Here is a 144179-nt window from a genome sequence, read left to right as displayed (position 1 = left end):
CCTCGCTCTGTTGTCAGGCGACAGATTTTGTCACCATGCGACATCCCTGTCGTCTGACGCTGGAGTCAGGTTTTCATTCGCGGTTTTTCGAAAAAATCCGGGAATGTTCTTGCTCACTGAAATGTACCTGCATTTATATTTTGGACTATAGGACTTTGCTTATCTTTCTTTAGGTTTGACCTATGACTCAGTGTTGCTTGACTCATTGACTTGACATGACTCAAGGTATAAACTTGACTTAATGATGATTCACTTCGTGTGACTCGTGTGTGCATAGTGTTGACTCATGAAGCTCGATATGTACATGACTCGAAATGCAGAAAAACAAAAATTTCCGTCATTTTTGTAGAGGGTACCGACTTTCTCCTGAAAAAGAAAGACGCAAAAAGGAAGAAGTTTTTGATGGTGCATGTTGAATGAGCTTAGTCAAACGTTGTTTGATACTATCTCTCAAGGTTCAAGGATTAACTCATCCTAGGCTATCTCAATTGTTGACTCAATGATGAAAGTATTTGGGTAACTTAGGCACGGAGGCTAAGCACTTCATACTTTGTGATGCAATGATGAGTGATTTTGTTATGACAAAGTATGCTTCAATGTTGTGTTAAGATTTCATGACAAAGGGTTCCTAAGGGAAGGACTATTTGGTCATGTATCTATAATGTGTGTGAAATTTATACTACAGTTAGGCTGCAAAGGCTAAGTGTTTGGAAAAAGTATTTTAAGAAGAGTCAAATGATGGTGACTCTTAGGCTAGGTAAGCTAATAATGTAGGGATCAAGCCCCCAAGTCTAGCTCTAAATGAATAGGGATGAGCATTGGAGATCCTTTGATATGATCATGGTGTGAGTGTGTGAATGTGAATATGAATGCATGTTTATTACGGTCGCACCCCAATGTGAGGTTGCCTACGTATCCGTTAGGAATCAGGCCGAACGTAGCTCTAGCCGAACCTTGCACAAGTGTGTGTATACCTCAAAGAGGTCTTTTAAGTGTTGTAACGTGGTTAGGCTAAAGGTTATAGGAGAAAGGAATAAAGGCTCAAGACCCTAGATAAGCCCCCAAGGTGTGCAACCTTGCTTTTGAATCTTTGTATTATTACGCTTGAGGTTTCTCATTTTTGAATTCTCTTTTATATTCTTGCTCTCTCTTTTTTTGCTTTTGCATTTTTATTTTGAACCTTTTTGATAAGTGTGGGCAATCCCGATCATGCGGTCTATCACTCACTTGGAATTCATGTTTCTCAGGCATGGTATTGAGCACTCGATAAGAAACGCAATCCGAGACGTGTTCTTATCAAAGATATTTTCATATCGAAGACATTGGAACACTTGCCCTTTCGCACACTTTTATTATTTTTTGCTATTTTAATTTTTTGAAATCACTCAAGCTTTTGTTCTATGAAAATTGCATAAATTGCACACCATCCCATCCCAAGGTTAGGTAGATGTGGGTTGAAAAAATAAAGGTCTATCGTTAGACAAGGCTCAAAGTGGTTTATCAAAAAAGGATTGCATATTTGAAGGGTGAGAGGTGATATGATGTGGCTACAAGGGGGTGCCTCAAATAATTGATATACCTTGTACTCAGTTCGATGAATTTTTTTTTTGTGATGCAATGATCATATGCAAGAAATAAAATGCTCATTTTATTAAAAGGGAGATAGAAAAAAAACTACAAAGTAAATCTACGGGGAAAAAAAGTGTCTATGCTAGACTTATTGGGGAAAGGAAAAAATGAAAAAGAAAAAGAGGTCATGAAATCTTGTCGTTGAAGCTCGCCTCTTGTCTTGTGTCGTTTGCTTTATCATCACTCGCTCTTCTTGCTAGCTGGAGGTATGGGAAGCTTGTTATTATCGATCAAATGTTGGATAGCCTCTTTTAGCTTCCAACATCTCTCAGTATTATGACCCCTACCTTGATGGTACTTGCAATGTGAATCTGGGTTCCAACTAGGCAATCTTTTTTCGGGCGCGAGATCTTGAATAGGTCCAATGGGAGTAATGAGTCCCTTGGCATGGAGTCGATTGAAAGCAGCATCATAGCTCATCCTAATAGGAGTGAAATCTTTCCTTAGTTGTTTTTTAGACCCTTGATTATACATGGCTAAGACTTCATTGAGATCAAAGGTACTAACATTGTTACTAGAGTGAGCGTTTTCGAAAGAAGAAGGATTGTCGTTCTTCTTTCCTTTCTAGCCACTGTTGTTGCTATTGTTAGTAGCTTTTTGCTTTGCAAGGTCGTATTCAATATTAATTCCAATGTCATAGAAGACCTTAAAGGTATTCAAGTTTTGATACTTGAGATGTTTAGAATATTTTTCCTGGAGGTTCTTTACGAACAATCTCACATATTCTTTTTCAGTCGGTACCTCAATCATCTTAGCAGAGGTTTCCCTCCATTTATTAAAGAAAAAAGTAAAACCTTCATTTTCTTTTTGTTTAAGTATCTCAAGTTCCCTATGATCAGTTTCAACTTGAATATTACACTTGTACCTATCAATAAAAGCATTTACAATGGCATCCCAAGTAGAGGTTTTCTCCTTGTTAAGGGAAAAGAACCATTGTTGACACACAGTTCGAGTGATAAAGAAAACCATGTATGAAAAATTTTCTTATCTATCCCCTTAATATTCATTATTGTTTCAAATGCTCTTAAGTAGAAATAAGGGTTATCTGTTGCCTTGAACTTAGGGATGTCACTGGCATTGAACTTTTGCGGAAGAAGCTCCTTGTCCACCGAGACCCCTTGCGAGCTAATGCCCTGGAATCTATAGTCATTGGATATTTTGCTCAAGCTCTCTTGCATGAGCTCCATTTGTTGTTGCTTCACAGGGTCATTGATTTGAAGGGTTAAGGCCTTCAACACCTCAGTCACGCTGGCCATTTGTTTCTTAAGCTCATTGACTTCTTCTTGACTCGCCATTATCTTCTTAGCTTTTCTTTTCCGACTGACTGGTTTATCAAAAAGTTAAACTTGAACGAAGAGGTTGTCCTTGATTAAACGCCCTTCCTTTCTTGAGCACGCGCTATGGGAAGGAGAGTTAAGGGTAAGTTTTCCATTTTTGACTCAAGCTCTATTCAACATGCAATAGATGGGAAGAGATCATGGAAGAAAGGGGAGAATGATAGGTATGAAAAAGTATGTAGAGAGTGAAAAAATGATGTATATGGGAATATATGGAAGAATTTAGGAATAAAGTGGACCCCCAACTCAAATGACGGAAAGGACGCGCATACGAGACTCTCTAGACATGGTCAAAATGTGACATATTAGGTGTGTGCTTTTAGTGGTGAATGTGAATGACATACTTTGACTCTTGTTTAAGACCATGGGACTAAGTGCCTAGACTCAATTAAGGACTAAACAAGGGTACTGTTATTAACAAAATAATCGAACTGATTAGCAAACTGTTTAATTAGACTCGTCGTGATGACTCGAGCAAAATCCTGAACTGTCGCCAAAGAAACAGGACTGTCGCCACCCACTGCAGTGCAGCGCCAGACAACAGGGGTGTCGCTTGGCATTGCATAGCAGCGTGTGGCGCTGCAGCCCACATTTTTGCGCCATTATTGGAGCATTAATCTGGGACTCCTTTTAGTATTTTTACTCTACGGGACAGGCCTAAAGTCGTGCTAAGTCAATTCTAATTACTTTATTCAACCTTGATTACCCAAATTAATTAATTAATTAATTAGGCAAAGTCCTTTTAGTCATTAATTAATTTATTTAAGGCTTAAACACAAGTCAAACAAACAGTTAGGAAAAACATATAGAGTATGCTCAACAAATAATGCACAAGTAGTCAAGTAGGCACGATATGATGCAATGAGTTTGCAACCTAACCATGACTCTAGTTCTCTAAAGTTTGGGATATGGGTTAGTCAAAGAGGGTCCATGGTTATGAGTCTGGATGCACCGTGCGGAAGCCTTACCTTTGGAAGGGTTGGCGCGAGTGGATGGGACCCCGCGAGTTATACTCGCTTCCATGGTTTGGTGAATTCAACATTCTCGGATGTACCCTTTGTTGATCAGAGCGTTCAATCAGGTAGATGGAGCATGAATTCCAAGAGGGTTATGTCCATATGTAGAACACATATGGGTTTCACAAAAGTGAGAAAAACTCAATCAGGAAGTAGAATCGAGCCAACAGTGCTAGAACTAGTCGAAATTAGAACTCATATTTCTGGCTCGGTATTGGAAAAACGCAGCCCTAGCCAACAGAGACTGTCGCCGCGATATAGCCCTGTCGCCTGGCGACAGAATTGTCGCTCGACGACAAAGCCATATCTTCGGCGATAGGCTCTGTTTTCTAGATGCCAGTTCCTACATGCCTCAGCAGCTTTCTGTGTTCGTAAAAATTTTTCAGTTTTTCACAGCATTATTTCGATTCTAGTTGTGAAAGATATTCCTCGAATTTCCTACGTGTAAAAAATCCTATGTTTTTGACTCATTACGGATGGTATTTCCAATGAGAACCTTTTTTATGCATACGAAAATAATGTTAATCAAAATTTTGCACATGAAATACTTAGAACTTTTCGAGTCTCATCCACTCATTCTAAATCATTGCCAAAATAAATTTTAGGAATTAAAATAGAAATCCTCCCCAGTGGAGTCGCCAAAAACTGTGGGGAATATTTCAAGCCATCCCACACTTAAGCCCCACTGTGATCATACACTTAAGCATGGTGGCGTCCAAAGGGAAGGAAGCTAGAGCAAAAGAGTTACCAACAAGTTTTAGGAACTTGTAAACCGTTCACGAGGTGAAGGTTACACCCCTTAACGATCCATGAGATCGTCAACTCCAATAGGTCTGGATCCAAGACTGGAAGTTCGGGGATGAAGTTATAAATCCAACCTAAAAGAGATTGAACCTGCCCTAAATAGGCCTCTACTTTATTCTTCTCGTATTCATGTGCGCTTTCTGACTAACATACAATCAATAGGTTAATAATCTATGTTGGTTGAATATTAATGCACAAATAAACTATTATTGGCGATCACTTGAATTATAATCAAATTAGCCTAAACAAGACTATTAATTATCTTATTAAGCGTGATTACAAGTACAAATTCCCTTTAAACATACATAAAAGGCGTGATAAAGCAATAACAACAATAAAATATATCAAGCAACATAATAATAATAAAAATAAATATCATCATAATAATAATCATTATAACAATCATAATAATCATAATTATCATAATCATGTTAAAGCATAATATTAATAGCAAGATCCTAGGCATGATACTAACAAGATTAATAACAAACCCTAGCATGTCACTAAACAATAAAAATCAAAGCTTTAGCCCTAACATGATACTAACATGCTATTAGGAAAGAAAATAGGAAGCATCATAATAAAATATACATGATATTAGAAATATTAGTTAATCCTAAACATGGTACTAGGAAGAAATAAAACATCATAACATGATACTAGGAATCAACAAAACAATCTAAACATGATTTCTATGTCTTAATATCAACGAAACAATTAAAGCACTTACTTGGATGCCTCGTATCTCTTTCTAATAACAAAATACACACGTTAGTAACTTCAAGGAAAATAATAAAACAATTAAATTAAATAATTGAAATAGGGATTTGGGACCAAACCCTCAGAAATATCAAACCTTTGACGTCTAGGGCGAAGGCCACTTCGAATTGGGCTAGGTGTGTCTAGATCTTGTGAATGCGGAATTTTGTTTGTGAAAAGTTGGTTTAGAAAGAGAGAAAGAGAGAGTATTAAGAAATTCTCGAGGTTTAAGGAGGCTATTTATAACGAAAATCAGGCGGAATATGATAAAAAAGAATCAGAGTTTCAAGAAGAATAAAACACGACGCTGTCGCTACACAAGCCTTTGTCGCCGAGCGACAGGACTGTCGCAAGGCGACAGCCTGTGGTGCTGCGCTGCAGGCCGTTTTTTCACATGTTTTCATATTTTTGATAAAATTAAGCGTACGAGTGGTAAAACTGTAATTTCATTTAAAACACTTCCTTTATTCTAAATAAAACTTATAAAACTCAATCATCAATGCTAATCACATTAGGATTCAAAAGAACCTTTTAGAAGATTCTAAAAGACTATAATCAATCCTAATTGCATTAGGAATGATAAATCATAATAGGCCCTCCTCTAGATCTTTGGGCCGCATATAAAGGTCAAATCGGGCCCAGTTTAGTAATTTGGCCATAACTTCCTCATTATTCATCGGAATTGGGCTTATAACATATCATTGGAAAGCTCTTTTCGAGCCTAATCCAACTACACTATTATTGGACCCTTGCCATGGACCAAACTAAACTGGATTGACTATTTTCATAAAATAGGTTTTCGAAAACAGAGAGAAAGAAGAAAAATAAAAGCTAACCGCAACACTAGAGTTTCTTCACTTTCACTTCATTCGATTATGATTCGACGTGAAAAGTATTCATCACCGGGTTTGGTTTTGAGGAGACACATTTGGGTGTCTACAGTGTGGTAACGAGGTAGATCTAGAAAAGCTTGCAAATTTATATTTCAGTCGTCCTGTCTCTGAGTCATACCATGTATACCGTGGGAGAGCTTATATTTTTTGCATGTTTAGCAAGCTTTTATTTGCAAACGTTAGAGTAGGACATGTTAGCTTAGCATCTGTGCTTGAACATGTTGAATCTGGAAGATCCCCCATGCCTACATGCCTTGGAGAAACTCTACGTGGTCTCGACGAAGCAAAATCTGATCGGAAAGCCGTCAGGAAGGGCTCTCTAGTACTGTTGTAGGTAAAAAATAGTTTCTGTTTGATAATCGTGACATGTGGCTGGCACCGTGCCACGGTACTGTTTGCCGCGACACGGTGCTGTGTGCTGTGTCACGACGCTCCATCAATTTTTTTTTTTTTTTTTTATTTATTGTTTTACTGATTATCTGCATTTTTTTTCTTTTATTTTTTTATTTTTATTTTTATTTTTTTTGTAGATTTGATTGATGGAGCGTTTAGAACTTTTTGAAGCCCCCGACGATATTGAAAAATATGGTCCCAATAATCTAGTTCGTAGGAAGTAAAACTACTCTGTAAACATGTCTTATGATGATTGGAAGTTGTTCTTTGCGAAGAGAGAATTTTCCATTCGATGGGTGGTGCCTTGGTGGAGGCTTACTAGGATGGTCGGGACGAATGATACCTCGTATTGTCGTATTCCTAGTCTCTAGAAAATGACTTTTTATTGCCCTTCCCGATTGATGCGACAATATGGACTTGAACAAGTAGTTCCACCCTATAATGATAGCCCTCGTGAAGTATCATTGCATGAAAGCAATGTTCATAAGTATGAGACGTATTGGATTGGAAGACCCTTGTGGACTGTTTCTGCGAGTAATCAACCTCCTCCACCCTTGTCTAGTGCATACAAATCATGGTTGAATCCTCGAAGTAGGAGAGAGCGAGTTAGATCACGTAGGTTTGACGGTGATGTGAAGGAACGACTTGGAAGTAAGAAGGCACCTCCTTAAGATCGTCTTGGTCCGAGGACGCAAGGAATTGAGTTTAAGACTCCTATCATGCCTAAGAAGAAGAGTTGGATAAAAGGAAAGGGCAAGGACAAGATGGTGTATAGAGAGAAACAACCTAAGAAACCTGAGAGAGGTGAAAGGGGTGAAAGCTCTACTAGGGGTGTGACGGTTCGAGCTACGAAGGACACACTAATGGTGAAGGCCGACCTAGTTGAAAAGAAGAAAGAAATTCCTAAGGCTAAGAAGGACTAGACCAATATTGCTTTGCTTTTATGATTTAAGTTTTAATTTTAATAAAGCATATAATGCCAATAGTTGTAGTGACATTTACTTCATTAATAATAGCATATTTATTTTTACCTTAATTAAAACCTATAATGACTTTTTATAATTTTATTTAATTTATCCGAGTCAAGATGTCGGACGCAATGGAAGAACGAAATAATCATAAAACAATTAACAAAAGTGCAAAATCCCGGGAAAGCTGTCTGCCGCGTCACGACGATTTTTGCCGCGACATGGTACATTTTGCTGTGACAGCACTAGGTGAAAAAAGAAGATAAACACCGCCCTAAGGCCACCGGTTATTAAAAACCGGTGGGGAAAATAGGAGGAAAAATACGCGGGATTTTGAGGGGAGGTTTTTGCCACCGGTTCGGTTTGAACCGGTGGCAAAAATCATTATTGCCACCGGTTTATCAAACCCGTGCCATTTCATTTAAAAAAAAAAGATCCCCTATATAAACCCTAACCCTACTTCATGAATACATATGGCCGCCTCCTTCGTTCTCTCTCCTCTCATCACTCTCATTCTCATCACTCTCATTCTCTCTCCTCTCTCTCCTCTCTCTCCTCTCATTCTCATCAGTCATCACTCTCATTGAGAGTTCTCATCACTCTCGTTCTCTCTCCTCTCTCCTCTCCCTCTCTCATCTTCTCCTTCGTCTCACCACCACCACCACCACCGTCTTCTTCTCTAACCTCTCCTCTCTCTCGTCTTTGCTTCTCTCTCCTCTCTCTCGTCTCTCCTTCTCTCTCCTCTCCCTCTACCGCTCCTAATCACCCACACGAAAATCACCACCGCTACTAACCACCCCCGCCACCAAGATCGACAACCCCCTTCGACAACACCACCGTCGCCCTCCAAGTCCAAGGTAAGTGCTTGTTATTGGGTTCAATAATTTGAGGTTAGGGGTTCTGATTTAATTAATTTTCGAATTTTTTGGGGTTTTTTCGAATTGATTTTGGGGTTTTTCGAAATGGGCTAATTGATTTTGGGTTTTTGTTGAATTGATTTTGAGTTTTTTCGAATCGATTTTGGGGTTAATTGACCTTCGAATTGATTTTTCTGGGTACATGGCTACATGCATGTGTTTTTTGGGTTTATTTAATTTTTTTTTTTTTGAGTTTTTTGAGTTTAATTAATTGAGTTTTGGGTTTAATTGGATTTTATGGGTTTAATTTTTTGGGTTTATTTAATTTTTTTTTTTATTTTCGATTTTTCGTGGTTAATTTTCAATTTAAATTATCGTTTTTTTTTTGTTATTTAATCGAGTTCTATGTTAATTAATCGAGTTATGTATTAATTTTCGATTTTTCTTGGTTAATTATGGCTAGCATTTTGATTTTTCTTGGTTACTTTTCGATTAAATTAATTGTTTTTTGGGGTTCATGAATGCGTTTTTTTTTTCCAGTTTTTTGGGGGGATTTCTGGGCTCATACGTTTTATTAATTTTTTTTTTGTTTTAATTGATGCAGGTATATTTCAAGAAGCAAGATAAATTGAAGAATAAGATGTTGTATAGGGGTTTTTCATTTTGATGTTGTAATTCTTTTTTTTTTTTTATTTATATTGTTATTTTTTTTATTATACCGTTATAATTGATTGTTTGATTATCAATTTGTATTCTAATTTTTTTTTTATTAAATGTTATTTATCTATTATAATGAATGAAATAGTTTGATTTATATTTCGATGTTGAATTTTTTTAGTTCATTGCTTTTAATTATTTTTATAGTCAAGAACAACAAAAAAAAAAAAAAAAAAAAAAAAAAAAAAAAAAAAAAATTATATACATGTTATTGCCACCGGTTAACCGGTGGCATTTATGCTAAATTTAAAAAAAAAAAAATTGGGTAGCATTTGGGCCACCGGTTAACCGGTGGCAATTATCAGTTTTGCCATCGGTTTTGAACCGGTGGCCTTTTGTTCTAAGATTTGCCACCCCCCAACTGACCACCGGTTCAAAACCGGTGGCATAGGGGGGTTTTGAACCGGTGGCCAACTAGTTTTTTCGCCTAGTGCAGGGTGCTTCTGTATTACATTTTTGTGCCAAAATCCTGCCGTGTCGCGGTGTATTTTTCCGTGGCGCTGTGGTGTTTGCCGCGACGCGGTGCATCGTGCCATATGCGAAATCTAGAACTTCTGCCATAACTCTGCCGTGTTGCGGTAATTTGCGTCGTGGTACGGCGTCTGATTTTCTTGGCTTTTTCGCATGTTGTTGCTTTGTGTAAGGTATTTGGCTGACGAAGGAGGGATTTTTATTTTTAAAGTGGCCGGGCCCCCTTGAGGGGTTGCCTACGTATCCTTAAAAAGGAATCAGGCCAAACGTAGCTCTATCGGGTCTTGAACCCATTCAAATAGGCATAAAATTTCTTGAGTTGATCCAAGTTGGTTAAATTATGGAAGCCGTTGCCATCCATGTCTACTAATTATGCCCTCCGCCCAACAAAATGGATTTGACAATGTATGGACTTGACCAATTTGGTTTAAATTTTCCTCTTGGATCTAACACATTTTTGCGCAGTGCCTTAAGCACTAAATCCCCTTCTTTGATATTCCTTGGCTTGAATTTTTTTATTGAAGTGTCGTGCCATACGCTGTTGGTAGATTTGGACATGATGCAAAGCTGCCAAGCGTTTTTGGTCAAGTAAGACTAGTTCATCATATCTCGCTTTAATCCAGTCGACTTCATCTAGTTGCTTTCTAACGCAATCCGTAGAGAAGGGATTTCTAACTCGATTGGTTGTACGACTTCGACTCCATAGACTAAAGAAAAAAAGGGTAGCCCCCGTTGATGTACGAACGGAAGTTCGATAACCCCAAAGAGCGAAATGTAGCTTGTTTGGCCAATCTTTGTAATTTTCAGTCATTTTTTCAATGATAGTTTTCAAATTCTTATTGGCCGATTCAACCGCACCATTCGTTTGTGTTTGTAGGGTGATGATCTGTGAAGCTTGATATGATATTTCTGTAATAGTTCGGCGCACTCGGCTTGGAAATGCGTCCCATTATCACTTATCATTTCGTGCGGTACACCGTAACGACATATGATGTTCTTCTCGATCAATTGAGCTACATGTTTTGCCGTAAGTTTAGTATATGAAGCTACTTCGACCCATTTGGTGAAGTAGTCGATCGCTACAAGAATAAACTCGTGTCCCCCTTGTCCTGGTGGCGTTGTTTTCCCAATGATGTCGATTCCCCAAGTAGAGAAAGGCCATGGAGAAGTGTATGTGTAGAGAAGTGAAGGTCGAACGTGTTGTAAATTTGCGTAGACCTGATACTTTATACATTTCTTGACATATTCATGACAGTCTCTCTCCATGGTAGTCCAATAATAACCTTGTCGTTGAATCTTTTGGAATACATTTTAGCGTTCATATGCGTTCCACATATTCCGGCATGAAGATTTTCCATGGTTTTGCGCGCTTCTTTCTTAGCTATGCATAAGAGATTTCTCCCTTGTGCGGTCCTCTTGTGGAGTTCTCCCCTGAGGAGCACATACTGTAAGGCTAGGAGCCTCAAAGCACGGCGTGCCCTTTTATCAGTGTTAGGAGGGTATTCTCCCTTTGTCACGTAGTTAAGGATATCTGTATATCATGGCTCTTCATCTTCTTCTTGTGATTCTTGTTCATCATCAAGTGCATGAACATACGCTGGCTCATATCTTCTTTCTATAGTCAATGGCATTCTGACTGTGTCTCTTGGGATTTGCACCATTGATTCCAATTTAGGTAGTGCATCGGCAAACTAATACTCCTTTCTAGGCAAATATGTGTATTCCACTTCATCTAGTTGCTCCGTGAGAGTTTCTGGATGAGCTTGATACATAGCGAGACTTTCACTTCTCACTTTCCATCTCTTAGAGATCTGGTTGATGATTAATGACGAGTCGCCATAGATTTTGAGCTTCTTAATTTCCAAGGCCACAGCTGTTTCTAATCCCAAGATGCACGCTTCATATTCTGCAGCGTTGTTGGTGACATCAAAGTCGAGCTTCATGGATATTGAGATGTGTTCTTCGTTGGGTGATACAAGCAAGACTCCTACACCACAACCCTTTTGGTTCGAAGCTCCATCGAAATAGAGTGTCCAACTATCATCTTCGATCATAAGTAGATCTTTGTTAGGGAAATCATACTCTTCTTCTTCTTTCTTAATTTCTTCCAGTGGGAAATCTGCTAAGAAGTCAGAGACTACAAAACCTTTGATGGCCTTTTGTGGTACGAATTTTAAGTCAAACTGGGCAAGATTAACTATCCACCATGATAATCTACCATTGATTATTGCTTTCTCGAATAGGTACTTAAGAGGATCCATCTTTGATACGACATGCACTGTATGAGTGAGCATGTAATGTCTTAATTTCTGTGCGGTCCACACGAGTGCGAGACACATCTTTTCGAGTGGCGTGTACCTGGTCTCATAACCTTGAAGCTTCTTACTCAAATAGTAGATTGCATTCTCTTTGCATTCGATCTCTTATGCTGGCATTATTCCCATCGTTTCTCTTGTGACCGTAAGGTAGAGTCGAAGAGGAAAGTCAGGTATTGCTGGCGCTAGCACGGGTGGATTTGCCAGGTATTCTTTGATCTTGTCGAAAGCTTTTTGGCAATCATCATCCCATGTAACCGGAACATTTTTCTTTAGTTTCTTGAATATAGGTTCACATATCGCAGTGAGTTTGGATATGAACCTGCTTATATGTTGCAACCTTCCGATAAAACCTCGAATCTGTTTCTCAGTCTTGGGTGGTGGCATGGCCATGACTGCCTTGAATTTTGTGGGATCTATTTCAATCCCTCTAGAACTGATCACATAACCAAGGAGTTTGCCTGATGTAACTTCAAATGTGCAGTTTGCTGGATTCAATCTCATGTTTTATTTGCGGAGTCATTCAAAGAATTTGCGTAGTGCAGTGATGTGGCCTGGTCGATCTTTTGACTTGACGATCATATCATCAACATAGACCTCCACCTCTTTATGCATCATATCATGTAACAATGTTGTGGCTGCTCTTTGATAGGTGGCACCCGTGTTTTTCAACCCGAATGACATTAACATATAACAATATGTACCCCATTGTGTAATGAATGTGGTTTTCTCCTTGTCTTCCTCGGCCATCAGTACTTGATTATATCCAGCGTAGCCGTCCATGAAGGAGAGGAGTGCATGGTTTGCTGTATTGTCGACCAGAATGTTAATGTGAGGTAGAGGGAACCCATCCTTTGGGCTTGCCTTGTTGAGATCCCTGTAATCAACGCACATTCTGACCCTTCCATTTTTTTTGGGACTGGAACCACATTAGCTATCCACTTTGGATACTTGGATACTTTGATGAATCCTGCAACCAATTGTTTTCTGATTTCTTCCTTGATTTTGAGAGCTACATCCGATTTCATATGGCGTAGCTTTTGTTTGACAGGCTTCATACCTGGAATGAGTGGTATCGTATGCTGAGCTATATCCTTGTCAATACCTTGCATATCTTGGTATGACCAAGCAAATACATCAACAAATTCACTAAGTAAGTTAATTAGCTCCTTGTGTTCGTCTTGACTTAGTGTTAATCCAATTTTAACTTCTTTGATAGTCGTATCATTGGAAATATTACCTATTTCTATATCTTCAATGATTGCAGTTTTATTTTCATGTTCTTCCATTGCTTTTATCATTTCTTTGTCATTTTTATCATTAGCAAAGCAATATTGATCAGGGTTGGGGGAATGACTCGCATTGTAAGCAAAGGTACTCATCTTATTGAATTCATTAAACATTACATCAGAGAGGGCGAGGTCAGCTGCGACCTTACCGGAATTATTTGGGATATAGGGAGGAGACTCGACAAGAGGCCTAACACTAGGAGGAACTATAGAAAATGACTCAATAGTAGAAAGGGGGTCGGCCTTAGATCCTACAGGCTCATCAACAGACTCAAACTCGGACTCGGACCCAGACGATTCAGATTCATCAAACAAAGGGCCTTCGCCAGTGGTCACTTCCAGCTTTTCTCCACTCGGCGTAGTGATCTTCACCGTCTTGCGCCACTCCTTTAGAACACCATCAGCTAGGACAATTAACTCAGAGGGGTCGAAATCTTTGCTTGACATGACAGCTTGAATGAGCTCAGAATTATCATTGTTGATGTACTTAGGCTCATTCTTTTCCAGCCCGAAAAGAAGATTAATATTCATATCATTAGAGCCTGGACTAGTTGGTTTCTCCTATTAAGAACACATCGCCTTTGTCGATAAAATCACAATCCATGAACACCACGAACCCTGGCTTATGTTTCCCATTGTGGATGAAAGGCTCGGGAAATTCATAGCATGGGAAGTCTTCCCCTTCTTTAATGTACTAGCCATTGAGAGTGAAGGGATAAGGATCCATGGTCATTTCTGTTTTCATGGTTCGAGCATTGTTGCGAGCTTTCATCTTCAAGAGAGCTTGTTTCATATCTTCTTTTGTTGGCTTGAATCCCAAGCCAAAGGTGTCTTTCTTGGGTGCACCTAGGTGGCCCCAATGTTCATCCATCTTTTTCTTGATGCCAAGGGTCATTCCAGGGAAATGCCCTTGCTTCTTCATGATTGCATTAATGTTGACATTTGAATAAGGATCAAAATCGAGGTGATACTTCTCCTCTTCTTCAATCATGAGAACATCTTCTAGAGAGAACCCCTAGAGATCCTCATCTTCCTCATCATGCTCGACATGAACAATGGGAGTGTTAATAACTTGAATACGCATAGGAGAGGCATCAATGGTGATTGGAACCCCTCCAACTATGGCTTTGACTTTCTGGTGCAGCGATGATGGGATTTCCTTTAGCTTATGAAGCTAAGGGCGACCTAACTACAGATTGAAAGAAGCCTTAATGTCCACCACCTGAAACTTGGTGCGATGTTCAATGGCTCCAATAGTGGTATTTAGCGTGATAGTACCCACAGCTTGACGGCGGGTATTATCATAAGCACGAATCCCTTGAGTAGAGGGAATCAATTCTTCATCTTTTGTGCCAGCTTTTCCCAGTGCTTAGCGGCATACATTGATTGTTGAGCCATTATCAACTAGGCTCATGGGAACATTCATCTGCCTACACACCACATAAAGGTGTAAGGCCTTGTTATGTTGATCCCCTTCTGGAGGTAAATCCTTATCAGAAAAGGAAATCAGATTGTTGGTACTTGGCAATTCAGTAGTGAAAAAGCTGACTAGCCCTTGAGGAGTCATGTCACTATCAACCCCTATCTTCTCAAGAGCATTCATTACAGCCTTTCGATGCTCGTGGGAGGTAGCTAAAAGCTTCCAAACATTCATTTCCACCTTAGTCTTTTGCAGCTGCTTAATCACATTATTGCTTACAAGGTCGATGGGATCAACTATTGGTTGTGCTTGTGGTGGAGGTGGAGGTGGATTAGGTTGTTGTAACCTTCTATTCATGGTGAGAACCTTAAACTCAAGGTCCCCCCAAACATCTTTGTTATCTTCATGACTGACAGTGCCAAGAGATGTACATGCTATATCTTTGAGATAGACGTCTTCGTCGTCACTATCCTAGATTCCATTAACTTCTTCATAGCTTGAAACAAAAACAAGCTCTGGTACGGGTTCATCCACGGATTGGATGAGTAGTGACGGGTCAAAGGAGATTTCATCTCCTGTGATAGCCAAAGCATCAGAAAGAGGACCTGTTTGAATATTAGGCTTCTTGGCCCCTAGAGGGACAGGAAGCTGATTAGCATCAATCGGGTCTTGAATTGCATCCTTTAACTTCCAACATTGCTTAGTAGTATGACCTTTTCCTTGGTGAAATTTGCAATGAGCATTGGGGTCATAGATAGCGGTTCTGTTCTCAGACCTGGGCTCTGGAAACGGTCCAATAGGCATGATCAATCCTTGATTGTGCAGGCGATCAAAAGCAGTATCATAGCTCTTTCCCAAAGGTGTGTAAACCCTCCTTTTCCTTTGGAATCTCTCAGTGGGAGCATTAAGAGCCAACACATTAACCTCATCAACCTCAATGATGAGGTTAAAGTAGGAGAGTTCACGTTCAGAAGTGTTTGCTTGGATGTTACATTTGTAACAACTCATGAAGCTTTCAGTAACATCCTCCCAAGTTGCAGTATGCTTGGAATCCAAAGAATAAAACCACTGTTGACAAGCGTGCTCCTAGGAAAGAGGGAACACAGTAGGGAAGAGTGCTACATCTAATCCTTTGAGAGCCATAGTTGCAGAAAAAGCTTTCAAGCGAAACATAAGGTTATCAGTAGGCTTGAATTTTGGGATGTCAGCAGTAGAAAACTTCTCAGGAAGCTTGTCCTTGCATTCAGAGAAGTAGTAGATTGCTCCACATAGGTGAAGTCTTGAGAAATCTTACTCACTTGTTCTTTGATCTTATCTATTGCAGCCACAGTGACATTAGTCTGTTCCATGGTGGAGACTTTAGTAGTGTTGTTTGCACCATAGCAGCGAGTGCTTCAATGGTCTTGTTAAGGTTCTCGATGTCTTCCTTAGTGGCCATTGGAATGAGCTCAAAATGAACTGGAGACAAAGGTGGATTCTGTGGAGATGATTGTGCAGGTTTCCTTGTATGCCTCTTAGGTTTAAGAGGTTGTTGAGGTAATGATTCGAACCGTAACAATCTACCTCTGCTTCTCGACCAAGCACTGTGATATTAAAAACAAATGCACCTTTAATGACTAGACTCAACCTTGATCCAACCGGAAAAGAAAAAAGGCAAGAAATTTTTCGAAATTTTTTTCTTTTTTTTTTATAGAAAATAATAGTAAAAGTATGTACGGGAGGATACCATCCGACTTACTCCCTAAAAAAAACAAAAGAAAACACAAGACCTTCCTAATGTACAGTCATGAACGAAATGGTGCATGACTCAAGAAAAAGTGTGTGAACTCGACATGACTTGTGATTGTTTAAGTGAGGTTATGAACAAACACATATGGGGTTAGCACCAAATAAACCACATAGCACTTAGTCACGATGATACGAAAAAAAATTTCGCAACCTAAGGTCAAGATCTATGTTCAACTATGGTCAAGCTTTTTGGTGTCAAAAGGTTCCATGGTTAAGAGTTTGGACGCGTTGGCAAGGCAGCCTCCCTTGAGGGTGTATGCCAACGGGCGGCTCCGCGAGTTCGTGGTAAAATCGAACTTGAATCCATGGTTTGGGTGGATTTAATAACTCGGATGAACCCTTATTTCCAAGAGCGTTTTTAGGTTGACAAAGCTTAAATCCCCCGGGGCTAAGACGTATGTAGAACATACACGTTTTTCCAAAAAATTCGAAGGAAGCTGACTGTGAGAAGTGAAATAAAGCCACTGGAAATATTTCAGGACTGCCGTGACATGGCAGAATATATCGTGTCACGGTGCTGAACTCCGCGTGACGGTGCCCTGCGCCGTGACATGGCAAGCTCTGCCGTGGCGCGGCAATCAGGAAATCTGACTGGTGCCCCGTTTTCTTCGTTCACGACCAGGTTATCCAATTTTTCCTACGGGACAGACCTGAATACGACGTTGGAAACATCTATGCTATGAAAAAATGCCAAATTAATCACAAGAATACTTTTCAAGAATATTTCAAGTCTCATCCACTCATCTTAATTAAACACCGATCACCCAAATCGATAAATAACCAAGAATCCTCCCCGGTGGAGTCGCCAAATTGTAGGCGTCGTTTGAAGTGCGCCTACGTTAAGCATGTGTAAATATGCTTGGCACTCATAGGAAGTGAGGATTGACATATACGATTAGAGACAAGGAAAGTAGGTAGCCGCCAACAAGTTTTTAAGGAACTTGTAAACCGTTCACGAATCATTTAAGGCAACCACGATAAAGGGACAACGATAAGCAACAACGGTTGTCCAAATTATCTTATTAGGCGTGATTTTCAATTACATATTCCCTTTAAACATGGTGATCATAATAAAAATAGAATTAACATTAATATTGGAAGCAATTTAACAATAACCAAACAATTAATATATGACAAACATAATAATAATTGTTAGAATAATAATAGAAATAAAATGAACATGATTCCTTACTTTGATTTTGTTTGCTTGCAACTACAAAATAATAAACTCGTTAGTAACTTCAAGGAAATCAATAATACAATAATTAAAATTAAATTAAATTAAGTTGATTTGGGGCCAAACCCTCAAAAAGTTCTACCTTTCACGCCTTGGTTTAAGGATGGAACCTCGGGTAAAGTACGGACTCCTTGGAGTGCTTAAGGGAAGTATTGTGGAAGAATAAGGTAAGCTAGTGTTTAGGCTAGAGCATAGAAGAGAGAATAGAGATTATTTGATTCCCCGAACTGCAGAAATGAGGGTCGTATTTATAGGGGAAATGAGTAGAGGGAACACACGGAACCCTAAAAAGATAAAACCCTAATTTTGGGGCACCGTGACACGGCAGTGTCTGCTGCGACACGACAGTGGTTGCCGTGACACGGTATATATTACCGTGACGAGGGACACTATTTGCCCTAAAACGTGTTCAGATGGATAAAGCGCATGTAGGTATACGCGGAGAAAACACGGAAAACTCCTGTGACACGTCACATGTACCGTGACACGGTAGAAAATGCTGCGACGCGACAATTTCCACTGTGGCTCGACACGTGGCACCGTGACACGGTGTGCATTTTTTCCATATTTGCGTCCAAATTCATTCTTAACCTAATTACACAGTAATTTTAAGTTCCATTTCACAATTTCAGGCTATTCAGGTTTATTATTCATTAATTGGGCTAAATTAATAAATCATATGAAATGAATTAAAAAGGTTCGGGCAAAAATACAAATTGGACTATGCTTTGACTAAACAGTAGGAATGATCCGTTGACTATTTTGTGAACTGAGTTTGATTGAACATGAACTTTAAGCACTCCCGGGATTAAATAATTAACCCGGCCAATAATGGCGGTTAAAGGTTGTTCATCATCAGGTTTGGTTTCGAGGAGACATTTTTAGGTGTCTATAGAAGACAAAAGTCTTAGTGCTCGTTTCGCTCTTTTATTAGCGTGAAGTGGATATTCTCCTTTGGTGCGTGACAAAGTTGAGGATGTCAATGTACCAAGGCTCCTCCTCCTCTTCTTCTTCTTGAATTAACTCGTCATCTTCTATAGCTTGGATGTAGGCCGGTTTATGCCTTTTTTCTATTGTTAAGGACATTTGCTCAATTTCCTTAGGAATTCTAACCATCGAGGCTAGTCTTGCCAAGGCATCAGCAAATTGATTTTCTTCTCTTGGTAGATATGTGTATTCTACCTTTTCGAGTTAATCGGTAAGAGTTTCCAGATATGTTTGATAAGCAGCTAAGCTTTCACTCCTTACTTTCCATCTTTTAGAAATTTGGTTGATGATTAGGGAAGAATCCCTGAATATTCGAAGTTTCTTTACTCCCAATGCCAAAGCTGTTTCGAGGCCTACCACACATGCTTCGTATTCAGCAGTGTTGTTGGTAACGTCGAAATCTAACTTTATTGAGATTGGAACGTGTTCTTCTTTAGGTGATACTAATAATACTCTTACACCACATCCTTTTTGGTTGGAAGCTCCGTCGAAGTATAATGTCCAATTGTCATCTTCTGTAACCATCAAATCTTCGTCTGGAAAATCATTCTCATGTATTGGTATTGAATATTCCATGGGAAAATCTGCCAAAAAATCCGAGACCACTGATCCCTTAATGGCCTTTTGAGGCATAAACCTTACATCGAATTGGGCTAAATTGACTATTTATCTAGATTTTCGCCTGTTGAGTGTAGACTTCTCGAATAGATATTTAAGTGAGTCCATTCGAGATACTACGTAGACTGTATGGACGAGCATATAGTGTCTTAGCTTGGTTGTGGCCTACACTAATGCGAGGCACAATTTCTCAAGTGGTGTGTAGCGTACTTCATACTTGAGCATCTTCTTACTTAAGTAGTAGATGGCGTTTTCTTTTCCTTCTACTTCTTGTGTAAGCATGACTCCCATTGTTTCTTTAGTGACTGTTAAGTACAATCGAAGAGGAATTCCTGGAAGCGCTGGTGCTAATACAGGAGGATTAGCGAGATAGGATCTGATCTTATCAAAGGCTTTTTGGCACTCATCGTCCCATATTACTGGCACATTCTTCTTAAGCTTTTTAAATTTTGGTTCACATATTGTGGTTAGCTTAGATATAAACCTACTTATGTATTGCAACCGGCTAATAAATTATCGAATCTGTTTCTCGGTCTTGGGCGGTGGAATTGACATGATTGCTTTGATCTTGGTTGGATCTATCTCTATTCCTCTAGAGCTAATGACTTAGCCTAAGCGTTTTCTTGAGGTGACTCCAAAGGTACACTTAGCTGGATTTAACCTCATGTTGTATTTCCTTAACCTTTTGAAGAATTTTCTTAAGGCGATTTGATGTCCTAGACGGTCTTTTGATTTTACTATCATATCGTCCACATACACTTCCACTTCTTTGTGCATCATGTCGTGGAGCAAGGCAGTCGCTGCTCTTTGGTAAGTGGCACTCATGTTTTTCAACCCGAATGGCATCACCGTGTAACAGTAAGTGCCCCAAGGTGTTATGAATGTAGTCTTCTCCATGTCTTCTTCAGCCATGAGAATCTAGTTGTACCCTGTGTACCCATCAATGAACGAGAGGAGTGCGTGATTTGCTGTGTTATCTAATAGAATGTCGATGTGTGGTAAAGGGAAGTCGTCCTTTGGACTTGCCTTATTTAAATCTTTATAATCGACACACATTCTTACTCTTCCATCCTTTTTAGGAACTATTACCACATTTGCGACCCATTCGGGGTATTTGGATACCCTGATAAAACCTGCAGTTATTTGTTTTTGAACTTCTTCTTTTATCTTAAGAGCTATGTCGGGTTTCATTCGCCGTAACTTTTGTTTTACAGGTTTCATTCCTGGAATTAGTGGTATTGTGTGTTGAGCTATTTCCCTATTTATTCCTGGCATATCTTCATATGACTAAGCAAACGCATAAATGAATTCCTTTAGTAGATTAATTAAATCGATTCTTTCTTTTTTATTAAGAGTTAAACCAATTTTAACCTCTCTTTTAACAGTGGGATCCTTTGAGATGTCAACCGTCTCGGTGTCTTCAATTATTATTGTTTTATTTTCAAGCGTTTCCACTGATTTAATTATTTCTCTGTCATTTTCATTGTTAGTTAAGCAATGCTTGTCATCTTGAGTAAGAGAATGACACAAGGAGTAAGCAAAGACATGTTATTAAACTCGGAAACCATTACATCAAATAAAGAAATGTCCGTTGGGACTTGACTACTAACTATCCTAGGAGTAGATTTTGAACTAGAAGGGAGAGAAGGGGATGATACTATAGGAGGTTTAGAAGACTTGATTACAGAAGACTTGAATTCAGACTCAGATTCATACTCAGACGATTCAGACTCATCGAACATTGGTCCTTGTCCTGTTATTATAGAGAACTTTCTTCCACTTGGCATAGTCACCTTCACAGTCTTTTGCCATCCTCGAACTAATCCTTCTGCCGGAGTAATCAGCTTTGTAGGATCAAAGTTTTCACTCTACAAGATTGTTTGGATAAGCATAGAGTTATCGTCGATACGCTTAGGCTCATTCTTCTCGTAGCCAAATAGGAGTCCCATGACATTAAAGTCAAAGAATGGGGGTGCTTTCTCCTTGTGATTAGGAGTTGGGATCTCATCTAAGAAGTTGCAATCCAAGAATATTTCGAACCCTGGTTATCTTACCCCATTTTTGACAAAGGGTTTAGGAAATTCGTAGCATGGGTAATCCTCACCCTCCTTTATGAATTGTCCATTCAGAGTGAGAGGGTAACGATCCATTGGGATTGTACTCCTCCGTGCATTAATCTTTTCTCGGGCTTGCTTATAGTCTTTCGGAGTCGGTTCGAAACCAAGTCCGAAAGTATCTAATTTAGATAGACTTGGCAATCCCATTTGTGTTGCTACTCCCTTCTTCTTTCCTAGAGTCATTCCCGGAAAGTGCCCTTATTTTATGAGAATGCCATTGACTATCATGTTCAAATGGAGGTCGTAGCGAAGAGGGGTTTTCTCATCTTCCTCGATGAAAGAGACCTCTTCAGCATTGAAGACCCATAAATCTTCGTCATTCTCATCAAGCTCCATATTTATGAGAGGCTTATCAATTGCCTTGATCCTCATAGGAGAAGCGTTAATTGTGACAGAAAGTCCTCCAACTATTGCCTTAACTTGTTGATGAAGGGATGAAGTGACGCCCTAAGTAGTAGCATGCTTTATAAACCCTGTAACACTCGTAGTAATAGTTCCAAGAGCTTGGGGATGAGTGTTGTCATAAGCTCTTATGCCTTGTGTTGATGGGGACAAGTCTTCATCCCTTATTTCTAGCATCCTCACATTTCTAAGTGGACAAACATTTATTGTCGACCCATTATCCACAAGGGTCATTGGGACATTCATTCGTTTGCACACCACTGTGAGGTTCAAGGCTTTATTGTGTTTATTACCTTCAGGAGGTAAATCCTTGTCAAAAAAGGTGATTAGATTGATGGGGCTAGGAAGATCACTTGTGAGAAAGTTGGCCAACCCCTCAGGATTGGTTTATGAGTCTATTTCTACTTTAGTTAAAGCATCCATAACTGTGAGCCTATGTTCATGGGATGTAGCTAAAAGGTTCCATATGTTCATCTCGACCTTAGTCTTTTTTAGTTGTTTGACAACATCGTTGTCTTCTATGATTTGTATGGGAACTTGTTGAGTGGTAGGAATAGGTTGCATTGTGATGGGAGGTTGCATTCTCCCTAATCTTGTGAGGACATCGATAGGGGAATCCTCTTCATCCCAAATATCATCAACTGGATAAATTGAGGAGAGTGGAGTTTCTTCTATATCTTTGAGGTAAACATCCTCATCATCACTGTCCCACACTCCATTGATGCTAACATCTTTTCCTGGTTGCATTTGAACCAATTTCTTACTGTCAATTAATCCTTGGACTAGATCCTTGAATTTAAAATAGTTCTCTATAGTATGTCCTCCTAATTGATGGTAGGGATAATAAAACCTATATGTCCTTTTGAGCGATTCAAATGGTCTTGGCTTGAGAGGTTTGATATTCCCATTCTTGAAGAGCATTTGAAACATGTTCGCATAAGAAGTCCTAATAGGTGTGTATACCTTGTTACCCCTTTTGGGTGTTTCAACTACTTTGAAAGTAAATGGTTTTCTCTCAGTAGTTTTGAGAGACATCATTTTTTCAGTGGCACGCTTACTTTGTACCAACTTTGTATGGTCGAGGGCCTCGCGACATATGTCTATTGCTTCCCTCATGATGTTTATGAGAAGCCATACCTCCATTTTAGTGGCCAGTTGCTCTCCTGCGAGAAAACTGCTAACGACATCGAAAAAGGTTTCCTCCTCTTCTTCGATAGCATGAGTTTCTTCAATTGGTTTAATGGGAGTGATGGATCAGCATGGCCTTCCTCATCAGAAATTGCCAAGGAGTCTGAAAGTGGAGAACTATTGATACTTGGCTTCTTACTTGCAAAAGGCAATGGGAGTTTATTGCTATCAATTAAGTCTTGAATAGCTTCTTTCAACTTCCAACAATTCTTAGTGAGATGGCCCTTGCCTTGATGATACTTGCAATTATGGTTGGGATTCCAACTAGCCGTCCTCTTTTCTACTGGTGGCTCTCCAAACAGTCTAATAGGAGTTATGAGACCTTTAGCGTGAAGACGATCGAATGCGGTGTCATAACTCGTGCCAATAGGTGTGAAATTTCTCCTAAATGGCTTCTTTTGTCCTAGATTTTTCATGGCTAGGACCTCGTTTAAATTAACGGTGCTAACATTATTTGAGTGGGTGGTTTTGGAAGAAGAAGGATTGTCGTTCTTCTTTCCTTTCCAGCCACTATTGGAGTTGCTAGCAGCTTTCTGTTTCGCAAGGTCGTCTTCAATATCAATTCCTATGTCGTAGACGGCCTTGAAAGTATTCAAGTTACTTTGGTATTTTAGATGATTTGAATACTTTTCTTGGAGGTTCTTGATGAACAACCTCACATATTCTTTTTCAATGGGAACCTCAACCATTTTACCGGAAGTTTCCCTCCACTTATTGAAAAAGGAAGTGAACCCTTTGTTCTCTTTTTGTTTCAACATCTCAAGTTCCCTATGGTCAGTTTCAACTTGAATGTTGCATTTGTATCTATCAATGAAAGGGTTTGTTAAAGAATCCCAAGAGGATATTTTCTCCTTGTCAAGGGAGAAAAACCATTATTGACAAACAGTTTCTAAGATAAAGAGAACAGCAAATGGAAAGCTTTCTTATCAATTCCCTTAATGTTCATTATTGTTTCAAAAGCTCTTAAATGAAAATAAGGGTTGTCAGTTGGCTTGAACTTAGGGATGTCGTTGGCATTGAACTTTTGCGGAAGAAGTTCCTTGTCCAAAGAGACCCCTTGAAACATATAGTCATTGGAGATTTTGCTCAAGCTTTCTTCCATTCGCTCAAGCTGTTGTTGTTTCGTAGGGTCATTGACTTGAAGAGCAAGAGTTTTGAACATCTCGGTCAAACTAGCCATGTTCTGTCTTAGCTCATTAAGTTTTTCCTGGGTTGCCATTTTCATCTTAGCTTTTCTTCTTTGTCAAAACGGTTTATCAAAAAGTGAGACTTGGACGAAGGTGTTGTCTTTGATTAGTCGCCCTTCCTTACTTGACCAAGCGCTGTAAATATTAAACCATTTTGATTTAATGACTTGACTCAAATTGACTTTGACTTTTGGGTTTTAAAAAGCAAAAGTAGGGTGCATATTTTTGGGAACAAGTATGGGGTTTCGAACAACAAGGTTATGTTGGGAGGATTAATATCCAACTTACCCCCCTAAAAAAGTGACGGAAAACACCCGTACACAGGACTCTCTAGACATGGTCATGGTGAACATGTATACAAAGTGTGTGCTTAGAAAGTGAGTGAAAGTGACATGCTTTGACATTTGTGTAAGACCATGGGACTATGTGTCTAGACTCAATTAATGGACTAAATAAAGCTTTAATTATTAATAAACTGATTAATTAGACTCGGCGTGAGGACTCAGGCAAAAAACTGGTCCGTCGCGAAACACCGGAGGCAATTGCGGCGCGATATGGTTATCGCGTCGCGATGGACTCTTTCGTATCGCGCCACAGGTCAAACCTTCGCGTCATTACTAAAACTTCAGTCTGGGCCTGCTTCCAGTGTTCTACCTTAAAAGGGCGAGCCTATAGTCGTACTACGTCAGATTTAGTCAATTTATTAGGATTTAATTAATCATATTAATTAATTAATTAAGCAAAATCCTATGTATTCATTAATTAGTTTATTTAGATTTGTACACAAGTCAAACAAGAGGTTAATGTAAACACATATATATTATTCACAAGCATGAATGCACAAGTAGTCAAGTAAGCACAATATAATGCAATGAGTTTGCAACCTAACTATGGCTCTAGTTCTCTAAAGTTCAAGGATAAGGGTTAGTCAAAGAGGGTCCATGGTTATGAGTCCAGATGCATCGCGCGGAAGCCTTACCTTTAGAAGGGTATGCGCGTATGGATGGGACCCCACAAGTTAAACTTGTTTCCATGGTTTGGTGAATTCACAAACTCGGATGTACCCTTCGTTGCAATGAGCGTTCGATTGGGTAGATGGAGCATGAATTCCCAGAGGGTTATGGTCATATGTATAACACATATGGGTTCAGAAAAGTGAGAAAAACTCAATCAGGAAGTAAAACCGAGCAAACAGTACTAGAACCGGTCAAAGCAAGAACGCAGATTTCTAGCTCGGTATTGGAAGAACGTAGCGCGAGACAACAGTGACCATTGCGAGACAATAGCCCTGTCGCGCCGCGATATTGCTATTGCGCCGCGACAGAGCCATCTTACTGCGATGGGCACTATTTTCTCAGCGCCAGTTCCTACATGCCTCAGCAACTCTCTTTGTTCTTAGAATTTTCTAGTTTTCGCAGCGTTTTTTCGATTCTAGTTGTGAAAGATATTTCCCGAATTTCCTACGTGTAAAAAGCCTATGTTTTTGAAGCATTATGGATGGTCTATCCAATGCGGAACTTTTTATGCTTATGCCAATAATGTCAATCAAAATTACGCACAAGAATACTTAGAACTTTTCGAGTCTCATCCTCTCATTATAAATTATTGCCAAAATAAATTTTAGGAATTAAAATAAAAATCCTCCCCAGTGGAGTAGCCAAAAAACTGTAGGGAATATTTCAAGCATCGCACACTTGAGCCCTACTGTGATCATACACTTAAGCATGATGGCGTCCAAAGGGAAGGAAGCTAGAGCGAAAGAGTTGCCAACAAGTTTTAGGAACTCGTAAATTGTTCGCAGGGTGAAGGTTACACCCCTTCACGATCCATGAGATCGCTAACTCCATAGTGGTCCGGAACCATGATTGGATATTCGGGGATGAAGGTACAAATCTAACCTAAAAGAGATTGAACCTGCCCTAAATAGGCCTCTACTTTATTCTTCTCATATTCATGTGCGCTTTCTGACTAACATATAATCAATAGGTTTACCCTAAACCTGTTTAATCTATGTTGGTAGAATATTAATGCACAAACAAAACTATTATTGGCCATCACTTGAATTAAAATCACATTAGCCTAAATAAAATTATTAATTATCTTATTAAGCATGATTACAAGTACAAATTCCCTTTAAACCTGCAAGAGAGTGCGTGATCAAGCAATAACAATAATATATATCAAGCAACAGATAAATTATAAATACGACAAATCACCATAAAAAAACTCAATAAAGCATAATAATATTAATAGCAAGATCCTAGGCATGATACTAACAAGATTAATAATAAATCCTAGCATGTTACTAACCAATAAAGATCATAGCTTTAATCCTAACATGATACTAACATGAAAGAAGAAAATAGGAAGCACCTTAACATGATACTAGAAATTAAAATAATCTAAGCATGCTTTCTAAAGAAATAGAACAATAAAATTACTTACTTTGTTGCCTCGTATCTCTTTTTATCAAAACAATACTCACGTTAGTAACTTCAAGGAAAATATTAAATCAAACAATTAATTTAAATAATTGAAATTGGGATTTGGGACCAAACCCTCATAAATTATCAACTTTTCACGTCTAGGGCGAAGGCAACTTCGAGCTTGGTTAGGAACGTCTAAGACTCGTGAATGCAGTATTGTATTTGAAAAGGGGAAGGCTTAGAAAAAGGGAGAAAGAACAAGCTTCTAGCTTAAAGAGAGAAAAAAGAATAGAATTAGATGATTGTTGATGATTGAAAACGGGGAAATAATGCCCCTATTTATAGAGAAAACATCCGGAACTCTTCGAAAAGAGTTAGAATTTGACTCGAAGTAAAACAGACCTTATCGCGACGCGATAGGCTCTCCGCATCGCGATGGCTGGACCAGGATAAAAATCCTGTACGGAGTCCTTTTCCCTATATAATTAGGTAATTAGACTCCGTAAATATCTTAATTAAAATCAGTTTTATCTTTTCTAAACACTTATTTTATTCCAAATCAAATTCCATATCATATTTAAAAAATATAATTATTAATCCTAACTCTATTAGAATTTAAATAACATTCTAAACTAATCTAGAAAATTAAAGTAATTCCTAATAACCTTAGGAATGATAATTAATAGGCCCTCTACTTGATCATTGGGCCATATAAAAACATTTTGGGCCCAATTTAGTATTTTGGCCATAATTTCCTCATTATTCATCGGGATTGAGCTTATAATATATTGTTGGAAAGGTCTTTTCAAACCCCATCCAACTACACTATTATTGGATCCACATCATGGACCAAACTAAATTGGACTGGACGTTCTCCATAAATAAGGCAGGAAAAGAAATATTTTCAAAACAGAAAGAAGTATTTTTATTAAAAACAGACGCATCACGAGACTCTTTCACATTTCACATCGTTCGATAATCAAATGACATGAAAGGTACTCATCACTAGGTTTAGTTTTGGGGAGACACAATCAGGTGTCTACAGGTATTTTAAAGGAAAAGAACTTCTAGGGTGTTACAGTTAAAGGAGACGAAATTTCAATGGAGGAGCTAGGAACTATTACCAAGGGAATAACAAGAATGAAAGGCGTTATTTTTGCAAGAGGTGCAAGAATAACAACCCTGGGAAGGATTGTGATGGCAATCTGGTTACTTATCGTGCTTGTAATAAGCTGGGCCATAGGGAGTACGAGTTTTTCTCCAAAAATCCTAATGGGAACAAGCAGAATATTAATTCCGGAGGATCCCAACGGAGCTTTCAAGGGAACAACAACTATTCTAGGAATAAAGAAGTGCAGTAGAATGGAGCGAAGGGAAACTACAATAGCAATGGGAATAATCAACAAAAAGGTGGAGCTGCAGGGAAATTGAATGTGATGAGTAGGCATGAGACCGATTCCACGAAAGATGTCATCACCGGTACTTTTTCTATTAACTCTATTCCTGTTAAAGTTTTGTTCGATTCTGGTGCAACTTTTTATTTCATTTCAAAGACTATTGTTTCGAAACTTAAAGACTGTTTGAAAGCAGTAAAAGTAGTAGACTTGTCTATAACCATTCCCACGGGTGAGGTAGTTAAATTTACTAAAACCTTTAGGGATGTACCTTTAGAAATTGAAGGGAAAGTATTTCTATCTAATCTCGTCAAGTTTTGGATTGAGTGATTTTGATCTCATTCTAAGAATGGATTGGTTGAGCAAGTACAGTGCAGAAATCAGTTGTCGATCGCAGAAAGTAAAAATGAGTACAAGTGAAAATGAGTCGGTAACATTTTGGATGCATGGTAAGACCAAGTGCCCAAGGTTAATATCCGTGCTAAAGTTGGAAAAGTACATTAAGAAGGGATATCCAGTGTATTTTTCTAGTGTGAGAAACATGGATCATGAGGAGACAACTAAGCCAGAGGATATAGAAGTGGTGAATGAATTCCTGGATGTGTTTTCCATAGGAGATCCCTAGAATGCCACCTAAGAGGGCAATTGATTTCACAATAGATTTAGTCCCAGGGACAACACTAATTTCCAAAGCATCATATTGTATGGCACCTACAGAATTGAGTGAGTTAAAGGAGCAATTGCAGGACTTATTGGAAAAGAGGTACATTAGACCAAGTGCATCACCTTGGGGACCACCAGTCTTGTTTGTTAAGAAGAAATATGGAAGTATGAGACTGTGCATCGATTACATGGAACTGAATAAAGTAACAATAAAGAACAAGTATTCGTTACCAAGGATTGATGACCTATTTGATCAGTTAAGAGATGCAACAGTGTTTTCTAAGATTGATTTGAGGTATGGGTATCATCAATTGAGGATTGCAGATGAAGACATTCCTAAGACTGCATTTAGGATAAGATATGGACATTACGAGTTTACAGTGATGCCATTTGGATTGATAAATGCACCGGCAATCTTTATGAATTTGATGAACAGGGTGTTCCATCAATTTATGGACAAATTCGTAGTAGTATTCATAGATGATATATTAGTGTATTCGAAGAGCAAAGAAGAGCATGTAGAACACCTAAGGGCAATTCTACAAACACTAAGAGAAAACCATCTTTATGCAAAGTTCTCTAAGTGTGATTTTTGGTTGGAGAAGGTAGCATTTCTAGGTCATTTTGTGTCCAAGGATGGAGTGAAAGTAGATCCACCAAAGATCAAGGCAGTGAAGGGTGGGCCTACGCCAAAGACAATATCTGATGTTCGGAGTTTCTTAGGTTTAGCAGGGTATTATAGGCGTTTTGTGAAGGATTTCTCGAAGATACATAAACCTATGACCACTCTAATGAAGAAGGACAAAAAGTTCGAGTGGGATGACAAGTGTGAAGGAGCATTCCAACTCTTGAAACAGAAGTTGATTACAGCACCAGTGTTTACACTGCTAGACAATAGTGGAATCTATGATGTATAGAGTGACGCATCCAAGAATGGCTTGGGATGTGTGCTTATGCAAAATGGAAAGGTGATTGCATATGCATCAAGGCAATTAAAGACTTATGAAGTGAATTACCCAACTCATGGCTTGGAATTAGCTGCAATCATTTTTGCACTAAAGATTTAGCGGCATTACTTGTATGGAGTGAAATGTAGGATTTATACAGACCATAAGAGTTTAAAATATATTTTCACTCAAAGGGATTTAAATTCACGCCAAAGAAGATGGTTTGAATATACGACGGATTATGACTTAGACATACAATATCATTAAGGGAAAACAAATGTAGTTGCGGATGCTCTAAGTCGTAAAACCAGTCATGGATTGAATTCCTTGATAGTGGCCAGTGAGTTATATAGAGAAATGAGGAAAATGAATCTAGAAGTTGTAGAATGGGGAGTGCCAGCAGGCATACTTGCGAACCTAACCATCTAACCAACAATATTCGATGAGATAAGGGAAAATCTGGCAGGAGATGTGAAGTTGTATAGGATTCGCGAGAAAATAAAACAAGGCAAAGCTACAAATTTCAAAATTCATGAAGATGGGAGTTTAAGGTACAATGGTCGATGGTGTGTACCACAGAAATGTGAGGAAGTTAAAAGAAAGTTAATGGAAGAGGGTTACAATACACCATACTCAGTGCACCCAGGAGGGGACAAGCTATACAAGGATTTGAAAAAGGTGTATTCGTGGCCTAGAATAGAGAATGAAGTTGCGGAATTTGTAGCGAAGTGTTTGACTTGTCAAAAGGTGAAGATAGAATACAAGAGACCCTAGGGAACTGTGCAATCATTGTAAATTCCTGGATGGAAGTAGGATTGTATCTCAATGGAATTTGTGACTTGCCTCCCAAAGTCAAAGAGGGGAAATGACACCATTTAGGTAGTGGTGGACAGACTTACAAAATCTGCAATGTTCATACCAATGAAGGAGACTTGGAAGATGGAACAACTTGCAAAAGCTTACATCAAATATGTTGTGAGGTTACATGGAGTTACAAAAGATATTGTGTCTGAGAGATTCTAAATTTCTTTCGAAATTCTGGAAAAGTGTACAGGAAAACTTTAGTACAACACTAAAGATGATTACAGCATTTCACCCTGCCACAGATGGACAAACTGAGAGAACCATTCAAACCTTGGAAGACATGTTAAGAGCTTGTGTTATAGAATTCCAAGGGGGATGGGAAGAAAGCTTGGACTTGATTGAATTTTCCTGTAATAATAGTTATCATGCGAGCATAGGCATGGCTCCATTTGAGGCTTTGTATGGAAGAAAGTGTCGCAGTCCAATTTGTTGGAACGACATAAGTGAAACAATGATCTTAGGGCCTTAAATGATTGAGGATAAAGTCAAACAAGTGAAGGAGATTCAAGCTAAAATTCAAGCAGCTCAAGACCGTTAAAAGAGCTACGCAGATTTGAAGTGTAGAGAAGAGGAGTTTGAGGTTGGTGACAAAGTGTTGCTGAAGGTGTCACCAATGAAAGGAGTGATGATATTTGGAAAGAAAGGAAAGCTTAGTCCAAAGTATATTGGTCCATATGAAATACTGCAAAGGATAGGCAAAGTAGCTTATAGGTTGGCACTACCTATGGAGCTAAGTAAAGTACATAATGTATTTCATGTGTCTCAGTTAAGGAGGTATATCCCTGATAAGTCTCATGTGCTACAACCTGAAACCATTAAGTTAGATCAAAGCTTAACCTATGAGGAAAGACCTGTCAAGATCCTTGACAGTGTGCGTAGTACACGCAATAAGAGTGTTAAGATTGTTAAGGTGCTATGGTCTAACCAAGAGTACGAAGAAACAACTTGGGAAGCTGAAGATGAAATGAAAAAGAAATATCCCGAGTTGTTTCAGGTATGTTGAATTATGAGGACGTAACTCGTTTTCTTTAAGGGGGGTAGAATGCGGTAGAATTTCAAGCTTTTCCCTATATTTTTAGTTATTTTTGTGCTTTTTACAAAATTTTAACAACCATTTTGAGTAATTTTGATCTCAAAGAGTCACCAAAAGGTAAAAGTATGACAAAAATTACAACAATATTATATTATACAAAGTGAGGAAAAAAGTTTGAATTTTGTTACCCAAGTTTCGGGACGAAACTTCTTTTAAGGAGGGTAGACTGTAATACCCCGTATTTTTACACGAATTTTAATTTAAACAAGAATTTTGTGAAGTATTTAAATAATTCGAAATGAATTATTTATGGCATTTTAATTATTTATTTTAATAAGTTAGGAAATATTTTTAAAAAGGAAATTTTTATAAAAGTCAAGTTGATTAGGAAAGGGATTAGTAAGGATAGAAAGGGAATTCAAGGGTAGGAGGGTTGCTAGAGAAAAAAAGGGGTATAAATATTCAACACATGGGCAAATTAAACTTTGCCCAGAGTGGAGAATACCCAAGGTAAATTTTCTCTCCCTTCTCCTTTCTCTCTTATTTTTCTTTTTCTTTTTTTATTTTTCCCCTTTCCCTTTTTTTTAATCACCACAGCCGGCCACCACCACACCACCGGTGGGTCGCCGCACCACCAGCCGGTGCCGGTGGCAGCAGCGGCACCACCAGCAGCCGGCTATGGTGTCGGGGCAGCTGCTCGGCGCACCCAATTCAAAAAAAAAATTATTTTTTTAATTCTTTTGCTTTAATCCTAAATCTAATTATTAATTATGGATTTTGTGATGATTTTCGTGATGTTTAATTATAGGTAGTATGTAAATAAAATTTCAGATTTTGATTTTAATTAAAAAGCCTCATATTTAAAACCCTAGGTTTGCAAATAATTGTATATTAAAGGAATATGATTTAGGCTGGTTTAAATCTTTGATTTGAGGGTTTAAAAACATATTTACAGCAAGTTTTAATGATTTAATATTGCTGGAAATTTTGTTAGTAAGCTATAATTAAGTTTCTTGAAGGAATTTTTGACTACCCATTAATTGGGATTAAAGTAAGGGGTTTTAAATTAATTTTAAGCTTGTTTTAAATAAATTATGAGTGATTTAATGAGAGTACATATTGCTGGAGATTTGTGTGGAGTGAATTTTAATGCCTTGTTATAATTTTGGATGGTTGAAGACTTCCACGTGAGTGATTTCATATAGTCGTGGCGATTTTAAGATCGTATTCAAGGTACATTCGCGTACTTGGTATTTATTTGGTGATGTAGGAACATGTTAGGCTTTGAATAATTGATTCCAAATAATATCATGATATATTTTGATTGGAATTTATTATTTGGTTGATGTTGGTGATTGAATCATGAAGCATGAATTATTTGTGATGGATTAGTGAAAGAAAATAATTAATTTGGCATGTTGTGTATGAACCACACTTTTATTATTGGCATGATATAGAGCATGTTTAATTAAACTAAATGTTTAATTTGGTTTGGAATATTAAAAAAGAATTTTATTATGGTTCATATAATTTTTATTGATGTTATAAGCATGAGGAAAGAGCTATTTAAGTGTCTATGTACATGAGGAATAAATTATATATTGGTGCCTTAGTGCACTTAAGGTGTTTTTAACACTGGGGGATAGGAATTTTGGCGCATTATGCGTTTAAGGTGTATTTGACACCGAGGTAGATCTAAAAAGGGTTCAACATTAAATATTATGTGGTCATTAATAGTTCAAGAGTTAAATTCAAGAGTTAAATTGGTATGTTTAATTGTTTGAATAATTATAATGATTGATTGCGTTATGGTTTGAGAGTCATCACCAAGTCTAATAATATGTAAATAACGTAAAGTGAAAGATATTACGCACCAAAACTCTTGGAACGTATATACCTTGAGTATGAACATATGGGGGGAGTTATGGGTTTTATATTTAACCATAACTTCTACAGGGAGTACAGGACGCTGTATTTTCCTTTTATTATTATGCGCAGGAATTCTGCCACTTACGAGTGGTTCTTTTATACTGGCACGATTAGCTCCCGTGTTAGTACCCCTTTATTGGGGCGGGTTCAGGGGAAAACCCGTTCAATGCGTAATCAATGCTAAATGAATCAATTAGTTATTTAATTGAGGGTCATGTTGTATGTTGTATGCTTGTAAGCAGGTGCAACAAGGTAAGTTGTGTGATGATAGGCAAAAGCATGTTAGTGTGTTTATTTACGCTTATGTACTCAGCAATGCAGATTGTGTGTTTGTATGTTTGTTTGGCCTTGTATTTACTTTGGCCCTATGATGACCCATTTTTAATGGGGAGTAGTGGGGACAAGTAGAGAGAAGTTTTTTAGGTGATGAAGCATATTCATGATGGGCATGAGTGAAAGCGAATCATGCTTAGTCCATAAGTTTATGATGTGTTTATTTCCTTGATTATTTTATTATATTATAATTGTGAGACTAACGCAAAGGTTTTGAGTTAGTCTGGTTTTGATAAGGGCCTACAATGGTTCCAAGTTGTAGGTTGACTTCGTTTTACTTTTGTTTGACTTTACTTTCGTTAGTTGACTTTTAAAATTGAATTGTTTTGAATGTTTTTAAAGATAGTCTTCCACTGTATGTCTTTGATAGTTGTCTTAGCCATTTTCACGGTGACAGTAATGTCTTAGATATTCCTAATTTGAGTTTTAAAAAGAGCAAAATAAGTATTTTAAAGGAAAGAAATTTCTAGGGTGTTACAAGTGGGGGCAAGATGGGTCAGGAATTTGGGGTTGCAATGTGGTGGTCATGGAGGGTAGGTGGTAGTCATGGTGGGTTATCCAAATAAGAATATGTTGAGGTGGAAAGAGAGAGAATAAAGAATAAAATTATTAAAAAAAAAAAATTAACTTGTACAACTGGTTTTAGGTAAAAAGGTTTGTTTTGAGAAGATGGGGGTTAAAGGTGGGATTGTTTTGAGGTTATTCAAAGCTGGGATTGTTTTGAGTATAAATGGCAAATGTGGGATTATTAGTTTCCATTTTTCCAAGTAAATATCCATCTAAAAGCCCTAGTAAAACATCAGCCGCCTCTTTCACACACTCTCTCTCAATTTTCATTTTTTTTTCTCTTTCTTCAACTTACAAGAGTCTCAAACTCTTTACTCTCAACACTTTTCTTAAATAATTGTCCAAAGCTCCTCTTCTCCACGATTCAAGCCTTAGCTTCAAAGATAATTTCATTTTTCTTTTTACGGTTTTTCATTATCGTATTTTTTGGGAATACGTTATAGCTTTAGATGAATTAGATCTTGTTTTTCTTTTTTAATAAGGTAAATTCGATGTTGTTGTTTCTTTGAAATATTATTCATGGTAATTTCGATCTGTAATGTCATCAGATTGTTTATTTTTTTGCTTTAATTTGAAGATGTATACTTCAATTTTATTTGAACTTGGTACTTTATTATTGCAAATTTCCATTTTAATGCTTCAATTCATATTTGATATTAGTAAAATTAAGCTTAATTTGACTGTAAATTTGTAATGGATGTCAAATCTGGGTGAAAATTGAATCATAGACGATATTTGTAATATTGCAAAAAAAAAAAAAAAAAAAAATCAGGTCAAAGCAGGTTGAAATCGGGTTGACCCGAACCCGTAAAAATCAGGTTAGGGTTGAGAATCCTGACCCAAAAAGTTAATTAGGTCAGGTTCAGGTCAGGGTGTTTTAACCCGAACTCGAAATGACCCGAACCTCAAAGTGACCCAACCCGACCCAATTGCCACCCCTAGTTATGGTTAAGAATTAAGAAATTTGAAAAATTTTAAGTTGAGAACTAGTGAATATCTTGATGAACTGTAAAATTTACATTTACACGGCTTCATATATATGCAATATAGTCATGAGCAAGGCTATGGTGCAATAATTTATCATATGTAGACATATGAGTTCATAAGCTTTTGTATTTATTTCAGTATAGTATAATCAAATCAACTTATTAGGATCACATTGGACCTATTTTCTCAACACTTCCCTTGAATACCCATACTCATACAAGGAAAGGTATATGTTGCCTCATTAAAAACCGCGTTAGGTAAAATCCTATGAGATGAAAACCATAGCTAGTTGTCAGGAAAAACCCAAATGGATAAAACCCTGATCGAAGGGAAAAAAAAAGAGCGATGTTCATATACTACTCCCCCTGATTATAACGTAGCTCACGAAGATGTCTCATTCCAATTTTGTGAACTAATTGCTCAAATTTTTTCGAAGGAAGGGATTTGATGAACATATTGGGAAAATTATCACAAGATTGAATTTGTTAGACATCTATTTTCTCTTCCTTTTTCAGATCATGTGTGAATAACAGTTTTGGGGATAGATGGTTTGTTTAATCTCCCTTAATATATCCTTCAGTTACTTGAGAGATGCATGCAATATTGTCTTCAAAGACGATGGTTGGATATTCCATTATTACATTCATTCCACATTCTTCTTCGATATTACTGATCATCGACCTTAGTGTAGACACCTACTTTTGGCCTCTTGTCTCGACAGGAAATGCGATGATGTTACAAAAACCCGTCCTTCATGCTAGATCAAAGTTGAAGTGTTTATAGACTACGAAATGCATTATGAAGTAAGTTAAAACCCACATTTGAGACCAAGTTACCTTAGAGCCTTTTCTGATTACTAATTAGGCCAAAAACGTGCTCATACATGTTTAAACTTGATTAAAAAAAGGACCTTAATGCGTCAAATGCAATGATTAGATCTAATGGACCTTACATTGTTAAAAACTGAGCTAATCAGATAAATCAACCATCACATTTCCATTAGAAATATCCCTTTCAAAGAGCTTTCCAACGGTATATTATAAGCCCAATTCCGAGTTAAAACGAAGAAGTTATGATCAAAACACTAAACCGAGCCCTAAAACCGACACCCTTGCACTCCAACGGCCATATCTTTTGATCCATAACATATGTTAACCTAATTATAATTGCATTAGAAATAAGAAAGTCAGAGCTTTCTAATAATATCTCACACGCCTTAATCCGACTTTGCAATCAAAAGTTATGGAAGTTTTAAAAACACGTTTTCGTATAAGGCAAACCGCACCGAGCGCAACTCAGTGAGTTGCGTGCGCTTGGCACGCGCAAGTCATTGAGATGCGCCCGACACCCAGCGCGACTACAAGAGTTGCGCACGTCACCTAACGTCGCGGCTCTAAAACCCTAAACCTAGATTCCTACGCCTATAAATAGGGGTCTTTGTTCAACCTTAGAGGGGACCGAAAAATCAGAATTCTAAACCCTACCATTCTTAAAACCCTAATATCTCAAGTTCTCTTAATATCATACTACTTTTCTTCTCCCTTCCCAAATACTTTCCAACCCTAATTGAATCCATTGAAGTCCTTGGAGGTACGAAGAAGAAAGAAAGTCCATAAACGCATTAAACGGAGAATTAACATAAAAGAAGAACGGCTAGTTTCCAGAGCACTTAGATAAATCACTTTTCTTTTATTGTTTAAATAACTTTAATTGATTAAATAGTGTTGTTTGATCACTTTAAAAAAACTTTTAATTAATTTATTTCACATAGTGTTCTTTCGTTAATCAAAGATTAGAATTGAATAATTAATTGTTGTTTTATCACCTAAGCCAAGGCGAATATTGTTTATTTTTTGTTCTTTTCACGAATTTGAAAACAAAAGAATAACGACTTTCATAATGTAATTTGTACATGATTAATGCTTATAAATAAATCAACTAACATAGTTTTTAGGAACCACGTTGCATATATTATTAGGTGATGAAATTGTGAAAAAGGATGAGCTAGTAGAGGCCGCACTAGGGCTAGAATAGCGATTCCTCCCTTAAAGGAACGTTATTTTAGTACCCTAGCTCCCGAATTCATTTCTGGTATAAGTAGACCAATTTGGGCATGGGGTAAACTTATGATTCATGCTAAATATCCCTTGAACCCTACTTGCGAGAAAGGCATGAACGAGGTTTATGAGTTTTCCTAAAACTCATTAGCGACTCCTTACTAGTTTCTTACAAAAAAAGCATGATGATAGGATCAACTCTAATTCAAAGGTCTCCCAAATAGTCAAGAATTCAAATCCTAAAACACCCTAAAAAGTTTAAAGCCCTAGGCTTTTAAAGGGCCATGGGCATAAAGGAAAAAGATCCCCTACGATGGGCACACCCTCCATACAGTGGCGACTCCACTGGGGACTTAGAGGTAAAAGACAAGCAAGTAACATGGCATCATGCATAATCATAGCACACTTTAAGCATTGGGGATGAGCTCATTGAAGAGGTCTTCCAACACCAGGCTTCAATTTCGAAATCAAAACCATCATCCCACCCATATCGCCAAAAAAATGTTGGGAGGGCTATGTCATGGGTCAACAAGTTGAGTGACTGATTCGTGCATCATCTCTTAAGATATGGTACCTTTGGACGCCCAAGCCTTGACCTTAGAATAACATTGTATGCTTTGACGGTTCCTTTTTGAAGGATTTATGTCTTTGTCATGTGCAATTACTAGATATATAAATGGATCAAATTATGGAGATAATTAAGTTCGGACATTTGGGTCGTCGTTTTATCATAGCTAGAGGTACTAACGATCTTTGGGCTAGTAAAATAGCCCAAAGCCCAATTGGACGGATCCTATAAGGTCACACAAAGGGTCTAGATCGGGCACGAGAGGACAAGGCCCATGATGGGCCTCATCCTCTAGTATGGCCGGCCACATGATGGTCTCTCCTCCTCCCTTGGCGCCAGTGTGGTGGTTCGTGGTGGTGGTAGATCGTGGTGGTCGGTTAGTCCAATAAAGGTGGTGATAGCGGTTTTCCTCAATCACTCGACTAATCTAGTATTGGTGGACGGCTCGTTCGAAGCTCGTGGACTAAGTAGAGAAGCAACGCTTGGGGCTCTATTCTCTCCCTGATTTGTCAATCAAATTGCTATGTGGAATTCACGCTTCAAAGGTATGATTATGTGTCTTGTGTGTTATGCATGTGTTCTTGGGATTAGGTACTTTTATGAATATGATTCATGATTTTCCGCTGCGTAGTACCTATAAACTCCAACAATGGTATCAGTTAGCCTCTTGCATGAACACGCTTGATCATATTAATACGATTAATTTGAAGTCCATGTTAATTTTATAATCAATTAAGAGGGAGAAATTAATTTAATTATGGTTCAATTATTATATTTAATGTGATTAAACTTTTGGAATCGATTAAATGCGATTTAGTTATGCTCAAAATAGCCATGAAGAGGACCGAATTAAGCCCTAGAGTTTCGAATTTTCGAACCCTAGAACCCTATCTTCGAATTTTCGAATTCCCTTAACCCTAATTCGAATTATTTCGAAAATTCATAGCCCTAAAATATGATTTTGTGCTTGATTTTTTATTTAATTCGATTTGTTTTACGATTCATAATTTGAATCAGATTGATTTATGCATAAAAATGTTTTGTGTATGATCATTGATTTAATTTTAAGAGTTAGAATTAAATTGGGATTAATTTTATGATGAACCCTAATTTTAATATTGAATGATGATTTAATTTTAATTTTGGACTAATTTGATTTAATTTTTGTAAAATTTATTTAAATTAAATTCAAAAAAAAAATAGTTTTAAGGCCGGCAGTCGCGGCTGGGTGGCGCAGCCACGGCGGATGCCGACCTGGTGGTAGTCCAAGAGGGAGAGGAAGGGAGGGCGACGGTCCAAGGTGGCTGGGGCAGCAGCTGTGCAAGCATTGCACGCTCCTGCCGTGGTTGCCACTGCTACTGGCTGCTGCTGCCTTGCGGCAGCTGGCGTGGCTAGCTCCGGCTAGCCAACCACGGTGGCCAGCAGCCGTACAGTACGGTTTTTTCAAAAAAAAAATTCTGTTTTTTGAAAAATATTTCAAGATAATAACAAAATTATTTTGGGATAAAATCGGTTTTATTTTGGATAAAATCTTTTGTTTTAGGATAAAATCAAATATTAAAAAGTTGTTATATTTGATATTATCCATATTTAAAGTTGTTAAATTAGTAATTATCCATGATTAAAGTGGTTAATTTTGGATAAGATTGATTAGGATATTCTGAGCATATTCCAAAAGGATAATAATTGATTTAAATAATGTGATTATCCCATAATTAAATTAGGATAATTGATTTTAAAATTATTTGATTGGCTAATAATTAGGATAGAATCTCCTAAAGTTGTTAGGATCATCATGGAAGATTAAATATGATTTATCTTTCTAGATTAAAATAAGATTTGATTCTATCTCATGCCTAAATTAAAATATATGATATTTTATGATTGGTCATGAATAATATGCGATATTTATCTAATTATGATTAAAATATATGATATTTTAGGAAATGCGTTGCCTTAATTATGAACCATTCGATGTTGTAGTTTAGACAAGCATGTTGAGTGATTTATTATATGGCACTTTTATAATATATGATATTATGTTGCTATATATAGACTAGTATGGCCCATAGATTCTAAAATACGATATGCGCATCGTGATGTATTTTTGTAATCTAAATACGGTCTGCGTACCGTTAAGTATTTTTGTAACTTTTATTTAAAGTAAATAGATTAGTTACTTAAATAGTGTTAGTCCAAAGAAGCCCATGAAGTGAAGGCCCAAAGGAGCAAGGTGGATGGAGATCCATGATGATTCAAGAGGGAGCTTTTCATTTCTAGTTTTCTTAGGACTAAGGGGCCATACTATGTCAAGTTTTATTGCATTAGTAAATTATGCATGTTAGATTTTATTTATGTTGATTGATGATGCGCTAGAGTTCACTATATAATCACAACATAAATGAATCTAGGTCCCAGAAATATTGAGATTGTTTTTCCAATTAGATACCCAACAATCCTTCGATCGTGAGTGATGGGTCGGCCTCAGCAGAGTGTCACTTGATATCTTGGGTAATTTGGGGTAGATCACGTTCTACATATTTAATTGGTTATGCTCAACAAGGTTACCTAAAGCGTTTAGAACCTTGAAGCAAAGGGTAATAATAAAGAAAGTAATGGTTAATTATTCAACCAAGAGTTACAAGAGTTGTAATCAGTAAAGAGTTTACTCACCTTAAAAATGTAATGCTTGATGGTATGGCCTCAGTCCTGTCAACTATTACACAAATAAAGGATTTTGGAATCACTTAAAATTTAATTGGGATCAATTAATGTTGAATAAAGTGCTTTAAAGTTACCAATTTAATCGTTTATGGTACTTTAATGTTGAATTAAACATAATTATTAAACATTGCCTTATCTTGACTTAGATGGGTAGCCGTAATCACAATGACAACAATATTTACAATCTTTGACCATTCCTTGAGAAGGATAGGTTGACAGGAGAAAACTTTTCCACTTGGGAAAGAATGCTAAGGCTTGTTCTGAAATCTGAAGGTAGAGAGGATGTCATTGACACTCCATTGCCAGGACCTCTGCCAGAAAATGCAACTACGGCAGAAGTCAAGAGGCACAAGGAAGCTCATGATAGAGCTGTGCCTATCACTTGCTTGATGATTGCTACCATGGAACCTAGTCTTCAAAAGCGTTTTGAGGATCAGGATGCGTACACAATCATGCAAGAACTCAAAGCTTTGTTTAAGAAACAAGCTAGAGTTGAAAGGTACGAGCTCCACCGTGAGATTCTGGATTGTAGGATGGAGAAGGGTGCCACAGTTCATGATCATGTTTTCAAAATGATCGGCCTTATTCAAAGTATGGAGAAACTGGGGCACACATACAGTGATGAGATGGCAACAGACATCATTCTCCACTCACTTCCAGAAAGTTTCAACCAGTTTATCATGAACTTTAACATGACTGTGACTGCAAAGACTATGAATCAATTGCACGCAATGCTGGTTAGTGCTGAAAAACAAATCCCTAAGGAACCTAAGAAGGAAGTTCTTATGATTCAAAAGGGAAAGGGGTTCAAGAAAAAGGGGCAAAAGGCTAGTGCCAAGAGCAAGGGCAAGCAAGTTGCCAAGGCTCCTAAGAAGCCTAAGGCGAATCCAAAACCCAAGGCTGTAAGTGAAAGTGAATGCTTTTACTACAAGAAGAAGGGGAATTGGAAACGCAATTGCCAGAAATACCTTGACTTCCTCAAGAAGAATGGAGCATCAACCTCAGGTATCTTGTTATAAACATTTTAACTTTCACTTAGGTATGCGATACCAAGTTGCAGTGCTTAACATTATTAATGTTGTGCAGAAGCTGCAAAGAAGTGAGGCTAGCATAGGAATGGAGCTTGAAGGCGCACTAGAAGTGTTTGAGTGGCCAGAGATAGCTTCATAGTTTTATTTTCTAATCAGTTTATCGTGATTTTAGAACATTTTCCAGTTTTGATGAGACAATTTTCAGTGTTAGTTTGAATACTGATTTGTTTTACTTGGCTTGGACAAGTGTTGATCCATGACCAAGGTAATAAATTGTTTTCATTTTGCTAGATACGAGTTAAATTTGTTTTATGACATTGATATAAGTAGATCAGAAAAGCAAAATTAGATGATTTAAAGTAGACTTACTTATAACAAAGTAAGATTAGGTCACATAAACCATTTGCACATCCACAGTTACATTGGATGGACTCTTATTCTAAATTGATTATGAATCACTTGAGAATTAGAAGTCATGCTTGATAAGGTAAGATGACCAAGTTGCCTTTTAGTTGAAAGGGTAAAGGAGCTAATGACCTTTTGGAACTCATACATATGATGTGTGTGGACCATAAGTTCAAGAATTAGAAAAGGGATTTAACTATTTCATTGCTTTTTCTAACGATTTAAGTAACTATATTTTTAATTACTTAATGAAGCTTGGAATCATTGAAAAGTTCAAAATTCCAAAATGAAATGTAAAATCAGTTTGAGATGAACAATTTAACACCACAATATGATTGTTGTGATAAATATTTAACTCAAAATAAATGATCATCTAAAGGGAATTATTGAATTAGTTCACAATCCAGAAACATTGCATTTAAAGTGTATGTAGAAAGAAGGAATCAAACTTTGCTTGCCATGGTTCGATCCTAGATTAGCTTTAATGATTTACAAATATCGTTTGAGGATATGCATTACAACAACAATTGCGAATATACTAAACAAAAAACTTAACCAAAGCAGTAGAAAAGATGTCATAAGAGATATGATTTGGAAATGTTCCAAAAGTTATCTTTTCTAAACAGGATTAAGGTTTATGAAGTCGATGTAAAATGTTTACAAAGATGATATAAAGCACCCTAAATCAAACAATAGTTCTTCATGGGTTTTCTCATGGAAACTAAGAGGTATTATTCCTACAATCGCATAGAAACAAAGTGTTTGTTGCTCACGATAATGTCTTTATAGAAAGAGATCTCTTCCTACAAAAGCCAAGTGGGAGTAAAGTTAGATCTCGATGAGATTCGAGACGAACAACAAATGGATGTGGATAACACTACATCAGAGATGAAGGCATATGAAATCAGTTAATTTGATAAACCATGTGTCGAAGCAAGCTAATTCCACTAGCGAGGCTTCTATCGTCCCAACTTGAATGAAAGGCTTCAAAGAGTTGAAGAGAATAATTTTATTGTTGCTCATACCTATTATAGGTTACTTAGGATCAAAACAAACAGTTTGTTAAAATTCTAAGAAAAGGTGGATTCTAAAATTTTCCTATTGGAATGGTTAGAACCCATACCCTACAAGCAAGCTTTGGATAAGTGCCAACTCAAGAAATGGATTAAAGCCAAGAAATCCAATATGGACTCCATGTCTGTGAAGGTGTATTAGTCCATGATAGTCTTACAAATAGGGTCAAACCTATTAGATGTGTAAGCCTATTCGGATTCTTCTAGTGATTACTGATTTCGATTACAAAGTTTAGCAATGGAGAACAAAATCACCTTCATGAAATGTTCTTGATGGATGATATGTATATGTTACAATCTAAGAATTTTGAAATCCATAATTCACAGAAAGTTTTGAAACTTCAGAAATTCATTTAATGGATTGAAGTAAGCATAAGGGAATTGAAACATTCGTTTCGATTAGGCAATCAAACAGTTTGATTTCCTCAAAGAAAGAAAAAGGAATCTTGTAGAGACAAGAAGTTTAGTGGGAGCAATTGGTCTTCTTGGTCATGTATGTAGATGACATACAGTTCATATGAAATGACATATCAATGCTTGAATAAGTCAAGCAGTGGTTAGAGATTTATTTCAATATGAAAGACTAAGAGATGTTGAGAACATATTGGGAATTAGGATCCATGAAGTGAATCTTGAAGAATGATTGGACAACATCGAGAGATTTATGTTGATAAGGATCTTGACAAGTTCATGAAGCAAGACTCTAAGAGAGGATGTTTTTCCATGTTTCATGGTAGTACACTCAGTAAAACTCAATGCCTTCAAAAGCTAATAGAGTTGAGTTGTATGGATAATGTACCTTATGCTTCTGCAGAAGGGTCGATTATATGTGCCATGATATGTACAAACAAGATGTTACATATGACTTGTGCATGTGTAGCAAGTTTCAAGTAAATTCAGAATAAGCATGCTGAAAGTTGTAAAGAGCAAATCCTTGAGTTCTTGAGAAGAACTAAAGGAATTTTTCTAGCTAATGGTGTTAAAAGTAAATAAGTTTTCAAAAGGTTATACGGATGCAAGTTTAACAAATAGGCAAGATGACTCTAGATGTTGATTTAGATGCACATTCGTGTATGTATGAAGAAGGACAGTAAGCTTGAAAGAGTTCAAAGCAGAATACTATTGCATACTCATTGTCAGAATATGTGTTTTAGCTATAGTAAGAGTAGTTAAGGAGGAAGTTTGGATCAAATTGTCTTGTGACTAAAAGGATATATTTGCACAAAACAAAGGAGTCAGGGTCACATCACAAATCCAAACAAATAGATATGAGATATCACCTCATTTATGAGATCAATGACAAGCGGAATGTTGTGATCTGCAAAGTTTTTTTATGAGTGAGAAATCACTAAACCCCTTCCATAGACTAAGATATGAGAGTCATATTAAAGACTTGGATTGAAGCAAGTTATGTAATTCAAGTTGTATATGTTTTGAGAAAACATATTACATAAGGAATGCATATACTTCCAGAATTATGTTTAAAATAGAAATTTCATTTCTCTTATTTAATTATGGTTTTGGAAATTAAATAAAATGTCCAAAATAATTATGGATTGATGGGCTCATCAAGTTAATTTATTTAAATGACCTGGTGAATGAAACCCCACAGGTGAACAAAATTCATATATTATTTAAGTTCCTAGTTTGAAATCATTAAAGTGGACATAAATGATTTCAATAAATGGACTAGCATGTAAGATTTATTAGATACCGCAGTTTCATGGGCTATAGGGGCATAGAGATTCTCGGTCAATCACTTGGATATGCATGAATGATGCATGATCGAACTATTGACCTACTTTGAAGTTCAAGCATAGAGCTTCCGGATATATTAGTGGATTCCTTTGACATGAGTGGAACATTGATTTCATTCAATGATTGATGTAATTGTGTACATTCAAACGTCTTCCCGTAACTGGAGATTATAAAGGGTATTTCCTGGTTACCTCATGATTTGAGTGGGAGCCTTGTTGCCACAAGATTAGATTGAGTTTACCTATTAAATTAGGAAATGTGTCATGGCCGCTTGAAGAGGGAGAATTCGGAAAATACGTGGCCGCGTTCAAATGCATTACTCAGTGATCATTTGGTTTTGTAATTCTAACTCAGATTTCAAGAAACGATTTGTAGATTAATACGATCTCGACATGTAATGCAATCATATTATCAAATCGACACATATTGACTTAAGGAATTTGAATATTGCACACTTGTCTTAGACAAGTGGGAGATTGAAGGATTTATGTCTTCGTCATGTGCAATTACTAGATATATAAATGGATCAAATTATGGAGATAATTAAGTTCGGACATTTGGGTCGTCGTTTTATCATAGCTAGAGGTACTAACGATATTTGGGCTAGTAAAATAGCCCAAAGCCCAATTGGACGGATCCTATAAGGTCACACAAAGGGTCTAGATCGGGCACGAGAGGACAAGGCCCATGATGGGCCTCATCCTCTAGTATGGCTGGCCACATGGAGTGGATTGAAGGGTTTTCGGCTTCCTAACCCTAGTCTAATTATAATGTGATTATAAATAGACTAGGTGCCTAGGGTTTGCTAGTAGAATGCAATTATCTGATCAGTGTGATCAAACCCTAATTAGCAAACACGAGACCAACCCCTCTCATACTCCTCTCTATCTCACGACTCTCTCCTCCTCCCTTGGCGCAAGTGTGGTGGTTTGTGGTGGTGGTAGATCGTGGTGGTCGGTTAGTCCAATAAAGGTGGTGATCGCGGTTTTCCTCAATCACTCAACCAATCTAGTATTGGTGGACGGCTCGTTCGAAGCTCGTGGACTAAGTAGAGGAGCAACGCTTGGGGCTCTATTCTCTCCCTGATTTGTCAATCAAATTGCTACGTGGAATTCACGCTTCAAAGGTATGATTATGTGTCTTGTGTGTTATGCATGTGTTCTTGGAATTAGGTACTTTTATGAATATGATTCATGATTTTCCGCTGCGTAGTACCTATAAACTCCTACACATTTATGTGCTTATGTGACTACATGAATATGTGCTTATATGCTTCGTGTCTAATCTAATTAATTCCAACTTGTTACCTAGAGATATTAAAAAAAAAAAATAAAAAAAAAAAAAAAAAAAAAAAACTGCAGTTTGGTTTTCGAAAAAAAACTAGATGGCACGCACAATTGTCAAAGTTGCGAGCACCCTCCAAGCGCAAGTCTAGAAGTTGTCTGCGGCCCTTCCGCGCTACTCTGAGTCTTACGTGTGCCCACTGTTCAACGTTGACTTTGATTCATTACGAGCAATGTTATACGGAGAAAACGATATTACCGCTTCAAGGTTAATCGTTAAGTAGGTGCTAATATAATAATATCTCTTTGGGTAACAATATTGTCTAACTTGGTTGTTTTTTTTTAATTGTTCTTCTTTTCTTTTTTTTTTAAAAAAAAAAATAAACTTTAATCATTCTTTGTTAAAAAAAATCCAAAAACATGTCTTTTAATCGTTCTTTTCTTTCTTTCCTTTTTTTTAAAAAAAAAAAGAAAAAAAACGCGTGTGGCAGGCACTACTCTCGAAGTTGCACTTTCCACCTTAGCGCAAGACAGAAAATTGCGCACGATACTATTTTTGATTATGACGATTCATTTACGTACTTTATAATCAAACTAATGACATTACTTCTCATAAGGTTTGTCATTAAAAGTTCTCATCTCTTGATAGGACGTTATCAATATTCCCATTTTTAAACGTGCCTATTTTCATGGTCGTCATCTTTTAGTTGTAATTAGTCAACCTTGACTTAAGAGCATAATTTATTTACCTCATCTATGGTTTAAAAAGTGAATCCCGAGAATCTTACTTGGGATGATTGCCTCACAAAAAAAAAAAAAAAAAAAAAAAAAAAAAAAAAAGAGAGAATAGAGCAAAAAAAATCAAGAAACCATTCTAAAAAAAGTATTATACAAAAAATTTTATTCTCAACCTAAAAAAAGGAGAGGATAATGAATGATAATACCGAGAAAATGATTTACTTATTTCTTGGATTTTACGTTCGGAGGAAATCATTCTTTTTAAATAAATAGTAATTATCCTTTAAAGATGACCAATATGAGAATCACCATAAAAAAAAAATAAAGATCTCTATTGTAATCTAATTGATCAACAAATACCATACTATATTGATCATTTTAAGGAGTGCACTAAGGTTGACTAATATTTCTAAAAAGTTGATGAGCATGTCAATCCAACTTTCTTTTTCTTTCTTTTTTCCCTTTTTCGAAAACAATTCACTTCAAGTAAAATCTTTAGATGATTAGCTTGTTGAAGTCAACACAAATCATGACATTCTGTTAATGATTGTTGGTGATTTTTTTTTGACATTTCACTTGTAGGAAAAGGCTCATTTGCGTCACTCATTTATAGTGTATTTGCGTCGCTTCTATGAGCGACGCAACTGCTCGCGACGCAAATAACTTTTAAATCATTTGCGTCGCTCCTAGGCGCGACGCAAATAAGAGTCATTTGCGTCACTCCTTTATAAACAAGTGACGCAAATAAGAGTTATTTGCGTCGCTCCTTTATAAACAAGTGACGCAAATAGCTGTTCTGAGCAACTTCTTGTTTGTTATTTGCGTCACTTGTTTATATAGGAGTGACGCAAATGACTTACTAGACAATACAAAATTGCTTTATTTGCGTCACTTGTTTGTTTAATGAGTGTCGCAAATGATGTGAATTTTTTTTTTTTAAATTATAATAATTGCTTGTATATGTTTGTAGTACTTGTTTTCCTTGGTAGTGGTATAAAGTAATATGCTAACGCCAATAATTGAAATTAAAATGCAATATTAATGAATGCAAATGTAAATTTCGGCAAACTCTCCTTTGTATTTTGGCCTACCCATAAAATTGGGAATGACGGCATTATATTAACAACCTGTCCAATAATTTACATCTCAATATCATTGACATTATACTCATCATCCCAACACCAATAAACCAAAATCATTCATGTCAAGCCTATAATTCAAAACAAGAGTCCAACATGTGCTAAGTGTAAATCTAAAGTTCAACATTACATATAAAATACTCTTCCCAAATATCTCGAATCTCATTTATCTCCTCCTCGGTATATGGTGTAGTTCTTGAAGAATCCTATCAACACAACAAATATACAAGAGGAAAGTTTTAATTCAAGATTGTAGCTAACATCAAATTGTATTTATCAAACAAAAATGAAATATTTGACAACTCATACCTTAATAAGATCCTCACTGCTATGATGATGTTCAAGTATTTCGTACATATAACGCATGACGTAGTAGCCTTCTTGTGATAGAAAACCAGGCATACAATCAGCTACAAACGCAGCATTGGAATGTTTCTCACTTTCTCAAGAGAATCTACATGGAGCATATACAATTCAATGCGAAGCACTGCAAAAGTCTTTAAACATCTAACCAAAAAGATTCTAACATTATAAAATCAAACGATATTACCCATATAACATCAAGGTAATTTAAAGTAGCGAATATCAAAAGCATAAAACTAAAAGACTAAAAAAAAAATCTGAAATATATAGAAGCAGGGGATATGTTATTAAGCACTCATTATTGACAACCAAATACATTAATCATTGACTCATATATTAAACAACATAAATTATTAAACAAGCAATAAACATACCTAATCAATGTCTTTTTCTCGGCCTCTTCTTTTTTACAGGGAGTTCTTCAAGTGTTGCTTATATATAGATAACATATAATGGAATTATAGCTTCAATTATTGATTAAATAGAAAGAAAAAACCAGATTAATAAGGCAAAACAGAATCGAAATTGACAAAGTAAGTAAACATATAGTAATGAGAAATTGACAAAACCCAAAACATTCGTTAAATCGTATGGATTATAGCAAAGTAGATAAAAATTAAGCAGAATTAAAAGGGGAAATTAGCAAAACTAAAAGATTAATGAGAAAAACCTTCTTTAAGGATGAGGAAATTCAGCAAATTGTATGGGTTGAATGAAATTCACAAATAGACTTGAAGAATTAAGCAAATTTTAAGATCAAATTCAGCAAAAGGGTAACAAATTCAATGTTTGGGGTTCTTCAAGCAAAATTCGAGATTAATATCGAGATTAAAATCAATTAGCAATTCTCAATGGAAACCAAATTAATCAAAAAATTGGACAACAAACTCAAAGATAACCCTAAAATTCGTTTAATTGGCAAATTGCAAAAACACAAGATATTGGACCAGCAAAACAGATAATAAACATTTAATTCAAAGCAAATTTACTCACTCTCAATCGATGCGAATCAGATACAGAACATCTCCTCCTTCAACTCTCCATCAGCATAATCACTAGCAACCCACATACAAGATTTTTCATTCCCGGCATGCTCTTGAACCATCATACCCGCAATAACTACAAATACAAATTGATCATTCATAGAAAAAACTCATTAATTCAAGCAATTTCACACAATAATTATACAAAAAAAAAAAAACAAAACCCAGAACAATTAACAAATGATAGAAATAAAGTCACATACTCAGATGATTAGCACAGATCTTAAGAGTTTTAGATTGCCGCATAACCAATCGAACTTTCCCATAAACCTTATGCTTTAGAAACTTCACTGTACCAGTACCCCTTTATTTCCATTGATTTCCTTCTTTATCAAATCTGTAAAGCTTCGTTTTTCTAATAACAATTCCAAAACACGAACAATTAGAAATAATAATACATCACAATAACCCTAGAAAGCCGAACATATCCATAAATTAGAGGCAAAATTCAAAGATTGAATCAATAAATGCATTGAAAACAACAATTGAAGAGCACCCAATTAAAAATAACACAAAACCCTAAAAATCAAGGCAAAAAAAACCTGGGATTGTGGCAAAATTCAACCATTAAATCAACAAAAATCATAAGGAAAACAAGGGTTCAAATTTGTTGGGGTTTTAGGTTCGAATTTCTGCTCGAATTGGGGGGTTTTTGGCTCGAAAATGTGCAATTTTTCTGGGGTTTTCAGGGTTCGAAATTGCTAGGGGTTGAGGTTGGAATTTCTGCTCGAATTGGGGGGTTTTTGGCTGGAAAATGTTCGATTTTTCTAGGGTTTGCAGGGTTCGAATTTGCTGGGGGTTGAGGTTGCTCGAATTGGGGGGGTTTTGGCTGGAAAATGTTCTATTTTTTTGGGGTTTGCAGGGTTCAAATTTGCTGGGGGTTTATACAACGAACTTCTGCTCGAATTGGGGGGTTTTTACTCTATTTTTATGCGGTTTTTAGTGTTCGATTTTGCTGGGGGTTTTGGTTCAATTTTGTGCTCGAAAATGGGAGATTTTTGGCTTCGATCTTTCTATTTTTCTGGGGTTTTAGTTTGGTCAAATTGCTATGTTGAATTCAGTTGTTGAAGGCAGCAACAAATGGGGTAGAGTATTTTTTTTGTGGGTATATCGAATTTGGATGCAGCAGCAAATGGCGAGCTGGGTAGAAAATTTAGATTAATTACATACCTATACTTATTTGCGTCGCTCATTAATTAAAGAAGTGACGCAAATAACTTAAATGTAATGATGTGCATTAACTATTTGCGTCGCTCACTAATTAAAGAAGTGACGCAAATAACTCACAAACTCATTTGCATCACTTGTCCCTAAAGGAGTGATGCAAATAAGAGTGTTATTTGTGTCGTTCTAATAAATAAACGCGACGCAAATAACATAAAGCTGAAGCATATCAGGCTTTTGTGTCGCTTCATAGCCAATGAGCGACGCAAATAACTTATAATGAAGCTAAAATATATCATTTGCTTCGCTTGTTTCTACGAGTGACGCAAATAAGGCGACGCAAATGAAAGTTTTTCTACTAGTGTTTTTATCAATAAACTTGCTTATAGTGAATTCGTATTACAAGGATTAAAAAAAAACAATCATTTTGACTTTTGATCGTTGTTTGAATGCTTGGCAAAAAAAGTTTAAGTGAACACGCTCAATTTCTCGTGATACACATTACTAGATCATCTTCCACATTCGCATACTAGTCCAATCATGGGTGACAAAGCAGCATTGGAGAAACTTAGAGAGGAACTCCAAAACCTAAAGGTCCTACGAGAAGAAGAAGCCTAAATGAAGGCTCATAAAAAAGTAGAAAAGGCTAAAATAAAAGCAGAGAAAGAAAAAGAAAATATTCTGCAAGAAAAAACAAGAGCCCAAAGAGTAGAGGCCTTGGAGAAACTTGTCCTTCGAGCTAGCTCAGGGAATAAGTACTTCAATTATGAGCTTGCACCACAACCTAGTGGCAAGACTCTCCCAGAAAAGTTCTTGACTACGGATTTACCAACCTTTAAGGTTACAGACAATCCTAGGACTCACTTAATGAGCTTTATTGGAATTATGGCATTAAAAGGGGTTGAGCATAGTTTATATGCATGTATTTTTCCTCTTTCATTGGACCCAACTGCTAGATCATGGTTTTATAACCTCGATGCAAAACTAACTTCCACTTGGAGTGACGTTGTAAAGGAATTTTTAGCCCAATATGGAGACAACATCGAGCTCATAACTACCTTGCGCGATCTTGAATTGCATAAGTAAGGGGAAGAAGAAGGCTTTATTGACTTCTTTTCCAGGTAGCGATCAAAGGTTGCTCTTCTTTCACAAAGACCTCCGGATCATGAACTTGTCCCAAAGTTCATAGACAATATGTCTCCACCATACAAGTGTCATTTACAATACCTTGGTTACTATGGGAACATGAATTGAAAGGGACTTGATAAATGAAACCATGAATCATATAGGTGGACTAGATTTTGAGAGAGGATTTCGCCTACATTGGAAATGGACAAAGCTCGAAGATGTAATCTGAAGAAGTTGTCAACAACTCAAGATGTAGCACCCTAGGTCTTGTTTTCTTTATGATGGACTAAGAGATTCATGCTGTCGAATCTACTTATTATGTACTCTCATTAATTAATGAATAAAAATTATGTTTTCAAGTACGTCTATCTTGTTCTCTTTTCAATCTCTTTGTTGTTATTAGCTCGAATTAAAACATATACATGCAAACAGGCAATATCAAAAAAGGCATACATACTCAACACTTTAAAAATCTTGATGAGCTTTGGCTTACAAGATGTAGCGAATGAAAATAGGTCCATCTTTTGGCCCACTGAAAAGAGATATGATGATTACACCAACACAGGAGGCAACTTGAAACTCCACGTAGATAATTCCATGTTAATTACCTTAGAACAATCCATCTTTTGTTATCCCTTTTGAGCTTCATCATTTGACCCTTACTTATTCAACTTACATTATTCCAAACCTTGGGATGGGAATGGTGCAAAGAGATATGAATGAAAAAATTGGGGGAACGAAACATAAGAGGGGCACACAAAGCTAGTTTAAACCCAAAAAAGGAAAGATCGAATGCAAAATCGTTCTAAACCCAAAACCAAACTTGTTAAAAAAAAGAGATAAAAAAAAAAAGAAAAAGAGAGAGAGAGAGAGAGCGAAGAAGAAGAAAGAGAAAAGGCACCAAATGTAGGAGTTATTGTACAAAGCAAAAGGATTTAATTTGAGAGGCACCAAAAGTAAGGGATTAAGGGAGTATACTTGACCCTGTTGCTTTTTAATAACCTTGAGCCTAGCCATGCTACAACCCTGGAAAAGCCCTCCTTGAGGTAGACGATAATCATGTACCACAAAAATCATCATTCTACGAAAATATGGCCCACTTTAGGCCTTTTGCACATATGGACCTACCATTGAGTAGTTATGCCCATATACAAAATTCTTGAAGTGTTGGGTAAATGATTACAAAATCATATAAAAAAAATTCAAATAATTTGGATGATTTGATAGCCATTGGCTTGATTACATCATTTTAGTAAAGCAATCGCATCAAACTAAATTCGATGTTTTTCATATCTTTTGCCAAGAAAATTGAGATGACTATCACTTTAAAAATAATCATCTTATTTTCTTTTAATAATAGGGCTATTTATTACCAAGGTGATTCAAGTTCTATATACATTTCCTAGAAAGAAAACGAGTTAATACAGTAAATTGATTTGATATATCGACAGCCTCGACGTCAACTTTAGATATCTTTTACAACTCTTGAGCATTGGTCTTCTCACTTATCATGAGCAACTAATATGTCCGCCTACGTGGGATATCTTCATCCTCTCTAAGCAAGGAACGTTGATTGAACATACATGGAAAAAATGATCTTCATCGCTATTACACGTATACCTCACTGCCAAGTTATCACGATGATTCAACTATTAAGTCAATAATCCTTGCTTTTCGAAAACATGTCTAATCCTCTTTTTTATTCTTCTATGGGAAAGTTGGATCGCCTTCCTTTTTATGCAAATCCATCTTTTTTGTTCATTTCTTTTTTAGGGGGTAAGTCGGGATGATCCCTCCCATTTGGCAACTAAAATACTCGAAAAATAGTATAATTTTTTCGCTCTTTGCCTCAAACTGGGGGCTAAAAAAGCCAAGACATCCCTACTTCTCTCTATTTACAGATTTGAACACGCTATTTATGCTACTAAATCAATGTCATACCAGCTTATTATGAATCATCTTAATAACTTTAAATGACAAAGCGAAGAATACCACTTCCTATTATTGGACCAAGATAATTAATTATGTTACTTGATCAAACAGTTCGTGATAAACATATGCAATATTCCACAAATTGAAAATACAAATCTTAGGACTCCAAATAAACACGAGAAACATCCCCTAGCATATGTATACATGAATTCAAAAAGCCACCTAAATCTACACTTGGGAGCTATAAAAATATAGGTCTCACCTCAACTTTCATTTTGAAATAAGACCATATTTTGGAAAGTGATTCGAATGATTTTATAAATTATTCTAACACTTCATCAAACCTAAGTTTGATAAATATTCATTCTCAAACTGCGGTGCTTATTTAATTGGAAGAACTTCACTTTCAATTAGAAAAATATGACAATGATGACAAATACTGAAAAGAAAACCATAAACAAAATTAGATATACAAAAGTTTGCTCACATTTTCATAGCTTTGTTGAAATAAGTTGCAAATTAAAATTTACCTTCATCAATCTTGGACAAAAAAGTCACACTCAATTACGAGCTAGACTTTTTTTTCCATTTTGGGTCCACTTTTGAAAATAACATGATTATGTATTTTGCGTACTAGAAAAAGTTGCTTCATTTTATTTTCAAAAAAAACTTTCATTAAATTATTGGACCTTCTCCAAATTTTGAATTCTAATTCGAAATAACATGTTTATTACTCTCTAAATAAAAAAATAGACTTCAAAATTTCCTTTTTGAATTTTGTTTTATTTTCTCAAATAAATAAATTTTCAGATTCTCAATAACCGTTTGGATAATACATGTATATACATAAATATTTCCAAAAGGAATGAACTAAGATTCGACTTCTTCTTGACTCGAACTTGTTCTCGCCTAGTTATCGTGCGAACATGAGCTTAAGGATGGTAAACGAACCACCTACAAGACCAAAATCAAAGATTGATAAGAATAATGAAATCATTTGATGTTTTAAATCAACTTTGAAGAATAATATTACCGCAATGATCTCTACGAACATTTTGACATTAGGTAAAGATTACTAAACCTTAACTATAATTGTTTTGGGTTTATAAATAAGCAAAGAACTAACTTGCTTCCTTGAACATGACTTTAACTAGAACGCATAAGCCATGTCATTATCCTAAAATGTTCTCAAAACATGGGAAACATAGGCTCATTCCCATATCATGATTATATGAATGGCCTAAACAATAGCAAGTCATTAGAACTACCCCAAATTGGGGGCTCCAAGACTTGTGAAATACCAAGAATGCTCATAACCCGACTCATGGGGGCTCCAATGTCCACAATAAACAAAATGAAATATTCATGCCATTCGAGCTACTTTCGAGAATCACCTAAACTATAAATGGTTTGCATAGATCTCGAGCCTTACAATTTTCAATTGCATCACAATGATTTAACAATCATTTTGTTCCTTTGAAAATTATGTTTGCAATTGAACTTGGCCATAGAACAAGCTACATATTCAAGCCATTTTCAAGTTTAAAAACTAATCTTAGTGCATAATTGTTGTTTCAATACTTCAATTCACCTCAAAGATTAAAAAGTACAACTAGTATAGAGAAAAAGAAACAAAATCATGAGTTTCAAAATAGAATTCAAACGCATACAACATACTTGCTCATACGAAAGTTTAGTACTCAAACATTTATCACGAAATTTGTATCAAGACACTTCAGTAACATAAGACAAACAATTTCATGAGTTAGAATAAAAGACTCCTAAATTCTAAATTAAGAGGTCTTCATTTTAAATTCTCTATTGTTGCACGAATAAAAAATTTAAAAACATTGGAATTTCACAAGGAGGATAATATCTACTTTCTCGAGCTTCAATCGGTAACAAAATTTGAACTCAAGAAAAAGAATTCGAGAGTAGCGAGAATAGAGGAAAAAATTGAGCAACATTTCATTTTTCCTCTTACTTGTTCCAACGAATGACTAATATTACTAGACTTGGCAAATTTCATTTGTTAAAACTGTGAATGGTCGAAAACGATTTTAACACACTCATTTAAACGTTTCAAAGATCCTAGTTGTTGTAACAATAAGACAAAACATGGGATTTTTAGACCCATTTCGAGCAACATGAAAGGGTCTAATTCTTAAAAACAAATAAGTCATCAAAGCTACCCAATATTGGGGGCTACGACATTCGAAAAAATAAAATGGGGGCTTAAAAGCTCGAGATATAGCCAAATTACACCAGTTCGATGATGTCTTCAAGAATTTCCTAAATTTACTAATTTATGCAAATCTTGGAATCATAGTTTTATAAGTGAAAAATAATAACTTCTAGTTATTGTTATCATTGTTAAAACCAATTTTGCAACTTAGGCATGACAAAAACAAACATGAGTCGCAAGAATAATTCATGCCATTATCAAAGTTCAAATTTCAATCATAATTTTAGTGCATAATTTTAGTGCATAATTGTCGTTCTAATAAGTATAATCCATGTGAGAGAAAAAGAAAAAAGTTCAAACACAAATTCAAAAGTTAAATACGTATATACTTGTATATGCTCATACAGGATCAATACTTTACCATTTCACATGAAATTTGTTTCCATATACTCTTTAAAACATGTCCCAATGACATAGAAGAAACAAATTCATGATAACAAGTCGAATCGAAAACCCCCAACTTCTAAAGTTAGAGTGCTTCATTCGACTTTCTCCATTTTATTGACCAAGTTCAAAGTTTGGCAGAATAAAAGGAGCAAGATTTACTATCCTTCAAACGACATCAAAAAAGGGAAAGAGATCGAAAATGGCGAACAAGGAGAAGAAGGGAGTGAGCTGCAGATCGCACTTCTCCACCTCTTTTTACTGATTCAAATGTCGCGCGCAACACATCAAGTCACGCGTGGCATCCCAACGCAACCCAGTTTCCTGCGCGCACCTGGCCAGTGCGACCCATTGAGTTGCGTGCGAATACTGATCACTTAAAAGACCGGCTCTCATATTTTGATCCGTTTCGAAATTTTTCCAACGATTTTGCTCGTTGTTAGACGTAATGGCGTGCAAATTATCGAAATCCTTTAAATTGCTTTACATTTTGTAGTTTATTTTCTTTTTGTTAGCTTTTTGCATCATCGTGCATGCACACCGTGCTTTGTGCCTGCCCCAAGCATACGTTTTGTACATTTTTCGTGAGCGTGTCTTAAAATGTTCCGTAGTGGTGCTTTACGTAAAAGCTCCCATAGACAGGTTTGACATATTACTATACTAACTTTAGAAATGTCACGTTCTTTTTGTTTTTTTGGCGTCCACAGCAAAAAGAATGGCGTATCGTACATCATAAAATTGTATGTTGTAGGTGCTGCGTAAAATTGCATCCTCTTCCCCAGCAACATGATCTACCTCCCGTAACAAAAACGGTAGAACTTCTTTTCAACTTTAGGCATTAGCTTTACGAGTCGACTGGCGCGCCGAACCATCGAGAACAGACACTTCTCTATTGGAAGCAAATACGGTAGTTAGTGAGCTTACTGGCTTACCGGACAGTTAGGGTGTTCTTCCACCCCTTGTATAAAGAGCGAATAGAGCAAAGTCGCACTTGTTCAAACACGTGCCCTCAGTCCTGAGATACGTGGTTTCATCTTGTGGATAAAACTGCTGAGAGAGTAGCCGATTTTCTCCTCACTGGATTTGGATATATGCCTCCAATCCTGAGACATGTATTTCTATCTTGTGGACCTCGAATATTTTGTTTTGTCAAGAGCGTGTCAAGACCTCTATTCTCGTGTTAGGCTACAAATGCCAAAACACCTCTCATTTTATCATCTTTTACTTTGTTAAAATCATGGACTAATGTTTCAATGAAATATCGAAGGACGTTAGATCACCAATGCCATATTGAGAGGATATCATCCTCTTCACTCTTTTTTAAACCGATATCTTCTCAAAACATGACATCATCCAGGATAACCTTTACTTGTAAAAGCGTTCTACACTTGCAAAGGATCAATCCAGATTCTTTAGCGCAATAAGACTAGAAAGGACTTTTTCTAGCATTAACAGCTACTTGTCTTGAACATTTAGCAAATCGAGCATAGTTTCGACATTCTCAAGACTATTAAAAGATTCCTTGTCTTTAAGGAACTTCGCAGAATGAGTCTCAGATTTATTTCCTTGGCTACTTTGATCATCGTCTATTCTAGACTCGATCAAAGTGGGGGCTAACTATAGACACCTACTTTTGGCCTCCTGTCCCGACATGAAGTGTGATGATGTTACAAAAACCCGTTCTTCATGCTAGATCAAAGTTAAAGTGTTTATGGACTACGAAATGCATTATGAAGTAAGTTAAAACCCACATTTGAGATTAAAATACCTTAGAGCCTTGTCCGATTACTAATTAGGCCTAAAACGTTCTCATACATGTTTAAACTTGATTGATAACGGACCCAAATGCGTCAAATGCAATGATTAGATCCAATAGACCTTACATTGTTAAAAACCGAGCCAATCAGATAAACCAACCATCACATTTCCATAAAAGGCCTATACAAATGGATAGCCCTTCAAAGAGCTTTCCAACGGTATATTATAAGCCCAATTCCGAGTTAAAACGAAGAAGTTATGATCAAAACACTAAACCGGGCCCTAAAACCGACACCCTTGCACTCCAACGGCCATATCTGTTGATCTATAATAGATTTTAACCTAATTTTAACGGCATTGGAAATAAGACATTCAGTGATTTCCAATGATATCTCACACGCCTTAATCCGCCTTCACAATCAAAAGTTATGGAAGTTTTAAAAATGCGTTTTCGTAAAGGCAAACAGCACCGAGCGCAACTCAGTGAGTTACGAGCGCCTGGATGCGTGCAGCACCCAGCGCGACTCCAAGAGTTGCGCGCATCACGTGACGTCGTGGCTCTAAAACCCTAAACCTAGATTCCTACGCCTATAAATAGGGGTCTTCGTTTAACCTTAGAGGGGACCGAAAAATCAGAAATCTAAACCCTAGCATTCTTAAAACCCTAATCTCTCAAGTTCTCTTACTATCATACTACTTTTCTACTCCCTTCCCAAATACTTTCCAACCCTAATTGAATCCATTGAAGTCCTTGGAAGTACGAAGAAGAAAGAAAGTCCATAAAGAGAATTAACATAAAAGAAGAACGGTTAGTTTCCTGAGCACTTAGATAAATCACTTTTCTTTTATTATTTAAATAACTTTAATTGATTAATTAGTGTTGTTTGATCACTTTAAAAAAAACTTTTAATTAATTTATTTCACATAGTATTCTTTCGTTAATCAAAGATTAGAATTGAATAATTAATTATTGTTTTATCACCTAAGTCGAGGCGAATATTGTTTATTTATTGTTTTTTTCACGAATTTTAATAACAAAAGAATAACGACTTTCACAATGTAATTTTTACATGATTAATGCTTATAAATAAAATCAACTAACTTAGTTTTTAGGAACCACGTTGCATATATTGTTAGGTGATAAAATTGTGAAAAAGGAAGAGCTAGTAGAGGCCGCACTAGGGCTAGAATAGCGATTCCTCCCTTAAAGGAAAATTATTTTAGTACCCTAGCTCCCGAACTCATTTCTGGTATAAGTAGACCGGGCATGGGGTAAACTTATGATTCATGCTAAATATCCCTTGAACCCTACTTGGGAGAAAGGCATGAACGAGGTTTATGAGTTTTCCTAAAACTCATTAGCGACTCCTTACTAGTTTCTTACAAAAAAAAGCATGATGATAGGATCAACTATAATCCAAAGGTCTCCCAAACAGTCAGGAATTCAAATCCTAAAACACCCTAAAAAGTGTAAAGCCCTAGGATTTTAAAGGGCCATGGACATAAAAGGAAAAGGATCCCCTACGACGGGCACACCCTCCATACACTTAGCCATACTTATTCTCGTCCTACTTCATAAAGAGATATCAATTTTGCATGATACGAGGATGTTGTGGTCAATGTTTGCTTTGTTGATTTCCATGATGTTGCAGTACGTGCCACCATAAGTGAGCAGATATCCCGTTTGTGATTTGGCATTTTGTGGATCTGCTGATAAGTATCCAGCGTCTGCATACCCAACGAGAGTTCTTGTTTTGTTTAACAAAACAAACCAAGGTCTTGTGTCCCTCGTAGGTACTAAAGTAAGTGCTTAATTCCCTTTCAATGTCTATAAGTCAGTGCGTTGTTGTACCTGAAAAGCTCACGGAGAAGCTATGTCGGGTCTTATGTTGTTAGCTAAATACATTTGATTCAATTGCAATTAAGTTTGGTATTTCTGGACCTAGAATTTCTTCATTTTCCTCTTTATTGTTTTTCATATTCAGAGAACGAACAACCATTGGGGAGTTGATTCTCTTTGCTTTGTCCATTAATATAGTTTGATTGATGGACAAAAATACCAATACTTAAGTGCCCACTTTGTAATCCAAGGCAAAATTTTGTTTTTTCAAGGTCTTTCATCTAAAACTCTTTCATCAAGTATTTTGTAGTTCTTTCAAACTCACTTGGGGTTCCAATGATATTCACATGAGCAACATAAAACCGCAATAATAGCAAATCCTGATTGTGATCACTTAATGAAAACGCAAGGACTAATTTGATGGTTCTTGAATCCTTCTCTCATAAGGTATTAAGTAACACGGTTATGCCACATCCTCTCATATTATTTTAATCCATAAAGTGACGTTTTTAGCTTTATGGAAAGTAATTGTCTAGAAATTGTGGTTTTTTGGTAGTTTTAATCCTTTAAGAACTTTCACCATATAAATGTCTATTAATGAGTCTATTTTGTATTTTATTCCCCGTTTCATGGTCATATTTGTGCTTATTTGAGCTCTGCAGAGCTATTTTTTATTATTAATATACGTTTTCTAGTGTTTTTGTAGAGTTGGTATTATATTACAGGAATTTGCAGAGTTATGACATTTCTCAATCTTATTAAGCCACTACGAAAAATATTGGAGTTTGAAGCGTATTTTATGACAAAATATTTGACGCTAAGGCCAAGCTAGATTTACTTAGTTCGGTGAATAAGGTCGGGCTTAATTAGAGGAAAGGTCCAAATTACTATCACGGATTATACAAATAATCTATTACAGCGGATCAAATAATGCAAAAAATGCTTAGGTGCACCCTTGTGCAACTAAGATGGTTGCCCTAGCCCAAAACGCGAACTATGTTGAATAAAACACATACGATTACTAGCTCCTTCCTCAAGCATCTTCCTTCTACGTTCTACTGCTGTACAACAATTTTCTTGTGATATTCTCTTTTTTTTTGGGTAAATTTTTATCTCCTTTTTTTAATTCTCTCTCTTTTCTCTTTCTTTTAATTTCTATATTTTTCCTCTTCTATGATTTCTACATTTTTTCATAGACATTTTCTCTCTCCTCTGTTTTTTTCTATTTTTATTTCCATTATTGTTTTGTGAAATTGATGATGTATTGATTATTATTCCCGAAGAGGTCTATGATGGATATCAATTAGATTGATGTATTTAGCATTAATTTGGGATGAATTTGATTATTTGAATATTAATTCAATTGTTGAATCTGTGATGAATGTCAATTGATTATGTGAATATTAGGTTTAACTTGTAATCGATATTACAAAAATTATGATTGATGTATGAATTTGTGATGAATTATTGAATTGCTGCATCTTGAATTTGTTTGTTATTACAATTTTTGATTTTTTTTAATTAAGTTGCTAATATGTGTGTATATATTTTTTTTGGAAAAAAATGAACACGGTGTACTTTAAAACTGAACATTTAGTACATAAAAATTGAAACATGCGCGTGCATTATAAGCATTAAAAATATGAACATGTACATTGCAAATGTGAATAAATGTATTTTAGAAAATAAACATACACATTCAAAATATGAACATATGCATTGGATCCCTGAAAGTGAACAAATGCATAAAAAGTATATGAACATATGCATTTAAGAAAGTGAACATAAGTATTCAAAATATGAACATATGCGGTCCCATAAAGTGAACATATGCATTTCAGAAAGTGACACATATGCATAAAAAATACAGTATGAACATATGCTGATATGAAATAACCAAGAAAAACCAAGAAAAAGGGGGAAAAAATCAAGTAACAGCAATTTTAAATCAAGAAAATAAGATAAACCTATCTCAACAATCACCAAGATATATGAAATAGGGATTCTTAATCAAAGCTAACACAAAGTAAAGCTAGGATTAAGGTGTTACCACAAAAATTATTAGTAGCAATCACAAAGATTATGAGTAGAGAGAGAAAATCTCATTGATTTCAAAATTAAGCAAAGTTCCTCCCCAAAAGAAAGTTGAGCCCTATTTAAAGGCTTTACAAATAACCCTAAAGTTCCTAAATTACACCCCTTGGATTACAAATGAAAGGCCAAGATTAAAAGATAATAAAAAGAAGCACAAAAGAAGCTCGAAATAGGGCATCGGGAGTGGCCGCTCTAAAGGGTAGGAGCGGGCGATCTTCACTTCTGGGATTTCAAAAGACACCCATAGGAGCGGGCGCTCCTCCTGGGGGAGCGGCCGCTCTTCGCGACTGCCTGGACAGCTCAACTTCAAACGTTCATAACTTCTTCGTTTCTTGCTCAAATTTGGCATGTGACCTGTCGTTGGAAAACTCTTGAACTCTACTTTCATGTCCATCTTGAATCACCTGAAAATTTCTTGTAACGAAGAAGATATAGATGATTGAATTTGAGTGTTGCATTTTTTTACCAAGTAAAAGCTTTTCTTCCTCATCATTTTTTCATGTTTCATCTTCAACCATCAATTGTAAAATTAAGACACAAAGATTGCTCTTATTCACCTAAACCACATCATAACAAAGAGAATTCATCCAAAATGTTGATTGAGCCTTAAATGCCACTAAAAGAATCATATAGCCATATAATTTGTAGGTTTCAAGGATGCTCCCGCATCATATACGTTTCAGAAAGTGAACATAAACATTCAAAATATGAACATATTTTGTAAACATTAATACTTAAGATTATGAACAACAAATATTTATATTATGAACATTTCAAAGCATTTTATGAACATAAGGTATCCAAATAAATGAACATGCACTAATATAGACTAAACTGGGACTTGCCCCTCGTCTGAGTTGTCTCCACCTAAAAAAACTAATATAGGCTAATCGGTATTTTATTAAAAAAAATTAAATTTAAAAAAAAAATATGGTGGTTTGGATGTGACGGTTTTTCTATAAATTTTTGAAGTATTTTATGAACATAAGGTATTTAAATTATTTAGAGGAGAGAGAATGAACTTTATTTGATTGTTTGAAAGAAAAAACCACATGGAGAAGAAATTAAATTCATAAATTTAATTTTGAAATAATTAAAGTGTTTTTTTTTTTTTTTTTTTAAATATAGCAGTTGAGAAGTGATGGGTTTTCTATAAAATTTGTGTAGGTGGACTGCATTGTTGTTTGGGTCGCGTTTGTAATTAGGCGCATTTGCAATTGGGCTTCTTCAATGGGCTGACTTGTGTTGCATCTGTTGTAACAAGGGTGCAACTTAAACTAATTTGCAAATAATGCAACAGAGAATCTGGGTCGAAGAACTCTAAGAAAAAGAAGCCCAAATTACAAACTAAAGCAAGGAAATAAGATAGGCCTGCAAGTTTAACCGGGCCCGATCAAGCAAGGCCTGGCCCGACAGGCGAGAGATCTCTTCAGCTGGACGCGCTAATCTTGCACCTACCTGATTGTTTTGTAATGTCGGTTAATGGGTACTATAAATACCCATATATTTCATACTTTTTTTACGCAAAAGGGAAATATGGGCGTTAAACCACAAGTTCAAAATAAGAATAGGAGGGCGCATGTGTAGCAGCCCAAGCCTATTCAAAAACATAGTTACATAGTAGTTGAAATTAGTAAAGTAGTTAAAAGAAGTTTGCAGGGACTTCACAAAAGCGTTCCTAAGTAGACACATGTAGAGCAAAATGTGCTACAGGAACTGTCATCTTCATCAGCTTTAAGCAGCATCCATATAATCTGGAATTTCATGAGCATAGATATCGAACAATTCTGCAGGAGGGTAATAGTAGTTCTCCTTTTCTCCAGCCTTCACCTTGGTTCTTCCCATAGTTGCTAACTTATCTGCCACCATATATTGACAGTTCTGCTAGCATGAAAAATGGTTACTGTCCAATTCCTCTCAAGGATTGAAGCTACATCTCTTATTATGTTACTCAGATCACTGTCTTCATAAGTTTCTAGCTGTTTCCGCATCTTGGTAAGAGCATCTGCATCAGTTTCAAGCTCAAGAAGCAGTATCTTCCTCTTCCAAGCAATGAGAAGCCTTTCCCTTATAGCAAGGAGCTCTGCAGCAACTGCACTCATGGCATTGAAGTTGACTGCAAGAAGCTGTATCTTCCTCTTCCAAGCAATGTGAAGCCCTTCCCATACATTTCATACGAAGGCAGTAGTTTTAGATAGTTAGATTCTTTTAGTTTAGATTGTTTTCATTTTCTTTTACGCAACTTTGTTTTAAGATTTGTTATTTTTATGTTCTTTGACTTTTCTTATTATTAGTTTTATTACCTCTGTTTTCTTATTAGTTTTATGATTTATTGTTTTCTTGTTTTCCTTTATGTTTATTTTAATTGCTTGTTTAGTTTAGTTTTAATTATGCACGAGTAGTTTATTTCTAGAGTTCTTGGGGATCTATGAATAATATGAAGGGATGATTTATTATTGTTGATTGTGAATGTTGTGGGTTAATTTCCAATTGATTGTTATAATGCTATGCAATTATATTTGCGCAGGTTTAATTGTATGAGTTATGCAATATTGATTCGAGATTTGAGAGATGAGAATTGATGTTTAGGCTTAGTTTCAATAGGTAGGTTACTTCCCTATCTATTTTAGTTAGTAGATTTAGGAATTACTTTTAATTAGATAATACGACTTTAGCCTGTCATCTATATCGAGTGACCCATACAAAAAATATACAGTCGCTACATCCATTAATCGCATTTGCAATTCTTTTGAGACTGTCAAACTTACCAGAAATCTTAATGTAGATGCATCAAACTTAATCGCATTTGCAGTCCTAGACTTTTTTTTTTTGTAAATTTTCTAGCCTTTAAGTTTCATTACTAAACAATGTAATTTCAAAAAGGTCTTGAGAGCATGAATATTGTCTAAGGAAACTTGTTTCCTTCCCCATATTATCTATCCTCTCCTTCATTTGACACATCGCACTCTCTTTCCTCCACATCATTACCCACTATCTCAATTCTTTTCCTCATTCTCTTTATTCTATTTTTCCAACATTAATGAGTATCTTTTCCCACTCTCTCTCCTACTTTACATATACCTCACATTTATTCTCTCTTCAATTAATTTATTTCATTTGGCGTGAAGTCGTGTGAAAAACAACTGACAACTTCCCACCCAAATACAATATATCCTTTTTTTTTAAAACCCCTTTATTGGCACACAAGCCAAAGTTCTCAATCATCTCCACCAAGAGGAATGGGTACTCTCCTTTTGCTAAAAGGATACTTTTAGCAATTGTAACATCAATGAGGATTGTGTTAAGTACAAAAAGGAGAGCTGAGAGGATATCAATCCTCATTGATGTTCATGCTCGAAGGCGTAAGTGATTAATGAAAATCCAATAGCTTCCTATTGAGTGTTGGCTCACTTTTGTACTTGTGCGCTGTTAAACTAACCTTTATAGCTATGTTGTTTGCATACATTTTAGCACTCCAAACTCACTAAATGCTCCAAGAACCCCATGATTTGAACTTGCTTGTACCCCCTTGATTAGCTCAACCATCACAAGCTCCAATAACTCGCACTCCATCGTCAAGAGATCGATAAGAGTGCTCCTTGAGATTCAGACGCCCACTTGTGTTGTGTAGTGAATTTTTCAACTTTCGCCCTATACTATGGTTCATGTTTTTAAGCATGGCGGTGCTCCAAGGTAAAAGAAGCTAGAGATAAAAGAGACGTCAACAAGTTTTAGAAACTTGTAAACCGTTCGCGGATGTGAAGGTTACACCCCATTCACAATCACAGAGATTGCTAACTCCATAGTGGTATGGAACCATGACTGGATGTTCGGGGATGATGGTATGAATCCATCCTTAAAGAGATTGAACCTGCCTTAAATAGGAATCTACTTAATTCTTATGATGTTCATGTGCGCTTTTCGATCAACATACATATATCAAATTAATCCAAAACCTGTTTAATCTACGTTGGTTGATTATTAATGCACAATCAAATCCATTATTGGTGATCACTTGAATTAAAATCATATTAGCCTAAATCAAATTATTAATTATCTTATTAGGCGTGATTTCAAGTACAAATTCCCTTTTAAACCTGCAAAAAGGGGCATGATCAAGTAATAATAATAAACCATGAATAATCAAGCAACATATGATTAATATAACAATCATCATCATAACAACATCATCAAAATATCGTTAATAGTAAGATCCTAGGCATGATACTAAACGGATTAATTACAAATGCTAGCATGTCACTAATAACGAAATCAAAACATTATCCTAAACATGATACTAGAAATTATAATAACATCCTAAACATATGATAAAAGATTTGGCCGAAATAGTGGAACCGTGTCAGCTTTTGGTAGAGTTTGATATTTCGTTCATATATTTTTCTTTATAGCTCGAAATTAGGATTATGATATATCATTGGAAAGATAATTTCAAGGGATATCCAACCATCTAAGATTTGGATAAAAATTAAGAGGCACAAAACTCAGAATGGCTCGGTTTGGGCTCAGTTTAGTATTTTGGTCATAACTTATTTGTTTTAAGTCAGGTTTGGGCTTATAATATATCGTTGGAAAACTCTTTTCAAACCCCATCCAACTAAACAATAATTGAACCTGTATTATGGACCAAAATAATCTGGTTTGGAAGTTTTTATGTTTTGGACACAAAATGAATGATTTTAAGGACACGAAATGAATGATTTTGGAGTTAAAGACACGTAATAAATGACTTTGAATTAAAACATTTTAGGTAAGGTTAGGAATATCGTTAAGGCCTAAGGAGACTTTACGAGAGTCTTCAACTCTTATCGAACTCGTTAATCAAAGACGTAAAAGGTACTCATCACTAGGTTTGGTTTTTTGGGGAGACAATCAGGTGTCTACATGTTGTTGTTTACTCACAAGCCTAATTTTCCGCAGAACTCTTGCGCCCTTACTAACAAAAGGCAAGAGCATGCCGCAAGATCCAGGGTCAAAATATTTAGATTGTGACAAAATGAGACAAGGCATCAAAAGCATCTATTTTGAAAGCGACAATCTCTTGAATATAAACTATACTAAAGGTTTATGGACATCACATAGAAGATTGGCCATATTATTGCAAACATTTAACATTCGTCTTATTCTCAACAAATTTTGACAATTGGAGCATTCAACACATTTATCGTGAAGCAAATCGAGCAACTGACATAATACCTAATGTTAGTGACTTATTTAGTGATAGTATGGTTGTACCTTGTAACAATTTTGGTTTATATTCTTTTTTTGTATCCTATATGTATTAGGATTTTCCCTTTAAAAGAGTCTCCTAATGTTTCCTCTTTTTCCTTGCCTTAAAAAGGTATGTATGCAAGATATAATCTTTTAAAAATATCGTACAATTTTTTATGACTTAAAAATATACAATATACATTGACATTTACTTTTTTGTTTATCTAAAAGATAAGGAAAAATTTACAATATTAATATATAGATACATATGTAGGTGAAAAGGAACAAATACGTAGAAACACGAGAGCCAGCACCAAGCACACTACTATAAAACAATCAAGCCCACCTAAACACATCTAGTTATCTACAGATTACTGTCAGTAACCTATCAATTGCAACAACAAAGGTACACACGAGAAGCACCAAGAGCAAGTAACTTTGTACATCATAGAGCATAAATTCTCTCATGGTCGGAGTTATACTCGTCAATGTCAGAGACATTGATGGAATAGGACCAAGAAAATGATTTGCTTCCATTTCCCCTTCTGATGCGTCTCTGCGAGTCATTTCCAAAAATCTTGAAATGATGTCGAAACACTAAGTAGCACATACTAGCCAAAGTCCCCATCAACACAATTGTCCCCAGTATCGTTACAGTGATAGCCATCCATGAACCTTCATCGCCTACAACCACAAAAGCTATTGCCAAGAAAGCTCCACAAGTGCTAAGACAGGCAGCCCACATTAGCTTGTTAGTTACGGTGACAACTAGCTTTTGAGCTTGAGTATCCCATGCTACTAAAGTAATTTGGATAACGACGACAGCTAGAGAAATGAAAAGAGATGCTGCATTTAAAAGGCAGAAAATTCGAAAGGCAACAGTGTCAGCAATGTTGGCTTTCCCTGCATCTGGTCCAGTTGTTACATACTGGCCATTTAGATTAAATATTGCCAAGAAAGCAATAGAGGCAAACAGCACAGCTACAACTGTAACAGAATTGGTCGTGTTTTGGACAGCTTCTCTATGAAGTTTTTTCAGTTCTTTTGCAATGCCAGAAACCCTTTTGTTGGTCTTCTCATTTTGTAAAAGTTGTGACTGCACCTCATGTTTTATGTCACTCACAGTCCTCTTCAGTTCCATAGCTGCATCCATCTTACCAACATTCCTGGCACACATTCCACCAGACTCTATCAAGGCTTCCCGAATCACCAATGCAGATTCTCCATATTGAAGCTTTGACGCTATGTCCATTGCTGTTTCTTGCTGATTGTTGATGGCATTGACTTCAATAGATGTGTAGCTCAGGAGAAGGCAGACTATCTGTAACAGAGAATCTATTAGTACTCCAGAAACTAAAATTAATACGAGTGACAAATATGAACTAAAGGATGTGTCACCAAATTCCTGAGGAAGAGGTACTCTATAAACATGACAAAGCAAACCTCAACATAAAAGAGAACATGGCAACTAAACTGGGCAACATCTCATTCTCAACTTCAGATTACTGGAGTAATAAACATTTATCAATATGAATGAGCAATATTTAGACAAAACGTTTCTTGAAGTGTGCTATACTTGTTTTCATAGAAGTCAATTGCCAAATAGAGCTTTGCACTTTACAAGGTTTGGAGAATGGCTGCATAGTCAAATCCTCTCACACTGTATTAGTGAAAGGCATTGATATGTTAAAAGAAGAGTTATCAAATAAGTTTCCTCTTATTTACAGGCTATGATATTTACAAGTTTCCTCTTTGATAAGCCCGAGACTAACAAGGGGTAAAGATATCATATAAAAATAATACCTCAAGAATTATTGTGACAAGAAAGTGACAACTAAGGAAATATACAAATACTTATGCTGATATCTCACACGGCAGTCACGTGCACGCATGCATGTAATTGAGATGCCAGGACTCAAGATAAAAAGTCAGAAGACAGAATCTTGGAAGTCAAAGGAAAAAGGTGAAGACCAAATAAAAATTCTACCACGTACAGGTACACCCACCCAGACACAACAAAGCACATTGCGAAACACACAGATGTCGTGCCCTGGTACACACACTCCAACACAACCCAAAGACACAATGATGCACGTATGTGAAACACACAAATGTGCATTCCTAGGTACACACACTCCCACCCACCAGCACACCCCTACGTGCACACCCTTGCATGTATGCAATAGACATAATGCGCACACACTTTCCCTCTCTCCTACCCACCAAAACCTCACATGAAAGCACAAAGAAAAAGTTAATCCAAATTATTCCACACAGGTTCCTGATCCTTGGCTACAACAGGTGAATTTTTAGAACTCAATTGTATGGTATCTCTGTGTTTCATCGATTGTTACCTAGGACTACATCTATTGGGGTATTGATCACGTAGTGCAATGAAATTGTCATCAATTTATGGCCTTGTGCACCAAGTAGACCAATCACTAATTTGATGGCCATTTACAAAGTTTGTGTGAAAATATAGACAAGGTTTTGTAAAGGAGCATATAAAAAAGTACACACCAGATAATTTTGGATCATCGCAAACCTAATGATCCTAGTTAGAATGATCAGATATAGCGGTATTCTTGAGGCTCTAAGCACAAATTCTAAAAAGCCTACAAACCTATAGTGCCCTTCGTCTCATAGAAATAAAGAGAAGTGGAGGGAGTGTGTAACGTTCTCAAAAGTATTAATGAAGCTTTCAATATCGGGGGTATATTATGTTAAAAAAAAAAGGTTGGTGCACCAGGGTAATATTATGTAACATAAAAATAGATTGATTAGACATTTTGGGACACCCAAATAAAATTCAAGCACTATATTTTAGGATGTAGAGTGTATTAAAGATATTAAAATATATGTTTCACCATTTATACTCTAAGACAAACTTATCATCATACTTGAATACGATTATGGGACTTGGGTATGGATCCAAGCGTCAAGTGAGAAATTTATAACCTGTAGATACAAGGACAACAGACAAGGTTGGTAAGTGTTCAAAATTAAAAAGTGGGACTGGTAGCCAAAAGAATAAACAAGAATTGTTTGATGGGATGATGCTTCTGATGAAAAAAGGCTTAGATTATATATGTTTGGTTTCAAATTAACTATTCACTGCCATGAAACTCACTCCTTATGTCCTTCGGTTAACATTTTAAATTGGAGAAGAGCTTCCACATTTCCCTCCAATTTCTCATTTTTTTCATTTCCTCCATGAACTAGGAAAGATAACTACTTCATTTCACAAACTACGTATCATATAGACACAATTTTATACAAAAGTAAGATACTGTTCTCTTTACTTGAATTTGACTTATCCAATATTGTCTTATCTTATTACTCCTATAATTATCTAATCTAACTAATCCTAACTTATTAAACTTTATCTTATCTTTAAACTCTGATTTATCTTATCTTATTAGACCTTTATAGACCTTACCTAAGATGTTATTAGATTTTACTAGATGAAGCCCATGTGATGCACGATTTGTTTGAATTTTTTAAATAATTTTTTTAATATATATATTTATGTGCTAAAATTTGTTATATATTTAGATAAAATTCCTGATATTAAAAGATAATATTTTATATTTAATTAATTTAAACTTGGAAATCTCATTCGCCAATTTTGCTTACGTGTCATTTAAATCATTTAATTCTAAAAGAAATTGATAATCTCGTATTTAATTGGCTACCACTAAAATTTATTATCCTACATGGCGCGTTGAAAAAATTAAATCCTACACGACTCTCTAAGAACTCGGGAAAAAACTCCCCTTTATATATATATAAGATTGGAACTTATTAACTCTTATCTTAAATTATCCAAACTTATTAACCCTTATTTTATATTGTCTAAACTTCTTAGCCCTCGTATAATATTATTTGAACTTATTATCCCTTATATTATTTGAAAATATGAAACTTGAAATAAGTGAAAATAGGGTGAAGAGAACATAGCCTAAAGAGTGTTTAAGGGGGAATATAAGGTTTCGTTATACAAGATGCAAGGCACAAAAGTTCTTGGAGCCTAGGCAAGGCGAAGGTGCACGCCCTTTGTAGGTGAGGCACACTTCACTTGCAAACAAAAATGTATTAATTTCTAAAAAAAGTATACGAAATATGAGGTTTCTCTAGTAGTTAAGTAAACCTAACCTTCATAGAGTTCCATAGTGCTTTTTTAAAAGAATAATCTTACACGTTAGCAATATAATTGTTACAACTTAAGGCGCAGGAAGCAGCCTAGAAAAAAGCACATAGGTGCGTGTCTTTTGTAGGTCTCTAAGCCTCGCAAAGGTCAGGCCCCAGCTTTCGTACCTGATTGTGCCTAGTGCAAAATTAAGATTTAAGGGGGTTTTAATTACATAAAAAGTCACAGACAAATAAGCTCCTCAGTTTTAGCAAAAGCAATGTGGCAAATGAACATAGAAGTTTAGGGAGGACTGGAGTGAAGTCAAATGTAGAGGAAAGAAGCCTACATAATAAGTAAGATTGGACTTTCTCTTCCCCCCCCCCCCCCCCCCCCCTCTCCCCAGTCATTTGAGCAAATGAGAAAATCTGGACAACCAGGTGCAACCAGTTGTATGTTGGACACGTTGAAGGAACATATAAAACATCCACAAATTAATTTGCATACTCTTAATCATCTCAAACATCAAGAATTAACACTTCAAAAAAAAAAAAAAACATAACCTGAGAGCGGCATTTTCTTGTTGCTATATGCACAGCTGTATTTCCCTTTTTGTCACGTTCATTTAGTACTGAACAATCAGCAAGAAGCAACTCCTCTATAATTGCAGGATCTTGGCCTTTAGCAGCCATATGGAGTGCTGTTTGACCCTTCTTATCTTTGATGGAGACAATTCCAGGGTCCCTTTCTACAAGTATTTTGACCATATCTAGGCGACCATATCTAGCAACATTATGCAAAGCAGTTTTCCCATTTTTTCTGACAATTCTTGCTGCACTGTCATCTGTGTCCAATATGGCATTCACCACTTCCAGCTGATCCTGAACAGCAGCCGAGTAGAGTGGAGATGTATTCGAGGAATCACATGACATACAAAGCTCAGGCCAGATTTTCAGCATTTGTCGCACAATCTCTGAGTGCAAAAAAAAAAAAAAAAGGCAGGTTCAGCATTAATTACTTGTACATGAATTCAAAATTGATCAGCTCCCAGAGAGATTTTAAATCATATATTATGGAAACCAGTTCCTGCTGAACAGGAAAGCTATACTTCTCTGGGATAAATGACTTGGAACTTTGCACATATCATTAATAGGAAGAGATCATGAACCCAACTAAAATACAATATAAAAGTCTAAAACTCTTTCCTTGACAAATAATAAGGAAAAATGTTAAAGATCTAATCAAGTAACATATATATTATAAAATAATCAACTAACACTAGATTGAAACAATAATATTATAACAATATAAGAAATACTTGGAATCATGTACAATATGTGAGACAAACTAGGGACTTTATGTGTCTTAAACATCCTGGTTATAAGTTATAACCCACAGTGGAAAAGGGAAATTAAACTTAATAAACTTAGTGAAGAAAAACAATTTATGGGTTTGATCTTGATGTAGTTCAAGATCAAATGCTAGGCTTCTTAAGCAAGTAAAAGTGTGCCTCACCTACAAAAGGTCTGGATTCATTTATGCATCTTTGTGGACATATTAATCTTAGGTATTATCTCAACCTTGTCTAACTTTGTGTGGGATTAAGATAGAAACCCTTCAATTCATTGAACACTGTGATTCGTGAAAAGCGTATTAATCTTTAGAAAATGATAAACATGCCTAAGTGTTACATATAAGAATTGAAGCTTAAAAAGGAAATAATAAGACTAACTAAACATTATAAACACCAATCTGTGTGATTTTGTCAAAAATTCCCAAATTTATACCATTTTAGGAAAAGCATTTAACCCAAAGGTAGTGTTTTCTTGTATTTCATTGATTTTCTCCCAAAAAATCAAAAAAGTTCCTTGGAATGTGAACAATATCTAAAAATGGACTGTTTCGTTGAAAATTCCACATCAGCTTAGGTGTCCTATATCTCCCCCTCAAAATGCTTATATTGTGAGTTTCAATGAGAGAAAAGACATTCATGCTCATGTTATGCTAAACAAAAATCTCATGAAGGTTTATAATTATATTTAATGGAGCTAAATGGTGTGCACTTAAAAAAATTTAAGGTTCCGTTTTGTGATGCCCCCTCATGATTAGTGTAATTGTATCTTCTTAGCTATATTCTTTTTCCAGTAAAAGAAGTTGATGGATACTTCAAAGGAGCAAAAGGGTTGGAGCAAGAGGACCTAATATAAGAGCATGTAAAGAACTAGCCTGAGGACTATGCTAATACTAGCTCTAGAGTTTTATATATATTTAGTGACTATAAGATCAATTTGTTATACCTAAGGCTATTTTCTAACTCATTTGTTAACAAGTCGCTCCCAATAGGTAAGTAGTGGAATCTAAGATCGATTACACCCCCGATCATAGATAAAATTAGTTATACCTAAGGCTATTTTCTTGCTCATTTGTTAACAAGTCGCTCCCAATAGGTAAGTAGTGGAATCTAAGAGCGATTACACCCCCGATCATTGATAAAACTAGTTACACCTAAGGCTATTTTCTTGCTCATTTGTCAATAAGCCGTTCTCAAAATGAGCAAACGAGCAAGAATTTACCTTAAAACTTTCTAATTCTAGTTTTACGTACACCAGGATGTATAATAAAGGCGCCGGCAATTGACAGTTATACACCAAACAAAATTCATTCAATAATCAACCTTAAAATAAAATAAACCCAATATAAAATAAAATCAAACAATTGAAATCAAACCATCTAAATTTAAAAATCAATCAAAACAAAAATTAAGAAAGAAAACATTAAACATACCTAAATGACCACGCTTAGCAGCAATATGAAACGCATTGAAATCAGACTTAGACCTAATCATCGCAACTCCCACATCACAAAAAGCAACCAAATAAGTAAAAACCTCGACCAAATTATTCATTGCAGCAATAAACAAAGCAGTTTCTCCAGAACCATTTTGCAACGCCATTAAAGCAGGAATTGAAGCTCGTTCATCATCTTCAGCCAATTTGTTGATAATCTGGTGTAATGATTGAAGATCACCGGATTCAACAGCAGAGAAGAACTGCTGGTGTTGGTGCGTAAGTAGCCGAAGAAGAATTGGTGGTTTAGAGTCCATTTTCAGTCGACGAGTAAGTAGAAATGGTGCGTAGTTGAGTTTGTCAATGAGAAGAAGAAGGAGAAAGGAGAGAGAAATAATGGAGTAGAGTAGAGTACATGTGGTGGTGTCTTCTCGCTTTCTTCCCCATCTTTTTCACTCGTTTTCAGACTTTTGACGACTTTTTTGGTTTAATGAAAGTTGAACATGTTATGGTATTTTTGTTGGGCTGCTGATTGAAAAAGTTGTTGGAGGTTCCTGTAATTATTTGTTAGAGGCTATCACGGGCCAGGGCAGGGTTAGGTTGGGGCAAACTTTTGTTCTAAAATCGGGTTGGGTTGGGTCAGGCTTGAAATTTGTGCCAAAAAAACCATTTCAAATCTGACATTTTTGGGATTGATAACGCTTGTTTTGATTAGGTTTGAATATTTGTCACAATGAAGGTGGATGTTAAAAAGTTATCTAAAATTATTAATAAAGGTCGAAAATCAACTTAACCTAATGACTTGAATTTTGGTATGCATGCAGCATGAACACAATGACATAAATACATAATATGACTAAAAAATGAGCTAGACCAGACTCGACCCGTCTTATCCAAACCCTACTTTATGAGCAAGATTGACACCTACACCTAGAGTCCTAGATTGTTTACAAAAAAAATCTTTAATTTATGTTTTTTTTAGGAAAATTGATTCAAAATAATGAGGGCACCCCCATTTATTATCTTGATAAACAGGCGAAGTTTATATTGTCAAACTGGCGATAGCCACAGTGTCAGCGTATGTTTACAAGGATATGATATGGTTGGTGAGGATTTCCACGTAGTGAAACGGCGCCTTTTCAAAATAATGGAGGTTTGTAAAGCGTTCAGTAATGTTGACTTATGTGGAGCTTGAGTTTTAACAAATTGTTGGTTGGGGATGTTTATATGTGGCCAAATCGAAGCTGTTTCTGTAGGAGCAGCAAGCGGGTGTGGAGGGAACGTAAGCGAGTTGGGATAGAGGGTTTGGAGGCAGTTCGTTAGATCGCCGTTGCCGTCGGCTCTGTCGTTGCCGTCGGCTCTGCCGTAGCCGCTGCAATCGCCATTAAGCTACTTGTACAGTAAGTGAAGTGTTGAATTTAACTTTTTATGTAATATATTTAAAAAGTAGGATTTACGGTGATAGTTTAATGCGCAGTTTATTAGTCGATGTATGTTGTTACTCAAAGTATGTATCCCGTGTAGTTATGTATTTTGCGGATTATGGAGAAACATGGGAAAAATAATTGATTTTCGCAAATTTTGTTGTTCTGTTATACTGGTCTAACTTGCTGGGAAATAATGTTTGAGAACTTTTATAGTTTGAAGATTTCAATTATATTTGATCAACAACTCCCAATTTCAATCAATGCATAATATCTTGAACCACCTGAAAAATATATGACTTGTAATTGTAATTGTTAGATAAATAATTGGTAATCTCGTTGGTTGAATAAGATTTGTAACGGTTACTTTCGTGTTAGATATTGATTGGGTGATTATGAAAACGTGAAATAGTTATTGGTGTATATGGGTGTGTTGGCGAAATATGTAGCGAAAATAAAAACAATACATGTTGGAATGTTTATAATGGTGGTTTTTATTGTATTGTTTTGATGTTGGAATGTTTATAATACTTGATCGTTGTATTGTGTGTTGTAGTCCCGAAAAATCATGTATGTAGAAATACCAAATTCCTTTATTGTGTCTTGTAGGGGTTTGATTCAATGCAAGATTGAGAATGGTGGAAATAGCAGTTGTTGGCGTCGAAGGGGATAGTAGCATGTTTGATAATGGCACCGACGTGAACCAACATTTTCCTACAATTCATGAAGAGGATTTGGGAGATGGATTAAGTCCCGTTACAGGTCTCGGTGAATTAGACCCTTTAGTGGAGGGGTTTACAACCCCTGTTATGAACTTAGGCTGGAAGCACTGTACTTCACCAATAAGAACATCTGAGACGGTACAAACGAATGTAGCGAGCAATCACATTGGTGTAGTCACTTTTGTGGAGGCTCCTAGGTTGGGAATGGTGTTTAAGACTTGGCAAGAAGTAGAAGAATATTACAAAGAGTATGCACAACAAAAAGGGTTTGGGGTAAGCAGGGTTGCAGGAGTGTATTCTAATAAGTCTGGTGTTAGAGATAGGATTGCCACGACATGGAGGTGTGAGTGCTGGTAGGCTTGACATGAGGGCTGTAAGGGAAGCCAAAAAAAGAGCAAAAGCCATGGAAGTTGGTAGGCTGATGAGTCTATTTTATATATATTTTTATTCCCCGTCCCACGGTCATCTTTATGCTGATTTGAGCTCTACGGAGCTATTTTTATTACTAATATACGTTTTCTAGTGTTTTTGTAGAGTTCGTATTATTTTGTAGGAATTTACAGATTTATGAAAATTTCCGATCTTATTGAGCCACTATGAAAATATTAGAGTCAGATCATATTTTATGACTGTATATTTTAAGCCCAAGGCCGAGTTGGAGAAATTTGAGTCGGTGATTAAGGGCTCGGTTCAAGTAAAGAGGCTAAATAAAGGCCACGACTACTTAGATGCTCAAGCTAAGCATGCAAGTGAAGGAAGCCCAATGAGTAAAAGCCCAAAGATAAAAGTCAACTTTGTGGGCTGAGAGACAGCCGGGCCCGATCGAGCTGACTGTGGCCCGATCGGGCGCTTGATATTGCAATAATGCTGCTGCGTGATTTTCAATGTTTGGGCTCAACAATATAAAGCCCAGTAGCACGGAGTACTTTTCCTAATCCTAGTTTTAGTGGAAATTCTTTTCATATAAATAAGGGATAGCTCTTCACGTAGTAAAGTAGTTTTTTTAGGTTTGTTTATTAATTAGTTTTAGTTTTTCTTTGGTTTTTAGTTTAGTTAAGTTTTCTTTTCTCTTTCTCTCTCTAACTTTTCTCTCTCTCTTTCTCTCTCTAACTTTTCTCTCTCTCTCTCTCCTCTTAATTAAACTCTTAGTATTAGTTTCTCCCTTATTTCTCTCTCTAAACTCTTGGTTTATGCAATTTTATATTTCCTTCTTTTGGTACTATCTCTTCTCTCCTTTATTACTTATTTTCTTTGCTTTGATCCTTATCATGTCTCCTTTAATTGCTTTGTTTGGTTTAGATTTAGTTATGTGTGAGTAGTTTTCTTTCTAGGGTTTATGGGGATCCATAAATAATATGAAGGGGTAATTTATTATTGTTGATTATCAATGCTTGATTATTTTCCTATTGATTGATTTAATGCTATGCAACTAGACATGCGCAGGTCTCTTATGTATGAGTTTGGCAATATTAATTCGAGATTCGAGAGATGAGAATTGATATTTAGGCTTAGTTTCAATAGGCGGACTAATTTATAAATGGTTAAGTCGATATACGAGAGATGAGATTTAATACCGGTAAATTAACTCTGTTATTGTAATACGTAGCGAAAGCCCTTTATGATTTGAATAATTGATACATTGATGATTGATTATTATGTTTTTCCCTGGAATATTATTTATTGGTGAACCTATTCCCTAGGTCTTTTATTCATTGATTTTCCTCTTACTTTTGTTCCTTCCCACTTTTACTCTTAGTAGTTTAGTCTCCTTTTATAACAATAAATTTGGTTACTTGATAATCTAGATTATATTAATTAATTAGGAATAGAAAGACTCGTTTCCCTGTGGATTCGACCCTACTTCCCTATCTATTATTAGTTAGTGGTTTTAGGAATTACTTTTGATTAGGTGATATGACTTTAGCCTGTCATAGGCCAGTAGGGACGGTTGGGGGACTCGTATGTAAAGATGAATTAAGTAAGAGGAAGAGAAAGTCAAAGAAATGTGAATGTAAGGCAATGATATATGCAGGTCGTTCTAGCGATGGTGATTGGGTGATTAGAAAAGTTGAATTGGAGCACTCGAACCATGAGCCTAAACCTGAGGATGCAAAAATCTTGTGAAAGAGTACCGAATGAAGAAAATGACCTCGAGTGTTAGGAAGAAGTTGTTGACCTTGTTTTATTAGGGTGTACCTGTATCCCAAATCCTGGGCTGTTTTGAGTCTGAAGCTGATGGGAATGAAATATTGCGAATGACTTTGAAAGACCTTCAACACGAAGTGTACATGGCTAGGAGGATTCAGATGCTTGGAGGTGATTCGGCTGCAATGATGGCATATATCGAAGAAATGCAGGCGGGAAACCAGCACTTCTACCACGCTCAGCGTTTGGACGAACATGGACGTCTCAAAGATGTTATATGGGTTGATGCTCGTAGTCGTGCTGCGTACGAGGAGTTGGTGATGTTGTTTGCTTTGACGCAACGTATCTTAACTTTGTCGGCATGAACCACCATGGACAGTCAATTCTACTAGGATGTGCTTTGGTATCCCATGAGGATTGCGAAAGTTTTACATGGATATTCAAACAGTGGTTGTCCTGCATGAACAACCAAGCTCCATTAGCGATTCTTACAGTTCAGGCACCTGCCATGCGCAAGCCGTTAGAGGAAACTATGCCTGGAACTCGACATCGGTGGTGTATTTGGTACATAATGAAGAAGATCCCGGAGAAACTTGGGAAATGTCCACGGTATGGATATCAGTGAATGATAGTAACTATTCTTGTGCCTAGATATTTTTCTTCTTATTTGGAAAGTATTTGTCTGGTACTTATAATAATATATTTGCATATTTTGATTTTAAAAAAACCATGTTAAAAGCGACTAGTTATTGTGTGCTTATTTATGCTATTTCTGAGTTTGGATCATTGAGTGATTCAGAATTATGTTTATCAGGTACGCAGAGTTCAAGAGTAAGCTAAAGGATGTTGTCTATGAGAGCCTTAATGTTGAGGAATTTGAGAAGCGGTGGAAGGCTTTTGTGGGGCACTATAAGTTAGAGGGTAATGACTGGCTAACTACTTTGTTCGTAGAGAGAGAAATGTGGGTTCCAGCATACATGAAAGAGTATTTTTGGGCTGGTATGAAGACAACACAACATGTGGAGAGTATAAACAGCTTTTTTGACGGATTTGTGAACTGGAAAACCAAGCTGTGCGAGTTTCCTGTGAAATATTCAATGGCTATAAAAAAAGGGTTCGGGATGAAACGGATGCAGATGCAAATTGCTCTAAGTACTTGCGGCGTCTTGCAACTGGTTTCAAGATTGAGAAGTTGTTTCAGAAGGTTTATACTAATAGAAAATTTCAAGAAGTGCAGACGGGATGTATTCGGATGAATTATTGTTATCCTCGGGAGGAGACAGCTATGTCTGAAAGTGTTATAGAATATGTCTTGGAGGATCGTGTGTAGATTATTTTGGAGGGTTCAAGTGAAGAGATTATTACTGATCGTAGGAGGTATTACCGTGCTATATTTAACAAGGACACAAAAGAGGTGTCATGCGAGTGTCGCAGATTTGAGACCCACGGTATAATGTGTAAACACATGATGAGAGTACTAGATCTCAACCTTGTGTTTGACATTCCAAGTAAGTACATTCTCAATCGGTGGAGGAAGGACTTAATGAGGAAACACACACTTGTGAAGGTGTCATACCATGATCCATCTCAGACTGTCGAGGTCAGAAGACACAATAAGCTAATGAGAGCATTTGAACCCATATGTGATGATGCTTCCATGGTCGATGATGAGACTGTTGATCTGGTTATAAAGAGCTTGGAGGATGTTGGGACAAAAGTAGAAATGCGCCGTCGTATGAAGTTGGAGCAGACTTTTGGCATGAACTTCCCCGGAGAGGGAAAGGGTTCCTTGCAATCAGTGTCTGGGGGCGGTGCAACATCAGTTTCTGTTGTGCCCGAGACAGAGATTCCCCAGGTTGATTTGGAAACCACCCCACATTCGAAGATCCAAGATCCTATTCTAAAAAAAAAGGGGAGAGGTAGGCCTAAGGGTCGTCGCAGAATTCCCTTCAAGAGATTGGGTATAAGATTCCCCCCAAAAAGAAGGAAAAACAGCCGGTGCGTATCAAAATGATTAATGTTGACAATTAGTTTTGAATTCTTCCACTTAGTAATTTGATGCGGTTCTTATTCTATTTTAGGTGTGCACTGCTGATTATAGCATGTTTGAGGATGAGTTGGTTGACGTTCCTATTCAACTGCCGGTAAGTGTATACCTTATCAAAGCTCTAAGATCTTGAAACGTTGAATAACTTAATATTATAACATGGTTTTGTAGGAGAAACCAAAAAACAAAAAGAGAAAGACAAGTTCTTCAAACTTTTCACAACAATGCAGTGGATTGGAGTTCATTCCGGAAGACGAAGAACTTCTTGAAAACAGTACATCGTCCTCGTCATTTGTTTCTGACAGCTTCTAAGGACGGTGAAGCCATTACCTTCGTCTTGGAGCTACAATCATTAAGGAAGCTGCAGCTTGTGTCTTGGAAACTTGTATCGAATTTAGAATTTTGCTTTGTTAAGACTTTAGGCTGGTGGAAACTTGTTAAAACTTTTAGCTTTGTTTGTTTTCAATTGGGCTTACTTATTCGGTCTGTTACTTATGGCTACTGACTTTGGGCCTAACATCAATTTGTGGCCCAATATTGTGGTAAGTTAATTGCATGTGCTTTTAGTCCATTTTGTTGCCATTTCCTTATGGGTTTGTACTTGGACTAAAACACAAATGGACTTATTATCTATGTAATGGTGTTATTAGACTTTTGCAGTCAGCCGTGTAACTACTATTTATGATTAGATATTTTTCTAATTTTCTGTAATTATCTGATCAACAGGCCGTTTAAAAAAAAAATTTAAAAAAAAATCAAAAATTAAAAAAAAAAAACCAATTAAACAAAATATAACCATCAACCAGTGGAAACTGTGATTATTAAATAGCCTTAATATTTCGTACATAATCAAAGTAAATGACGTTAATTAGCATTAACTCCCATACAAATTTAGTACAAATCTACTATTAAAGCGAAGTACATCACCCTAAAATTATACCTAGTTAGAAACTTGTTAACACAGACTGTACTTTACTACGATCTAAGATTACTTTACTTTACTAGATCTAAGATTACTTTACTACCACAACAGTAAAACATGGTTAAGGACACTACTACTTAAACTTCAAAATAAAACTACTTACTTAGGATAGTAATACATAAACTTAAGTGGAGATTCATTAATACTTAAAAGTAATATTTGCCAAAGGTGGGCTTGAAACACTTGAAGACACGCATAACCATCCTAAGTGGCTTTGCCTTCTTCATGAACCCTGTGAGAGTAGAAGTGGTTTTTTGTTGCACAACGATCGGCACCCCACGCCTCCTCCAACACCATGGCATGCCAGGAGTGTGTGTGTAGTTGGAGTCGAACAAGTGGAACGGTGGTGTATCAAGGTAACACTCCACATCGTTGAGAACGTAACCATCCAAATCACCACCCATCTCGATGATCACATTTGCCAACTCAAGGGATAGCATCTCATCGAACTCGTAAATGGTCGGCAACGGACCAAAGGCAGGACCGAAACTTGGGTAAAGCTGATCTTGAACCCCATCCATAATGTGTTTGAGTGTTTTTTTCTAGAATAGTTATGATAACTAACACACAATGCACTCCTTTTATAGCACCCCAAAGCCTTAGGGGGATCAAATTGGTTGGAAGTTGAAGTATTTAATGTTTGTTTTTAATAACATAAATTTTAACCTGAAGTTGAAGGAACCCAGGCATGCGCCTCCGTTTTGGTATTGCACTTCATATAATACCTAAGCCAAAAGGGTTTAACTTACCATGTAAAGCATAGTTATTGGCAGTCCTTTGCACATTGGACATTATTATACTATTGCACATTGGACACCAATATAGTACTCTACATCCCTTGCAATATACATGTAGAAGGAGACGATGATAATACCAATAATAGTAATAACAAGGATAATAATAGCTATATTATATTAATGCATACAGATACATGTAGCACATTTCACATTCCTACTAGAAATACCAATTACATTCAGATTTACTTAATTCGATATTACTACGCCTAAGATATATAACATAACAAGTCTTAAGGCCTGATTTAAGACCATCCAACTAGATCAAACATATAAGGAGCCCAAAAGATTATCCCCCAAAACCAACCTAACAAGCATACAGGTCCATAGTCTCTTAATTATTATTGGTTTGTCAACACTACTCCCTCATGAAGCATTTTATCCTATGTTAACTTGCAAAATAAGCGATGACCACCAACTTAACCATACAAATACATACTATCACTTAGAAGCTACTTAATATTAAAATATGCATCATAGTTATACCCATGGACCATATCATATTTGAAGCAATCAAAGCCAAAACCCCGGGTGAGGGATTAAGAACAAGTTGTACTCATTCTTGATTCCAACCGACGCAACAGTCTGTATTGAGCAATATGTCTTGTTCTCGTACATGACCTGTATTTCACGAGTTGAGAGATTGTGTTGTAACCCCCATTCCTCATAAAGTTAGCAAATTCTTTGGTGATGAGCTCCTATCACCTTCACCTTCTTAGGAAAGGTCACAATATCCCTCATATAGAACTGCTTAACTCTAGTATCAACGTTATGTTCCGGGTTCGGCAAATTTTAATTCAAAGTCAAAATTTTAAAAAAATAAAACTAAAGAAAATGGAAAAAAAAATTAAAAACCAATTCAATTAAAACAGTTTCTCAATTAAAACTTGTTGACTAAGTTTAGCATATTAAAATACACTTACTACATACACTTATATTAAAACACTTTTTTTAAAAAAAAAAATTCTTCGTTGATCTAATAATATTGACCCCACACTGACTTTATCAACAACCTTACATGATTTATTCCACTTAAAGAACCATTCCTTAGCTCATGGCCTAAAGGCAGAACCTTTGTTCATAAATTATAAAGTCAACACAAAGTTTTTAAATTTAAATGTATTTCCTATTTTTTTTATTTTTTCTGGGAAAGTCAACACATAAACTTATGTGACTTCTATGTCTCTAATATGAACTTACAAAAAAATTAAAAAATCGTAAAGTTCATTAAAGCGCAATGGACATCATAATCTAGTGATGGAATTATTTATATTGCGGTTTAATAACATACAACAATTTTAATAATACCGAAGTCGAACAAAATATGTTTCAATACTATCATCTTAAATAGAACACTGACTGTGAAGGGATCCTGCTCAATATTATTTTTCCATTGGAATATAGTTTGATATATTTTAATCATATACTTCATGGCTAAATATATGACTCCACGCAGCATAATCTATCATTTGATTAAGTCCAATGTTTTAATTTATCCCAAATGATCTATCATTTCTTTTAACTATTGCTCTACTTATGACATTAATTATTAATAATAAATTCAACCTACTTATAAAATTTGTAAAACACAACATGACTATACAATTCCAAAATAAAAATATAACACGTGTTAACTAAGACATAATTAATTAACGACCAAGGCCACACACAGATATTGGTTTCAATTATGTAAGAATTACATCCACAAAGCAACATTAACATTGATATAATTAGTGATTTATAAGCTGGATAAAGAGTACTAAAAGTAATTAAACACGAGCAGGTGCAGAGTATTACCATAGGCCACACAAAAAGCACGGTGTTCGAGACCAGACCTGAGAGTCCAAGGGTGCTCATCCGAGGTATCACCACCGAATCCTTTTGAACAACGATCTCGAAGTATTTGCGATCCACCCTACTCGTATAGTCGTCATATATGTGCTCAAAGCTCTCATCCTTCCGAATGCTGTAGAGCACTCCCAGGTCCCCATGTTCAAGGCTTCTAACCCTCACAACATACACGGGTGTTTGATTCAGATTATCACCCAGGAATGTTCCAGCTTGCGAAGGAGCCGTTGGTAGGGTTTCAAAGCCATAGTATGGCCTTGACACAGCTTGGGTAAATGGATAACGAGGGACATGCACCTAGATTTGGTTTTGTGAATGCATAGCCACCGCATGGGACGACCCCTCACCTTCCTTACCGGGATTTGGTTTAATATGGCCTGTGCGACACGAGCTTTCACCATGACATGTAATTCTAAGGGGTTGGGAAATTCTTCCAAAAGCACCCACAGCTTGAGTCGATCGGTTCTCAGCAAGGTTGCTTATCTGGGCAGATACCCCCATAAAATCAAATCCATCTTCAGGAAGTAGCTTAATAATTGGTGCGTCACGATTAACAGTGTTTGCGGGAACAACCGCAACTGGTGCGTTTGGCACTACCTGGTCACTCGGCACTCCTACTTGGCGGGGTGGTGTGGGAATACGCTCACGCTTGGAACGCCATGGAGCTAGGTTGTTAAGCATCCTACGACGACGAGTGTCGTTCGAGCGTGAGTTGGTGGACCTTGGGCGTCTAACCAGAATAAAAGTTGAAGAAATTCCGGCCACGTAGGTTTCGGTGGCAGATAAAGGGCGTTGTGGAGAAGACATAGTTAATAGTTTAGGGTTTTTTTTTTCGTGAAGTTGGGATGAAGGAAAGGAAACACACTTCCACGTCTTTATATAGTAGAGAAGAGGGGTAATTATGGTGTTGACAGGAAAATTTATGGCTTCAATAGATACAGTTGATTTATGCATGTTAAATAATGCTACACCATATAATATACTCAAATTACTTATGAATGTAAAACTGGTTATTTTGTTTACCATCATTATGATTAAATGCGTTTAAATCCATTACAAAAGTGTGAGGAGTTAATTAGTGGTTATTTTTAATGTATAAAATTAAGCCATTGAATTCATGACCCTCAATATTTAAATCAAAGAAAAATTTCATAACAGGAGTATGCCTAATAATATATGTATGTTGTTAATTACATGGGACAATAAATTTAAGTAGAGTTATACTTGTACTAAAACAAGCATTACGTTACGACTTAACTTTGATTTGGCTTCTAGAAAATAGAAATAACCTTTTGCTTAACAATTACCGAATGCAATTACATTAGTTCATTTTTGTTATCTGACTTTGCCTCTTAAAAACCTAACCTAAAGTCAATACTTATGAATGCTCTTATGATGATTACCTTACGAGGTTAAAAAAATGATGTCAATTAACTTTCCCTTTATAAACCTATGATTTTATGCACTACACATAATTCATTTGAATTTGTATTCGATTAAGCAATTACATTAGTTCATTTTTGTTATCCGACTTTGCCTCTTAAAAACCTAACCTAAAGTCAATGCTTATGAATGTTCTTATGATGATTACCTTACGAGGTTAAAAAAAATTATGTTTATTAACTTTCCCTTTATAAACCTGTGATTTTATGCACATACACATAATTCATTTGAATTTGTATTTGATTAAGTAATTACATTAGTTCATTTGGGTTATCCTACTTTGCCTCTTAAATAGCTAACCTAAAGTCAATGCTTATGAATGTTCTTATGATGATTACCTTACGAGGTTAAAAAAAATTATGTTTATTAACTTTCCCTTTAAAAACCTATGATTTTATGCACATACACATAATTCATTTGAATTTGTATTCGATTAAGCAATTACATTAGTTCATTTTTTTTATCCTACTTTGCCTCTTAAATAGCTAACCTAAAGTCAATGCTTATGAACGTTCTTATGATGATTAGCTTACAAGGATTTAGTCTCACCTTTTTAAAAATATGTATGTATGTTTAGCCTGATACATATCATGTACTAGGTTCCTCAACAAGGAAATAACATCTAGTTCACTATTGCAACATTAGTACCTTTATGATAATACTTTAGTATACTAAAATTCTTTTGCACCCAATAAAAATGGAAGTAGATACATGGTGGTCCACAATATAACTATAAGGTAGTAAAGGAATTTTGGAATGCCTTATAAAATATATTCAGAAATCAAATAAAAAAAAATGGATTTTAGTAATAGACAAAATCTGCCATAAGCGGCTAGATAGTGACACACTACAGGTTTTATTCAGATGAGTGTCAGCAGCCGGGCAATAACTACCAGCCCAACTACTAGTTTATCTGGACTACACTCATATGCAATAACATAATGACATCAGCAAGCTTATGTTTATTTATGAAAATTGGGTGTGGTTGATTTAGATATATAATTTCTCACGTAATCCTCTCTAATCTTGTATATAAGCTTAAATCTATCTCGAGGATGTCATTATAATTAACACGTGTTAAGTATAATGCTTTAATAAGCTCACCAAGTACACATAGGATAAGAGGCAAAATGTTGCACGTACAAGTCCTTAAATAGACTTTTTAAAAATTGGGCCCCATTTAAAAAAGCCACATTTGTAGCAAGTTATGTTAAAGCCATAAAATGGTGATGCATATTATGTTTACTTAAACCTTAACTGACCAAAATGGACATTAAGAACTCGGTAATGTTTGGTTTAAAAACAAGCTCTATGTCTTACATTCTCGAGATAAAAATAAAAAAAATTGTAAAAAACTAAATTAACATAAAAAGGAAATTGATCCAATAAAAATCATATCTAATATAAACAAATAACTTTACATATGTGTAGGACTTACGGGTGAGCCTACCCTTTACCGAATAATATTATATGCTTACTTTTCAAACGTCACTCGAAACGCTTCTTTATATTTGAACTACAAATAAGGGGATAGTTGAAATATAAGTAGATATGTAACTCCGTAGGACGCGTATAAAATTTCTCCACCCAAAAATAACTAATTCATATTTAAAAGTAACTAACATGTATTCTTTTATTAAGTGACTACAATAATTAATAAAGCTAATCTAATCTTTGCCATTTTGTTGAAACAATGAACTAAGGGAGGGGAAAACGCTTCAAAGTAAATGTTGCTATAAAGACAATGTACTTGGGTTGAACTTGTAGAATTGAAGATTCCCAATGAAGGAGCATTTACTCGCCACACCCTTCCCTGCAACATTAGCTATTTTCCATTTTTTTTATCCCACATATTATTACATTACAAAAGGTGATAGAGGAACCAAGCTTTTTTTTTTAAGACAAACTTGAGCTCTTATAATTCAGAGATGTTACATGCCACTTTTAAACTTAGCATGTACAATGTCATACTTAAAAAGGTAGGCAATTTACCCATAAAACATGTACTTGTTAGTCTACGACAAAACAAAGTTACATGTGCTCGTTAAAATATCTATTAATTAATCTCGAATAATCATGACGTAATCTTTGAGAATTCATCTCGAATTATCTTGACTTAATCTTTGAGAATGATCCAAGTAAACATTAACGTGTAACAAAAAAATAAAAACATATACTTGCCTCGTTATAATTTTTTAACACACAACAGCACAAGACAAGTTGATTTATTAGTATGCCTAGTACAAATTTTGTTAAAAATCTTCTACGGAGTAACAAGATTTAAACATTATTTAAATTTTTGGGAAATTCTCAATTGTACTCATCAACTTTTTATTTTTCTCAATGGTAAACAGTAGAATTTTCAATTATTTGTTAATCATAAATTCTTAATATATATTAACAATAGCATTAATGATATATTTTAGGATATAATCTTTAACTAGGGGTAGTTTTATATTGATAATTAAATTATTTTTTTTAAAAAAAGAACACCACCCATCCTCTACCAACCCAGCAGGCAGCCACCCCTCACGCCATCCCTCGACCCACCACCCAATACTCCACCGGCGCACCCATACCCCTTTTAATTTCCTTGGTGCCGTCGCCGTTCTAAACCCCCTCCCCAATCGTATCTCCCTTCCCGAAACCCCCCTCCCTCCCCCACGAATTCCCCTAAAACCATCACACCATCCCTTAAAAACCTTAACCGGACCTTCCCAGCCATGGCTAGGGTTCCGATTGGGGTTTTTTCGAGGGTTGGAGATGGTTTTTGGAGTATTTTGCGGGGATAGGAGGCCGCACTGATGGGATTCAAGGTCTAGACCGACCAGCGTTGGAGGTCTAGCGCGACCGAAGCCGAGGGAGCCGCATTGGGGCTGGCCGTATGGGCGTAGGTGGAGGCGGCGGGTTGGAGCGGTTGGGGTTATGAATTGGGGGAAGGGGTTCAATGGGGTTTCAATGAGAGAGAGGGGGTTTGGGGGATGGGGCGGTGGTTTAGGGGAGGGACGACTGCTGGGAAGGCCAGTGCGCCGGCGAGGGTGGAGTCAAGGCCTGGGTGTCGGCAGATGTGGCGTCAGTGGTGGCGAGGGTGGCACCATGGCAGGGAGGAAGGTTGGCAATTGGTGGTGGCTGACTTTTGTTTTTTTGTTGTTTGTTTTTTTTAAACTCTTATTTAATTGTAAAAAATTAAAATAAACCTAACCATAGTTAACTTTTAATACAAAACTATCATTAATGTTATAAATAAATTTATGTAATAATTTCATGATTACCAAGGATAATTTGTTTTTTTGCTGTTTACCATTGAGAAAAAGAAAAACCTCAAGAGCACCATTGAGAATTTCCCTAAATTTTTTAATTAATATTATGTTTTGTAACTCTAAATTTGGTTACATATTGAGTTTGTCAGTAACAATTAGCACCAAAAACTAGTACAAATGGAAAACTCAAAATAAATGATTTGGTAGTTGGGTACAATTAATTTAAGGCAAGTTTTTTCAACGCAATCTACTTGCATCAAAGATTACCTGACTGAATAAGGAATGTGGGACCGGGTAATCCAAAATTCAAGCTTATCATTTATTCTACTGAATGATAGGTCCTACAAGTCCTTTTAAACTCTGAATTTGTTCTTTTCCTACTATAAGTGGGTTGGTTCCAAAAGACTTCATCAATAAGCTTTGTACCCACTTTCCAATATAAGTGCTGAACTAATTCAACACATGGCAAAGTGCAGCTACAAATCTTACCCTCTTGATGATTTCCATGTACGAAAGCACGTAACGACATTGTTAGAATATATAATTCCTTAGCTCCATTCCTAATTTAGAATGGTGGCTCAAGAAAGTGAGTAATTAATTTGGTGTAGAATGAAGTAAATATAATCAACGTACCCTATGAGAGTATGATGTGTGTCATAAATGGCACACATTTGACGAGCATTTAGGTGATTTCTATTCTCTTTTCATAGCTTTCATGCTTAATAAGTGCTTAGTTTTATGCTTTGTTGCTTAGTTTTACCTTTCTTCTCTTATTTTGTAGCTTTTGTGCTTTTCGTTGGTTTTCTAGTCTTTTCTTCTTTATTTGCTCTATTTTCGTGGTTGTAGGTATTGGACGAGGTTCGGGTCGTGATTTTGGTGATCCATTATGGTGGAAGAAGCTTTAGGATCAAGTTCATGGAGTTTGGGAAGCTCAAGATGCAAAGAAGTGGAAGTTCCAAGTCTTGGCTCTTCTCTTGTGCTCCCTTCAAAGGAAGTGTGTGCCCTCAATATTAAGCCTTAGCTACTGCCTACCTTGTCCTCCATCACCATCATAAATCATGTGTGCACCCCTTGAGCTTGAAGAGTTGAAGATTCGAAGAAACCCAGCTGCGTGCGGCCGCACGCGCAGAATGTGCGAGCGCACACGAAGGATGTGCGGCCGCACACCATGGTTGTGCGGGCGCACATCCCCTGTTGTGTGGCCGCACCAACGTGGGTCTTTTCCGATCGGATTTTGACGATTTTCTCTCTCTTCTTATACCTATTTGAACCCAATTTTTGTAAGAAGTTTTCATAATAGAATTATATCATATTCTTAGCTTAGTTGAGAGCTTCTCTCTCTAGATTTTAGGGGTTAGTTTTAGGAGTAGATTTTAGAGAGAGAAAGTGAAGGATTTCAATGGTGATTGAGAGATTGAAGATCCAATGGTGACAATTGTATTGGAGATCTACTCTATTATCAATGAGCATTTCTAAACTCTATCTCATTTATTGTTTTGTATTCATGTTTAGATTGTTAGATTTTGATTATATTTTGATGATTTGATGATTGATGTTTGACTAGAGTAATTGTTCTTCTTTAATTGTAGATTCTTTGATTGTTGATTGTTGATCACTTTAGTTGATTGTTGAATTGATGATGTTGCTAGAGTAGTTGTTTGGTTAGGGATTAGGATGAAGCTTGTATAATGTAATGAATTAATGTAGATTGGGGATTTTGATGGAGTTGATGATGTGATTAAATTGGTTAATTGATTATGTGCATGTGTGTGTTTGATTTAGGCTTGATCACCCTTGTTATTCACACTAGATTGCATTGTAAGTTCACATTGATACGGACCATTGATTTGTGGCTTGCATTTACACGATTGAGGTGTCTTGTGATGTTTCCTAGCTAGAGTTTATCGTAGTTGACGCTAGTTAGACCTCTAGGAGAATAGCTTGATATGCTCTTTTGGTTGCATAATTGATCTTCCCTCACATTGCTTGACTTAGTCAACTTCCTAAACCAATTTGCTTTGTTCATTGCTAATATAAGTGAATCCTAATCCCTAGCATTTTATTTGTTTGATTTATTTGTCTTAGTAGTTGTTAGTGTCCTCTTTTACCCTTTGTCTTCGACCTAGCTTAGGCACATAATTGGAAGCACTTAGACATTACCGTTCCTTTGGGTTCGACCCTTGACTTACCTCTATACTTGTATTTAGGTTTGTTGAGTGTTTATAAATTTTGTTTGGCTTAGGGAGAATTAGCCCAACGACCTAGTTTTCCCCACGTCAAAATGGCGCCGTTGCCGGGGAACGGTGTCTATGTTTGAGTGTTTTTGATTGCTTGAGTCTAGGTCTTTGTGTATACTTTTCTTTTATTTGATTTTTGCTTGTTTTGTATAAAATGGCATGTCTCTCATTTCCTCAATTTGACAATGAGCCTTTTTGTGAATATTTTAATAGACTAGAGGGATTTCTTGATTGTAATTGTAGTAGCCTTTGGGAGGCTTGTGAGATTTGTTATTTTGGTTTGAATGAGCAAACTAGGGATAAAGTTGAATGCATGCACAATGGTGAATTTAGAGCATTGTCAATTGATGATGCTTGGGATTTTTATGTTTGGTTTGCTAGGGATGTTTATAATAGGGGTAATCATGATCCTAATATCGATGTGCAATGTCTTGATTCTTCTTATGTTAGCATGATTTCCCATGATTTGTCACATGATCCCATTAGTGAACCTAGAACACATAATTTCAACTCTATTTCCCCTTTTGTTCATGATGAAGAAGTACATGCTCAAGTTGATGCTAATGGTGTGTTTCAATATTCTTCATTATTTACCATGCCTTCTTGTGATGTGCTTCGTTCCCTTGATGACAAATCTCATATGCTTGATTTTGCCCCCACCCCCCAATGTGATGTACATGCTCATGATTTCAATGTTGATTCTTCCAATCTTGGTTGTACTTCTTCTTCTTTTGTTGAGCCTCAATCTCCTACATCTTTTGAATCTCTTATTGCTACCATGGAAACTCGAATTAGGCATGTTGAGCTTAGTGATGATCTTGGGCCTAAAATGGAGTCTACTCTTAATTGTTTGAGAATTCAATTGGAGATGATGAAAAAGAGTGAGGAGCGTTTTGAGGAAGGAAGAAGGAGAAATGAAGAGCTAGAAAGCCAATTGTCATCTTTGATGCTTGTGTGTGAAAATAACAAATCCAAGGTGTGTGTTGAGGATGATGATGGTGATTTTGAGCAACCAAGAGTGTGTGAGGATACCATTGGTGAGCATATGAGTGATGGTGGAGGAGTTGTGAACGAAGAGAGTGTTGAATTTGACATTCCCAACCCTCCCACCCATTGTAATGAATCTCAAATGTATGAATGTGACTCTTCTATCCATGAGTATTTGGACTCGTTTGAGGTTATGTCAAATGTGTTTATTGAGTGCATAAGGAATAGCCATAGCCTTTTAAGCAAGTTGATTAAGAAAGCTTCATGGGAGAGAGATGATTTTGAGTTATATTTACCTCCATTCATGCATGGTTTTGAGACTCTAGGCTTTAAGGAAGTTGAGGGAGCTATTGTTCATGAAGGTAGTGGAGGAGATTATGTGGTTCCTCTTGGGAGTTGGATGTTTGAGGGAGATGGTGATCATGAGTGTTCTTCTTTTGAGGATTCTATGATTGATTTTCATGCCCTCATTGGCGATGAGAGACCTTGTGTTGAGGGAGTCGCGAACCCTTTACCTATTTCTCATACCCCTTTCTCTCAAAAGTTTGACCACATCCCCTATTGCCCTATTTTTCTCCCTTCCTTTGTTGGTAAGCCTATTGGGGACCCTTTTGTCTATGAAGATTTTCTTGTGGCTAGTTTGTCTCAAATTGAGGAAGAGGGTGATGTTGCCACCCAAAAATATTCTAGTGAGAAGGATTTGCCTTTTTCTTTTTCTTTTCCCCCTTCTTTTTCTTATTTTCTTGTTTTTCCTTTTGACCCTTCTTCTTCTTTCTTTTGGCACCTCCCTTCTCACTTGCGTGCAATGATCTTGTTGCACGTTTTTCTTCCGTCATTTGCCTACCTTCTATCATATGAAATGTGTAGTAGTGCATTTGACAAGCTCTTGCGTGCGTTGAACTATTATTTTACTAGAGCGGTCAAGCTTGGACCTTAAGCAAGCCTTTCTCGGGAAGTAACCCGTGTTTTAGATTAGATTTTCCTTTTCTTTTTAGAATAGATTTTTCTCTCATGGAAATTTTTTTGTGCCTTTTGCTAGGTACATGACTTGATATACTTTGGTGCTTCGATTTGGATCAATAATCAAGGAAGGTTGACTCCTATCTTTGCGAGCATATGGAAACAAGGTTCAATTCTTGAGAAATCAGCTATGAAAGGATTAATTTGGTCATTTGCGGGTATTTACACCTACCTCAAATCCGGTAATATCTTTCCTTGCTCTTTCTCTATTGGTTGGAGACTTGTTGGACATATGTTGGTTTGATAGATTGATCTCCTTGTTTTCCCCTCCCATGGATTATATGATTTATGTTTGAGTGTATTGTCTCATTCAAGCTTGGGGAGGGTATTCTATCATGTTTGGTGGAATGTTGATTCTTATGTGTTATGCACCTTTGTATATGCTTTTCCATGTTTCTATTATTTTGAAAAACTCCAAAAAGATTTTTGTTTCTATCAAGGCAAATTTGCAATGTGTTTTGTTTTGTTCTTGTTTTGGACATAATAACATTTGGACTTGTATAATTGAATGCTTTTCTTCCTAAATGGTAACGGTGTGCACGGTTTGAGAGTACGCTTGGTTGATTCTAGGATAAAGCATGCTAAGGTAGTTGGTTAGAACTAGTGGGAACATGAAGCCGGATTCTACTTGTTTGTGGCCCGTTTGGTAGTTGCTTCCTATAGTCGATTTGACACCAATAGTGAGTTTTTGCTACAACCATGTGAGTTCTATGTTTTTCAAGCCTTCTACCTTCCTTGTATGAGCGGCATGGATCCTTGACTTTTTGCAAACCTAATCTTGAAACTTGACTCATAGATCTTGAATCCGAGACCGAACCATTTAGGGAGGATAAAGGCACCTTTTTCGGGGTGGTATTTTTCATTTTTAGGATAGTTTGTTTCTTTCTTTATTTTTGGGTTTACATTTGCCTTCTTGCAACCATTTGAGCCTTATACCTTCTTTTCAAGCCACATCTTTAGATATTTGGCCTTTTGTTTCATTTTCTTTCTTTTCTTGGTTTTTGTGAAGCAATTGATCATATTTGATGGAGTTTGTGGTGGAGAAGTTGAAATGTTTGGTTCTAATGATAACAAGATTGTGTGATTTCTTCCTTGTGAATAATGGCAAATGAGTATGAGTAAAAGCCGTCCTACATTATAAAAGGCATGGACAAATAAGTGCAAAATCGAAAAAGCCGTCCAAAGTTAAAAGAGGCGAGGACAAAGCACTATTAAAAAATAAAAGGAAAAAAAAAGAGAAAAATGAAAAATTCAAAAAATATTTTGATGTGAGTTATCTCCCTTCTTGAGCATTGAGGACAATGCTCCATTTAAGCTTGGGGGGAAGCGTTCTCACGCTTTTTGTGTATATGTTTGTGATTTATAGCTTTGAATAAGCTTGGGGGTGTTAGTTTGTTTTTGTTTGGTGACTACTTGATTGTGATTCTAAGAATTGGCCGTTCTTTGCTTCACTATTAGGAAAACCACCAAATTTTAAATTTTAGCCTACCTTCACCCTTTTGCCTTAACGTTACAACCTTGGGGAAAGACCTTTTAACCTAAATGGTTGAGTCATTCATCGGTGGAGAGGAATGTGAGTTTTAGGAATAGGGAGAGGGGATGCAAAAGAGAGTATCCATTAATAAGTTTTGGAGTATTTGCTTTGGTCTTTTGTTAGTATGTTTTAAACAAATTTGATAACTAATTTGATTTAAGTATATCCGGAGCGAAAACAAAAATGGTCCCATACTTGTATACATGATTAGATTCTCTTGTGAACATACTTTATAAACATTACTTAGTCAATTACTCATATTATTCGGAGAAAGGTTGACTTCAAATTTATATGTGAACTCATGTATGTGTTTTTTAGGTTATAAATAAATTTTTTTTATATGGTTAATTTAGGAAGTAATTAACCTAAATAGGTAACATAAAAGTTAAACACTTTTTTTTAAAAAAAGGAAAAAAATTAAATACAAAATAAAAAATAAAAAACCGCTTGCCTTCATATTTAATCACAATTTTCCTTCAAAACAATAAATAAAAAAAATATTAACAAAAAAATCGCAATTACCTGGACAACCTCCTGCCTTTAATTTGTCAAGTAAAAAATAAACTACAAAATAAATATAAAACAAAAAAAAATTACACTCATAGAGATGCCCTTTTAGAGTATTTGATTCGGTGTTTTATTAGTATGTTCTAGGTTTAAACGAACTTGATAACTACTTTGATTTAAGTTTATCCGGAGCGGAAACGAAAATGGTCTCATACTTGTATGCATAATTAGATGTTGTTGTGAACATACGTCATAAGCATTACTTAGTCAATAACTCAAATTATTCGGAGAAAGGTTGACTTCAAAATTATTTGTGAACTCATGTATGTTTTTTTAGGTTATAAATAAAATATTTGATACGGTTGTTTTTAGAAATAAATAAACCTAATTAGGTAACATAAAAGTTAAACACCTTTTTTTAAATGGACGAAAGACATTAAATACAAAATAAAACATAAAAGCCCGCTTGCCTTCATATTTAATCACAATTTTCCTTAAAAAAAAATTATATATATATATATATATATATAAAAATTCACAATTACCTGGGCTACCTCCTGCCTTTAATTTGTGAAATAAAAAATAAACTACAAAATAAATATAAAAAACAAAAAAATAATACACTCGTGCCTTTATATTGAAAACCACAAATATTCAACACTCAAATACAAAAAAAGGAAAAGAAAATACAAAAAAAAAAAAACAACCCATTAATAACCTCATTACATCTTATACCTAAGGCCCACCAAAGTTACACATAGTTTTACAGTAGTTTGACTTATGTGACAAAGAAGTAAGAAAATGACAAATTGTAGTTGGGTTTTGGATTAATGGGCCCACAACAATGTCATAAGGCCATAAGGGACACAATATCGACTTATAACTTAAGCAATCTTAGCCATTTTTTTCCCCTATTGATGGTAAAACTACTCACCCTCGTTACAGGCAGATAAATACATTTAAAATCTTATCACTTCATGAGATCGAAAAAAATAAAACTTATAAAATTTATTAATAGATTATGTATATTTGAAAAAAAAAAGAAGGTCAATATAATCTGGTCGTTTAAGTTAAATTAAGATGTGATGCCTTTTAATACAATTGTTGTTGAAAGAGGTGTGCAACACACTCACAACGGGCTAGGCTTACTAAACAATTACGATGGTGGGGCCGGACTTATTTTTTTGTATAAACTATGCACATCCTTCACTTAAACACTCACTTGTAACGTGTGACAATGAGCGCCACATCCAGATCTTCACAAACACCTACGTCGGCATGCAGACAAATACTTTGCCACCATGGTATCCCAGCCAAACTATCTACTTCACGGAGGGGATCAAATGCGGGAAGGCATTTCTTTGGATGTCCATATTGGCAGGTTACTAATTATAATCTTTAATGTATTAGTTGATGCATTCTTTGTAATCTTGTTTAATTGTAGATGAGTAATGGACCGATACTATGTTTCAGGATGACAACAAAATTTGTGGGGTCTTCGAATGGGACATTCACCAGAAGGCGAGTCCTATCCCGGATGAAGGACAAGAAACCTTTGCCCTTTTGGAGTCAAAGCTTGCTGACATTATAATCAAATCAGACGAAGTCCACACAAGTGTTTTAAACATGAAAAAGGAGATGCATAAGGAAATGGTGGAGGTGCTGCGTCAAATTGCAGTATTCTATGATCAGGAGAAGTGGAAAACCAAACTCATGAAATTACTTTTTGCGACACAAGTTTTTCTATTTGGATTGCTACTAGGTCTGTTGTATTGAGTAAAAAATGCTAGTGGTAGTATTAACATAAAATTTGTGTTTTGTTGGTTTTATGTTTTAATAAACCCGCTAATGGAAGCTAACAAGTTAGGCTTATGTACCTGACCATAATTAGACTAGTACAACTGGTTGTTAATTAATATTAATGTTCAATGTTTTATTCTCAATGTTAATAGTAGTTTAAATGTTCGATTTCATTAGTAATTGTGAATTATTGTCATCCATTATAAACACTATATTTGCCATTTTAAGCGCTAAATGTTTCATTAAGTTAATTTAAACTTAACCACTTTCTCATTAAAGCAGTAATTTTTTTCATCAATTATAAACTTCAGCACTAAATTTGTCATCAATTATAACCAATTTCTCATTAAGCTAACAGAAATAATTTTTTTCGATGCCATTATTGAGAATGTAGTCATTAAAGTTTACTAAGAAACCAAATCAAAAGTACACATTGCATTAATATAATAATTATCACAACAGGTGCGGTTTCACTTCATACACTTTGACTTAAAACTAAAAATTAAAAATGAAATTGCGACACTTAAAACAACATTAAAATAGTACACTGAATTTTGACACATCCACCCTTAATTCAACAACACAAGATAAAAAGACACAAACTCCTTCAAATCGATGAACCAGGCCCAAATTCAAGTTTCTCATACTTCAAATAGCTTCCGATGAGATTCAGGGTGACCCTACAAAGGATAAAGGTGATTATTAAAGGATTTAAAAATAGTATAATTTGTGTTGCAAAAAATTAATCTATAAAAAATAATTATTTAAATTAGGAAGCCTACCTTGAAAAACATATCAGCCTTGATGAAAGTGGAGTGTATCCTTAGCTCCTCAAAATACACACTATCACCTTGCCACAAGATCACTATCCCACCACATATACCCTCATCAGGCTGACTAAAGTGGAAAGTGTAGTTGCCAGGTAACTCAGAAACAAGCTGTGTAGTAGTTGCTAAGTTGTGCCTTGTTTCGATTAAGACAAAAATAGCTGGATGATGTTTTTCATGAATAAGACGGAATTTCTCAATCAAGGAAGGCCTAGCAATACCCCTTACATTTGGTTGATGATTATGGTAAATTAAGTGTGATTTGCTAGGTTAGGTGATTGAGAATTGTAACATTTGTGGATTGAAATTATTGTGTTGGTTGGAATTGTTAATCATTGTGAATTTTGTGTTGGAAATCTTTGTGGATTGTGTTGGATTATATATTTGGAATTGTTTAAACAGGTACTTGGTTTTAATCGGAGGTTTAAAGTTAAGGAGGTTGTTGTGTGGTGAATTTTGGTGTTTGTGGTGAGGTATTTTGATTGAACCTCTTTACCCTTTTTCCGCTTTTTGCCACAATGGTTCTTAAATTGTTTGGAGGTGGGGGTGGAAAGAAAAGAAAGACTTTCGGAATCCAAATCAACGAAAACAAAACCACTGAAAGCCAAAATCAAGAACAAAACCAAAATAATGGCCCTCCATACACTAGAATACCCGAGAAATTCAAAAAGTACTATACCGAGCTCCCATAGGGAAAAATCCTCCCCACGAGATTTTATGACCAGCATGATTGTTAACTCTTAGGCGTATATGAAAGTGTTTGTGATGAGTGTCATTTATGGCACTCTTAGGCTAGGTTTTCTTTATAGTTTTATTCTCATTTTTAGTCCTTTTTGCCGTGTTTTTACATAATAATGCTTGCTTTGCGTGTTTGTGAGTAACTTTAGAGAAATGCATGCTTTTAATGGTTTTCTTGTCATTTTGTTCATTTCTCGACTATTTCTCTCGATTCTTTGTTTCCTTGATTTTTTTTGTAGGAGTTTCCCGAGGTATGACCACCAAGGAGAAAGCTCGAGCGCATTCAAGAAAGTTGATGGAGCAAAGTTCGGGATTCCGAAAACGCAATTCAAGCTAGCTCCGCGAGCTCGAAAGCTTTGGAAGTTATGCTTTGGCTTGAGGCATTCAAATGCTTGGAAGATAAAGGAGCTGCCCTTCTCACGAGCATCGCCTCGAGTGCACCAATGATAGGGATGCTCGGGAGTGCGGAGATTGATCAAGCAAGCAAAGAAGGCAAGGCCACGAGCACCTAGCAGGGGTGCGCGCGCGCGGCACAGGGGATGCGTGCACGCAGACCCACCTGTGCGCGCGCACCAGGCGCCCCACCCCCTTCGCTCGTTTCTTCTATTTATACCCTTAAACTTTTCCTTTTTGGGGGGACGACTTAATTTGTACTTGACATATATTTTTCCAGAATTAGTAGAGAGAGAAGCTTAAGATTACTTGATTGTACTTGAATTTGATCTTAGATTTCAACTTGATCTTGGATTTCTTCTTCTCATCAATGAAAGTTTGTGAGATTTCTTGCCTTTGAATTTACTTTTATTGCAATTTCCTTTAATTTTTGAATGTTTGATTTGAATTTCTTTCTTTGCTTTAGAATTTGTTGAGAGATTGAATTCCTTCTTGATTAAACTTGAAATGAATATGATTTTGATTGAATTTGTTTTGTTCCTCATTTTCACCATGATTAGTGAGTAGATTAGTTGCTAGGGAGAAGGGGAAGCATGCTAGATTGATGATTTTTGCTAGTTGATGATCCTTGATTGATTGAATTGTTGCAATTAAATTGGTTGACATGGTTGTGCATGTGATTAATTAGACTAGGAGTGATCAACTTATAGGATTAATCTAGATTGCATTGCAAATTTCAATGACATGAACCCTTGATTTGAGAATTGCTTGAATTGATTGAATTTGATTGTGATTTTCCTAGTTATCCATTCATAGTGAACCCTAGCTTGGCTTATAGGAGATAGCTCTTGAATTCCTTTGATTGCAACTATTGTTTGTCCTTTGCAACGTTTGAATTGATTGAGTGATCCATCAATTAGTATAATCATTGAGCTTGCATGTGGAACCTATATCCCTAGTGTTTAGTGTATTGAATTTCTCGATTTATCTAGTTTTCTCGATACCTTAGTTACCAACCGCATCTTCCCACAATCTTCGAAGTAGCTTGACCTAGGCTATAGCTTGCACCTGCTCATTCCTTTGGGTTCGACCCTTGATTTACCATATACTCGTATTAGGTTGGTAGAGTGTGTATAAATTTTCTTTGGCTCTAGGAAAGGGTAGAAAACGACCTACTTTTCCCTACGTAAAAAATGGTGCCGTTGCCGGGGACTACACCACAACGGAAAAGGAGTTTTTGGCTATTGTTCATGCTTTTGAAAAATTCTGTTGTTATTTGTTAGGTTCCAAGACCATTGTCTTCACAGATGATGCGGCTCTCAAGTACCTTTTTCCCAAGAAAGAATCAAAGCCTAGGTTGATCCAGTGGGTGCTTGAACTTCAAACTTTTGATATTGAGATTAGGGATAAGAGACGAGCGGAAAATGTTATGACGGATCATCTATCTCGTCTTGAAGATTCTCAAATTCATGATGATGGTTCTCCAATTGAGGATAGGATGCTTGATGACTTCTTATATGCTATTGAGACAAAGGAGCTCCCTTGGTTCACCGACTTAGTGAACTTTCTTGCATGTGGGGAGTTTCCACCTTCCTTTTCTAAGAATCAACGAAAGAAGCTCAAGAGAGAGGCAAGACACTATGTGTGGGATGATCCCATATTGTACAAGCGAGGAGTCGATGGCTTACTTAGGCGTTGTGTTCCAAATGAAGAGGTGCCTAGTGTTTTGAAGATGTGCCACTCGGATCCGAGTGGTGGTCATATGGGTGTTTCTAAAACCGCTACCAAGATTCTTCAAAGCGGTTTATGGTGGCCGTATCTCTTGAAGGATTCATGGGGTTTTGTTAAGACATGCGACCGTTGTCAACGAGTTGGGAATATCTCCTAGCAAAATGAGATGCCTCAACAACCGATTCTTGAATTGGAGGTATTTGATGTTTAGGGAATTGATTTCATGGGACCGTTTCCCTCATCTTTTGGAAATCAATATATTCTTGTTGCGGTGGATTACGTGTCTAAATGGGTTGAGGCCATTGCTTCCCCAACTAATGACCACAAGGTGGTAATGAAGTTGTTCAAGAGGGTCATTTTTCTAAGGTTTAGTGTTCTAAAGGCGGTGATAAGCGATAATGGTTCTCATTTTATTCACAATGCCTTTCAAAAGATGTTGCGAAAGCATGGAGTTCATCAACGATTTGGCCTTTCATATCATCCTCAAACAAGTGGCCAAGTCGAGGTTTCCAATCTTCAAATCAAGTTAATCCTTGAAAAGACGGTTGCAAGAAATAGGAAGGATTGGTCGGACAAGTTGGATGATGCTCTTTGGGCTTATGGAACGGCTTTCAAGACACCTATAGGTACCACTCCATACCGCCTAGTCTATGGAAAATCATGCCATCTCCCGGTTGAGCTCGAACACCGTGCTTTGTGGGCAATCAAGAAGATAAACTTTGATTTGGCAAGTGCGGGGGAGAAAAGGTGGTTAGATCTTCATGAGCTAGAGGAGCTTCAATTTGATGCTTATGATTGTGCTAGTATTTACAAAGCTCGTTCCAAGGAAACTCATGATAAGCTTATTGAGAAGAAAGAGTTTTGTGTTGGTGATAAAGTTCTTCTCTACAATTAGGAAATGAAGTTGTTTCCAGGAAAGCTCATGTCAAGATGGAGCGGTCCTTAATTGGTTAAGAATGTCTTTCTTAGTGGTGTTGTAGAGGTTTCAATGATGGATTCTTCGTCTCCATTTAAGGTCAATGGCCATCGACTCAAGAAGTATTTTGATGGTGCTTCTTTTGGCCTTATTCACATATTGCTTCTCCGACAACCACCTTAATAGGTGGAGAACGTTGAGCTATGACGTTAAACAAGCGCTTCTCGGGAAGCAACCTGGTTTTCTAACCCTTTTCTTTTGATTTTTCATTTTTCTATATCTTTTATTTTTGAGAACTTATCTTATTCTTCTTTGTTTTCTTGATTTTAGGTACCATGAGATTGGATCGATGAAAATTTCCAGCAATTTCGGTGTTAATTCAAGGTTTCACGAGGTTTGGTTAAGCTTAGGTGACAAAGTTTGTTGGGGTTTTATGATCTCGTGTTTGCATTTTTATTGATTTTCTACTCTTTTTCGAGAGAGTTTTCAACTAACTCGTTAGTGCAAACACGAGAGTATGTTCATGGCCGAAATTTTCTTGCTTGGTGCGCACGCATCATAGGCTGCGCGCTCGCACCAAAGGGGTCAGAAATCTAAGCTCATGTTGTTGAAATTTGACGGTTTTTGAACCCCCCCCGTACCCCCTTGGTGCGCACGCACCACCATCCCTGCGCGCGCGCGCACCAAGAGGGTCAGATTTTTAGCTTCTTTTGGTGTGTCTCAAGAAAAGTCAGCCCCCCCCCAAGCCCCTACCTGGTGCGCACGCACCACCTGGCTGCGCGCACGCACCAGGTAGGCAGCGTTTTTGGCTCGTGTTTCAGCCCTAAGCACGCAGCATGCCCTTCCCCCTGCCGTAGCTGGTGTGCACACACCAACCCAGTTGTGCGCACGCACCAGCCACGACACAAAAGCCCCCCTATTTCGTGTCCTCTTCTCCCTTGTTCACCCCCTTATTCACTCCTTTATCTTACCCCGATTTCCCCTTCATTCCTCTACTCTTTCATTGCTCATAAACCCTTTCAATCTCTTTGAATATTCAAGCACATTCATCCTTTTTAATTTCAATTCATCACAAACATACATTAACCTCATTTCAAATCTTTTAAATTTTTTTTAAAAAAAAAACTGAAATTTTCGATTTTGATTTTCGAAAATTTGGAGCTAAAAACGCACCAGGTAGGCAGCGTTTTTGGCTAGTGTTTCAGCCCCAAGCACGCAGCATGCCCTACCCCCTGCCGTAGCTGGTGTGCACGCACCAACCCAGCTGTGCGCACGCACCAGCCACGGCACAAAAGCCCCCCTATTTCGTGTCCCTTTCTCCCTTGTTCACCCCCTTATTCACTCCTTTCTCTTACCCCGATTTCCCCTTCATTCCTCTACTCTTTCATTGCTCATAAACCCTTTTAATCTCTTTGAATATTCAAGCACATTCATCCTTTTTAATTTCAATTCATCACAAACATACATTAACCTCATTTCAAATCTTTCAAAAATTAAAAAAAAAAAAAACTGAAATTTTCGATTTTATTTTCGAAAATTTGGAGCTAAAATTCGAATTTTTGAGTTTGTTTGGGTGCTTGAATCTTAACTTTGGGTGTTCGAATTGTTCTATATTCATCATTTGTGAAATTTGCAAGTAATTCAAAGCTTCATTGAGGTATAATTTCTCACTTTCTAGTCATCTTCTTCCTCATTTTTGAAGCTTGAAACTCTTGTTTGTGCTTTCATGGTAGAACTCCATTGTTGGTTCTTTTAACTTGTAATTTGTGTTGAATGATGTTATTGGAGGTTAAATTAAAGCTTTTTCATGATAAATTTGTATACCTTGCTTGAATCCTTGATTCACCATTGTTGGTCATTTTCTCTCTCATGGGTATTCTATATGATAGTTTCATTTCTTTGATTATTCAATGTTTTGGGATTAATTTGCTCATAATGATTCATGATTTGGTCTCTTGTGTCCAATTTTGCCTTTACTTCATGACTAGTTGCTTCAAGCTTATGTCTCAATATTCATGGCATTGTTCATGTGTGACTATTTCTTGTTTCATTTTTGATTGAATAATGTTTGTGCTTGAATTTAGAGCAATTTCTTTTGAATATTCTTGAACAATGATAATTGTAAATGAATTGCTCATGAATTGCTTTGCTTTGTAGATGGTTCCCATCCGTCATAAGAAGCGTGCTAGAACAAGTTCAAGCAAAGCAAGGCACGTTGTTCCACCTCCCTCTAAGGTGGTAGAGACATACGGCATTGAATTCTCTAAGGAATTACATTGAGATAGGTTCAAGCAACTATCCAAGCGGAAGCTCAAGTCAACAAGATTCTACGATCAAACAACAACCAAGCTACTTGGAATAGATGATGACGTTCGCTACCTAGCCAAGAACCTCGGTCTCTTAGAGTTCTTGGATTTGAGCGCCCCTACCTATGCTAGGGTGACGTATGAGTTTCTATCATCCCTTGAAGTGGTCTGAGAGTCAAGTGGTGACTCTTCGAGAACTTTGACCTTTCAACTTTTCAATAATGATCATCGGTTGTCGAAGTCATAACTTTGTTCATACTTTCGGTTTCCTTGGGCCGTTGATGAAGACCATCTTGTCTATCCGGCCAATGGAAAAATGACTAGCGACCATGAATATGATGAACTCAGGTGGTGGCGGCGTATCTCTGATGAGCGGAAATATGAGCCTCAAACTTCTAAATCTGCATCGATCGTTCATCCGGCTATAAGATACTTTAATCGTATTCTCACTTATGCCCTATGCTCTAAGGACTCTTTGGGAGCTATCTCCCGTGAGGAGCTTTGTTGGCTATGGATTTCCGACCAAGAGCCGCATGAGATCGAGCTTGTTGATTTCAGTCAACATTTAATCAACCGATTTTTGGATATCCGAGATGGTCACTAGTAGAAAAAATGCTATTTGTAACGCCCTATTTGTAACCAATAATTTTTTATTAGTTACAAGTACTATATTTGTAACCAACATTAGCTAATGCTGGTTACAAATACATCCTATTTGTAACGGACAACATAATGTTGGTTACAAATATATATTATTTGTAACGGACAACATAATGTTGGTTACAAATACATCCTATTTGTAACAGACAATATATAGTCGGTTACAAATAGAAATGATATTTTTTTATAACCGTCCAAAGCCCATTATTTTTTCCCTAACTCTAAACATGACTTTAGCCGCCACCCCCTTTTCTTTCTGATCTCTATTCTCTCTCCTCCTCCCTTCTCATCTTTCTCTCTCCTCTCGATTCTCTCTATCCTCCTCCCCTCTTTCACTCTTCCTTCATCCCTCTTTCCTCTTGAATTTCTCTATCCTCCTTTCTCTTTCCTCTTTCCCTCAACCGATCTCTTAGCAATTCATTCGTCCACGAGCATCCATGAGAATCATCAAGCACAAACCGTGCACCACCCATGTATTGTTTCATCAACAACCAAGCTTCACGTACTGTCAACCCATGAACATATATCCACCGTCAACGAACAACCGTGCACACGGTGCTTAACAACCTAGCATCAACCTACAACGCAAGCCTCTGTTGTCAACCCAAGGTTTTTGATTTTTAGATCTATCTTATTTTCATTTAGATTAGACATTAGATCTAGGTTTTTTTAGTTTAAATTTCTAATTGTAATTATTATTTTTTTATGAAATTACAATTTCAATATATAATTTATAGATAATTGTATAATTGTTTATTCTTTTTGAATTTTTGGATTTTTTATGTATAATTTCGGTTAATTATTGAATTTTTTGTTCAATTTTTCAGATAATTGTGTATTAATTTCTTAATATTTGTGTATAATTTTAATGTTTTGTTATTTGTATGATGGTTTGTTGTTTATGTGTGTTTGATGGTGGCGTTTGGTGTTTATTGGTGGTTTTTGTGGCGGTCATGGGAGGAGGAGAAGGGGTACGAGTTGTAGTGGGTGGTGGTGTGGGTCACGGGGTTGGGGCCTGGTGATGTAGGACAGTGTCCTGGTAGGGGTAGTGTGGGTGGGTTTGGGTCATGGGCAGGGTATTTTCGGATTTTGGTTCAGGTTTAACTAGGAATTCTTAACCTAGCATTTTTGCTAGGTATTTTTTTTTTAATTTTCGAAAACAAGCATTTGTAACTAACAATTGATAAGTCCGTTACAAATAGGTACGTATTTGTAACCAACAATGTCTGTTACAAATGATTGGACTATTTGTAACCCCAGTAGTTGTAACCCCTAATGTTGGTTACAAAAAGCCCGTTTTTGTTAGTTACAAATAGCATTTTTTCTACTAGTGGGTGTTTTGCTTTCGGGGAGCATCCAAATTGGAGGAATGATCTTTATCCTCGCTCTTTGCCTAAATGATTCATATAAAGATTTGCTATGCGAGCTCCCTCCGATAGTTGATCTTAGGGAGAAAACGCCTTCTCATTTCCTCAATGTCTATACCCTTGTGAACCAAAAGTTCCTTGATCGTACCAAGAAGCATAATGTTTTCATATGGAAGGTGTCTCGAGTGAAGGATTGGTTCTTGATTCCGAGTAAGGAGGCTACAACCGTAAGTCAAAGACGGATTCTTTGACTTGGAGACCTCCAAGATGCAACATCGACCCCTCTCTTCGCAAGAAGTTAAATCATACAAGAACCGCCTCCAATGATGCTCTCTTGACGGATTTTCAAGCTTTACCCCCGGTTGAACGGGGAGGTACTCCTATCCCTCCTTCTACTTTTTCTTTTACATTTGATTTATCTACTATTCATGCCAAGTTAGATTCCATCACTAATGTCTTGTTTTCCATGCCTTTGGGGCGTGATTCTTCTCTTGGCTATGATTTTCATGCTAATCAATTGTTTCAATACCATGTGAGGAGGGGGGAGATTGAACCTTACTTGAACTACCCATACATCCTGGTTCAACAAGGACCTATCCCTCAATGGGAACCCTTTGACCCTATCGTGGGTCCTAGACCTTTTTCCCCTATTAGAAGGGTCCTCATATCCCTCCTAGTGCTATCATGGGCACCACCCCGGCCACTTACGACTACAAGCGGCCCGGTGGATGCGATTATACATATGATCTCGCGAACCCTATGCCTTTCCCAAACCCCGAGACTTTTGGTAGGTGGGGATTATCGGGAGAGCCGGTTTTAGATGATTGGTCTCATTTCTTTGAGATAGACCGTGCCAAGCGGGAAGGGAGGTTAAAGGGGAAAGCTCCTATTGAGGTGAGTGAGATGGCTAGCTCGGTTCATGTCTTAGAGACCGGTGAGGGGAGTTCTCATTCTACCCCTTCCCATAGTGCGGAGTGAGTCTATTGTGGCTACCCCCCTTTCTTATGTGCTTTATATGATGTTCTCTTTTGCCTATGTGTTATTAGGTTTGGAGTTTGGGGGGTAGTTCATTATGAGCTTGGGGGTGATTTATGTTGTTTGTGTGTTTCATTGTTTTCCTCCTCGGTATTGTAGTTCACTCTTGGTCTCTTTTGCTTCTGGTATTGATCTCTGTGTATCTCTTGCTTCTCTAGTGATGATGATGATGTATTTCTGCTGACTTCTCTGTCCAGTTCTTGGTATTGTTGTTTGTTCTGCTAATCGTTGTCTACTGTGTATCTCTGCTTTTCTGTGATTATGATTCCTTATGATGGTTGTTCGATATCTTGTTTCCTGACTCTGCTTCTGTCTGATGATTCTGCTTCCTGATTTCATTGCTGACCCTATTCCTGATACTATCATATATTACTTTTTCTTTATTTACATACATTTTATCTTTTATATTCTTCTTTTCTTTTGTATTGAAGTTACTAACAATCTTCTTTGTATATAGTCTATATTCTCTCTCACCCTGCTTCGTCGCTTATGCTTTGGATATTGATGCTTCATTAAGGTGCTTTCTCTCTTTGTTTAATGTAGCATAGCTTCGACGCCTGGTGAGATCCTTCTGATCTTCTTTTTATTCTTTTCTCTTGGATGCTTAGTTTAGGTTTAGATTAGGAGAAGTTGAACGGTTCGAGGATGTTTGCTTTCTAACACCTTAGTGTGTTTGGGAACATTGGCGTTGTAGCCGAATGTTCACTTGTTTGTCGATTGGGACTTTTGTGTGTTAGCATGACTTCCTTGTTGCATTTCTACTTCTCCTTTGCTTTTCTATTTCTTATTTTATTTCTTTTTCCTCCTTTTCTATTTTCTTATGTTTTTCTTTTTCTTTTTCTTTCTGTTTCCCTTTTCTATTTTCTTCTACTTTCCTTTTTACACTTTGCTTTCATACATTTTGATTTTATAATTTCCTTTACAACACACACACAAAAAAAAAAAAAAAAACAATTAAACAAAAAAAAAAAAAAAAAGAAAAGAAGAGTAAAAATTAAAAAATTAAAAACCAAAAAGGATTTTGTAAATATGAATAAAATGTTTTTGAGGCATTGCTTTTCTTTCTTAAAATTTTGCTTTTGCTTTGGACTTAGTACTACTTGAGCTTGCACATTGGCTATTATTCTTCCTAAAAACAATGGTTTGCACGGTTTGAGAGTATCTTTGGTTGATTCTAGGATAGAGTATGCTAAGGTAGTCCTTTTGAGCCTTTCTCCCTTCTTTTCAAGCCACATCTTTAGAACTTTGGGCCTTTTGTTTCTTTTTGTTCCATTTTTGGTTTTTGTGAAGCAAATGCTCATGTTCTTGGAGATTGTGGTATATGAGTTTGGATATTGGTTCTTATTTGTGAGCAAGCTTGTGTTTTGTATATCTTGTGAATAATGACAAGTGAATAAATGAAAGCAAAAACCGTCCATAGTTAAAAGAGGCAAGGACGATGAATAAAGTGAATAATGAAAAATTGAAAAAATGAGAAAATGAGAAAAAGCAAAGAAAATTCAAAAAGCTTTGGCAAAAATTGAAAAAAAAAAAGTAAAAATGAAAAAGTTCAAAAACATTTTGATGTAAATGTTTCTCCCTATTTTAAGCATTGAGGACAATGCTTTGTTCAAGTTTGGGGGGAAGGGTCTACGCTTTTTGTATATATGATTGTGGTTATAGCTTTGAATAAGCTTGGGGGTGTTAGTTTGTTTTTGTTTGGTGATTTCTTTGTTTTGGTGTTGAGATTTGGCCAATCTTTTCTTCACAACTTAGGTGTACCACCAAATTCTAAATTTTAAGCCTACCCTCAACCTTTTGCCTTTACGTTATAACCTTTAGGAAAGCCCTTTTGATCTAGTGGTTGAGTCATATACCGAGGGAGAGAATTATTAGTTAAAGCCTAAGGAGAAGGGATGCAAAGTCAAGATGTCGAGAAAACCTCAAATCTATTGTTTTTCCGGTTCCTTCGAGGAACTATTGAGACGCTTGCTAAAAGAAGATTTGAAGCCAATTGGGAAAATGTGCTAAATTTGTTTTTAGATGAAGGTCAATTGCGTTTTGGTAGTTTTCTATACTTAGCATGTCCTATGTTTCAATCAACCCTCGATATCTTAGAACGTGCTTACCATTGTTGTTTTAGAAAGTTTCATATCCTCTCATGTTTTGATCATGTGCAAAAGTTCATTGTATAAGCTCTCCTTTTCTATTCAAGGTTTAAATTTTCTCTTTTCCCCTTTTATGTTTTACCTCCTTTTAATAAAGAGTTATGGGTTAACCTCTTAGGAAACCCTTATGAGAGCATTACTCGTCCTCTAGGGCGATCTAGAGGTTTAAATGGCTTGTCAATTGTTGCTAAAATTGATCGTGATTCCTACGAAAGTGAGTTAGTGTATATTCTCTTATTCTCTAGTCTTTTTTTTTTCTTGCTTGCCTAATTAATGTCATCATTTTCCTTTAAGCTTGATTTTGTTTTGCTCGAGGACGAGCAAAGGTTTAGCTTGGGGGAATTTGATGAGTGTCATTTATGGCACTCTTAGGCTAGGTTTTCTTTATAGTTTTATTCTCATTTTTAGTCCTTTTTGCCGTGTTTTTACATAATAATGCTTGCTTTGCGTGTTTGTGAGTAAGTTTAGAGAAATGCATGCTTTTAATGGTTTTCTTGTCATTTTGTTCATTTCTCGATTATTTCTCTCGATTCTTTGTTTCCTTGATTTTTTTTGTAGAAGTTTCCCGAGGTATGATCACCAAGGAGAAAGCTCGAGCGCATTCAAGAAAGTTGATGGAGCAAAGTTCGGGATTCCAAAAACGCAATTCAAGCTAGCTCCGCGAGCTCGAAAGCTTTGGAAGTTATGCTTTGGCTTGAGGCATTCAAATGCTTGGAAGATAAAGGAGCTGCCCTTCTCACGAGCATCTCCTCGAATTCACCAATGATAGGGATGCTCGGGAGCGCGGAGATTGATTAAGCAAGCAAAGGAGGCAAGGCCACGAGCACCGAGCAGGGGTGCGCGCGCGCGACACAAGGGGTGCGTGCGCGCAAACCACCCTGTGCGCGCGCGCGGCCTGGTGGTGCGCGCGCACCATGCGCCCCGCCCCCTTCGCTCGTTTCTTCTATTTATACCCTTAAACTTTTCCTTTTTGGGGGGACGACTTAATTTGTACTTGACATATATTTTTCCAAAATTAGTAGAGAGAGAACGTAGATAGAGAAGCTTAAGATTACTTGATTGTACTTGAATTTGATCTTGGATTTCAACTTGATCTTGGATTTCTTCTTCTCATCAATGAAAGTTTGTGAGATTTCTTTCCTTTGAATTTACTTTTATTGCAATTTCCTTTAATTTTTGAATGTTTGTTTGAATTTCTTTCTTTGCTTTAGAATTTGTTGAGAGATTGAATTCCTTCTTGATTAAACTTGAAATGAATATGATTTTTATTGAATTGGTTTTGTTCCTCATTTTCACCATGATTAGTGAGTATATTAGTTGCTAGGGAGAAGGGGAAGCATGCTAGATTGATGATTTTTTTCTAGCTGATGATCCTTGATTGATTGAATTGTTGCAATTAAATTGGTTGACATGGTTGTGCATGTGATTAATTATACTAGGAGTGATCAACCTATAAGATTAATCTAGATTGCATTGCAAATTTCAATGACATGAACCCTTGATTTGAGAATTGCTTTAATTGATTGAATTTGATTGTGATTTTCCTAGTTAGCCATTCGTAGTGAACCCTAGCTTAGCTTATAGGAGATAGCTCTTGACTTCCTTTGATTGCAACTATTATTTGTCCTTTGCAACGTTTGAATTGATTGAGTGATCCTTCAATTAGCATAATCATTGAGCTTGCATGTGGAACATATATCCCTAGTGTTTAGTATATTGAATTTCTCGATTTATCTAGTTTTCTCAATACCTTAGTTACCAACCGCATCTTCCCACAATCTTCGAAGTGGCTTGACCTAGGATTTAGCTTGCACCTACTCATTCCTTTGGGTTCGACCCTTGACTTACCATATACTCGTATTAGGTTGGTCGAGTGTTTATAAATTTTTTTTGGCTCTAGGAAAGGGTAGAAAACGACCTACTTTTCCCTACGTCTGTTTGGCGTGTGGCCGATAATTTCGGATGGTTAAACTTCCTCAAAAGAGCGAAATGACCTGCGAATCCATCACACTCGAATTTCTTTCGACCCTAGCCATGCACCAGATAAACAGTGAGGGAGAGCCTCTCGAGTGTGAGATTAAGTTTAGGCTTTTTAACCAAGAAAAGACCCTAACCTTAACTCAACTCAATGAAATCTCTGAGTGGCCCGTCTTTAATCAAATCGACCATCCCGATAGTTTATACCTTTTTAGCTACAAAGAGCAAAATTTGTGGAAAACTATTGCGGAATATCCCAATTTCACCACCCGGTCTAGCCATGCTAGCCACATCGTCCACCCTGTATTTCATATATTCATGAGAATTATGGGGTATGCTTGCTTCTCGAACAAGATCTCGAGAAGCTAACCAAAGAGGAGATAAGATGCCTCTTTATAGCTTCCCGATTTGAAGGGGACTTCGAGGGGAATGTAAATATGGGATATTTGTCTATCCAAAGGTGCGAAGAGATTAAGAGGAGTACGAAGTTGAGAGGAGACATAAACTATGGAGGGATGATCACGATAATTGCCAAAGCATTGGGGTTGACCAATTAGGTTGAAAACATTGACCCCGGTTAACGGCTCCAACGTCCTTGACATTCCCGAACTTTCTTCAATGCACATGCTTGTGGAAGTCCGTGGTTGTGTGACAAAATACTCTTGATCGGTCAAGGGTAAGCACCGTTGCATGCTACCTGTAGGGAATTATTTCAAGCATCCCACACTTGAGGCCCACTGTGATCATACACTTAAGTATGGTGGCGCCCAAAGGGAAGGAAGCTAGAGCAAAAGAGTCGCCAATAAGTTTTAGGAACTTGTAAACCATTCACAGGGTGAAGGTTACACCCCTTCATGATCCATGAGATCGCTAACTCCATAGTGGTCTAGGACCATGACTGGATATTCGGGGATAAAGGTACAAATCCAACCTAAAAGAGATTGAACCTACCCTAAATAGGTCTCTATACTACTTTGTTCTTCTCATATTCATGTGCGCTTTCTGACCAACATACAATCAATATATTAACCCTAAACCTGTTTAATCTATGTTGGTTGATTATTAATGCGCAAACAAATCTATTATTGGCGATCACTTGAATTAAAATCATATTAGCCTAAATAAAATTATTAATTATCTTATTACGCGTGATTTCTAGTACAAATTCCCTTTAAATCTGCAAGAGAGGGCGTGATCAAGCAATAACAACAATATCAAGCAAAATAATAATATATAACAACAAATCATCATCATCATAATAATCTCAATAAAGCATAATATTAGCAAGATCCTAGGCACGATACTAACAAGATTAATAACAAATCCTACCATGTCGCTAAGCAATAAAGATCAAAGCTTTATTCCTAATATGATACTAACATGATAGAAGAAAATAGTAAGCACCCTAAACATGATACTAGAAACATACATGATATTAGAAACATTAGTTAATACCCTAAACATGATACTAGGCATCATAAAGACATCCTAACATGATACTAGGAATTAAAATAATCTAAGCATGTTTTCTAAAGATATATAGCAATGAAATTACTTACTTTGTTGTCTCATATCTCTTTCTATCAAAACAATACACACGTTAGTAACTTCAAGGAAAATATTAAATTAAACAATTAATTTAAATAATTAAAATAGGGATTTGGGACCAAACCCTCAGAAATTATCAACCTTTCACGTCTAGGGCGAAGGAAACACTGAGTTTGGCTATGTGTGTCTAAGTCTCGTGATGGACGAATGGTGTTTGAAAAGGCTAAGTTTAGAAAAAAGGAGAAAGAAAGAATAAGCTTCTAGCTTTGAGAAAGAGAATAGATGATCGATTGTTGATGATTGAAAAAACGGGGAAATACGACCCTATTTATAGAGAAAAACATCCGAAAATGATTAGAAAAGAGTTAGAATTCGAATCGGAATAAAATTGGTTCTGTCGCAAAGCTGTCGCAGCGCGACAGGTCCATCGCGACGTGATGGCTCCATCGCGCACGATGATGATGCTGGATAATTTTTAGTCGTACAGAATCCATTATTGAATATAATTTGATATTAGAGCCCGTACTTTATCTTTCAAAATCAGATTAAATCCTTCTTAAAACACTTGTTTTAAAAAATATAATTATTAATCCTAATCTCTTTATACTTAAAATAACCTTCTAGATTATTCTAGAAAATTAAAGTAATTCCTAATGACTTTAGGAATGATATTTAAATGGACCCTCCACTTGATCATTAGGTCACCCATAAAACTCATTTAATATCCAATTTAATATTTAGGCCATAACTTCCTCATTATTCATCGGAATCAGGCTTATAATATATCGTTGGAAAGCTCTTTTCGAGCCCCATCCAACTAAATTATTATTGGACCCATATCATGGACCAAATTAAATTGGATTGGACATTTTCATCAATAAGGTACGAAAAGAAAGATTTTCGAAAACAAAAGGAAATATTTTTATTAAAAACAGAGGTATCACGAGACTCTTTCACATTTCACTTCGTTCAATAATCAAATGACGTGAAAGGTACTCATCACTAGGCTTGGTTTTGGGGGAGACACAATTTGGTGTCTGCACTACCCAATGCCGCGGTGATGAACACCGTGGGGAACACTTGGAAAGTGCCAATAAAGCCACTCCCCACGGGTGTTCCCGATCTTGACTAACCATCCCATCCTCGCCGCCATAGCATTTTCACCGTTCCTAGATTTATGGGCGGCTCCTCCTCTTCTTCTTTCTCTTTCGACCTAGAGTCGGCTTTCAACCATCTCAATCTAACCAACCAAAGAATCTTACAAGAAAATGAATACCAAAGCTATGTGGCGCAAATGTCCTATCAACACTAAGTTGAGAGGGAAGACTTTCTCCCCTATGTCAAATATCCTAAGCGCCCCGTTCAAGAGGGCCGGTTGCGGGTTAGAACAACAACCAACCCACCTACTCTTATTGGCAAGAACCTTATAGCTCCATTTCGGAGTTATGATACTTCCCTCCCTATGATTATACACAACCTGGGGGTTGTGATTTTAGAGGGGACCCTTCTTATTACCACGTCCCCAAGACATGTAGTAATATGGCTCCCAAGGAGATCGATAACCACCCCTTAAGGGAATACTTCGGGTTTCCACCCGGGTATGATATTGGTTGGGGCACGAGTAGTGCACCGAATATCGGTCCCAAAGTTGCCCCAACTATGATCTTCCTCCCTACGTGGATCAAACCTCTTATGCCGGCGATGTAGACCCTACCTACAATTATTTAACATCGCCGCTAAGAGAGGATGATGAGAGTAGCATGTAGACATTTGTATTTACCGCTCCCTTCTCTTCTTACCCATCATTTGTAACATCGAGGCCGGTGTCGAGTTTTAGCTTGGAGGGGAGATGTTTCTCATTGTGTACACTTTAGTGAGGGAAAGGGCGGTAATCAAATGTCTACCTTAGGGAAGGTCTTGGGTTCTTTGTGTATAGGGTAGTTCTCGGTTTTGATGAGATATGTGCTTATATATGTGATTCTATTTTGTGCATGTATTGAGAAGTTTGAGTTTTTATGTGGAATGTTTGGCATGAAAGGCTTGGTTTAGCCTTTGGGACTTGTGGTAGGATTCATATCGTATTATATTCTAGATTGCGTGCCTAATTTAGGTTGATTGTTGTTCTATTTATGATGTTATGGCACGCCTAGGCTAGAACGATTGCATATTGATGTTTTTGTCTCACTTCTCTACTATATGTGTGCTTTAGAGCGTCTCTCTCCTATGATTAGCTTTGGTCCATTTGTGGTTGGTTATTTTGATGGTTGAATGCATGGTATGTTTGGCTTGCATTTGGTCTCTATATTGATGATGATATTTTGACAATGATTTTGATGATTGATGAGGTTGTTTCTTCCCTAGTATCCAAATTTCTTTCCTTCTTCAAATCTTCTTATTCCCTAGTATCCAAATTCTTTAATTAGTTTTCTTATCCTCCCATTCTCTCTCTCTTTTTTTTTTTTTTTTAAAAAAAAAAGGAGCTTTGAAAAATGAAAACTTGTTTTGCCTTTGATTGGTTTGCAATGATGATATTGGATTGTATGTGGTAGATACAAGCTTTCTTTTTGTAATAAAATTTCGAGCATGGTTTAGATGCCCTTGGTTGAACATAGAATTGGCTAGTTTAGGCTAGTGTGAGAATAACCTTACCGAATGTACGAGACTTAAAGTCTAGGTTTGTGGTAAAATGGTGTCACCCGTCTCAAAGGAAATTGAACCCCAAAAGGTAGTATTTGATTCCACATTTGTCCCAAAAAGTGAGGATTTATGTTTTCAAGCCATTAACATTTTGAATGATTGGCAAGGATCCTCCTTGAATTAGTATCTAGATCGAGAACTTGAGTTTCAACTCCTAGGCTCGCGGCTTAAACTACTCTTGTTACTAATGAAGGTTGTTTCATAAGGTTTATATGCATAGTGCAAGTTAAGGCATTCGGATTTAGTTTTATCAAATGTATTCTCCTTGTTCATTGTAAATAATAGTTGATTTTGTATATGAAGCTTTCTACAAAAAAAAAAAAAAAAAAAAAAAAAAAGGCCACCACTCTAGCAAATAAACAAGCTTGGGGGTGCATTTTTGTTTAAGAGTATGGTTATAATTTATATTTAGAGATCGAAGTTAGAACCCTACTTAGAGTTGTTCTTTATGAGTTACATTTTATCTTGGAATCAAATACAAGCTCTTCTGGTTCTCTTCTATGCGCTAACTTTACGACGAGATCCTCATATTTTTGTGTAATGTTAGAAAAGAGTAGTTGAAGCCATAGTCGGTGGAGGGAGTTGGTTCATAAGCATATGGAGAGGGTACTTTTTCATTAAGATGTTGAGTGTTTTAAAACCCGCTATATATATGTTTTTCGGCTCCTTCGAGGAGTCATGAGACATTACCATTAGGGGGGGTTTGAACTTTGTGATGTGGACGCAATAAGATTTGTTGAATAGGCCTAAGTTGAGTATTTTCAGGAAGGTTAGCTAGGCCTTGGCTAGCCATGACCGTGGTTAATCTTAAGCATAAACCTCATGCTTGAGTTTTATTGCTTAAGGATTCTTTTATCTATGCATGTGCTATTCCTTGAGCAAATTAATCTTTTGGGTTGTTTATGGGCGATGTGAATTGCTTGAGGACAAGCAATTGGCTAGCTTGGGGGGATTTGATAAGTGGTTTATTTAACCACTTATTGTGGTGTTTTTAACCCAATTTTGCATCCATTTCCCCTTTTTCTAACCCGTTTTGTATATATATCTTGCATTTTGTCTTTGCCCTTCACTGTATATGTTTGACCATGATTTGCAGGTGTTATGACTAACTTAGACAAGCAATTAAAGCTCGTAGAAGTGCCTAGAGCAAAGCAGCAATGAAGGGAGAGCCCGCTCCTGGAGGAGCAAGCGTGTACCTATCCAGGAGCGAGCGCTCCATCAAGTTCACAACATTCTGCCTAAAATCCGGACCTTAAGGAGTAGGCGTGTACCATGTAAGGAGCGGACGCTCCTCCTCGTGAACTTGAATCTGCCATCTACTAAAGAACAGAGGAGCGGGCGCGTACCCCTGTAGGAAGGGGCGCTCCTTGCAGCCATCATCGATTCTGCCTCTATTTGAAGCCAAGAGGAGCGGGCGTGCAAAGCTTAGGAGCAGGTGCTCCGAGTTTAGGAGCGGGCACTCCTCACTGGAAATTTGTTTTCTTTTGATGGATTAACCTGTGTAATTCGGGAGTATAAATGTAGGGAATATTTCAAGCATCCCACACTTGAGCCCTACAGAAGAGAGCCTATGCTTGATCCTTATTGGTTTCTGTTTCTCAGCGATGGTTCCTACATGCCTCAGCACTTAGAATTTTCCGATTTTTGCAGCATTTTTTCAATTCTAGTTGTGAAAGATATTTCCCGAATTTCCTACGTGTAAAAAGCCTATGTTTTTGACGCATTACGGATGGTCTTTCCAATGCAGACCTTTTTATGCTTATGCCAATAATATCAATCAAAATTACGCACATGAATACTTAGAACTTTTCGAGTTTCATCCACTCATTCTAAATTATTGCCAAAATATATAATTTTTAGGAATTAAAATAGAAATCCTCCCCAGTGAAGTCGCCAAAAAACTGTATGGAATATTTCAAGAATCCCACACTTGAGACCCACTGTGATCATACACTTAAGCATGGTGGCGTCCAAAGGGAAGGAAGCTAGAGCAAAAGAGTCGCCAACAAGTTTTAGGAACTTGTAAACCGTTCACAGGATGAAGGTTACACCCCTTCACGATCCATGAGATCGCTAACTCCATAGTGGTCCGGAACCATGACTGGATATTCCGGGATGAAGGTACAAATCCAACCTAAAAGAGATTGAACCTGCCCTAAAAATAGGCCTCTACTTTATTCTTCTCATATTCATGTGCGCTTTTTTACTAACATACAATCAATATATTAATCCTAAACCTGTTTAATCTATGTTAGTTGATTATTAATGCACAAATAAAACTATTATTGGCGATCACTTGAATTAAAATCATTTTAGCCTAAATAAAATTCTTAATTATCTTATTAAGCATGATTCAAGTACAAATTCCCTTTAAACCTGCAAGAGAGAGCGTGATCAAGCAATAACAATAATATCAAGCAACATATTAATATTGACACAACAAATCATCATCATCATCAAAATAATCTCAATCGCATCAAAACATAATAATATTAGCAGGTTCCTAGGCATGGTACTAACATGATTAATAACAAATCCTAGCATGTCACGAAACAATAAAGATCAAAGCTTTAGCCTTAACATGATAATAGCATGATTGAAGAAATAGGAACCAACCTAAACATGATACTAGAAACATACATGATATTAGAAATATTAGTTAATACCCTAAACATGATACTAGGAATCATAAGACATCCTAACATGATACTAGGAATTTAAATAATCTAAGCATGCTTTCTAAAGATATATAGCAATAAAATTACTCACTTTGTTGCCTCGTATCTTTTTCTATCAAAACAACACACACATTAGTAACTTCAATGAAAACATTAAATCAAATAATTAATTTAAATAATTGAAATAGGGATTTGGGACCAAACCCTCAGAAATTATCAACCTTTCACGTCTAGGGAAAAGTCAACTTCGAGCTTGGCTAGGTGTGTCTAAGTCTCATGAATGGAGTATGGTGTATTTTGAAAAGGCTGGGCTTAGAAAAAGGGAGAAAGAACAGGCTTCTAGCTTTAAAAGAGAGAGAGAATAGATGATTGATTGTTGGTGATTTAAAACGGGGAAATACGACCCTATTTATAGAGAAAAACGACCAAAAACGATTAGAAAAGAGTTAGAATTCGAATTGGAATATAATATCTTTTGACGCGGCAAGATAAAAAGTATCGCGGCGCGATGGAATTATTATGGCGCGATAAAAACAGTTTTTTTTGGGAAGGATTTTGTTTTATCATATTTTTTATCCAGAAGTCAAAATAAGTCATATAATATGTCTTTGGAAAGCTCTTGAAGTCTATTTTCCATCTCAATTGTAATCAGATTAAAATATTTTGTAGAAAAAAAATATATGGCCGAAATAGTGGAAGGGTGTCAGTTTTGGATAGAGTTTCGTCAGAATTAATATTATAATATATAATTGGAAAGATAATTTCAAGATCTATTCAACCATTTAAGATTTGGATAAAAATTATGAAGCACGAAAATAATATCTGACTGTCTTTGAACGTCTTTCATTTCTAATAGAATTAGGACTATCAAAAAGAGAAGTTTTATTCAATTTCAAATTCTCTATCTTATCTTTTCAAAAAGGATAATTAAGATATTTTAGAAACTTATAGAAGCTTCTAATTAATCCTAATTATTTTAGAAATATAATTAAGATTAATGGACCCTCCACATGATCATTGGGTCGCACATCAAACTCGTTTAGACCCAGTTTAGTATTTTAACCATAACTTCCTCGTTATAACTCGGAATTGGGCTTATAATATATCATTGGAAAGGTCTTTTCAATCCCCATCCAACTATACAATTATTTTACTATGGACTACACTAAAATGTATTGGAATTTCTTCATAAATAGGATACGAAATGAATGATTTTCGAAAACAGAAATGAATTATTTTTATTAAAACATTTTAAAAAACAGAAGAATTCACGAGAATCTTCACATTTCACCTTGTTAGATATTCAATGACGTGAAAGGTACTCATCACTATGTTTGGTTTTGGGGAGACACAATTTAGTGTCTACAATAAAGACTACCCTTTTAGTCCATTTTAGGATAAGCGGCTATAGCATAGTTCTTAGCAACTTTCTCTTAGTTTGGAACAATCATCTTTGGTATTTTAGCTTAGAAATCCTCAAATTAATCATTGTAGTAGCCAGTTTCAAAGATTATTCTCAAGATTCAACATTTCTACTCAACATTTGAAGCTACAATTAGTAACTCCTTCTACTTTTCTCCACTTAATTTCTGATTTTATTTTGTTATTGCATGTAATTTAAATATCTTTAGTTCTTGATAATTTTTTGTTGGATGTTAGTTTTATCATTAGTTAATCACTTTCCCCTAATTACTAAACTAGTTAGAACCCTAATCTTGGTTTGCATGTCATTTGAAATGAGTTATGAGTAGTTTTCTTTGCTAGGGGTTGGGTGAAGCTCAACCTAATGGTTAATTAATTAAACTTGGGAGAAGTTTTGATGTTTGATTTGTGATTAAATTGATTGTATGAGATTGCTCGTTAGTTCTTCATGATAGGATTAGATACCCTTGAATTAGGAGCTTGATGGCATGTTATGCTTAGTTTGACATATAAATGTAGATTAAGCATGTCAGTACTTATTGCAATTTGATTATGTATCTCCTATTGCTAAACTAATGAGGGATCTAAGTTTAGTAGTGTGATTTGTTTTCCTATTTGCATGAGGTCGGTCTCGATCTTACATATAGTCCTTACTATCTCTTGTATCTTTTACTCCCAATTTGCCTAATTGCCATGGTTGAGTGGATCCCATTCCCTAGTGATTTTAATTACTTGATTTAGAACAATAGATTGTTTTTCTACTTGACGAACCCCCAATCATCAAAAGACTTCGAATTAGCTTCAGTGTTAAGATCCTTAGCAATTATATCCCGTTCCTTGTGAACCGAACTCTTAGTTATTTTTGTGCTTGGTTTGTGAGGTGTTTGCTTATTGATATTTCCATTTTATATATTGTTTTACCCTCGTCCCTTGGTCATAATTAGTAGTGCTTTAGGCTCTTTAGAGCCACTTTTATTACTAATATGTGTTTTCTAGTGTTTTCGTAGTTTTGGTTGAGTTTTATAGGGAATTGCACTCTTGGAGTATTTTCCCGGGATTTTATGGAGCGACTACGAGCATTGGAGGAGCACGACCATCTTTCGTAGCCCAAGATCGGTTAGAGTCATTGAACCGGTGATTAAGGGCTCGACTTATGAGAAGATGAGGCATTGGACCGAATGATTAAAGCCCCAAGGAGGATATTTGGTTTGGGTCGAGTTACAAGCCCAAAAAAGGAGTCCAAGTAGCCCGAAGTGTCACCGCCCGATGCAAGGGTCTCCGCCCGAAGCACGCCCGATCGAGCGCGAGAAGAGAAGCCCACGAAGGAAAACAAGGCGGGCCCGATCGGGCGCGTGTTTCTGAGGAGAAGTTTAAGCGTCGTTTAATTTGTTTTAACCTAGGATTTTCGAGCTTAGTATATATACGCTATTGTTAAGCGAGTTTAGTATTCTTTTCTCCCTTACATTACTCTCTCTCTCTTTCTCTCTCTAACTTTTCTCTCTCTCTCTCCTTTTAAACTCTAGTATTATTTTCTCTCTCTAACACTCTTTGTTTAATTCCATCTCTTGCTTCCTTCAACATTGGTAACGATTTCTTCTCCTTTAATCTCAGTTATTTATTCTCTCTCTTTCATCATGACTTGTTTAATTACTTTGTTTAGTTTATATTTAATTATGTGTGCGTAATTTTCTTTCTAGGGTTATGGGGATCCATAAATAATATGAAGGGGTAATTTATTATTGTTAATTGTCAATGCTTGATTAATTTCCTATTGATTGATTTAATGCTATGCGGTTAGATTTGGCTAGATTTAATTCGTATGAGCTTAGCAATATTGATTCGAGATTCGAGAGATGAGAATTGATGTTTAGGCTTAGTTTCAATAGGCAGACTAATTTATAAATGGTTAGGTCGAGATTCGAGAGATGAGATTTAATATCGGTAAATTAACTCTGTGATTGTAATACATAGCGAAAGCCCTTTATGATCTGATTAATTGATGCATTGATGATTGATTGTTATGTTTTACCCTGGAATATTATTTATTGGTGAACCTATGCCCTAGGTCTTTTATCATTTGATTTCTCCCTACTCATATTCTTCGTAGTATAGTTCCTTTAAATAACAACTTTTGGTTATTTAATAATTTAAATTATAATAATTAATTAAGAATAGAAAGACTTGTTTCCCTGTGGATTCGACCCTACTTCCCTATCTATTATTAGTTAGCGGTTTTAGGAATTACTTTTGATTAGGTGATACGACTTTAGCCTGTCAAAATTCGGCGCCGTTGCCGGGGAAATGGTTTTATTTTTATTTCAGATTGTTTTTATAGTTTAGATTATTTTCTTTCGTCCCAGAGAACGTAAGTTCTTTGGGACAGCTCTCATATTTGTCGTCTAGTTCTTTGTGTATGCCCAGGTGTTCCAGATCAGGTTAGATCCCATTCGACCCTGAGATCGAACGCTCTTTTCATAGATAAAAGAATCTTTACAGGCAAATCCTGGCCGGTTCTGGGGATAACAATAATCGCCGAGACTCTCCAACTGATTCTAGTGATTCAGAAGTACCTTCAGATTCAGAATCATAGATGACGGCACCTAAGAAGCTCAGTGATAATTCGCAGCCGCGCTTACAGATTTTCCACATCTTACTCCCACTCCGGCTCATGATGGGGTACAATTCGAGATTAAACCCCAATTTATCACGATGATAGAAAGGAAGCAATTCAGTGGAGCTAAGGGTGAAGAGCCAAATCTTCATATTGCGGACTATTGTCAATATTGTAATACCATCAGGCAAGCTGGGGTCACACAGGACCAAATCAGGGAGATTCTCTTTCCTTTTTCTTTATGTGGAAAGGCCAAATCATGGTATAATGGATTAAATAGAGCTGCACTTGGCATCACTAACTGGGAGACTCTTGTTTTAAATTTTTATAATAAATATTACCCTGCAGAGAGGACAGCTTTGCAAAGAAGCGCAATTCAAAACTTTGCCCAAGAGCCGGATGAAACTTTGTATGAGGCTTGGGAAAGATTTAAAGATCTGCAGAGGGAGTGTCCCCACCATAATTTGGCACAGTGGCAGTTAATCCAAGCCTTTTATAATGGGATTGGAAATTCATCTAGAACAATATTGGATTCTGCAGCTAGTGGGAGGTTTATGAACCTTAATGTTGATGATGCAGGTCAAGTTATCGAAGGTATGGCAATCCACAATTCCCAATATGGGAATCCTAGAGGCTTTGCTAACAAAGGGAAACATAGTGTCGACTCTGTATCCTTTTTACAAGCTCAATTAACCTCTATTTGTCAAAAATTAGATAATCTTAGTACTGCAAATATAGCTAATATTTCTACAATTAATAATAATGCTAATGAGGCTTTTTGTGACAATTGTGGAATTGTAGGTCATTGGGAGCAAGATTTCAAGAGTTTCGTGGAGCAAGTCAATGCCTTTCAAGCTTATAGGCAGAATGAACCATACTCCAACACCTATAATCCTGGGTTCCGGAATCATCCATATCTTTCTTACAGGAGCACCAATGTTCATAATCCGCCACCTCCACAACAATCACAGGCGCACAACAACCACAGCAGAAATATTACCACCCCAATGCTGGCCAGAAGAACCAACCACAACAACCCTCCTCATCTTCTGACCTTGCTTTGGCAGAAATTAGAGTGATGCTGGCTAGTATGCAAAAGCACATGGAGAGTAGAGATGCTCAAATTGATTCGATCATAGCACATAACAAAATAGTAGATAATCAAATTGCGCAGATTTCTTCTACTCTACAAGCCCGTCAATAGGGAGCCCTGCCAGCACAGCCAACCAGGCCTACGGATCAAGCTTTCGCAATTACTCTAAGGAGTGGTTCACACTATGAAGGGCCCCCTATGCCTAGAGATGATGAATCTGTTTTAATGAATAATGCTAATCTTGATTCCATTAAACCTAACAAGGTTGCTAATAGCCCTACAGGGCTAAAGAGTAGTACTAATATTTCTGATAACACATTGTAGGGTACAACTCTAGGGAAGATAGCAGCTCCAGATAAGAGAAGTAATGCTCCAAAGCCGGTTATCGAACTACCATTCCCCAATCATCACTTAAAAACAAATTTGGATAAGCAGTTTGATAAGTTTCTGGAGATGGTTAAAGATTTACAGGTAACGGTTCCCTTCACAGAACTAATTACACAAATGCCTGCATATGCAAAATTCATGAAGGAAATATTGACTAGAAAGAGATCTATTAGTGAGGTAGAGACAGTCGCTTTTACTGCAGAATGTAGTGCCGTACTACAAAATAAATCTCCACCTAAACTAAAAGACCCCGGTAGTTTTTCTATTCCTTGTCATATTGGCAATCTGAAGATTGATAATGCATTATGTGATCTGGGTGATAGTGTTAGTGTCATGCCATTGTCTGTGGGTTCAAAGCTAAATATGGGTAAATTAAAATCTACTAATATTACTCTGCAAATGGCTGACCGTTCTTTTAAATACCCCTAGGTATTTTAGAGGATGTTCCCGTTAGAGTAGGTAAATTTTTTATACCTGTTGACTTTGTTGTTCTTGATATGGCTGAGGATCTGCAAACTCCAATCATTTTGGGTAGACCATTCCTTAATATCGCGAGAGCAATTATAAATGTACAAGGTGGAAAATTGACACTATCAGTAGGGGATGATAATATTGTTTTTAATTTGAATAATGCCCCTAAAAGCCCCATGATTGAGGAGAATTATTTAAGCATTGATGTGGTTGAAAATAATTGTTCTAATGAGCCCCAAGTTCTTGTTAAAGATCCCTTGGTGGCGGTATCTTATGTTGCATCTTCTACAGGTAAAACTAAGACATGGAAGGAAGAAGTGGATGCAATAGAACGAGCTCTATACTGTGAAGGGCTTGGTTTTGATGAGGAGGACGAGGAGCAAGGTGAGCAGGTTGCGATAATTGAGCCCTTAATGAGAGTCCCACCTGATCGAGTAGTAGTGGCTCAGTCGAGTGGGGAACCAAGGCAATTTGAGCCTAAGGAGGTACCCCTTGCAATTACTAATAAAGAACCCCCACTGCACACTACGGAAGATCCGCCCGACCGGGCGAAGTCTTGCCCGATCGGGCACGAGAAGAAGAAAGATTGTGGCCTTAATTTCGCCCGATCGGGCGGGAGAAGAGGTCCGTATATGACAAATTTTGCCCGGCCGGGCGCTAGAAAGAACTTTATCGAGGACACAAAATCGCCCGATCGGGCGCGAGATTAACGAGTTTATGTCCTTATTTTCGCCCGACCGGGCGCGCCATACCCCCCCTTTCCCGCTTTATTTCTCTTTTTCCTTTTTCTTTCCTTTTTCTTTTTATCATTTCCCTATTTGCCTTGTCTCTTTCTTAAAACCAGATGACGTTTAGCCAGCTAGGCTAATTCTTGAGCCAATGAGGACATTGTCTGATTCTGGCTTGGGGGAGTTTTCGGATTGAGGTATGATTTCTTTCTTTTATTGCTTTCTAGTATAGTGTTAGTGCTTTCCTATTTGAAAAATACAAAAAAAATTGAACAAATTAAAAAAAAAATCCAAAAATACGTTCCAATGAATTGTAAATCATGCTTCCCTGTGCCCCATACTTGAAAAAAATTGAAAAAATTTGTTTTGATTCTTGGTATATGACGATGAACATTGTGGATTTTTTTATCATGATTTGAATTTTGATTGCTTAGATATCTTAACATGCGTCAATTTTGTCCAACTACCTGTGAATATAGTGCTTGACTAGTTGATTTGTTTAGAATGTGTGATAGTTCCTAGTATGTCAATGAATCTGAGTATTGACTTGTGACTATGAGTAATGTTTATATGATTCACCATTATGCACATTGTGGAGGACAAAGGCGTTCATTCTTTTAGGTAGCCTTCAGACGATATTAGATACATTTGTTCCCTTCTTGCTACCCATGTTGTTGCTTGTGCCCTTTTGTTGTTTATTAGCCACGTTACAAGCCTTTTTAGCCCTATTGGTTACTAGTCCTATGCTTGGCTGGGGGAGCTTTTAGTTAGTGAGGTGAGGGAGTTGTAGTGTGCATATAATTTGCACAATGTGGGAATATAAGATAAGTAATTTGTTCTTTTGATTTTGTGATTGGAAAATTGTTGATAGTTTGTGTTTCAAAGTTGGAAATTCCAATGTGAGATAAAAAAAATAAAAATAAAAAAAGAGTAAAAGAAAAAAAATATTTCAATGTTCAAGTGTTCTATGTGAAGGTTACTCAAAAGAAAAGGAAAAAAAGGAATTAAAAAAAAATCAAGTCAAAAAAAAAAAGATGAGTTCAAAGTTTGTTTATTCACTCTAGTTCTTTAATATCATATTTTTATGAGTGAAGTTGTAAGTGACGGTGATTTTGTGAAATATTGATTTGGTTGTTTTGTGAATTTTTGTGGATTTGAGTTGTGTTGGAGATGTTTGGTCATTATTTATTTTTGATCTTGGGTTTTATTAGGATATGGCTTCCTTAAGCATAGCTTTTCTCTCACTTTTTCCCAAATATTTCCTACCCTTTTACCTAAGCCTTACATTACAAGCTTTAAAGACCTTTCGACCTTTGTGCATAGAGTTGTGTGAATGTGAAAGTAGTCTCCTATCAATGCAAGGAATGACTTGACATATTCCGAGTAAACTACTAGGTTGAGTGCTTGTCTTTTTAAACACACGAGAGTGTGAGTTGGGAGGGCATTATTCACATAAAGGGGTTGGGATGGAGAGCGATCGAGTACATCTTTTACTCGCCACATAAATGAGAGTTGAGTATGTGAGCACTAGTCTAGAATTCTATATGCTCTTGTGGTTAGCTCTACTTGACAATTGTTAGGGAAGATGAGTGATTGGATGGATGAGATTGGTTGATGTTGAAGCATGCTCGTTAGATTTTCCTTGAATTGTTTGGTCTTGACTTTGATTATTTGGGGTGAGGCATGTATTTATTTATTCATTGATGAGATCTTTGCTTAGGGACAAGCAAAGGTTTGGCTTGGGGGAGTTTGATATGTCCATTTTATATAGTGTTTTACCCCCGTCCCTTGGTCATAATTAGTAGTGCTTTTGGCTCTTTAGAGCCACTTTTATTACTAATATGTGTTTTCTAGTGTTTTCGTAGTTTTGGTTGAGTTTTATAGGGAATTGCACTCTTGGAGCATTTTATCGGGATTTTATGGAGCGACTACGAGCATTGGAGGAGCACGACCATCTTTCGTAGCCCAAGATCGGTTAGAGTCATTGAACCGGTGCTTAAGGGCTCGACTTATGAGAAGATGAGGCATTGGACCGAATGATTAAAGCCCCAAGGAGGATATTTGGTTTGGTCCGAGTTACAAGCCCAAACAAGGAGTCCAAGTAGCCCGAAGTGTCACCGCCCGGTGCAAAGGTCTCCGCCCGAAGCATGCCCGATCGGGCGCGAGAAGAGAAGCCCATGAAGGAAAAAAAAGGCGGGCCCGATCGGGCACGTGTTTCTGAGGAGAAGTTTAAGCGTCGTTTAAATTGTTTTAACCTAGGATTTTCGAGCTTAGTATATATACGCTTTTGTTAAGCGAGTTTAGTATTCTTTTCTCCCTTCCCTTACTCTCTCTCTCTTTCTCTCTCTAACTTTTCTCTCTCTCTCTCTTTAAACTCTAGTATTATTTTCTCTCTCCACAACTCTTTGTTTAATTCCATCTCTTGTTTCCTTCAACTTTGGTAACGATTTCTTCTCCTTTAATCTCAGTTATTTATTCTCTCTCTTTCATCATGACTTGTTTAATTGCTTTGTTTAGTTTATATTTAATTATGTGTGCGTAATTTTCTTTCTAGGGTTATGGGGATCCATAAATAATATGAAGGGGTAATTTATTATAGTTAATTGTCAATGCTTGATTAATTTCCTATTGATTGATTTAATGCTATGCGGTTAGATTTGGCCAGATTTAATTCGTATGAGTTTAGTAATATTGATTCGAGATTCGAGAGATGAGAATTGATGTTTAGGCTTAGTTTCAATAGGCAGACTAATTTATAAATGGTTAGGTCGAGATTCGAGAGATGAGATTTAATACCGGTAAATTAACTCTGTGATTGTAATACGTAGCAAAAGCCCTTTATGATCTGATTAATTGATGCATTGATGATTGATTGTTTTGTTTTACCCTGGAATATTATTTATTGGTGAACCTATTCCCTAGGTCTTTTATCATTTAATTTCTCCCTACTCATATTCTTCGTAGTATAATTCCTTTAAATAACAACTTTTGGTTACTTAATAATTTAGATTATAATAATTAATTAGGAATAGAAAGACTTGTTTCCCTGTGGATTCGACCCTACTTCCCTATCTATTATTAGTTAGCGGTTTTAGGAATTACTTTTGATTAGGTGGTACGACTTTTGCCCGTCACTTATAAATGTGTTTGATTGATTGTGGAATGTGCAACCGTTCTAACGCCCATCAAAAACCCATCTCAAGACTATGCATGTGGGGGCAATAAGATGACAAACTTTGCATGGCCCAATAATATATTGCCAACTCATCACAAGTTGTTGAATAATTATCTACTTCCAACAGCTATGTTTGTAAACCTTCTAACAACTATATTTTTAAATGGCTTTATATATGTTTAAACTGATAAAAATTTTTGATGTAAAAGTTAACTGTAACTTTCTCCCTTACTTTTCCCCTACAAAAAATCCCTCACAAAAATAAACTAATGGATCCAAATCAAAATTTTGATTTGATTTTTCTTTTTTATTTGTTGCAAAATAATCCTCAATTACATTCCCTTATAAATTCAACTCAACAAAGTCAATCCCAAATATGGGTAATGTGCAAGTGGAAAATTTAACCCAATTTCTCCAATCTCAAAATTATCAATCTACTCCTACTAGTCAAATATTGAGCAACCTTCCATTACACCCTTTATTAGTTAATCAACATCCGACATTCCATTTTTGTCGGATAATAATATTGATGAAACTACTACTACTCGTCGTCCCACACAACGCAAATTAACTCAAAGAGGAGATAAAAAAGGTTTATCTTGGTCGACTGAAGATGAAACACTTCTTGCCATTGCTTGGTTAAATACTAGCAAAGACAAAATCAATGGCAATGCACAAAAATCAGATGCATATTGGGGGAAAATTGCAGATTTTTACAACGAAAATAAAAAAGAAGATCAAGCTAGGAGGGGGACAAATGCTTGCAAATAACATTGGTGGGCAATAAATACTGTCCTCGGTAAATTTGCAGGTTGTTATGCCAAGTTCAAAAATAAAAGTGGGTATAATGAAGCACTGAAACTCTAGGATGCACGCGCACTATATCATAAATTATACACTTCCAAGTTTCAATATGATGATGTGTGGAGTATTGTGGGCAATTCTAAAAAGTTTTAAACCGAACTAGCAAGTAAGCGTAACAAATCTGATGGTAGCGAGTCGTCAAAGAGGAGTAAGTTGTCCGACGCAAGGGATTACACCTCAAGTGGAGGGGACTTTGATACTTTCATTGAGGATGAAGAAGGTAGACCAATGGGTCAACAAGCTGCAAAGAGGTTAGAAGCTGCCCAAAGGAAAGGAAAAAATACTAAAAGTGATCATAACAGTAAAGCCCTTTCAGTAACAAGAAGTATTGAAGAACACTAGTAGAAAAAGATAAATGTGCAACGACAAATGAGAACCGATTATGGAAAACTGGTGTGAAAAATACAAGCCTAAACCAAAAAAATAAAATAGTCTTAATAGGACACTGGTGAACCAATGCCCTTTTCCCAAATATTCCCTAAAATTATAATCTCTCGATCTCTCTCCTCTCTCTTCTTTTTCTTCTCTCTTCTTGAACTCTCTCCTCTATTTTCTCTCTCTTCTCGAACTTTCTCGTTGTCTCTCCTCTTGAACTCTCTATTCCCTCTCTCTTCTCCATCCCTCTCCTCTCTCTCTTCTCTACATCTTAGCTTCCCACCGCAGCCACCACCAACGCAACCCTCCTCTCTCTCCATCCTATCTTCCCCCCACTAGCTACCACCACTGCAGTCACTGATGGAGATGTTAAAGCAAGCCCTTAAAAAGCTAGGAGAACGATGCCTAGATCTATAATGGAAACGCCGCTCCTCACAAGGTTTATCCCTCCTTTTTTTGTTAATTTTGTATAATTTGGGTTAGGGTTTCGATTTCGTTGAGTTTTTGGGTTTTGATTTTGGATTTTGTGATTTTGTTGTTGTTGTTTTTTTTAGTTAGACTTTATATGTCATGTTTGATTTTGTCCCTTTTGTTCGATTATAATTCTAATTTTTTATTCCCAAAAACCCCCCTTTTTTATTTTTCTTATATTTTTGATATCTAGGTGTTTTCACTTAGTTTAGATTATGGGTTTAATTGGGTTTTAGTTGCCTTAGCAGACTTGATAGTAAGTTTTGGGGTTTGAAATCAGATTACACAACTCAGTAGTATTGCAATTGATAGGGTTTCGTTAATTTGTTTTAATATTTGCGATTGATCTACAATTTTTTTAATTTGAGCTTTTGGAATTGTGAATATACGAAATGAAATATGGGTCTAGGAGTAGTATTTTTGAGTATTTGATACTTGAATCTTGAAATTTCAGTACTTTGATTTGTGAATGCATTGTGAATACTGTATTGGTTGTCTTGCATATCTAATATTAGTACTTTGCATTTTATTTTGTTCTTTCGATCCAAAAATCAAATATTCACTTATTAACTCGTGTTGATTTGAATTTTAACATACCCAGAAAGGTTAAATTCATTAATTTGATTGATTCTTTGTTTTTTTTTTTAAATCTGGGGTTGTTGATTTTTAAGGTCTCTTGTTGAATTGAGTGGCTGCATTAGATTGCTGATGTCATAACACACAGTCACTGCCTCCTGCTCATTAAGATATGATTTCTGCAGCACCCTAAAGCGTTGGTTGGACTCCTTAGGGTATGATTTCTATATTCTCTTATTTCGTTCTTTACTTGAATTTCTTGGTAATTTGCATGACAACCTTTTTGGATGAATTTCATTGAATTTGTTATTCCCTTTTGATTAGTTGATATTGTTATGTTTGGTTTCTAAATGTATGTGCTTAATGTTTGTGTGTGTGTTAATGATGTCCAAGAAATCTTTGTTAAAGGAGTTTAGTCAGTTTGGGGAAATCGATTTTGTTTGAATTCGTTCTGTTCCAACATTGGATGTGAGTTAGTGGTATTTTTCTTTGTTGTTGGGAGTTTATTTTGTTCTTGGGTATGATTTGATTTGTGTGTCTCATTTTTTGCTATTCAATTCTTGCAGAACTAGTATGGCTTTGCTAGATTGCCAAATGCAAGACATTTGTTGCTTTGTTCTAGTTTTTAATGGGTTATTTTCTTATTTTGGGATAATACAAGTGTATTAAATTCATTAAGTAGATGCATTAATATTATGGATTATGATCATATTTTGTTAAATAAAACTTATTGAATTGCTACTTGTTGTATTGCTTAGGTGGTCCATCGAACTTGGACCTGACAAAAATGGTTCTCGGAAACTACATACTATGCTTGCAGACAATGGCGGATCAAGGATTTTCAACAAAGGGGGGCACCAATATCTACCAACATAAAAGGATATAGACGAAATTTTTTTAAAAAAAAAACTTCTATTCATAGAAGTAAATTCATAATGTAATAAAAAATTTCGATCATAACAAAGTTCTACTTAAAAAGTTACAATTGTTCTCGTCGAGTTTTCATATTTTGAAATTGGTTTACGATAGCATCTATGCTTACATTCAAAAACAAATATTTTTCTAGACTAGCAACCAAACAATCATTCAACAACTGATCTCCCATGCTATTGCACAATTTGCTTTTAATTTGAGTCATTTCTGAAAAAAGCTCTTTCAACACTTGATGTCGCCACAGGGAGAAGCAACACTAACTTCAAAAGCAGATATACTATCGGATGAGTTTCATTCTTTTGTGTCTCAACAAGTTTCATGGAAAGCTCATTAAGGTTCTTCAAAATCAAAAATCTCTCATCACTTTTTATATCCACAATAAAAATTTTAAGTGAATCTTCCATAAAAGAAATTTCGACACTAGAAAATTCATTGGGATAAAATTTAGCAAGTCGGATCAATTTGTTGATGTCAAAAGAAGAAAATTGGTTAATGGGATTGAAGCAAGACATGCATATAAGTAATTCCTTACTTACCTCATCAAATCGATAATCAAATTCTTGCAATTGTAGATCAATGACACTTAGAAAGACTTCAACTCGAAAATGGTGAAGATTAGTCACTCACGAAATTGTCGTCTCCTTGGGACAACATACTTTTCCTCCATGTTAGGAATTTCAATGTCATACTTTACCATAAATGTGGTTACTTTTTCCATGTGAGAATTCCAACCATCATATCGTAACTCTTGTAAATGTCTCTTAGTTACATCAGCCATTGTCATTGCATTCACAATATCTTGATCACTTTTTTGTAATGCCATGTTCAACTCATTTGTAATAGAAAATATACTCTTAATCAAATGTGCCACAAAGATAAAATCAAATGTCATCAATAAGTGAGTAAGTGACTTAGCTTTATTCCTATCAACACGATCAGAAATATCTCCAATGTCATCAAGTGACTCAAGAATCGTGGGATACAAATTAAGCACATTCAAAATGGTTCTAAAGTGAGAACCCCAACAAGTATCGTCGGGTCTACTCAAGCTACGCTCTCGATTTAAACCAGTTTCCGATTCAAGTTCACCCAAAGTTAGTGCCTCCGCAACATGTTCAGCCTGTTTTTGTCGAAGAAATTCTTTTCTCTTAGGTGAACCACCCACAAAATTCAATAATGGTGCAAGCACATCAACAAATAGCACCCACAATCAGCATTTTTCTTAGCTACGGCAACAAGAGTCAATTGGAGTTGATGGGCAAAACAATGAACAAAATATCCAGATTCAGATTCACTTTTAATTAAAGTTTTAAGGCCGTTAATTTCACCTTGCATATTGCTGGCACCATCATAACCTTGACCACGAACTCTAGAAAAGTGAGAGGATGCTCCATAAGTAAAGATTCAATTGTAGCTTTTAGTTTAGAGATTTGGTATCAGCAACATGGATAATACCAAGAAAGCGCTCAGTCACCTCTCCTCTTTTATTTATGTATCGCAAACAAAGAGCCATTTGTTCTTTACCAGATATATCAGCAAACTCATCAGCAAGAATAGCAAAAAAATCACTTCCCAATTCATCAATTATTGCTTTGGTTGTTTCTTTTGCATAAGCATTAATGATGTCTTTTTGAATAGTAGGAGATGTCATTTGAGAGTTACCCGGAGCATTTTCAAGAACTACTTGCTGAACATCAAATTTTTCAGTTACAAGAAATTTCAGAAGTTCTAAAAAATTACCTCGATTCGACGAAGACTCACTTTCATCATGACCACGTTGGGGTAACCCTTAAAGTAATAACCACCTCAAACACTTAATAGAAGCTTGTAGTCTCTTTCGATACTTACTCATAGTATCCTCAGTTTGCTTAGATAAACCAGATGCAATGGAACCCTTCTGATTTTTAAAAGCATTTAAATTCCCCATAGCTTGATTGTGGGCACTCATATGTCCTCTAATATGCTTATCATATGCATCTATTTTATTCCAAGCTCTAAATCCACCACTTACAAAATCATCTCCACCCGGTGAATTTTCATTCTTGAATAAATAGCAAGGAAAACAAAACGCTGCATCCTTTTCAGCACTATACTCAAGCCAAGATTTATACTTTTTAAACCAAAGACTATGAATTTCCTCAAGCCACCCAGGACACTGTATAGGTCCGCCCCTGCTTGCAAATTACATATATTTTGAGACACCGGAGGTGGTAAGTTGACACGAAACTTGCTACAAGAATGGCAACTGGTTAGACTTGTAGTTGTTTGGTTAATTTAATTAAATTACATGTTCTAATATAAACAATGATCTGTTGAACTCTAATTTTCATCCTTTCAAAAAAAAGAAAAAAAAAAACTGATTTTCATGGCTAAATCTTTTTAATTGATGATAAAATGTAAGTTTACTGAAAAAAGACAGTATGTGCTTTGGAAAATGTGATGGTGCTGACTGATTTCTATCTTTGCTATCCATTTAGTCAAGCATTCATTGAAGTTGTCTATCCACTTCTAAAGACATGGTCATGACTCAGATAACTTGTTTACCTCTAGAATTAACTAGTTGAACTACCAGTTTAATGTCATACTTATGGCATAGGCCCCAAGCTTCCTGTCTTATAAAAATTATTCTGTTAAATCGTTATTGAGAAGCATGATCTCTTTCATTTGGGCAATTAATGCTTCCTTTTTTTTTAAATATGTTCGGTCTGTATGATGAAATTCTATTTTTTTGTTCATTATTTCATGGTTTCTTATAGTGTAATGGTATAACTCACATCCACCACACTTTCACAATTGTAGGACATGGACAAAGTACCATTCCATTTGTTCGTGGGAATAGTCCAAAGAAATTTGTTGATACACTCAAAAATTTCATGGAGAAGGTAAAGCATTCAGCAAATAAATCAAAGATATCTCTTTCTCTTAAACTTTCGCAATGGAAATTAAACTGTCAATTCAAATATATTCTAATAGTTTTTAATGAGTTATGTTCCATCTTTTTGTTTATCTTGCTGCTTCGGAGCTGCTGCTGTTCTGCTACTGGGCTGCTGCTCTGCTACTAGGCTGCTGCTGCTCTGCTAGTGACTGTAAGAAGCTATTGTTGCTCTTGTTATAGTGAATATATCTAATGTATTTTTTTTTTTTATGTTTTTTTTTTGCAAGTGTAAAATTACAGGTTATCAATGAAATTATCAGTTTCAAGTATATTATGTATATATATATAACAGTCTGCCGACAAATTTAGGTGAGAAAAGCAAAAAAAAAAAAAAATCTTTATGGGCATTTTTGGCACTGGTTAATCGGAGCCAAATCTTATTAATAACAAAAGAAAAAAAAAACAGCAAAGTTTTTTAGCACCGGTTAATCGGTGCCAAAAATTAAGAATTGCCACCGGTATGAACCGGTGCGATTGTTTTACTTTTTTGGCATCCTTCATAAATCTAGACCGGTTCAAAACTGGTGCGATAGGGGGTTTTGAACCGGTGCTCATTTATGTTTTTCTACTAGTGGAAACACGTGCACAATCGCTAGCCGGTTGGCAGATTTGAAAGAGAAAGAACTTGAAAATCAACTCTTATGTGCCGACGTCAGCAAGATAGGTCCTTTACAAAGAAAGATACATGAGAAAAAATTGCAAGCATTAGTTGAAAAATATGATGGACTTTCGATGATTAGGTAGATTTGAGCAAGTAATGGTGGTTAATTTCAATTACTTTGTAATACTAGTACTAGTAGTAATATATAGTAGTAGTACTAGTAGAACTAGTAGTGGTAGTCAAAATAGACTATAAGTAGTAGTAGTAGTTGTTGTTGTTGTTGTAGTAGTAGCAGTTGTTGTTGTAGTAGTATTAGTTGTAGTAATATTAGTATGTAGTAAATGATATGATGTAATATTATGTTTAATTTAAAGTCTTATAAAAAAATATGTTTAATTCAAAGTCATATTAGTAAATATAATTATAACTTTATTTATTAAATAATTTAATTTGCCACATTAGTTCATAATAATAATAATAATAATAATAATAATAATAATAATACATGTTGATCAACTTCTTCTCGTTGCTACTTCTGCTGTTGTTTTGGATCGGATTAGGAGTTTTCCGCGTGGCACTTCATGTGGTAGGGACGGTTTACGTGCTCAACTATGGGTTTCTTGAGTGGTGTTGCTGTGGCTGTCTCAGATGAGTTGGTTGACTCTATTTCCGGGGTGGTTAATCTCTTTCTTGCTGGCAGATGTCCTATGGAACTAGGAGAGTATATTGCTAGTGCTCCTCTCACACCACTTATCAAGCCCGGTGGTGGTATCTGTCCTATAGCTGTGGGTACTGTTTGGCGGCGTTTGGTTTCGAAGGTCGATGTTATTATGGTTGGTCATTCTTTGGGCGGTTACTTTGATGGTCTTCAATTTGGCGTTGGGGTTCCTTTAGGTGGTGAGGCAATTCTTCATGCTGTGAATCGGTTGGTTGAGGATCGTGGTTCTGATGTTGGTCTTTCACTGTTGTTGGTGGATTTTCGAAATGCCTTCAATCTAGTTCATCGTGCGGTCATGTTACGTGAATTCCGTTGTCGTTGTTAGGGTATTTCGCGGTGGGTTGAATTCTGCTACTCTAATCCGGCCAGATTGTATTATGGGGATCACACCTTATGGTCGTCTCAGGGGGTGCAGCAGGGTAATCCCCTTGGTCCTCTCCTTTTTCCTTTGGTTTTACAACCTCTTGTGTGTAAAATCAGAGATGCTTTTGAGGTATGTCTTCAGGCGTGGTATTTGGATGACGGCACTATTATTGGTGACACTTTGGTGATAGGGAAAGTTCTACAGTTGATTATGGAGGAAGGGCCTCGTTTTGGGTTGCATCTCAACGTGGAAAACCTGAAGTTTTCTGGCCTAGAGAAGACCCTCGAAGCAGGCTTGTGGGTGTTTTCCCCCTTCTATTGCTCGACCTTTGCATGGTGTTAAGCTACTTGGTGGTCTCGTTAATTCCGATTCCAGGTTTAGTGGTGAGCTTGTGATGCAGAGGGTGACTAAGACCATTCCTCTTATGGATATGGATAAGGTTGCTATGCTGGATGATCCTCAGTGTGAGTTGTTGTTACTTAGGGCATGTACTGGAATTTCTAAACTCTACTTTGCCTTGCGTACTTGTCCTCCAAGTGCTTTTGAGGAGGCTCAGCGCGTATTTGACAAGGCTCTTCGATCTTCCTTGGAGCGTATTGTTACTGCTTCGTGGCTCGGGTTTGGTGATTGGCAGTGGCGGCTTGCCACCTTACCATTTGCGTTTGGCGGGCTTGGTATTTATTCCGCAGGTGATGTTCGTCATTATGCTTTTCTTACTTCTCGGTTGTAGTCTGCTGGGTTGCAGACAAAGCTTCTGCGTCGTACTGGTATTTTCGGTCTTGGTCAAGCTTTTAAGGATGCGTTGAGTCTGTTTAATGGGACGGTGGAGTCTGAAATTTTAGGTAATCCTTGTGAGGTTGGTGCCCCTAAACTCATGAAGAAATTGGTAGATATATATTTCACAAAGGTTACCGCTTCTGCAGAATCCGCCTTTTCTTTGTCTCCTCGTCAGTTGGCATTGTGGAAGTCGCAGCAGGGAGATCACACCTCTACTTGGCTTCGGGCAGTCCCTATTTCTGGGTTGGGTCAGACGATGAATGCAAAGACATACCGATGTGTGTTGTGCTACCGGCTGGGTATTCCATTGTTCTTTGTCTCGACGTCGTGCTCTGCTTGCTCTCGGGTTTTTACTGGGGATATTTTGGACGACCACGGGGGTGTCGTGTGCTGGTATTGTAGGTATTAAACATCGGCATAATGTTGTTCGAGATACACTTGTTGATATTTGCTACAGATCTAGGATTTCAGCAAGAAAGGAGGTTGACATAAGGTTGTCTGGAGGGAATGATGGGGCCCTCAAACTTGCCGATGTGTTACTTTATTCACGGGATCGTGGTCGTGATGTATGTGTCGACTTCACAGGGTCTTCTCCTTTGACACAGACAGGGCTATCTGACTTTTTTCCTAGACGGGTTGTGGCTGATGCGGCTCATCGGAAGCAGGTTAAGTATGAAGCTCGTTGTCGGGCGATTGGCTATGGTTTCATTTCCTTCTCCTTTTCTTCGCTTGGGTAATTAGAGATGGAGGTTGTTGCATTGCTGAAGCGGATTCAGAGGTTCTCAACGACGCAAGACATTGGGGCTCATGCTGCAGCTCATATCTTCACTAGGGTAGGCTTTACTATAGCTAGAGGAGTGGGGGCCCAGATTGTATCTCGGCTTCCCACTAATTTATTGTAGGTTGTATGACTTTTGTTTTTGAGATATAACAATAATAATAATAATAATAATAATAATAATAATAATAATTGCATTTTCATTGAGTTGTCAAATTCAACTTTGTATTAGCATATGACAAATTTTGTATGTTACAGTGGCATTGTGTAGTCTAATCATTGATATATTTTTAGTAAAAAAATATTATTGTTGTTCATTGCTTATTGAAAGAAATTTTAAAAAATTGTACTACCTCCGTTAAATGTTATGTGCAACTTTGGACTATTTTATATCTCACAAATAATACCCCAAAGTTGCACATAACATTTAACGGAGGTAGTATATGACTTTTCAATTATGTATTGTTACCTCAAATTTTCTTGAACCATTCATTGTATGATTGCATGTACGCAAAGTCTATAAATTGTAGTTACTTTGGTACTCAACTTCACCCACCAAACAATCAACTCTTTCTCCCTATTTCAAACACTTAACCAATTACCAGTATGTCAGATTACAACCCCCCTTACACATTTGATGAATTATACAATGAATTCTATTATTCATATATGGAGGGCAACACTTCCATGAGTTTGGTAGATAATATCCTAAACGATGTCATAGAAGCAACTTCTTCCTCAAATGTCAGAAAAACGAGAAAGAAGCAAGAATACACAGAGAGATACCGTGAGGAAGGTCATGAGCGTATATGGAATGATTATTTCTCAAATAATCCAGTGTATAATGAACAAGAATTTTGCCGGAGGTTTCGAATGAGAAAGGAGCTATTCATTCGCATTGTGAAGGATCTTGAGAATAAATATCCATATTTTCAACAAAAAATTGAAGCCATCGGCAGAACCTCACTATCACCCCTACAAAAATTGTTGTTGCCATTCGAATCTTGGCTTACGGAGTGGCTGCTGATGCCGTAGATGATTACGTGCGTATTGCTGGAAATACAACCCTTCAATGTATGAAGAATTTCTGTAGAGGGGTGATCGAGATTTATGAGGCTCAATATTTACGTAGGCCCACTGCCGATGATGTTCAATGTCTTCTCCGAGTGAACGAGGCCCGTGGATTTCCTGGTATGCTAGGAAGCATCGATTGTATGCACTAACAATGGGATAAATGTCCAGTTGCATGGCAAGGCATGTACACTCGAGGTGATCGGGGGGTCCCTACCATGATATTTGAAGTTGTTGCTTCCAAAGATTTATGGATATGGCATGCCTATTTTAGTGTTGTAGGTTCCAACAATGATATCAATGTATTAGATCGATCTCCAATATTTGATGAGCTTCTTGAAGGCCGAGGCCCTGACATTCAATACATAATAGATGGAACAATGTACAATTTAGGATACTATCCAGCATATGGTATTTACCCAGAATGGCCAGTTTTTGTCAAATCCATTCCTCGAGAAAACGTGCTCTCAGAGAAAAGAAAACATTTTGCTCAATATCAAGAAGGCGCAAGAAAGGATATAGAACGAGCATTTGGAGTGCTCCAAAAGAGATTCGCAATTGTATGTAACCCGACCCGTTTGTGGAAAAAAAAACTGAAGTAGGAGATGTCATGAAAGCATGCATCATATTGCATAATATGATCATTGTAGATGAAAGAGACAATAACAACGAAATGAATCCACCACGAGATGTCCAATATTCTGTAGCTGTGAGTCAAATAGAAGCACCCGAACTTCATAATGGTCTTCTTAGAAATTATTATGCAAATCGGGATCGACACTTTGAAAATCATATTCGAATTCGTAACCGAACTCAATGTCATCAGCTGCAACATGACTTGATGGAGCATATATGGTCACGTTTTGGAGGAGGTGCTAGATAAATATTGTTATTTTAAGTTTCATGTATTTTTAAGTTTCACTTGCCTTTAAATTTCATGTGCTTTAGAATTGTATTCAAAATTTCATGTGCTAGATAAATATTGTTATTTTAAGTTTCATATATTTTTAAGTTTCACTTGCCTTTAAATTTCATGTATTTTTATTGTATTGTATTCAAAATTATCGTTGTTTTATATTTTATGTATTTTTAAGTGCAACTTGCCATTAAATTACCAAGGTACATTACAAGTTTTATTCTAATTTAATTTTTCTCCCTAATTATTATAATGCACAAAGTTTTTTTTTTCCCAAATTACAATATATACAAATAGACATTATATCATTATTATTAAAAATAATTATATAAAAGAAATAGATTTATAAATAAATTAATGTTAATATTTAGGAGGGTAAAGTGAGTCTAGAGTGAGTCTTGAGATAATGTGTGAAAATAGAAAGAGTCTTGTGTAAGTCTGAATAATAAAAAAGTAATTAAAAGTTAGTGGAAAGCTGATGTGGCAGAGTCTGGAGCTGAGTCTGAGATTGGGGATAAACTCACCCTAACTCAATGCACAATGACTATTCTAACTTGATTTTATCTAAAATCTCAATTAGTTCATTCACTCAATTTTAGATTTTTAGATAGAAAGATTGGAAAAGTTTAAAACCATAAACATTTTTTTTTTTTAGTGTTAAAAGGGACACAAGGGCGGGTGATGACAAATTGAGAATCAATTTCAAGATCCTCTAAAATCTAAAAAAAAAAACTCTAACCACTTGAACTATCCCTCAGTTTAAACACTACTATTTTTTAAATATTGATGTGTTTGTTTGTGAATTGTGATCATCTAAACTTACTACATAATCTATTGTGATTTTCTTCCTCATAGACGGACAAGAATTCACCTTAGCAAACTAAGCCCATAAGTTGCTTCACCTCATTTATAAGTGACTGGTTCTACATTGAGCCTAACTTACAACATATTAATAATGAGTAATTTTTCTCACTCTGCAAATATACTATTAATATTATGTTCACACTATAAACATATTAATATGAAAAGTTGCATGTAATTTTTTTTACATTATATTTATTTTCTTTATGCATTAAATTGGACAAATAATTTGGCCATATATTGACCCTACTCAATAAGGGCCTTGTCAAATAAAAATCCTGCCCATTAAGAGCCCTAAAAGCTTGACCCTAACCCTATTATCATTGGACTACCTTATCCAATAATCAGGTCTATTTGTAAGCTAATCAAGTGGCTAATTTCATAGTGAATTCAACACTAATGGAAGGACCTTAACATGATTCATTTACTATATCCATAACTAGAAGAAACATACCTCTATTTAGTTGAACTACCTAATTAAGCAATACTAGTAATAAAGCCTCGATATCTCGTGCATATGTGCTTAATAGTTGGCTAAAATCCAAAGTAGAATTAAATTACGTAACTTAACTTAGATGAGAAACTAAAACAAACGAGGAGCACCAATTCTCAAGTCAGGATTAAACGTAGAGCTAGCAAAAAGTCATGTCATGTTGTGTACACAAAACTTTGTGTGTTCATTTTGTGTTGTTCATAAAATCTTTCAAAAACTATGTAAAATTTAGAATAATTGCATAATTTGACCAATTAAAAAACATGTCATGTTCAACTTGTTTCGTTCCGTGTCAACTTCGTGTTTTCTCTCAGTAATTTCGTGTTCGTATCATGCTAGTTTTACTCATGTCGTCTTGTCTTGTTGTGTCAGAGATTATCAACTATAATCAAACACATGTTCAGGATTATATTTTCCATCCAAAGTCCTTTAAAAGGAGACGATTAAATTGTATAATTTTCTTCTAAATCCAATAATCTTGAGTTTGAGATTTACATTTAGATAGTTCATTCATTGTGATCATGATTTGTATTTTTTTTTTCGTGGTTGCGTAAACAAAGACTAATTAGAGAACGACAATAAAGAAGCTTAAACACCAGTTACTCATAACCCAACAAAAATTGTGATATTACTCCCCATTCCCTTATTTAATGCTATCACCTTTACTTGAATGTTGAGTTTATAATCTTGTCCAAACATATTAGATAGGCACACTAGTGCAAAAGAAGCAAAGGTTCAAGAAGAGGTACAGATTCAAGATGAAGTTAAGATGCAAGAAGCAACTATATTAGCTAGAGTGCTAAAACTCCATTGTCAAGTCCTAACGTAAAGCGAGAAGCCTCAGGAGAAGAAGTTCAACACATCACAAAGGTTATGCTCCTCCCCTTCCAACCATGGTTTAGAGTGCATGAATCACACTGACGAAAAAAGCAAGTGTGTTGTTCCCCCCGCTACGGATCTCTCCATCCATCCAAGGAAGAAGTCTTCTCTAACAACATTAGATTGTGTTTAAGGTTTTTGTACCGTGTTGTAAGGAAAAAATTAAAAACTTTAACCCAATAAGAGCCATATTTTTTAACGTTTTACTGACATATTAACAAATTCATTGCTATCATAGTGAGTGTAGTTTTCCACTTCCATGGTGTTGTAAAAACGGTCAATGATGACAATTTTTTTCTAAAACAAGCGGTAATTTTAATATCAAAACCTATGGCTACAAAGATTATCGAGTTTATAAGAAACAAAAGTCACAAATGCTGATCAAAACCTAGTGTTTCGAGGCCAGTTTCAATTTTTGAGTTGAGCTTCTTAGTTTTTACTTCCTCTCTTCCTAATTGTTTGCTCCACTTTTCTTTTTAAGGTGTCCCTAAAAGATTATCCCATACTACTTTTGGCATGTTTTCCCACTTACACTCTCTAATCTCTCTCCTCATTGATATTTGCGTCAACCCATGTGAACCATTTTTTGCCCAAAGCCTTAATAAAGTGGATTTATGGTTTGGGGCAAACAATTGGGGACAGAGGGAGTACTCTTCAACACATGAATCAAACAACTCTGTCCCTTAAATTTTGTGGCATTATCTTTTTTAGGGTATCTCTATAAGATTGTCCCATATACAAGGAACCACAACTTTACTAACAAATAATACAACGTAATTTAAATTTTTAGGATCACCACTTTTCCCTCTCATCAATTCCACACAATCAAAACTTAATAATAAAATGGAAAAAATTTGTTTAAAAAAAAGGAAAAATTAGTTTAAATAATCCAACATTTGTCTCATTCTCCCAAAATAAATCAACTTTCGAATTATTCCAGAATAATCCAACCTTAATACCTCTTCTTCCCATAATGAACCAAAATGACCGGCTACCTAGACAACAGGTCATCCCTTTCTTTCTCCTCCATCCCTCCATTACCATCACCCAAAGCTCCACCCCCATGACCAAACCACCACCCCACCACCAAACTACAGCAGCATCGATCTCCCACGCAAATTTGCAGCACCATAGCGACACGACAACACCACCGAGCACCACCACTATAAATAACACCCACAACAATAGCCCACCACCTCTAATATACAGCCACAACGAACCACCATAGCCACCACTGGAACTACTATCCCCCTCTCCCCATCACCAAAATTAATTCCGAATTTTCAAAATCAGGTGAAAAATAATTATGAAAGATCCAAATTCAACAAAATTAATCAATTAATTCAATAAATATGCATCATTACATAATAATTATGAAAGATCCAAATTCAACAAAATTAGTGAATTAATTCAATAAATATGCATAATTACATACAACATTTCTAGGTAATTTAATAATTAGCTTCAAATTAAAGAAAGGGGAGTAGGAAAGAGTGAGCAGAGAATACACAAGAGAAGGTGGTAGTTGTTTTAACGGTGGCCATGGATGGTTTGGGGTTCGTGGTTTTGGTGGGTGGGTAGTAGTTTGTGGTGGGTGGTGGTTAAAGGGAGAACGCGGTGGTTGATTTTGGTGTTGGTGGATGTCAGAGCGATCGAGGGTGACGAAAATGAAGGTGGGTGGGGATTTCGGTCGGGTTTGTGGTGGGGGTGACGGAAATGAAGGTGGGTGTGGATTAGGGCCAATTTCGTGGGTTGTAGTGATGTTGTTGGTGGGAAAATGGGAGGGGAGGTAATAAGGTGGTAGTGAAGGAGGTGGCCATGGAGGAAGGATGAAGGAGGTGGATCATGGAGAGAAAGAAGGAGTTAAGTATACCAAAGGTCCTTAATGTTAACAGTTTGTTTGATTTTAGTCCCTAAAGTTACAAATGGCTGATTTTAGTCCCTCAACCACCAATAAGGGTGGTCTGAAAGGTGACTGGGAATAACTTCAGGGAAATGTTTGGTGAATAGGATTGAAAACATCAAACATGAGGGACCTGGAATTAATGACTAAGCAAAACATGAAGGACCTTAACTCATTTGGATGATTTAATTGCTCACTGAACTCCTTTGGTTGATATCATCAGCAAAATCTAACAAAATAGGATGCTGTTAAACTTTAAGGAATACAATAAATGCCCAAAAAAAAATTTTGACAGCCAAAATAATTGAATTTCACTGTGTTTTCAAAAAACTAGCCGTTACACTTGAAAAATGGCTATATATATATGAGTTTTTCATCAAAACAGGATATCACGATTCCAAAAACATGATGTTGCTGCTTCAATTAGTACATCCTCTATAGAATTATTTGAAGTTTTAGCCTACAGGAAAAAAAAATCTATCAGTTTTGTGATAATGTCTAGCAACAGGAGGGGGTGCAACCACTTGCCACTGTGGTCTGCCATTATCAAGGACTAGATCATGGACAAAGGACAATCCTGGAAGGAGATTCATGGCATGTC

General features: G+C 36.4%; 2 protein-coding genes across 2 annotated transcripts; both read right to left on the bottom strand.

Annotated features, from left to right (window-relative positions):
• Positions 1-67637: 67637 nt before the first annotated feature.
• Positions 67638-74872, bottom strand: LOC145563862 (ankyrin repeat-containing protein At2g01680-like). The gene is made up of 3 exons (XM_081624273.1): positions 74405-74872; positions 72184-72593; positions 67638-68812 (listed from the first exon to the last, which is right to left on the bottom strand). The coding sequence occupies exons 1-3, from the start codon at positions 74721-74723 to the stop codon at positions 67937-67939; spliced, it is 1605 nt and encodes a 534-aa protein (XP_081480399.1). The 5' UTR covers positions 74724-74872; the 3' UTR covers positions 67638-67936.
• A 22925-nt stretch (positions 74873-97797) lies between these two features.
• On the bottom strand, positions 97798-133209 carry LOC145565118 (uncharacterized). Its single transcript, XM_081625213.1, has 5 exons — positions 133131-133209; positions 132757-133070; positions 131939-132429; positions 97939-98119; positions 97798-97836 (listed from the first exon to the last, which is right to left on the bottom strand). Exons 1-5 carry the CDS (start codon positions 133207-133209, stop codon positions 97798-97800), a joined length of 1104 nt encoding a protein of 367 aa, XP_081481339.1.
• Positions 133210-144179: the final 10970 nt, after the last annotated feature.

This window comes from Chenopodium album, chromosome 10, assembly GCF_948465745.1.
Source record: "Chenopodium album chromosome 10, dcCheAlbu1.1, whole genome shotgun sequence".
NCBI classification, from domain to species: Eukaryota; Viridiplantae; Streptophyta; class Magnoliopsida; order Caryophyllales; family Amaranthaceae; genus Chenopodium; species Chenopodium album.
Note: the sequence above shows the minus strand (reverse complement) of the source record. Positions and strands in the feature narration are given on the sequence as shown.

What these genes read in the sequence shown, in the direction of transcription:
- LOC145565118 (XM_081625213.1), bottom strand. Translation starts at nt 133,209, where the DNA reads ATGGGGAATTTAAATGCTTTTAAAAATCAGAAGGGTTCCATTGCATCT. An exon ending in GCAAACTGAGGATACTATGA is followed by an intron (nt 133,071 to 133,130) that starts GTAAGTATCGAA and finishes TATTACTTTAAG; the next exon opens with GGTTACCCCAACGTGGTCAT. An exon ending in ACATAAATAAAAGAGGAGAG is followed by an intron (nt 132,430 to 132,756) that starts GTGACTGAGCGC and finishes GGTTCACCTAAG; the next exon opens with AGAAAAGAATTTCTTCGACA.
- LOC145563862 (XM_081624273.1), bottom strand. Translation starts at nt 74,723, where the DNA reads ATGGACTCTAAACCACCAATTCTTCTTCGGCTACTTACGCACCAACAC. An exon ending in TGCTAAGCGTGGTCATTTAG is followed by an intron (nt 72,594 to 74,404) that starts GTATGTTTAATG and finishes TTTTGCACTCAG; the next exon opens with AGATTGTGCGACAAATGCTG. An exon ending in CAAGAAAATGCCGCTCTCAG is followed by an intron (nt 68,813 to 72,183) that starts GTTATGTTTTTT and finishes TCTCTGTTACAG; the next exon opens with ATAGTCTGCCTTCTCCTGAG.